This window comes from Dasypus novemcinctus, chromosome 28 (genome assembly GCF_030445035.2).
Source record: "Dasypus novemcinctus isolate mDasNov1 chromosome 28, mDasNov1.1.hap2, whole genome shotgun sequence".
NCBI lineage: Eukaryota > Metazoa > Chordata > Mammalia > Cingulata > Dasypodidae > Dasypus > Dasypus novemcinctus.
This window is the reverse complement of record NC_080700.1, coordinates 16,576,893-16,721,071: the sequence shown is the minus strand read 5'-3', so window position 1 is coordinate 16,721,071 and position 144,179 is coordinate 16,576,893. Positions and strand designations below refer to the sequence as shown.

Below are 144,179 nucleotides of genomic sequence, written 5' to 3'. Positions count from 1 at the left end.
GTGGTGTAGTCACATGATGGAATATATGCAATTTAAGAATAAATGAAGTCATAAAGCATATGACAACATGGATGAACCTGGAGGACATTAGGTTGAGTAAAGCAAGTCAGACACTAAAGGAAAAATACTGTATGTTTGCATCACTATGAACAAAATATGAGCACAATATATTGTATAACTTATTGTATGATTCAAAAACATAAAATTTATATGTATCAGTACATTTAATTAAGAAATATATGTTTTTATTCAAATATATGTTCTTTTACTTTTTAAATTATTGTTTATATTTTCAATTAAATGTACAAAATAAAGTTTAAAAAACCTTTAAAAAGTAGGCAAAGAGATTGAGTAGATATTTGTCCAAAGAAGAAATACAAATAGTGAAAAAACACGTGAAAAAATGTTCAATGTTACTAGTGATTAGGGAAATGCAAATCAAAACTACAATGAGGGGGAGTGGATGTGGCTCAAGCATCTTACTGTGATGAAAGGCAAAACATCAAAAAAATTTTTTTAATATTTTTTCATTATTTTCAACTATATCAAAATTTTATTGCAAAAAAAGTAAAAATTTTACATTAAAATTTTTGAATATTTTACTTCTTATTTTTAAAATAATCACTATTATTTTTTCTTATTAATTGTGTTTGGCTTTTTTATTGGGTTCATTTTTTAAGAAGTTTTGGATCACTGAAGGGTTCCAACTGTGGCAGGGGAGGATCACTGGTGGGTGTCAGTGATGGGAACACATGGGAGAAACTCACCTGGGCATATATATAAGGCATATAAATGTGCTCAAATACTCCTGGGACATCACCATGGAGGGTGGAGAGTCACAAGATAACTGAAGGAATATCAAATTCCCTCCCTGAGGAGCTCTATTTCATTCTTTAATGGCTCAGCAAGAATCCTCCCAAGTATAGGGGCAATAACTGGTGAAGGAGAAAGGTCCATTGATGGACTCTTGATATTGGTGAATGTGTATATGAAACTTTCTTCTTGAAATTGAAATTTAGCCTAGCATTATAGGGGGCCTAGGAGTTGGCTCCTGGTAGCCTTCTTGCTACTCAAATATTGCCTCCTCTGAGCCAAATACAGCATATAAATACATTACCTTACCCCAGTGTGGGACATGACTCCCAGGGATAAGCCTTCCTGGCACCAGGGGATAACTACCAAGTACCAACTAACAATGCAACTGGAAAAAGACCTTGACCAAAAGGTAGAAAATAGAAAGACAAATGAATTTATATAGCTAAGAGACTTAAGGTGAGTTAGGAGGTCATTCCAGAGGTTATGCTTATGTATGTCTCAGCAAGATCTTATTGATTGCCAAAGTAGATACTGCCCCAAAAAGTGGGGCTCCTGAGAGCTCTGAAGACATCCAGACACTATAGTCAGAGCAGATAGCTCAGGAGTTTGGTGCCTTGCCAGCGGGCCCAACTTTGGAATGCTCCCCAGCATGACAGAGTTGGACCCAGTTGTGGTTTCCCTACACATAGCTCTTCTGTCCTTCTATTTGAACCTATAATTAGTATTAGAGTTGGTAAGCATACATCCGAGAGACTTAAATCTTTGGGCTGTCCATGTGCCAACTGATCTATGAATCTCCCAGGACAACTATCAAGGAGGTGATGATGGGCAGCTACCATACCAAGGAACTGAGGGATTCTACAACCGCAAGCAAGAGAGTCCCATCCATTGGCTCCATTGTATTGCAGCTCCCTCTCAATTAGAGGTGGAGTGGACATCACCATCCCAGAATCTGGAGAATTGGGGAATGAATTGTGTACTAAAGTAGATTTACTAGTATTATACTATAGACTTATTGTGATTTTTGCAATGGAAGAAATTATATCATTGATATGGAGGTAGTGTCCAATGGAAGTTCTGAGGGATGGAAGAGGGAGAAATAGTTGGATATGGTGGCATTTTTAGGACTTTGGAATTGTCCTGAATAACATTGCAATGACAGATGCTGGCCCTTATATATCTTGCCATAACTTACAGAATTTTGTGGGAGAGAATGTAAACTACAATGTAAACTTTAATCCTCATTTAGTGGCAGTCCTCCAAAATGTGTTCATCAATTGCAATGAATGTACCTCATTAATGAAGGATATTTTTATCATGGGAAAATGGGGGCGGGTAAGGGGAGCAGGGCATATGGGAGTCCCCTACCATTTTTATGTAACGTTTGTGTAATTAGTGTCTTTAAAAACATAAAATAAAAATTTTTAAAAATAGCTAAACAAATGGAAAGTCTAACTCATTTGGGCTGATGAAGCTCAGGGGTTGAGGACCAGCTTCCCACATGTAAGGTCCCATGCTCAATCCCTAGTACCTCAAAAAAATCTACAATGAGATATTATTTCACACCTATTAGACTGGCCACTATTTAAAAAGACAAAAATTACAAGTGCTGGAGAAGATGTGGTGATTTAGGGAAACATTCACTGTGGTGGGAATATAGAATGGAACATCCACTGTGGATGGCTCTTTGGTAGTTCCTAAGGAAGTTGAATGTAAACTTGCCATGTGAACGGGTAATAGCTCTACTAGGTATATATCCAGAACTGAGATAAGTGACATGAGCAGACATCTGCACACCAATGTTCATAGCAGCATTATTCATGATTGCCAGAAGATGGAAACAACCCAGGTGTCCATCAATCAATGAATGGATAAACAAATTGTGGTGTATACACAGGATGAAATATTATGAAACTGTAGGAAGAAATGAAGTCATAAAGCATATGACAACGTGCATGTACCTAGAGGACATTATGTTGAGTGAAATAAGCCAGACACAAAGAACAAACAATGTATGATTGCACTGCTATGAACTAAATATGTTACATAATCCCACGGGGTTAATAAATTGAATATGGTTCACTAGAAAATAGAATGAGGTTAGAGAATGAAAAGCTAAAAAATTATTTTGGTTTGTTTGTGCAGAATTGGTAAAAAGGATGTTTGTTCATATTTGGAAATAAATAGAAACATTGAAAGCTGAACATAATATCGGAAACTAGCAGTACTGTTATGTGGTTATGAAAGGGGTTTAAAGTGAAAGTCTAAGGTTGTGTATATTTCTAAAAAGAAATATAAAAAAATGTAACATGGAAGTGTATAGCATAGTAAAACCACATGTGAACTATGAATATCGGTAAAATTGCATATATGATGGTTTTTCTTTGAAATTGAACAAGTATATTAACAGTATAAAATTTTAATATCACTCTAAAAGTTTTTATACTAATTGAAAGAAGCCAGACAGAAAGGACTACATATTGTATAATTCCATTTATATAAAATGCAAATATAAATCAATTTATAAAACTGAAGTTTGATTAGTGGTTATGTAGGACTGGGAAAGGAATCCTAAGGGCTGTAGAATTTTTCTTTTTGAAGTGGTAAAGTTGTTATAAATTCTTTTGTGGTGATACACAACACAACATTGTTATTATACTAAAAGTCATTTATTATACACTTTGGATAGATCATATGGTATATGAATATATCTCAATAAAACTGCTTATTAAGTAAATAATTGTGGAAAAAGCAGAAATAGCTATGTACAGCAAGGGAAGCATAGAGCGATTGAAAGGTGATGAATTTTCATGTTTGTTTTTTGTTTATTATTATTATAAATGAAAATGCTCTAATGATTGAGGTGGTGAATACACAACTATGTAATTATACCAAATAAGATTGTACAATTTAGATGAATTGTATGTTTTATTAATATGTATCAATAAAACTGATTTGTTAGAGAAAAGAGCCACTGAAGGAGTATCTACAATTGCAACCCAAACTGTTCCATCCATCTGCCCTATGGGATCTAAGCCTCCTCTTAATCAGAAGCAGAGTGGGCATCACCACCCCAAAATCCTCAAGACTGAGGAACGAACAAACATAAGAGGGGAAGGCAACTATGGATGAAAGTAGACATTATTACCCAGGTAGTGGAAGAAATTGTAATATTGGTATAAAGACCTTGGTCACCAGAGGTTCTGATGGAAGGGAGAGGAAAGAATAGATGTAACATGAAGACATTGGAATTGATCTCCATATTGAAATGACAGATACAGGCCATTACAAATTTCGTCAAAGCTTATAAAATTGTGTGGTGCAAAGTGCCAACCATAATATAAACTGTAGACCATGGTTAGTAGCAACGCTTCAGTGTTCATCAATTATAACAATTGTACCACACTAAAATAAATGTTATTAATAAGGGGAAATGTGAGAGGGGGAGGGGATGGGGTATGTGGGAATCCACTTTATTTTCTTTGTAACTTTTATGTAATTTAAAACTTCTTTAAAAATAAAGTAAAAATCACTGAAAAAATTCTGAATTTGATAAAAGTGAATTAACTCGTGTAATATAAGTTTTCATTCAAATGCCAAATGAATAATAAAAGTGAACTTAGAAGCATCACTTACTTCATACTAGGCCTATTCAAAGGGTTTTGTAAACATGTAAGTCTTCTCAACAGCTCAATCAGGTAGGTACCATCTTTTTTTAGATGAAGAATCTAAGACAGAGGTAAAAGGCAGAGCTGGAATTAAAACTCATCCTTTCTGACATCAGAATCCATGAATCTAATCACTACATTCTACATTTTCTTTGAGACAAAAATTAGCCATAAATTGGACTCTTGAGAAATAACACAAATAACAATTTGACCTGTTATCTGGATCCAGCAGATTTAAAGGTTCTGGTAGGTAACTCTGTATAGAATTAGGCAGAATTCATCCTGAAACAACCCCTAGAACATCTAACATAGAGACTACCTGACAAAAGGAGCAAGGCTCTGCAGCAAGCAACAAAAAAAACCTTAGGAGGTTATTTCTGAGCCCTGGAAACATAAGAGAACTGTAGCTGGGATCATCTCTACCTCAAAAAGTGAGCACCAAGGGCAGAGAATATTGAAGACATTGATGCATAAACTCCTAATAGGATCCATTAACATTCGTAGGAGGTCAGCTAAACATCCTTCAAAAGTGATGAAAAATGCTTAGGCTGGGGGCTGCCTACTTCCATACACCCAGTGTTATCACTCCTGGCCTTTTTAACTAAAGAGGAGAAGGGCAAGTGTCGAGTGAAAATACCATGGGTAGTAGCCAAGATAAGAAATCAAGACCCTTATCACCATCTGGTAGTGTTGGGCCCTTGGAAATGTCATTGAAATGTGAGTGCAAGTGACAAAGTGATTCCTATTTGAGATTAGTCTCGAACAAAGACTGTAAATGTAGTGATCATGTCTTCTGTTTTGTGCCTGTTGCTCAGGCATCCTGACATCACACTCTTTCAGGCTCAAAAGTGACATAGCTTGGGAAACAGCTGTGGCTCAATCAGAAGAGCTCCCATCTACCATATGGGAGGCCCTGGGTTCACATCCTGGAGCATCCTTGTGAGGGCAGGCTTGCCCACACACTGCGGAGTGCCGCCTGGCCTGCAGATTCTGTGGAGTGCCACCCAGCCCACAGATGCCATGGAGTGATGACTCAGCAAGGAGACACAACAAAAAAAGAAGGGAGACAAGCAAGAACACAGAAGAGCCCGCAGGGAATAGACAGAGAGCAGGCAGCAAGCAAGCCACAAGGGGGGAGGGGAAATAAAATAAATAAATACAGACACAGAAGAGCATAGAGCAAATGGGCACAGAGCAGACAGCATTCAAAAAGCTGCAAGGGGGGGAGATAAAAAAAAAAGTGACACAATTTGTCTGATAAATCCAACTATCAGACTTCTGGCACAGTCAAGATGGAGAAGCCACATTCCTTGCTAGTTCTCCATCTTACAACAAAAAGAGTGAACTTAATACAGCAAACAGGAAGACTCTGAAGGGTGGAAAGAAAAAAGTGAGTTGGCTAAGGACCTCAGGACCTGAAAAATGTGGTGGTGAGTTCCTTGTAGCTCCCATATATTCCAAACCCACAAACAACCGCTACAGGAAAAGAGTCTTCCCCACTAGCCAAAGGACTGGAAGAGGTACACACAATAGAACTGTTTTTATAATATCCACCCACAAAAGCTTCAAAGAAAAATCTGCCCAGGTATTAGTGGGGCTGAACAGGCAGCTGAATGTCTATTTCAGTTGCAGGAAAAGCCAGAGTGAGGTGGTGAAAATTGGTGCTTTGCTTTTGTAGGATGGTGTCAGCAGGATGCATCAGGAATTGAAACTCACTGCTCACCCAGCAACAGTGAGGTGGAATGACTCAGTAAGGTGCTGCTCCTCCCCATCTCACCTCAGTCTCACCTGCCCCCAAACCTTATCACAATCTCATCACTGACTCATCACCCTATTGCTCTCCCCACTTATCCCCTGGCTATTCCTTGAATATCTCAGGAACACACTCCAACATCAAAGTTTATGATGGGATGCTCTTGCCCAGATATCTACATGCCTCACTTTTTCTTCCATCTAATATTGCTTAAAAGATCCCTCTTGGTCCTCCATGACATTCTTTAAAATATCTACTCTCCTCTAAAAAAGAGTCTGGAGGCTGTCAGAAGGATTGCCCTTATGCACAACTGAGCAGAGTCAGAGAGACAGATAAAGCAGATACAACCCCCAGATATCGGTTCCTTCGAGGGCTAAAGAGACCCATGGGAGTTATGGTCATGGCCGATGGGGTTAACTACCAGGTCAGATGGCCCCTCTTTGGAACTGGTGTTTATGTGTGACGAATCTGGACTCAGATGGGATCTCTCTTCATAAGACTTTCATGCTAATGTGCTGGAGGTGCAGTTAGTGTCGGGGTTTAAGATATATTTAGGGGATTTGAATCTCTGGACTGACAATGTGATAGCCAGGTCCTGAGCCTCAACAGACTCCAGCACCTACAATCTGACTTATTGGGCTCACCACACTCAGCTAAGATGGAGTTGAAGAAGGACAACCACCACACCATGGAGCCTAGAGTGATTACAACTGAAAGTGGGAGGATTGTATCCAGCATCCAGGTGGAATCTGAGCCTCCTCTTGACATAGAGGTGCAATGGACACAACCAATCCAATGTCCACATAGAAAAGGTGGCATTGGATTGAGAGAAGTGGACATGATGGCTGATGGGTATGGGGAAAGGCAGGAAGAGATGAGAGGTGGAGGCGTCTTTGGGACATGGAGCTGCCCTGGATGGTGCTTCAGGGGCAATCACCGGACATTGTAAATCCTCACAGGGCCCACTGGATGGAATGGGGGAGAGTGTGGGCCATGGTGTGAACCGTTGACCATGGGGTGCGGGGGTGCCCAGAGATATACTTGCCAAATGCAATGGCTGTGTCATGATGATGGGAGGGAGTGTTGCTGAGGGGGGGGAGAGGTGGGGTGGGGGAGGTAGGGTTCAATGGGACCTCATATATATATATTTTTAATGTAATATTATTACAAAGTAAATAAAATTAAATTAAATTAAAAAAAAATATCTACTCTCTTCCTCCAACTCTCACCACACCCATTATCTTACTCTCACTTAATTTCCAGAGCATTTACCTTCTCATGTATTAAATTATATGTATATTTTATGTATATCCCACCCCCACCTAGATGTAAACTCCTTCAGACTGAGGTTATTTCCAGTTTTTTTCATTGCTCTTTTGCCAGCAAGAGGAATTATGCCTGGCCCAGATAGGCCATCCACAGATACTTGTTGAATAAATGAATGAATATTCTTAGCAACATCCCTGCCATGACTAGGAGAGCTCTGACATATAGTGTTAACCCAAGCAGATCAATGATAATATAACAAGGTGCTCTTAATTATTAATATATACTAAGTACTTACTAGGTCAGGAGCTGTGCTAACTGCTGTACATGAATTTTTCCTTTAATGGTCTCTATAACCCTGTCAGAGTGATCTTACCCTATTTTACAGATGGGAGCAAAAGCTGACCTTTATAGCTTTCAGGAGAAGTGCTAGTTGTCAGACAAAGGGCAAGAGAAAGAGTCCAGACAAGGGTGGCATTAAAATCAGAAATTTCTGTCTCCAAACCCCAAGCTCTCAATCTCCAATTATACTGCTTATCCATCCCATAAAGTCAGGAAAGATCACAATCATATGGTCCATGTGGGCATCAATACGATGACCTGCTAGAGAACAAATGGACTACTACACATTTATCATAATATATAAAAAAATTAACAATAAGTAGGAAGAAGCAGAAGATGATGGTGAAAAGAAAATTCTATTATTTATTGAAGAAATAACATGAGTGTGCAAAGCTGCCTTACTTCAGACCAACTTCTATACATATCATTTCTTGATTTTGGTTAAGTATTGGTCAGAAGAGCATTTGGGGTTTTGCTTTGAAAACAATGCCAAGTGCGAATATTATGTTGCAATATATGGGCAGTTCACACCCCTTTGTCAAGTATGGTTTATAAGATGAAGTACAATATGCATGGACAGAAGTTCATTGCCTCCATGTGGAGATGGTCAGGAAAGCAGCTAGAGGCAGTGCCTTAAATTCTCCAGGGGGTAATTCTAGGTCCATTTCAATAAAAGGCAAAATGAACACCTAGAGTCCAGGTATAGGCCATTGAGGATAAAAACCCCAATGCTAATCCTCACTAGGCAGATTCTTTACATGTATTTCAACAAATTCTATGTGTGTCATTAAAGTAAAATAATAATGATGATGATACTTTTTAAAAACTTTGGTAAAGAGTCAGAACTGTCTTTAAACCTTTTAACTCCTAAGCAATTTAAATTAATTGAACTGACTATGCAGAGTAGTTTGCAAGATAATCTTATGTTATCCTCTCTGATGACAACTATTCATTCACACAATTCCCAGTTATTGGTAATAAAATCATATCATAACTATACGGGATCATGCTTTCCTTTTCATTTTCTTTCCATTTCATTTCCAATTGCTAAATATATATGCCACCTCAACTGAGAAAAATTCTAAGACTAAACTGTGAGAAGAAAATGTCCAAAGAATCAAGAGCTTTTAATTGTTCCCTTTTTAAGTTGAGCTTGTGCATGACACTCTGATAAGCATCAGGGACACAGAAAGGAAAAAGTCCCTATTCTTGCCCGGGGTAAATTTAAAATCCTCATGGAGAAAACAGACTTAGAAATCCATTATTACATTATAAACCAGTAAGTTCCACACAGAGAGTGGAGCACAGAAGAACACAGATGGAGACACCAATTCTTCCAGGACAGTCAGGAAGAGGTGCCATTTCATCTGATGTAATACAATTTACAAAAATGATGGGGGTGGGGGGTGGGGAGTGGGTTATATGGGAACCTCTTATGTTTTCACATATAAGTTCTTTGTGATATATTAACTTTAATTTTAAAAAGTATTTTAAAAAACCAACAACAGTATGAGGGCTTTCTCAGGATGAGAAAGAGGTGAGAGGAACAACTGAAATAATTATGAAGCAGGAATTGAGAACCATAACCTGCACAAATCTGATTACCTTCCTGTGGAAAGAAACTCCTTGTAAGGAAGTGGAAGAATTAAAATAAATATGCAACATCATCACTGATATCCACACACAGTGTTTCTCAATACCCACTGCAGTCCTCATTAAAATGACATGATGGTAACCTAAAGAGGTCAGAGGAAAGGATTTGGAAATAGAACATGAAACATAAGCTCTTGTCTAAGAAAGAGGAGAACGGTTCATTTAGAATTAAAATTGGCTTGACTCAGACAAATTTAAAAGCTTCCTCCATGGAGCATTTCTCCCAAGTTTTTCACATTTACAAACAAATAGTATGTTTTTTTTCCCATTCATCACTACTTACACATCAATGATATCATGGTTTTCTTACCATATCCATGGCATCTTTGGTGGCAGCTTTTAATTAAATTTTATTTGAGTTTTCAGGGGTAAGAGCCAATGGGTCCATGACATGAGCAGATGCACAGGGACCCATGCTCAGAAGGGCTCTGTGTTTTGTTTAAAGCTCTGCTTTCATGATCCTGAAATTCTCAACTGTGTTATCTTTGAACTTGCGTTCTGTAAATTAACTCAAACAGGGCAGTGAAGCTGAGTAGGCATACACAATATGCTTATCTAACATTCTTTGCCACCCCATTAGCATGTAGCACCATAACTTCCCATCAGCACAAAATTACAATGAATCTATGATGGGTGGGAGTTCAGAAAGTCTCAATGTGATTACAAAGTTAAGTTTGTTAACTCTATGAGTAAAGGGGATGCTAACAGCTCCAAGAGACCACACTTTCAAACTAAAGCTTACTTCCAAGGTAGAAGAGAATCACCTTCTAAAAACACAAAACAACCAAGAACACCTATCATATCCTTTCTTACTCATGTTGCCCTCTATTAGTCAACAAACAGTGAAAATGATGACAGAAGGAAAGGGAAAAAGAGGGCAACTAATAGTTCATTTCCTTCAATCTTTCCTTATCCATCCCTAAGCAAAAGATAGATTGTGTTGGTCAAATGTGCATGTATCAAAAAGCAAAATAAAAACAACTACATTAACTTTTTGCAGGGTTTCAATCATTCTATTAATTGCAAAATATACATGTGCAATGAAATAAGAGCCATGAAACAAGAATTGTGTCATTTATTGATCCCACATACAAGTTAAATGTTTTTATACATTTAAAAGTGACACTGCACAATGTAATGAACAGTAAAATTCGTGCAAATAATTTACTTAAAATCGTATTAAGTAGGAAGCAAAAAATACAATGAAAAGTAGAAATATTGTGGTAGAAAGGAAAAAGCTGCATGTTTTAGTATAATTAATGATACATTTTTTCCTGATTTTAAAACAGGGGTCCAACTTTTCATTTTGCACTGGGTCCTGTAAATTATAGCTGGCCTTGGGTAATTTTATATATATATAGAGAGAGAGAGAGAGAGAAATAAATATAGACATAATTTTCTTTGTACATACTTATATATGTATATATAGATAGATACAGAGTCAAAATATTCATATATTGCCTAACTCTGTCCACTGAGAACTGTAACCAGTGACAATTCAAAGCTATGAGCTCTGTAGCACCAAGATCTTGGTTTCTTTTATTTTCTTTTTCTTTAATGTTTTGCTTTTTATTTTTTAATTTTTATAATAATAAATTTTGTTTTTTAGAGAAGTTTTCAATTACATCAAAGTTACATCAAAAGTTTAGTTCCAGCGGCGGACTTGGCCCAGTGGTTAAGGCGCCCATCCACCACATGGGAGGTCCGTGGTTCAAACCCCCGGACCTTCTTGACCCGTGTGGAGCTAGCTCATGCACAGTGCTGATGCACGCAAGGAGTGCCCTGCTATGCCGGGGTGTCCCCCGCATAGGGGAGCCCCATGCACAAGGAGTGCGCCCTGTAAGGAGAGCTGCCCAGCGGGAAAGAAAGTGCAGCCTGCCCAGGAATGGCGCCGTAAACCCGGAGAGCTGAAACAAGATGACACAACAAAAAGAAACACAGATTCCCGTGCCGCTGACAACAACAGAAGCGGACAAAGAAGATGCAGCAAATAGACACAGAGAACAGACAATCGGGGGGGGGGGGGGGGGGGAGGAGAGGTGGGCAGAAGGGAAAATAAATAAATAAATCTTAAAAAAAAAATTTAGTTCCATCCATCTTCCCTGTGGGATCTAAGGTCCCCTTAATCAGAAACAGAGTGGGCATCACCATTCCAAAATCATCAAGATTGAGGACTGAACAAACAGGGGTAATGCAAATATGGACTAAAGTAGAATTATTCTTATTCTAACAATAGAAGAACTTACAACATTGATATAAAGCAGTGGCCACCAGAGGTTCTGAAGGGAGGGATATTAAAGAAAAGGTGTAACATGGGGAATTTTGGGGACATTGGAATTGTTCTGCGTGACATTGCAATGACAGATAAAGACCATGAGGCATTTTGTCAAAACCTGTAAAATTGTGCAGGGCAAAGTGTAAACTATAATATAAACTAGAGACCATGGTTAGTAGCAATGCTTCACTATGTGTTCATCAATTGTAACAAACATACCACACTAATGAAAGATGTTGTTACTGGGAAAAGTGCAGGAGAGGGAGAGTGTGGGGTATGTGGGAATCCCTCTATATTTTCAATATAATATTTATGTAATCTAAAGCATCTTTCAAAATAAAATAAAATAAAAGAGTATGGGGGATTTCCATGTAACTCCCAAACCCACTTACACAATTTCCCCTATTATTGACCATCTTACATTATGGTTTATACTTTGAGCTATATAGTTGTACAGTTTTTCAGAGCATTTTTTTGGGCACTGGAATTGTTTGTTCTGTATCATACTTCAAGGACAGATACATGACATTATGCATAGGTCAGAGCTTATGAAATGAGTCTTTTGAAGGTTAAATTGGCTCCTACCACCATGCTATGCTGCAACCACTCCCCAGGACAAGTTTGCCTTGCTCTCTTACTTTCCACCTCTCCATCTATCTTTCCTCCTTCTGCCTGCTTAAATACTCTCTGCTCATGAATCCAATCTCATCTCCTCTCTCCTTTCATTTTACTCCACTTGCACACTCAGCCTGGGCCCAGGGAATGAAATGATCTTGTTTACCTTGAGTTCAACTCTTTAGGGACTTATAACTGTAACTTTTTACCCCAAAGAAGTATGCTTTATAAAAGGCAACAGAGTTCTGGTGCTTTGCATCAGCACTACTTCGGTTGACTAATACAGACACATGCCACCATTGTGGCATATGTCTCATATGCTACAAGGTGATATTGATATTAACTGGTCTGGATCTTTCTCATCAATACAGAAACATGCCCAAATAAAATGCATCTTAAAAATAAGAAATGTCCTCACTTAACTGTTTGTTCCTCCAATGCTTTTAACCAAAATTTCCCCTCTTCCTCTTAATGGTAAATGTCCTGGGGCAAATGTGTTTCTTTCCTGGACCTACTTTATCCCTCCCATTCCTTCTTTAAATTGGGTTTCCAATCTCATCACTAATTGTCAACAATAGGGAAGTGGATGTGGCTCAATTGATAGAGCATTTGTTTACCATAGAGAAAGTCCAGGGTCTGGTATCCAGGGTCTCCTGACCCATGTGGTGAGTTGGCCCATGTGCAGTGCTACCATGTGCAAGGAGTGCTGTGCCACACAGGAATGTCCCCCACATAGGTGAACCCCATGCACAAGGAGTGCACCCTGCATGGAGAGCCATCCTGCATGATATAAATGCAGCCCACCCAGGAGTAGTGCTGCACACATGGAGAGCTGACACAGCAAGATGACTCAACAAAAAGAGACACAGATTCCCGGTACCACAGACAAGAATGCAAGTGGATGCAGAAGAACACACAGTGAATGGACACAGAGAGCAGACAACGGGGATGGGGAAGGGGAGATAAATATTTTAAAAATTGTTAACAATAACCTCTGCCTTGTTTAATCGAATCAACAATTATTTTACCACAATAAATAAATACAATAGTTAGAGAAGCAAGAAAGCACTATGATATCTCAACTCTGGGAAAAGTTGGAATAGCTCTAGGATGACCTCACATTAAGTTCTAGGCTTCAATTTTCTCTAAGCCAGGAGTTCTTAAATTTTTTGCTCCATGGACCCCTTTGCTGGTCAGATGAACACCATGGACCCCTTATTATGTCCACACTATGCTGTGTATATTTAATAAACATGTTACAACCATGCCGGTATGTCCCCACAAGAATATTGTTTTTAATTTAAATTCAAGCTCATGGAGCACTTGTTAAGAACCCCTGCTTTAAGCCTTTCATGCACTAACTATAAGGCTTTCTTAATATTTATTGAGCATCCTTTTCCTCTTCCCTCATCTCACTGAATTAATTTAGGAATTAGTTTGGACCCATTTGATTAGTTGTTCCACATTCTTCATCTCCTCCTGCTTTTCATTTGTTCATTTGAATAAGTAATGTCTGTTTCTTAGTATGGCTTGTAATCTTTTGCTGAAATTGAGGCATCTGTTTATCTTGGGTTTATTCTGTTGGAGAGTTTCTCTCTCTTGCCTGGAGTTTTATTTTTGCTTGGATTTGTGTTTTTTCTTTTTTTTCTCAATACAGAAATGGTTTTATTCATTTTTAACTAGTGTATGCTGTCAGTAAAACACTATTATTTTTTAAAATTTTTATTTAATTGCATTTTTTAAAAGATACATAGATCACAAAAAATGTTACATTAAAAAACATGAGGTTCCCATATACTCCACATCCCACCTTACCCCATTCCTCCCACATCAACAACCTCTATCATTATTGTGGCACATTCATTGCATTTGGTGAATACATTTTGGTGCACTGCTGCACCACATAGATTATAGTTTACATTGTAGTTTACACTCTCTCCCAGTACATTCAGTGGGTTATGGCAGAATATATAATGTCCAGCATCTGTCCCTGCAATATCATTTAGGAAAACTCCATTTCCCAAAAATACTCCCATATCACATCACTTCTTCCCTCTCCCTGCCCTCAGCAAATACTGTGGCCACTTTCTCCACATCAATGTTTCAATTTCTTCCATTGCTAGTCAAAATAGTTCTATAGTAGAACACCACTAAGTCCACTCTAATACACACTTTATTCCTCCATTCTGTGGACCCTGGGATGGTGATGTCCACTCCACCTCTAGATCAAGAGGGTGCTTAGATTCCACATGGATGATGAATGCAATTCTCCTTGCAGTTGTAGGCACTGTTGGTTCCCTGGTGTGGTGTTTGACCATCTTCACCTCGCTGTTAGCTGACCTGTGTAAGTCCAATGAACCAGAGAATAGGAGTTGCAACTCTGCTGAGGCTCAGGGCTCAGCTGGCACATGGACAGTCCAGAGATTTGAGTCTCCTGAGTATACACCAACCCTAGCACCAACCAAAGGTTCAGTAAAAGTGACAGAAGAGGCATGTGTAGAAAGGTCACATCTGAGTCCAACTCCATCACACTCAGGGACACAAATTCCAAAGTAGGGCCCATTGACAAGGCACTGAACTTCAGAGCCATCTGCCATGACCATAGAACCTGTTTGTCTCCATAGCCCTCAGGAGCACCCTTACCTGGGTTTATATCTACTTTGACTGTCTCTTGGATCCTCCTGAGATGTGCATAAGCATGACCCCTCTGATAATATCCTGACTTTTTTGGAAACTCTTAGCCATATAAACTCATTTGTCTTTACCATTTCCCCCTTTTATTCAACATCTTTTTCTAGTTGCATCACCAGATACTGATTGGTAGTAAACCCTCAGCACCAGGGCAGTTTAACCCGGGGAGTCATGTCCCATGCTAAGGGGAAGGTAATATATTTACATACTGAGTTTGGCTTAGAGAGTGGTCACATTTGAGCAACATGGAGGCTCTCAGGAAGTAACTCTTAGGTATCTTGCACCTCTAGGCCTAGTTGAAATTTCAGGCACACAGGTACAGAAGCATACTCATCAGTATCAAGGATGCATTATTGGACCATCATTTTTCTCTGTCCTTTAATCTTGCTTTTGGGGATTGTTACTGTTCCATTGGAGAATGTGAGAGAGCTCCCCTGGCTAGGAACTCAGCCCTCCCTCAGTTGTCATTTGTAACTGTACCAACTATGAAAATACCCAATGAATACCTGAACATTTTTATAAACCCTATACACCTGCCCTGCAGAACTCACTCCCAACCATGTGTTCCCCATCAATAACACCCCACCAGTGTTTCACCGCTGCCATAGTTGAACCCCTCTGAGGTCCGAAGCTTCTTCAAAAATGAAGCCTAATATATTGCCAAATTCAATTAGTAGGAAAATGAAATAAAAATAATAGGTTTAAAGATTAGAAATTGAATACATACTAATTCAAAAAAACTAAAATAAAGTAAAAAATAAATTTGGATATTAAAAAAACAAAAAATATCATAAAACTTTGTTTTGACATCTTGCCTTTCATCACTGTAATAGGTATTATCCTGTATGTACAGTGGCAAGGCAATTTCTTTCATTTCTTCCTCAGTGTCTACATCCTTTTTTTAAAAAAAAATGTAATTGTGTCTTCAAAATTTTTAGGTCACAGTAAAGTCAAATATACAATATATGGGACTCCCATATATCCAACATCAAACCCTTTCGCCCTTCTGCACCAATGATCTTTTCACACCTTCATGTTATATTTGCTGCAGCTGATGTACAGATACTGAAACATAGCTACCAAACGTGGTTCCCTTTTCATTTACATTATGGTCTATATTTTCAACTGTACATTTTTCTAAATTTTTAGTTACATTATGGTCTACATTTTAGACTATATGCTTTCATAAATTTTTGGTAAAATTTAACATATTCTCTATCCTTCATGGCACAATTTTGTGAAATACTTCCATTGCCCCCCAGTTACCCTGCTTCCATCTATGCTATTCCTCTCTCCCTCTCCCCTCAGGGCCCACAGTGACAACCAAGCTTCATTGCTTGAAGGACCAGATTCACAGATACTCGCAACAATGCTGAGGGCTTGATACATTAGACTGTCCTCTCCCATTGGGAGCCACCAATTCTCTTGAGAGACACAATTCCCTATGTTTGAGAACATCAGACCTCCCCAAGATGGGTACACCTTTCCACTCATTGTATGGGTCTCCTCCATATGACATAAGACACGGTTACAAGGTGAGCAATCACACACTCCCCAGAAGCCTGCTCCTGTGCCAGATGCCCCCCATTAAGCACCTTAAACAGGTAACCCTTTATTATTATATTTTAAAGCATTTTCTAAACATTATAGTTTCAAACATATACCCAACAATCTCCCATGTTCATCTGTTCCCCCAACCGTCCCTCCAATTCCTTGTACCATCTGACCCATCCTCCCCACACTAGCCAACCACAAGCCTGCATAGCCCCACCCAATACTGTCCCTATGCTCCCATGTTATCCCTTCTCTGTACAACTACTTATCTCTACTTTATCATAGATTTCACCCATGTAGGCATCAGCTCACAACTTTCTTTCCCTTCCCCAATTTCCTGTAAGCCTATGATCCAGTCTCTAACTCTCTAAGACAGCTTGGTTTGCTTATTTTATATCAGAAAGGTCATGTAGTATTTCTCCATCAATGCCTGGCTTGCTCCATTCAACATAAGGTCCTCAAGATTCATCCATGCTATCACATGTGTTTGTAGTGTATTCCTTCTTATAGCTGAGTAGTTTTCCATTTTATGTATGCATATTACATTTTGTTTATCCATTCATCTGTTGATGGGCACTTGGGTTGATTCCAACTTTTGGCAATAGTGAATAATGCTGCTATGAACATTGGTGTGCATATATCGATTTGTGTCCTTGTTTTCAGTTTTTCTAGGTATATACCCAGCAGTGGAATTGCTGGGTCATATAGCAAATCTATAGCTAGTTTTTTGAGAAACTGCCAAACTGTCCTCCAGAATGGCTGGATCCTTCTGCATTCCCACCAGCAGTGGATGAGAGTTCCATTCCTCCACATCCTCTCCAACACTTGTAGTCTTCTGTTTTTTTAATAGCCACCAATCTAATGGGAGTAAGATGGTATCTCATTGTAGTTTTGATTTGCATTTCCCTTAAGCTAGTGATTTTGAGCATATTTTCATGTACTTTTTAGCCATTTGTATTTCTTCTTTGGAGAAGTATCTGTTCAAATCTCTTGCCCATTTTAAAAATAGGCTGTTTGTCTTTTTATTTTTGAGATATAGGATTTCTTTATATATACAGGATATTAGTCTCCTATCAGAAATATGATTACCAAATATTTTCTCCCATTGAGTAGTCTGTCTTTTCACTTTCTTGACAAACTCCTTTCAGGTGCAAAAGGCTTTAATTTTGAATAGGTCCCATTGATCTATTCTTCTGTTCATTTGCTGCTCATGCTTTGGGTGTGAAGTTCATGAAGTCATTTCCTATTACAAGGTCCTGTAGATGCTTCCCTACATTGTTTTCCAAGGTCTTTATGCTCTTGGTTCTTATATTTAGGTCTTTGATCCATCTTCAATGCATTTTTGTATAAGTTGTGAGACGGTAATCCTCGTTCATTCTTTTGTATACAGATAACCAGTTCTTCAGTTACCACTTGTTGAAGAGGCCATTCTCTCCCAGTTGAGGGAGCTTGGTGGCCTTGTTGAATATCAGATGACTATATATGTGAAGCTCTATATCAGAACTCTCAGTTCAGTTCCATTTGTCAGTATGCCAATCCTTGTGCCAATACCATGTCATTTTCACCACTGTAGCTTTGTAATATGTTTTGAAGTAAAGTAGTGTAATTCCTTCAATTTCATTTTTCTTTTTCAATATGTCTTTGGCTATTCAGGGCCTATTTCCTTTCCAAATAAATCTTGTAGTTAGTTTTTCTAGTTCATTAAAAAATGATGTGTTGATTTTTATTGGGATTTCATTGAATCTGTAGATCAGTTTGGGTAAGATAGACATCTTAATGATATTCAATCTTCCTATCCATGAACAGGGAATATTCTTCCATTTATTTAAGTGTTCTTTGATTTCCTTGAACAGTGTTGTATAGTTTTCTGTGAATAAGTCTGTTATATCTTTAGTTAAATATATTCCTAGGTATTTGATTTTTTAATTTACTATTGTAAATGATATTCGTTTCTTGATTTCTCCTCAGATTGCTCATTATTGGAGTACAGAAATGCTGCTGATTTTTGCACATTAATCTTATGACCTGTGACTTTACTGAACTTTTCCATAAGTTCTAGATGCTTCAGTGTAGTTTCTCAGGGCTTTCTATGTATAGGATCATGTAGTCTGCAAATAGTGAAATTTTGACTTCTTCCTTTCCAATTTGGATGGCTTTTTATATCTGGTTCTTGCCTCAGTGCTCGAGCAATACTTCTAAAACAATGTTAAATAGGAGGATATCCCATTTAGATACCCTTTCTCTGGCCTGATTGCCCCATATCCTGCTGTTCTCTCAGTTCTTGCCTGGGGACCACTACGCTGGCCTGATTGCAGCATAGCCTACCAATTGCCCTGTGTCCATCTGGACATCCCATAACTGGCCAAATTGCCCCATGGTCTGCCACTCCCTGGGTGCCCAGGTGGGCACCCATTCACTGGATTGATCACCCAGCTCCCCTCCACTCTCCTGATACTCAGCTGAGACACCACTCTCCAGCTGCCCTCTCTGATCATTACTATGATCCCACAGTTTCCCCTAGGCCCAGCAAGACTAACTGTCTTCCAGGAGCTTCTGGAGGAGGAATGCAACCTGTCATTCTCTATTGTGCAATGTTGGATGTCTACTTCAGGTATTTTGAAGCTCAGGTGTTAGGTAGGCATATAATTACAAGTGTTGTATTTTCCTAATGTATTGATCTTTTAAAATTATTAAAAGTCTCTCTTTCTCTGTAGTAATATTTCTTTAACTTTCTCTATAGTAATATTTTATAATTATTAAAAGTCTCTCTTTCTCTGTAGTAATATTTCTTTAATTTTCAGTTCACCTGTGTGCATGTACTCAGCCTCATGTTAAGCTAGGTGCTTGTGGATGACTGGGGAAACTATGGGTTTCATAAAGAAGGAAATTGAGATTCTTTGTTCTGCCAATTAGGGGGAAATAATTTTTGTTTGGTCATAGTCATCCATTCCTTATTCCACATTCATGTGCTGAGCAGCCATGCTGAGCCTCCACACAATGTTCAATGCATGTGTCATTGCTCCTGCTCACCATTGCTGCATCATCCTTCACAACTCCCCTACTCACATTCTCCTGTGCATACACAATGAGCGTCACTCTTTCCCTAAGGATTATATTCTTATTCTTGCCTCTGGGCCTTTTCACTTGCTGTTCCCACATCCCACAAGCATCTGGTGGACAACTTCTTGACCTCAAGATCTCAATTTAGTGTTCTCTTTCACATGGAATCTCCCTGGCCTCAGGAGAATTTCCCTCCTCTGGACCTGCCCTATCATGGCACACCTCCATGAATGGTATTTGCTTTTTTAATTGTCTGCTTCCTTCATTAAAGTGGGAAAATATTACAGCAGAAGATGGATGTGTTTTAAATGCAGTTTTGCTCTCAGAAAGTAGTCCAGAGCTGGATACGGAGGAAAATTGCATTAAATGTTAAAAGACTAAATTAACAATTTATTGTAAGTAAATGAACACATAACATCTGGGCTCTGAAAACCTGGAGGTTAATTAGAGATCTGCAATCTGGCATATAGTAGATCACAGTCTTTTATGACTAGGCCATGATGCTTCCCCTCTCTGAGTTAACATTGTCCAGTCACAATGGTATGCTCAACATGATAAAAGAAATATATGAAAAGCCCACAAAGCTAACATTCTACTTAATGGTGAAAGACTGATTGCTTTCCCTCTAAGATCAGGAACAAAACAAAGATGTCCACTGTCACCACTCTTGTTCAACTGTACTGGAATTTCTGCCAGAGTTATTAGGCAAGAAAAGGAAATAAATAGCATTCATTTGGAATAGAAGTCAAACTTTCCCTATTTTCAGATGTTGTGATCCAGGTACAAAATCAATATCCATAAATTAGTAGTATTTCTGAAAAGCTAAAATAATTGAATAAATAGGAATAGACTTAACCATGGTTTAAAGAATATGTACACAGGAAACTACAAAACGATGCTAAAAGAAATCAAAGAAGACCTAAGTAAATGGAAGGACATTCTGTGTTCATGCACTAGAAGACTAAATATTGTAAAGATGTCACTCCTACCCAAAGCAATCTATAGATTCAACACAATACCAATCACAACAAACACCCTTCTTTACAGAAAAGGAGAAGCGAATTATCAAATTTATATGAAAGACTAAGGAATCCAAATAACCAAAGCTATATTAAAATAGAATGAAGTTGCAAGACTCATATTTCCCAGTCATAAAACTTATTATAAAGCCTCAGTATTCAAAATAGCATGGTACTCCCATAAGAATAAACATATAGACCAATGAAATAGAATTGAGAACTCAGAAATCAACCATCACATTTATGGCCAACTGATTTTTGGCAAGGGGGCAAAGACCACTCGATTGGGAAAGAAGAGTATCTCTAACAAATGGTGCTGGGAAACTGAATCTCTATTTGCAAAAAAAAAAAAATGTACCTCACACTTTATGCACATATCAACTCAAAATGGATAAAAACCTAAATATAAGAGCCAGAACTATCAAACTCATAGAAGAAAATATAGAGAAGCAGACCTTGTGTTTAGCAGTGCTTTCTCCCCAAGCTGCAGCTTTGGGTGATAGGCACATGGCAGGATTGGTTCTTCTCTGCCTTCTCCTCCGGGCCACATTCTTTCAGCTTCTAGCTAAAGTGGCTTCCTCTCATATCTGGGTTCTGTCTATTTCAGCTTCTCACCCTGGGGCCTTCTCTCTCAGCATATGGGCATTTCTTACTGAGCTTCTGTGAGTCTCTACATATTTCTCACATTCATAGAGTTCACCAGTAAGAAGATTAAGACCCATCCTGGGTTGGTGCTTCAGGGGCAATCACCGGACATTGTAAACCCTCCCAGGGCCCACTGGATGGTACGTGGGAGAGTATGGGCTATGATGTGGACCATTGACCATGAGGTGCAGAGATGCCCAGAGATGTACTTACCAAATGCAATGGATGTGTCATGATGAAGGGAGTGAGGGTTGCTGGGAGGGGGGGGGGGGGGAGTGGAGGGGTGGTGGTGGTGGGGTTGAATGGGACCTCATATTTTTTGAATGTAATATTTTTACAAAATGAATAAAATAACTAAATAAATAAATAATAATTTAAAAAAGACCCATCCTGGGTCACACAAAATAATCATAGGCCCTTAAGTGAAGAAATTTAATTAAAAGAACCCATTTACAATAGATTCAACACAATCACAATCAAAATTTAAAAACCAACAACCTTCTTTGCACATAAAGAAATGGATTAGTTCTAACAACATAATTTTTTGGTATCCACAAAAGCTTCAAGCTGTCATAAATGCAATTAAAATTGGAAATTTACACATTTTAGAGAAGATGCAGAGAAAAAAGAACACTCATTCATTGCTGATGGTAATGTAAAATGGTGCAGCCACTGTAGGAAACAGTTTGACAGTCTCTCAAATAGTTGAGTCTAGAACTGTCACACGACCCTGCTATTCCTCTACTAAGTATATATCCCAAAAATTTGAAATCAGGGACTCAAAAAGATATTTTCACAATGATATTATTGGCAGCATCACTCACAATTGCCAAAGGTTGGAAGCAACATAAGTGTCCATCAACTGACGAATGGATAAACAAAATATGGTATATACATACAATGGAATATTATTCCATTTTAAAATGAAGGAAGTTCTAATAGAGGAAACAGCATGATGAACATTGAAGACACCATGTTAAATGAAATATGCTGAACACAAAAGGACAAATATTGTATGATCTCACTGATATGACATAATTAAAAGCAATCTTATAGATTCAGAATCTAGAATAGTTACCAGAGTTTGGGGCAGGGATACGGAATGAGAAGTTCATCCTTAAATGTAGATGTTTCCTATTCAGAGTGATGGAAATGTTCTGATAATAGATGGTGGTATTGTGAACATAATTAACAGCACTGAAATATATATCTGAATGTGGCTAAAAGGGCAATTGTTATGTTGTATGTGTGGTAACAAAATGAAAAAAAATGGTTTTATAAATCCATGGAAGAGCACTACATAGAGAGTAAAACTTAGCTTAAATCATGGACTTAGGTAATGGTATAAATTTAAAATGTGCTTTCCTAAATTGTAACAAATACTATATTCCATTTCAATGCAAGCTGTTATCTGTATGGTGATATATGGGAATTCTGTAACTTCAAGCATGATTGTTCTGGAAACACATACCTTCTCTGATAAAGAAAAATGGTATTGACATTTAATAAAAGAAAAACTTTTCATGCAAAAAATCAATTTAAGCAATTTAAGATATTTTAAAATAGTCACAATAAAATGGTCATGCCTTAAACCATTAACTATATGTGCAATTAGAGCTGTGCATGAATAACACAATCTGCCTCAGAAAGAGGCCAAAGTCTCATTCTTTGACCAGTGTTTACTAAGACATTATGATGTTCTAGACACAGGTATTGTTAAGCCCCAGACAAAGATGTCTGCATTGCTGAGGAGCAGGTCCATCTTAAAGCTTCTGAATTCTTATTTTAGTGACATTTTTGCCTCTTTATGAACCAATTATGTATTTATGAATAGTGTTTTCTTCCAATTTCATTTGCAGGATAAGTACTGTGCAATTGTGAATTTAGAAACAGTTGATTCACCTTAAAACCTTTTTAAAATTTTATTGAACAAGGCAAGGTGTGCACAAATAAGTAAGCAAGTAAATTGTGGTCAATTGCATTATTGTTCCTGATTCCTTACACTGTTATATATTTGTCCTTTGCCATGTGAGACTGTGCAGTTCCTCTCATTAGAGGCAAAGTACATGTTTTTCACCTGATTGGTGTTGGACTTGGCCAGTGGCATGTGGGAAGAAGTAAAGGGTATCAGTTTGAACCTAAGCCTTAAGAGGTGTTATAAGTTGCCACTAATTTCTCTTATATATTTTTATCCAGCATGGAAAATACTTCTCCTGAGAAGCCCATTGACTGGGGAACAATAAACATTTATTGCAGAACTGAACTGAGCCTGTAGCTTGAAACCAAGCCTATGTGAAATCAGCAAAGCAGTTCCACCTGACCTGAAATATGTGTAAATAAATGGCCACTGAGGTTTAAAAAAAAGAAATATTGACATCAAACTTCCCAAATCTGATGAAATGTATTAATATACAAATCAAAGAAACAGAACAAACCAAAGTAGGTTAAAAATAAAGGCCCACTCCTAGGTAAATGTATTAATTAGCCAAAGGGGTGCTGATGCAAAGTACCAGAAATCTGTTGGCTTTTATAAAGGTATTTATTTGGAGTAAAAGCTTACAGTTACAAGGCCCTAAAGAGTCCAACACCAAAGTCTGTTGCCATGTGTTGAAGCAAGATGGTTGGTAATGTCTGCAAGGGTTCAGTTTTCATCTCTATCTTAAGGCTCCATGGGCACAACTTCTTAGAATCTCAACTGTAGGCTGGAGGCATCATTTCTTTCTGGGCCTTCTTAGCTGCTCAGGGCTCTGATCTCATTAGCAGCAAACTATCAGGCAAATGGCTCATTTATCTTCAGGGTCCTAGAATCAAGTTCCCTCCTCTGTCATGTCTATGGTGTTCTTTCTATTCTCATATATCTTCTCCTGTCTTTTTTTTTTAAAGATTTATTTATTTATTTATTTCTCTCCCCTCCCCCCCCACCCCGATTGTCTGTTCTCTGTGTCCATTTGCTGCATCTTCTTTGTTCGCTTCTGTTGTTGTCAGTGGCACGGGAATCTGTGTTTCTTTTGGTTGCGTCATCTTGTGTCAGCTCTTTGTGTGTGTGGCACCATTCCTGGGCAAGCTGCACTTTCTTTCATGCTGGGTGGCTCTCCTTACGGGGCGCACTCCTTGCGTGTGGGGCTCCCCTACCTGGGGGACACCCCTGTGTGGCACGGCACTCCTTGTGCACATCAGCACTGCGCATGGGCCAGCTCCACATGGGTCAAGGAGGCCCGGGGTTTGAACCATGGGTCTCCCATGTAGTAGACGGACAACCTAACCACTGGGTCAAGTCCTCAGCCTTCTCCTGTCTTCTTGATTGTCTATTTATATAGCCCACCAAGGGGATGAGAACTCAACCTTGCATGTCCTAATGACATGGTTAGATCTAAACTCTAATCTTGATTTAATGAAGTAAACATAAAACCTTTGAACTTAAATCAAAGAGTTTCATGTCCAATGGAAGAGACAAGTTTACAAACATAACCTATATCTCATTTTTAAAAATTCATAAGTAATATCAAACTGCCACAATAAATCATAACCAAATTATTGAAAGCCAAGAAAATAAGAAAGTCTTGAAAGCAGAAAGGGAAAAACAACTAACCAAGATTCAGAGGAGCATCAAGATGATTAATGGCTGACATGATCAACAATAGAGGCCAGAAGAGAGAAGGCTGACATGTTCGAAGAGTGATTTTGTATACAGCATAAGTATTTTACAGAAATGAAGGCAAAATTAATATATGCAAATGTTACTTCTTTCAAAAATTGAAACTTAATACCCTTACCCCCTCTTTCCAGTGTGTCTGGATTTAGTCACTCATGTTGTGGTAAAGAGAGCATACAAAGAAAACATTGTATTATCAGAGTGCAGAAATCTGGTTGACACCGCCTTAGCCAAGCAAACAAGATAACATCACCAGTGACAAATCATACTGATGGTAGGTACCACATGATATGATGAGAATGGCACATCACTTCTGTTGTACTCTTCTTCAAAATCCATAAAATCAGGCTAATAATGAGAAACAATCAGACAAATGCAACTGAGGAAAAAATTAATGATCAAATTTAGTATTCTTCAATACCCTCCAGGACATGAAAGACAAAGAAAGGCTGAGAAACTGTCACAGAGTGATAACTAAAGAGACATGAATAAATGCAACATCACCTCCCCAATCATTCTGAAATCAATTAGCCATAAAAACTCATTTGTATTTAATACTTCCCCCTTTAGCTCAAGTTATTTTTCCAAATGCATTGCTAATTGACACTTGGTAATAATCTCTTGGTGCCAGGGATGCTTATTCCTGGAAGTCATGTCCCATGCTGGGGAAAAACAGTGCATTTAACATGCTAATTTTGGCTTAGAGAGAGACTTTATCTGAGCAACAAGGAGGCTTTCAGGAGGCAATTCTAAGGCAATATGTAAAACTAGGCCATTTCAATTTCACAAGAAAAGTTTCATAAGTACAACCATCAATATCAGGAACCTGATGTAATGGTCTGTCCTCCTTTGTTAGGCACTGCCCCATGTACTTGTGGGATTCTTACCACTCTATTACAGAAGATAGCTGGAGTTTTCAGGATGGGAATTAAATATTCTTTCAGTTATTGTGTGAGTCTCCACTCACTAAGACAATGCCCCATGACCAATTGAACATATTCACATGCCATAGAGGCATGCTCCAGGTGGACCCTTCCCTGCACATCTAAATCACTGATACACTGAACCAGTGATCCACCCCTGCCACAGTTGTGATGCTACTGCAATTCAAAACTGTCTCCAAAACAAAGACAAAAATATACAAATAAAATAATAAAAAAATTAATGTTTAAAAATAAACAAAATACAAAAATAAAAAATATTTTCATTGTATTTTCCATTACTGTAAGATCAATTATCTTTTATATAAGTGAAAATTTCTTCCATATATTCCCACTGTCTTTTTTTTTCCACTTTATTTTCAAAGAAGCCTGAGATTACAGAAAAGTCATGTAGGAAATATAGGAGATTCCCACATACCCAACACTCTCCTCCTCTCTCACTCTATTAATAATAACATTTGTACATGTGTATTGTACATTTGTTTCAGTTGGTACATAAATATTGAAGTATTGCTACTAACCATGGTCAATAGTTTACATTTTGCACCATTCACTTTTGTATGTTTTCACAAAATTTAAAATGGCTTGTCAATTTCAAGATCATGCAGAACAATTCCAATGTTCTAAAATTGCCCTATGTTCCTTGTATCCTATTCTATTCTATTCTATTCTAGTCTAGTCTAGTCCAGTCCAGTCTAGTCTATTTTAGTCTATTCATCCTTCCCCCTCAACTCAGAAGTTTTGGTAACCACTAAGTTTCAATTTTCAAAGAATAAGGTTCTTTCCAGAGGTTACACTTAGGTATATCTCAGAAGATCTCATTATTGCCAAAGTAAACAGTGCCTCAAAGAGTGGGGCTTCTAAGGGCTTTAGAAATATCTAGACACTATAGGCAAGTAGACAATCTCAGGAATTCAGCACCCTGTCAGTGGGCCTAAATTTGGAATAAGTGCCCCTCAGTGTCACAGAGTTTGACTCATTTATAAATTCTCTACACATGGCTCTTCTGCCATTTTTTTTGCCCATGTAATTATATGCTCCAGAGACTTAAGTGTGTTCATATGCTGGTTCATCCCTGAATCACAGCAAAGTTGCAACAACTACTCTCCAGTTGACAAATAACAAAATGATGATGATGGATAATGCCCATCCCCCAAAACAGTGTATCTACAATGGAAAGCAAGACAGTTCCATCTATCTGCCCCATGGGATTTCAGGCCCTCTCATTCAGAAACAGAGTGAGCATCACCATCCTAATATCCTCAAAGATGAGGAATGAGCAAACATAAGGGGAAACAATTATGGACTATAGTAGACTTATTATTCTAGCAATCAAAGAACTTGTATTATTGATATGAAGGCAGTGACCACCAGAGTTCCTGAGTGGAGCAAGGAGGAAGAATAGGAGTAACATGGGGCATTTTTGGGACATTGGAATTGTCCTGCATGATATTGCAATGATAGATACAGGCCATTAAATATTATGTCAAAACCTATAAAATTGTGCAGGGCAAAGTGTAAAGTATAATGCAAGCTATAGTCCACAGACAGTAACACTGTTTCAATATGTGTTCATTAATTGCAACAAATATACCAGACTAATGGAAAATGTTACTAATGTGTAAATATGTGGGAGGGGGAAGAGGTAGAGTATATGGGAATCATTTCTATTTTTGATGAAACATTTGTGTAACATAAGTCTTCTTTAAAATAAATAAATAAATGCAACATCACATTCTCAACTGGATTCTCAAACCACCACAAAAAGGGCATTATTGGAAAGTATTGGTGAAAACTGAATAATTCTGTAGTTTATTACAGAGTATTGTAATGATGTAACAATGCTGATTACTAATTTTTGAGAAATATACCATGGTTATATGAGATGACAATATTAGAGGATGTTGGTTGATGGAAACATGGGACTGCTGTATGATCTTTGCAATGTGTACTATTTCTTCTGTAATCTATTAGTGTTTCAAAATAGAAAGTTTTTCTTTAAAAAATGTGACAAACACATTCCAAGATTTTAAATATCACAGAGAGCTTTTTAGCACAAGACTTCTCCTGCAAGAAATACTAAAGAAACTCCTACAGGTGAAAAGAAATGGCACCAAATAGTAACAAGAGCACTGGACAGGGTTAATAAGTGGGTAACTATAAAAGGTTGTTGTATGCATTCCCTTTACTTTTCCTAATTTTTAAAAATGCAGAAGATACCACTATTCACAATAGAGTAATAATGGACTTGAATTTTGTATAAGAATAAGGTCAATGTAAATTATTTCTCTTATAATTTTATGAATTTGCAATTTGCCACCACAGCAAATAGAGAAGGATGTGTGTTCATCTAATCTTAAATGTTAGTACATTTATTGGAACTGTTCTATTGATATGGAAAATAGCTCTATTCTCTTCTTAACTCAAATAACTTAATAAAATAATTCATCTATGATTTGATATTTAAAAATAATGTCATGCTATAAATAAATAGAAAATAAAATTGCTTCTCTTGGTATGAACATTTTTTCACTTATGTTAAAAAATTGACAAATCTCTTTCTTCTTCACACTGACCTGTGAACTAGTGCTCAAAAATTAGATGATACTCATGCCATCTTTTCTTTGAACATCTCTAATATGTGTGCAGTTGTGAATTGGAAATTCCTTGTAAGTACCCCTAATGGTAATTGCTATAGATCCTAAAATCCTGGCAGCTAGGACTTTTTTAGCATCATTCCTGATTCAAGTGAGTGCAAAGTAAACATATTCCTTCATGACAGCTGTGGCTGGGAATGTTTTAGGCACAAAAGTTTTAGTTTTCTCTCAAAATTGAGTTTTACCTATTCAATATTACCGCTAGAGCTAGCAGATTGTGTTAGAGAATGTATTGAAACGTTTTCACTCTCTGTTAGTACAAATTAATATTCTTTCCTTTAAAAAATGTTAGACATTTCTGGTTTTAAATTTGATTTTAATCAGAGGGGGGCGGGGGCGGTGGGGTTGAATGGGACCTCATATATTTTTTTTAATGTAATTAAAAAAATAATAATAAATAAATATTTTTTAAAAAACAGTAAAATGTGGAACAAAACCTGAACGAATACAGAAAGTGCAGAAGGTCTGTGAAAAAGGAATTTTTTATGGTTAAGATTAAGTAAGATTTGATGGGTCTATTTATAAAATTTTTAAAGTTTTAGTATCAAATAGTATACTGATGCAAAATTGAAATTTTGTTCTTTCTCTGTTAGTGTGACAAAGTTTAAGTCATCAGTCTGTTTTAGAAAAAGTTTATAAAAGTTTTTCTCCTGAATAATCAGTATACAAAGAAAGTCTGTTTTATCAAAATAGCTTCCTGTTCTTTAACCTTATCATTTATTTGGATTTCTAAAAAAAACAAACAAGTCTTATCTCTTTTTAAGGAACATAATGTTCAAACCTGCTTTCTCAATATCAGATCCTGAAAAATATCTTATTTCAAACTATTGCAAAAGATTTCTTTTACCTTGAAAAATTAATGTAATAAAATAGTTACGTTCCTTTAATATGTTATAAGTTGAATGGAAAGTGGTTAAAAGTGTTACAAAATTAAAAGGATTATTTAACCCTCAAAAAAAAAAATCAGAGAATAACAGTAAGACATTGTGCATATTTAAGTTCAAACTACAAAGTCCAAATTTGTCACATATCTGGTGGTATTCCACTGTCACAGGCTTCACTTGCAGGCCATGGGACATGCAGTGCTGAGTTCACTTTGGCACAGTGTACATAGTCACTCATGATTTCTTTGCCACAATGCCCTTTATGCTAGCAGAGGTGCCAAGCAGCTTTACAATGGACAGAACTTAAGAATGCTCTAGTGGTTTTTCATATTATGCATAAGCATAATATTACCACTGACCAGCAAAAATAAAACTAACAAAGGTATTTTACATCATTTGATTACAACACAAAAATAGGCACAACTATTTTTTTGGTACAGAATTTTTTAAAATTTATTTTTTATTTCTTTCTTTCCCCTTCCCCCCCCCCCCCGCCATTGTCTGCTCTCTGTGTCCATTCGCTGTGTGTTCTTCTGTGACCACCTCTATCCTTATCAGTGGCACCGGGAATCTGTGTTTCTTTTTGTTGTGGCATCTTGTTGTTTCAGCTCTCCGTGTGTGTGGCGCCATTCTTGGGCAGGCTGTACTTTCTTTCGTGCTGGGTGACTCTCCTTATGGGGCACACTCCTTGCACATGGGTCTCCCCTACATGGGGGGATATCTCTGCGTGGCACGGCACTCCTTGAGCGCATCAGCACTACATGTGGGCCAGCTCCACATGGGTCAAGGAGGCCCGGGGTTTGAACCCCAGACCTCCCATGTGGTAGACGGATGCCCTATCCACTGGGCCAAGTCCACTTCCCCACAACTATTTTTAACACAGGATCAATAGTACCTAATTTTTTAAAAATGTAAATTAATGGAATGATTACTGATGAAGTTGAAATGAATTTGTGAGAGAAGAAAAGTATAAACAAATGTTCAAGCCAAAAAACAGTAATGACTTTAAAACAATTTGTAATAAAATAGCAGCTTAATGAAAAGGGGAGAAACATACTTTCAGTGGCAGGATAAGCTGTTTTACTTTAAGGGGTTTGGGGCTACTTTACAGTCAAGGACTATAAAATGTTTAGTGACAATAATGCTATTTTCATTAATTGAAAATGGTGCTTAATTTCTAAGCAACAAATTGTAGAAACATTGGTTTTATCAAGAAGATGAATTTCCTGAGACATTTTTATAAAAACTCCTGTGTCTTTTAATGCAGAGACATTATCATATAATTTTTAAAAGGCAAATAATTGAAATAGTAATGTCTCCTCTTTATATATTGAGGTAAAGCAGGGCATTTTGGAAAAAAACAGTTTTAGGAAATGAAAAAGCTAACTGAAAACTTCACTATAAAAGTGTTTAAAATCTTAATAAATCTCATTGGCTATGATATTGCCACTGTGCAAAGCTAAACATAGTAATGAAAGAAATCATAGATTGATGTGGAGAAACTGGCCATGGCAGCTGCTGATAGTAGAGAGAGGGAAGAAGAGATAGGATGTAGGGGCATTTTCAGGATTTGGAGTTGTACTGCATGGTGCTGCAGGGACAGATGCTGGACATTGCCATAGCCCACTGGGTGGACTGGGGGAGAGTGTAGACTCCAATGTAGACCACTGTCCATGTGGTGCAGCAGTGCTCCAAAATGTATTCACCAGGTGCAGTGAATGTGCCACGATGATGGAAGAGGTTGTTGATGTGGTAGGAATGGGGTGATGGGGTGGGAGGTATATGGGGACCTAATATTTTTTTAATGTAACATTTAAAAAAAAATAAAGAAGAAAAAAATGAAAAAAACTTAATAAAGATGGCAACTTCAGAAACTCTAAATAATAAAGCCAAAAATGAAAACATCGATCCTTTTAGAAATGAGTGGTGGGAAGTGGACTTGGCCCAGTGGTAGGGTGTCCATCTACCACATGGGAGGTCTACAATTCAAACCCCAGGCCTCCTTGACCCATGTGGAGCTGGTCCATGTGCAGTGCTGATGCATGCAAGGAGTGCTCTGCCACAGAGGGGTGTCCCCCGCATAGGGGAGCCCCACATGCAAGGAGAGCGCCCCTTAAGGAGAGTCGCCCAGCGCAAAAGAAAGTGTAGCCTGACCAAGAATGGCACCACACACACGGAGAGCTGACACACCAAGATGAAGAAACACAGATTCCCGTGCTGCTGACAACAGAAGCAGACAAAAAGAAGAACACGCAGCAAATGGACACAGAGAACAGACAACTGGGGCAGGCAGGGGGGAAAGGGGAGAGAAATAAATAAAAATAAATCTTAAAAAAAAAGTGAGTGGTGTGGGGAAAGAATGGAGCTAAAAGTCATTGCTGCAATAAGCTTAGGCTTTGCCCCTCCCAGTTCTGGCTAGAATCCCAGCACACTTTGAAAACAAGGGTGCTTCAGACTAAGATGACACTTCATCTGCTTCTCAGTCTCCTCTTAATATTGCTGCAAAAGTCAGGAACAGGGTGGGGGGAGATTCTCTCATTTTTTTTAATTAAAATATGGCAGTATTCTGAGTGCATTTTTATTTCTCCTGTCCTCTAATCTGATTCCTTAGTGTTAATAATCTTGTCTGAGAGAAAAGGGAATTATATGCAGATGATCTGTCTTGTGGCATCCATTATTTCCTAGGAAATGTGCCAAAGGTAGTTTAACAAAGTGTAAATACTGATGTAATTTCAGGCCAGCCCAAATGCCTTCAAGAAAATCCTGTATGTACTGTATGTGGTCCCAGAACAGCCAGCACTCTCAGCTAGGGGGGAAACTCCAAGGAGTCTCTATGAACCACAACCATAGGCCCTTTGTGTCTTTGGTGACTTTCAGAAGAAGAGAAAAATGGATTTGTGGATCCCCAGCTATTGGTGTGAAGCCTCTTGTGCAAAGTCTGATTCCAATATGCAGTGGGGTTTTAACATCCTATTTTTGAAAACTGAAATGTTACTCATTCTCACCATAATATCAACATCAAAAGCACTTCTAAGTTTAATTATATTATCTAGAGCAAATGCTTTAAAGGTAACAGTCCATATCATTTTAAAATTAGTCTTATGAAGTAAAAGCAAACTCATGATTTTAATAGTGATCTAAAGTCCCAAACAAGGTGATCTTAAATAATGAAGTACAAACTTAGAACACTGAACCTGCATCAGTTGAATCCCATTAGAGAGAACAGAAAGTAACTAGAAAAAACAAGAAAATCTACTACCCTTTGGATGGTGTATTAGCTAAAGGAGTGCTGATGCAAATACCAGAAATTGGTTGGTTTTTATAAAGGGTATTTATTTGGGGTAGGAGCTTACAGTAACCAGGCCTTAAAGCATAAGTTACTTCCCTCACCAAATTTATTTTCATGTGTTGGAACAAGATGGCTGCTGACATCTGTGAGGGTTCAGGCTTCCTGGGTTCCTTCCTTCCAGGGTCTTGCTTCTCTCTGGGTTCAGGGTTCCCTCTTCCCAGGGCTTGCTTCTTCCTGGGCTCATGGTTCCTCTCTTCCTGGGGCTTGCTTCTCTTTCCTCTGTGAGTTTACTTCCTGGGGCTCCAGCTTAAGGCTTCAGCATCAATCTCCAACATCAAAAACTGACATTAAGAACCCTCACCTCTGTTCTTTGCTATGTCTTTTATCTGTGAGTCCCCACCCCTTGGTCCTAATGATGTGGCCCAATCAAAGCTGTAATCATAATTTAATCATGCCCAGGTTCAGACCAGATTACAAACATAATCCAATATCTATTTTTGGAATTCATTACCATATCAAACTGCTACAGGTGGGTTAGCAGTTATTTCTGGAAAAATACTAAAAAACTAACTTGAAATCAAAGAAGACTTAAATAAATGAAAGAATATTCTCTGTACATGAATATGAAGACTAAATATTATCAAGGTATCTATCCTACACAAACTATCTACAGACTTAATGCAATCCCAATAAAAATCAACCAAGCATTTTTCATGAGTGGTAAAAACTAACTATGAAATTTATTTGGAAGGGAAAGTGGCCCTTAATAGGCAAAGACATATTGAAGAAAAGTGAAATCAGAGGAATCACACTCCTGATTTTAAAGCATACTACAAAGCAATAGTGGTCAAACAGCCTGGTATTGGCACAAGGATAGACATACAGACCAATGGAACCAAATTGAGAGTTCTGATATAGATCCCCATATGTACACTCATCTGATATTTGTCAAGACCACCGAGCCCACTCAACTGGGAGAGAATAGCCTCTTCAACAAATGATGTTTGGAGAATGGATATTCTTTTCCACCTGGAAAAGAATGAGAGAGGATTAGCATCTCAAACCTTATACAAAAATCAACTCAAGATTGAACGGAGATCTAAATATAAGAGCCAAGACCATAAAGACCTTGGAAGACAATGTAGGGAAACATCTATAGGAACTTGTAATAGATAATGGCTTCATGAATTTCACATCCAAAGCATGAGCAGTGAAAGAAAAATAGATAAATGGGATCTCCTCATAATAAAACCTTTTTGCATCTCGAAGGAGTTTATCAAGAAAATGAAAAACAGCCTACCCAAATGGAGAAAATATTTGGTAAACATATATGTGATAGGGGCTTATATCCAACATATATAAAGAAATCCTATATCTCAGGGGAAACAAAACAAAACAAAACAAAGCAGAAAAACAACAACTCATTGAAAACATGGGCAAGAGACCTGAAAAGACACTTCTCCAGAGAGGAAATACAAATGGGTAAAAAACACATGAAGAGAGGTTCAACATCACTACCTATTAGAGAAATGCTAATCAAACCTATAGTGAGATACCACTTACACCCATTACCTTGGTCCTATTAAAAATCAGAGGACTATGAGTGTTGGAGAGAACGTGGAGGAATGGGAACCCTCATCCGCTGCTGGTGGGAATGTAAAAGGATCCAGCCATTGTGGAGGACAGTTTGGCAGTTCCTGATGTTCTCAAACAAAAGGAATTGTGTCTCATGAGAGAAGCGATGGCTCCCAATGGGGGAGGACAGTCTAGTATGTCAAGCCCAAAGCATTGTTGCAAGTATCTGTGAATCTGGTCCTTCAAGCAGTGAAGATTGGTTGTAACTGTGGACCCTGAGGGGAGGGGGAAAGAGGACTAGAATAGATGGAAGCAGGGTAACTGGGAGCAATGGAAGTGTTCCACAAGATCATGCAATGATGGATATAGGACATGTTAAATTTCACCAAAAATGTATAAAAGTCTATAGGCTAAAATGTAAACCATAATGGAAAACATAAGGTAACCAAAAATTTAGAAAATTGTACAGTCTAAAATATAAACCATATTGTAAACCAAAAGGAACCATATTTCATACCTTTGTTTCAGTATCTGTACATCAGCTGCAGCAAAAACAACATGAACATATAAAAAGATCATTGCTGGGGAAAGAGGAAAAGAGTTTGAAGTTGGATATATGAGAGTCCCCTATATTGTACATATGAATTACTGTGATATAAACTTTTTTGAAGACAAAATTATAAATTAGGAAAAAAAAGAAAGGATTAGAAACTGGGGAAGAAATGAAAGAAATTGCCTTGCCTCTGTGCAAACAGGGCAACACCTATTACAGTGATGAAAGGCAAAACATCAAAAACAAAGCTTTATAATATTTTTCATTTTTTAATACCCAAATTTATTTTTATTTTTAGTTTTTCTAAATTAGTATGTGTTCTATTTCTAATCTTTAAACCCATCACTATATTTCATTTTCTTCTTAATTGGATTTGATAACACATTAGGCTTCATTTTTGAAGAAGTTTTGGACCACAGAGAGGTTCAACTATGGCAGGGGAGGAAAACAGGTGGGGTATTATTGATCAGCAACACATGATTGGGAGTGAGGTCTCCAGGGCAGGTTTATAGGGTATATAAAAATGTTCAGTTATTCATTGGATATTTTCATAGTAGTTTTAGTTACAAATGACAACAAAGGGAGGGCTGAGTTCCTAGCCAGGGGAGCCCTACCACATTCCCCAATGGAATCCCCCAATCCCCCAAGTGCAATGGCAAAGACCAATGAAGAAGGATTGTCCAATTATGAGCCCTTGATACTGATGACTATGCTTATGAGGCAGAGTTCCTGAAATATGAACTAGGCCTAGAGCTGCAGGGTGCCTAAGAGTTACTTTCTAAGAGCCTCCATGTTGCTCAAATGTGGGCACTCTCTAAGGCAAACTCGGCATGTAAATGCATTACCTTCTCCCCAGGGGCATGACTCCTGGGGATGACCCTCCCTGGCACCAAGGGATTACTGCCAATCACTAACTGGTGATGCAACTAGAAAGAGACCTTGAATGAAAGGGTCAACTCAGACTATCAGACTATCTCAGCCTACATGTAGGATCATGTGTTTAAAACTGCCTTTTGACCTTGAATGAAAGGAGGAAATGGCAAAGACAAATGGGTTTATATGGCTAAGAATCTTTAAAAAAGAATCAGGAAGTCATCAGAGGGGTCACACTTATGCACACCTCAGCAGGAACCCAGAGACAGTCAAAGTAGATTCAACTCCAGGTAATGGTTCTCCTGCGGGCTACAGAAACCCACAGGTTCTACAGTCATGGCAGATGGCTCTGCAGTTCAGTACCATGTCAGTGGGTCCTACTTTGGAATTTGTGTTCCTGAGTGTGATGGAGTTGGGCTCAGATGTAACCTTTCTACACATGCCTCTTCTGTCACTTTTATTGAACCTGTGGTTGGTGCTCGGGTTGGTGTATACTCAGGAGACTTGAATCTCTGGACTGTCCATGTGGCAGCTGCGTCCTGAGTCTCAGCAGAGTTTGCATCTCCTAGTCTCTGGTTCATTGGACTTACCCAGGTCAGCTAGCAGGGAGGTGAAAATGGTCAACCACCACACCAGGGAACCAAGAGTGACTACAACTGCAAGCAGGGGAATTGCATCCATCATCTATGTGGAATCTAAGCCCCCTCTTGATTTAGAGGTGGAGTGGACATTAATATTCAAGGGTCCACAGGATGGAGGAATAAAATATGGATTAGAGTGGACTTACTGATACTCTACTATGGAACTATTGTGACTAGTAATGGAAGAAATTGTAGCATTGATGTGGAGAAAGTGGCCACGGTAGTTGCTGAGGGCATGGAGAGGGAAGAAGAGACAATTTAGAGTTGTTCTAAGTGATATTGCAGGGACAGATGCTAGACATTATATATCCTGCCATAACCCACTGAATGTACTGGGGGAGAGTGTGAAATACAGGGTAAACTATTATCTGTGTAGTGCAGCAGTGCCCCAAAATGTGTTCACTGAGTGTGATGAGTGTGCCACAATGATGAGGGATATCATTGGGGTGGGAGGAGTGGGGTGGGTGGTATGCAGGAACCTCATATTTTTTAGTGTAACATTTTTTTGTGATGTATATATCTTCAAAAAATACAATTTACAAAAATGATATGGTGGGGTGGGGAGTGTGTTATATGGGAACTCTTATGTTTTCTTGTTTTTTAATGTTTTTTTTAATGTAACATTCCTTATGATCTATTAACTTTAATTTTTAAAAATTTTTTAAATGTATTCACCAAATGCAATGAATGTGCCACAATGATGAAAGAGGTTGTTGATGTGGGAGGAGTGGGGAGGATGGGGGGAGCTGGGCATATGGGAACTTCCTATATTTTTCATGTAAATATTTTCTGTGATATATGCATCTTTTAAAAAAAGACAATAAAAATTCATTTTCAAAAAGACTAAACTAACTTGTTCATTTTTCTGCTGTCTGCTTCTCTGGGTTGCTGATCTGAACAAGGATTAGGTAACTGTTAGTAGGTGGGATGAAAAATGGATGCAGATAAAATAAATTCAGCAATAATATCTTATTATCCCCACTACAGCTATCATAAGAGAAAACTGCTTGTAAATCACCTAAAAATCGAACCTCTATAATGACAGATATACACAAAAATGAAGCCAACAAAATAATCAAATAAAGTAGTAAGAAAATTAAATAATAATTTTTAAAATGACAAAAGTAGGAAAGTTAAAAAGAATTTTAAACAATAAATATAATTTAAAATAAACTTAAAAATTAATTTTGTATGTCCTTCATCACTGTAAGATATTGTCTTGTATATACAGTGACATTTTCTTCTGTTTATTCCCCCAATGTCTTACTTTTTGCATTTTGTCTTCCAGTAACCCTTCCCTGCCATAATTGAAAACAAAACAACAAAAAACATTCTCAACATTGTAGTCTCTACCACAAACCTGAAAATCTCCAGAATTCATCTACTCCCTCCCCTGACCCTCCCCTCAGTTCCATGGACAGTGCAACCACCCCCCCCCAACCCTTTCCAAATACCAGCACTGCCCAAACTGATAGCTTCACTGCGCCACTGTTGTGGCACATCCATTGCACAACTACACCCTTCCACCTTATCATAGATTTTGCCCATATGGCATTGGCTCACAACCCTCTACTCTCTTTCTGCCTCCTGTAAACTTATCTTCCAGACTCTACCTCTGTGAGTCTTCTCAATTTGCTTTATTCATATCAGTGAGGTCATGTAATATTTGTCCTTCGGTGCCTGGCTTGCCTCACTCAAATAAGGTATTCAAGGTTTATCCATGTTATCCCATGTTTTAATATTGCATTCCTTCTTATAGCTGTGTAATATTCCATTTTATGTATACACTAGAGTTTGCTCATCCTTTCATCAGCCAATGGACATTATAGTTGTTTTCAACTTTTGGCAGTAGTGAATAATGCCACTATGAACATTGGTGTGCATATATCTGTTCACGTCCCTGCTTTTAATTCTTCTGGCTATATATCTGGTGGTGGGATTGCTAGGTCATATGGCAGTTCTATAGTTAGCTTTCTGAGGAACCACCAGAATGTCCTCCACAATGGTTGCACCATTCTGCATTCCTACCAACAGTGAATAAGCATTCTCATTCCTCTACATCCTCTCCAACACTTTGTAGTCCTCTATTTTATTAAATAAATACCAGTCTAATGGGTGTAAGACGAAATCTCATTGATTTATATTTCCTTCATAGTTAGTGATGTTGAGCATCTTTTCAGGTGCTTTTTCACCATTTGTATTTCTTTTTTGGATAAGTGTCTATTCAGATCACTTGCCCATCTTTTAAATGGCTGTCTTTTTATTTTTGAGATGCAGATTTTCTTTATATATGCTGGATATTAGGCCCCTATCAGATATATGATTACCAAATTTTTTCTCTGATTAAATAGGCTGCCTTTTTCACATGCTCTTTTTCACAACCTCTTTCATCATCATGGGACATTCATTGCATTCAGTGAATACATTTTGGAGCACTGCTGCACCACATGGATAATAGTTTACATTGTAATTAGTTTTAATGTCAGGTAGTATGTTTCCTCTGATTTTATTTTTCTTTTCAATATGTCTTTGGCTATTCAGGGCTCTTTGCCATTCCAAATAAATTTCAGAGTAAGCTTTTCCAATTAGGTAAAAAATGTTGTAGTAATTTTTAATGGGATTACACTCAAAATGTAAATCATTTTGAGCAGGGTACACTTCTTAATGGTGTTTATTACTCCTATCCATGAACAGGGAATATTCTGCCATTTATTTAGGTCTTCTTTGATTTCCTTTAACAGTGTTGAGTAGTTTTCTGCATACAAATCATTTATATCCTGAATTTATTCCTCAGTATTTGATTATTTTAGTTGTTTTAGTTGCTACTGAAAATGGGAATTTTTAATTGCCTTCTCAGATTGCTCATGACTGGTGTAAAGAAATGCAACTGATTTTTGCACATTGATCTTATAACCTCTCACTTTACTAAACTCATTTATAAGCCCTTGAAGCTTTGTTGTAGTTTCTCAGACATTTCAAGGTATACAGTCATGTCACCTGCAAATAATGAAATGTTTACTTCTTCCTTTCCAATTTGGATCCTTTTTATGTCTTTTTCTTACCTAACTGCTCAAGCAAGTACATCTATCACAATTTCAAATCAGGTCAGTGACAGTTGGCATCCTTGTCTTGTTCAAGATCTTAAAGGGAATGTTTTTATGGTTTCACCATTAATATGTTGTTAGTTGTGTGTTTTTCATAAATATCATTTATCATGTTGAGGAAGTTTGCTTCTATTCCTATCTTTTGATGTGCTTTTAATAAGTAAAGAGGCTGTATTTGTCAAATGCTTTTTCTGCATCTAAAGGGATAAATGTGATTTGTTTCTTTCAAACTGTTTATGTGGTGTATTATTTTTATTGGTTTTCTTTTTTACCTTCTTTTTTATTAAATTGTCTTTTTTTAAAGATATACAGACCACAAAAAATGTTACATTAAAAAATATAGACTTTTGACAGCCAGCAAGATGGCAGCAGAGTAAGGAGCTCCTAGAGTCAGCTACTGCTACAGGGCAGATAGTAAACACCCAGAGCTATCTGGAGCTATCTGAAACACCTGTTTAGGGGTTCCTAGAGGCCACAAGAGCATCCTGCAACATACTTGAAGCAATGGAAGGAGGAGACTGCCCATCTCAGAGAAGACTCAAAAGTAGAGTGCTCCACACCACAAAGGTCAGTGCCTATCCTCCACTGGAGGCACAAGGTGCCTCGGGAACTGTTCTTCAGCTGGACTTGGAAGCTCCACATCCCAAAAATGGGAGAGGAAGAGATGGTTGGGCACCAACTTCATCTACTGAGGAGTAAATTCAGTGGGCTAAAGCATAATTCTGAGAACAGCTAAAGTTTGAACCTGTTGAAGTCAGAAAGAGGCCAGGAGCTGTCATATTAACTCTGTGCCTGGCACAAGGGGAAGCAGGGCAGACTGAAAATCATAGTGCTGATGGGGACCAGCTTCTTTCCATCCAGATCAGATTGCAGCTCTAGCCTAGGCCCCAGCCCCACCTCTAGCAGGGAGGAAGCTGCAGGGACCTGCACCAGCCTCTCCAGGAAATTACCAGCCAAGCTGTGGAGATCAGTTATTGTCTTTCTCTGGTGGAACAAGCCACCTCAGGAGCTACTCTGTGGCTGGAATTGAAGGTCAATTTCCCAAAAACAGGGGAAGAGGAGATGTTTGGCTGCAATTTTGGCTACTGATTGGTAGACTTGACTGGCTAAGATATAACCCTGGGAACAGCTGGGGTATGAATCTGTCCAAGTCAGAAAGAGGCTGGTGGCCACAATTTTGACTCTGCCCCTCCAACTGGAGGGGAAGCCTGGCTGACTGAAAAACACAGTAGGAACCAGCTTCTTTCACCCAGATAGGCCTTTAGCCCTAGTCTAGGCTTCAGCCCTGCCTTGGCAGGGAGAAGGCCTGTGGGTCCCACACTTGACTATCCAGGTAATGGCAGGTACCTTTGGCTGGCACTGACTGAAAATCGGAAGTCTACCAGGGCAAATGTGGTCATCTTGGGATTACAGGGCATAGACAGCTGTCCACACCTGCAGCTCTATCCCTGCCCCAGGCAGGGAAGAAAGGGGCATGAAGCTTCCTCATTCTCTCTGGGCAACTACAGTCTAGGCCTGCATGACTTGGATTATCCCACACTGCTGTGACTCTGGCAAAGGAGAAAGTTGGGAGAAGTTTCATTGGTCCCTGGTGGAATGAGGGCAGCTTGAGCCTCCATAGCTACAGCACTAATTATAACCTTGGCACCCAGAAGTTAGGGCAGGGAGTCTTAAACTGAAGAGAAAAACTGAACCCAGAATAAATACTTTAGTAAGCCAGATGCCAAGACACCAACAAAGATTACAATCCACACCAAGAAACAGGAAGATATGGCCCAGTTGAAGGAAAAAGATAAGCCTCCAGATGACATAAAGGAGTTGAGACAACTAATCATAGATGTTCAAACAAATATCTTTAATAAATTCAATGAGATGGCTAAATAAATTAAGGATATTAAGATGACATTGGATGAGCACAAAGAAGAATTTGAAAGAAAAATAGCAGATCTTATGGACAGGAAAGGTGAAATAAATGAAAATTTTAAAACACTGGAATCATATAATAGCAGATTTGAGGAGGCAGGAGAAAGGATCTGTGAGCTTGAAGAAATGGCCTCTGAAAGTGAACATACAAAAAAGCAGATGAAGAAAAGAATGGAAAAAATTGAACAAGGTCTCAGGGAACTAAATGATAGCAAAAGACATGCAAATAGTCATGTCATGGGTATACCAGAAGGAGAAGAGAAGAGGAAAAGGGCAGAAGGAATATTTGAAGAAATAATGATAGAAAATTTCCCAACCCTATTGAAGGACATAGATATCCATGTCCAAAAAGAACAATGCACTCCCATCCAAAAAAATATGAATAGACCAACTCTGAGACACATACTCTTCAGAATGTCAAATGCCAAAGAAAAAGAGGGAATTCTGAGAAGAGCAAGAGAAAAGAAATGCAGAACATATAAAGGATACCCAATAAGATTAAGTGCTGAATTCTCACCAGAAACCATTGAAACAAGAGGACGGCAGTCTGATATATTTAAGAAAATACAAGAGAATAACTCCCAGCCAAGAATCTTACATCCAGCAAGATTGTCTAGCAAAAATGATAGTGAGATTAGAATATTCACAAATAAACAGAAACTGAGAGAATTTCTAAGCAAGAGGGGAGATTTTCAGGAAATATTAAAGGGTGTGCTAGAGCCTGAAATGAAAAGACAAGAGAGAGAGGCCTGGACGAGAGTCTAGAAATGAAGATTATATCAATAAAAGTAACTAAATGTGTCAAAATTGTGGTGAAAATAAAATATGACAGATAAAATTTAAACAGGAATAAACTTAACAAATGATGTAAAGCACTTCTATTCAGAAAACTGCAACTCAATGTTAAAAGAAATTTAAAAAGCCCTATATAACTGGAAGAGCATTCCATGCTCACAGATGGAAAGACTAAATATCATTAAGATGTCAGTTTTACTCAAATCAATATACAGATTCAATGCAATCCTGATAAAAAATTCCACCAGCATTTTAAAAAAATTGAAAACACTATCATTAAACTTATTTGGAAGGGTAAGGGATCCTGAATTGCCAGAAATATCTTAAAAAGGAAAAGTGAACCCTCATCTTCAGACTTTAAATCACATTACCTAGCTATAGTGGTAAAAACAATATGGTACTGGCCTAAAGACAGACACATAGAACAAGGGAACCAAACTGATGGTTCAGAAACAGACCTTCACATGTATGGTCAAGTAATTTTTGACTAGCTTGTCAAGCCTACACAGCTCAGACAGAACAGTGCATCCAACAAATGGTGATGAAAGAATTGGGTATCTATAGCCAGAAGAAGGAAAGAGGGCCTGTATCTCACACCTTATCCAAAAAATAACTCAAAATTGATAAAAAACCTAAAAATAAAAGCAAGAACCATAAAACTTTAGAAGAAATTGCAGGAAAATATCTTCAAGACGTTGTGGTAGATGGTGGATTCTTAAAGGAGATAAGAGGAGGACTGAGATGAACTACTGATGTTTAATATATGTAAACTTTTAACTATCTTTACTGTAAAAGTATGGAAATGTATAGAGTGGATGGTAACACATGGTGAGTAACAGCTAGTTTATAAATGGGGATGTGACTGAAAATGGTGGTTTAGGTATGTAAATGCCAATTGGCAGAATGCTAGAGAATAATCTAGGAACTTAATAGCACAGTAAACCAAGAGGTAGATGAGAATTGTGGTTGATGGAGCAGATGCATGATTGTCCTTTGTGAGCTAGAGCAAATGTACATCACTACTGGAGGGTGTTGGGAATGTGGAGAAGCATGGGAAAAATACAGCTGGAGTGACGTTTGGACTGTGATTAACAGTAATAATATTTTTGCATTTATGCAAAAGGTATACTGTGTTGATAATGAGGCAGTATGGAAAATGTGAGTCAAATGTACACTGTGGACATGGTAAATATCAGATGATATTATCTTATGTGTAACAAATGTTCCACCACAATATGGTGTGTGGATGGAAGGGTGTTGTTTGGGAATTTTGCAAATGTGCATGATTGTTTTATAAATTTACAGCTTCTGTCATAAGAAAAATATTTAAAAAATAGTAGTAGGGTGGGTTTGGGGAAAAACACATCAAAAATAAGATAAGGACTATAATTAGTAATAAGATTTTGACAATATTCTTTCAAAATTTGTGACAAATATCTCACAACAAAGAAAGGTGTCAGTAGAGGATTAATGTATGGGACACCTGTATGATGTTACGCGTGTTTGCTTTGTATGTCACAACTTTTACTATACATTTATTGTTTATGTATGTTCATATATAAATGTTATAAAGATAATAGGGGGTTGGAGAAAAATACTTTGTTTAGTAGTAATATTTTGACACTGTCTTTAATTATTAAAAAGGTTTAACCAATGCAAGGTATTTGTGGTAGGGTGAGGTGTGAGAGTCCTGTATGATGTTATATATGCTTGTTTTGCAAGTTCACAACTATTACTCTTCACTTATTGTTTATGTATGTTTATGTGTGAGTGATATACTTCTGTTGTAGGAGTCAAGAGAGGTTAAATTATTTGTGTATAGAAAGACCAGGACTCAGGAATAACTTTTGGGAAGGAAAAATGATTTATTTTTAACTGGCCAGGCTCAGACCTTCTCATTCCAAAATCTAAGCACTGAACAAGAATTCTGAATTCCTTTTATATAGAGAGGAAGGGCCAAATGGTTCTTTTGTTAGTGCTCAAATAGGCTTGAATTAGCATATATCTTCCACATCCTAGGTAAGCTTTTAGCATGGACTTTATATATTCTAGATAAGCTTTTAGCACATTTGGTTTGCATTTTCCCTGAATATTTAAAGTTTATAGAGTTTACATTGATAAACTGTCTCCTGGGACTGGAGTCATGGCCATGGTCACCAAGGGCAGAACTGCAGCCTCTTATTGTCCCACACCCACAAGTCAGGACACAGACAGCTTAGGTTATCTATGAAGAGATGAACAGCCTCCCATCCATAACCCACATCACTTCAATAAATTTTAAAAACTGAGTTGAACTAAAAAAAAAATCTTGTGGCTGTAACTCTGTTGTTGATTTTTTTAAAAAAAGTAACCCTTTTTTTGTCAGAATTAAAAGACACATCAGAGACAATGGTATCTTATCTTAACAGACTGAAATAAGCAAACAACTAGAACAAGCTACAAAGTCCTGGCTGTCTAGCAAATTCTTAAAAGGTTTTTAGTTGAATAAAACAAAAACTGTACCCTGTGCTATAATTGGTAAAGTATAATACTTTCTCATATGAATAGAGTTTATAATATTGTTGGGATATTGAAAACCCTTCATCCCTCATTTAGCTCAGATATTAAAACCATTATATGTGTTAAGTAGAAAAGGTTATGCATGGAAATGGGAACTCCCCCAGCAGACTGCTTTTAAAACAAAAACAAAGGCTCAAGCAGTAAGGGGGATGGATCTTAATTTAGCTGTGAATTGGATGTAGTGAGTACCGCCATTAGCTTTGGGTGGGGCTTGTGGCAGAGGCTACTTTCTAAACAAATACCCCTTAAGTTTTAGTCACAATTGTGAAAAGAAGCCAAAGTGCAAGAGAGAAACAATGAATTGCTGTGGGCTGCCCTCTGTAGGGAAGAAAAGTCTGTGGAAGAACATCTGGGACACCTGCCAGCAGTGAGAGGTAATAGTCTATCATGTCCTTGTTCCCTCCTCTAACATCTCTCTTGGGACTGTTGAGGCAGACGTCCTCACAAAGATCTATAGCCATACCACTGAGACCCCAAGCAGCAGAATGGCTCCACTGAAAAGGCAAATATTGTGGATACCAGACCTTGTGATGCTTAATCTAGCAGTTCCAACTGCCTGTCACTCAACAGCAGCTCTTCAACATCACCCATGAGCATCCACTGTGCTCACTCCAATGACTGCAACAATTACCTCACTGGATGAAACATACTGGCTGAGCACAGACTCCAGTAGCATTATGGCAAGTGGATTACATCAGTCCCCTCCCACTTTCAGAAGGGGCAAGGTATGCTTTCAGTGCTGCAGACACTGCAATGGAACTCTTGTAACTGGATCCTTATAACAATGGACTAAGTATAAATTCATTGCTGTGGGCTGTGGCCTCAGCTCCAGTTGAAATACTAAAACAGCAGGTTATGAGTTAAAGTGCCAGCCACCACACAAACCAAAAGGCGAAGTTGTTGTTGCCTATGCTTCAAACTATGCAAACTGGGAAAAGAGGTCATTTTGATCACTGTACTGGTATATGCAGCTCTGCTGGTTGAGAATCTTAAATCCATGAAAAATGAAAAAATCTCTCAAAAACACTGTTATGAAACTTGAGTCAATAATCTAATCTCTCCTATTCCTGCTAAAACTCTATGTATGTAAACCCAATAAACCATGTAATTTCACTGTCAACCGTTAATGTTCAATGTTGAATGTATAATCTTATTATACCTTCTCCTCAGACTTCTGGAAATGATAACCTCATAGCCCACCCTAAATTTCATGGTTAATTCCTATCCTTACCATAATTATAACACTCATTCTCCTCATATCAGCAGGTCCATAGACCTTCCATGCAATAACTCAGTTTATCCAGACAGCCATCCAAGATATCACCCATGAACATGTACATGATCTTCTCATGCTGCAAAAATACAGTGCTTGTTACCAAGCCAGAAGCCAAAATATCTCAATGCTGAAAGAGGAACAATAACTAAATCCCGCAACACCTTCCTGCTCTCCCTCTCCACACAACCATATCAAAAAGAGTTGAGAATGTTAGCCCCATTTAGCAGTATCTACCTCCATGACCCCATCAGTGCCAGCAGGTCTCTCCTGCCCTAATAACAGATGACCCCAAACCCCCACCCCTGTCCCTAATCCAACAGGATATACTAAGCAGTATGCAATCAAAACTGGGCAGGTAGAAAAAAAACTCAAAACTTTAAAGGAAAATATAGAAAGCATCCAGAGGGCCCAAGACAACAGCTAAGGAAATCAATTGCGGTTATCCTCATTTCTCTTTCTTCTCTTCACCCCTAAAATCAATCCTTTTATCCATTTTAGCACCATTATTGGTAGTTTTGCTTCTTATTCTTTTTGTTCCTTGTCTCTTATACTTTCTCATCCAATTCATAGGCTGAATGATACAATTAACAACTCAGGAATATGTGAAGAGAATCTTTTTGCTATATGAATGTCAATATCAACCTCTTCAGGAACAGAAATCAGAACCCACTGGACAGAACAGAAGGGAGCCATTCACCACCCCATGACAGCATGAAGTAGCCAGACTGAGTCAATGTCCCAAATCCCCTCACTCTTCTGTTCTGCCCAGGATTCCCATTACTTAGGTCCTTCATCATATATATATATATAATCAAAGAGTTAGGAATGTTAGAGTTTCTCCCTTACAAGATTTGCAATGATTAACAAATCATAAGGCTGTGACTCCATTCCCATCAATTGAGCAAGATGCCTACATGTGGAGGACAGAGTATTAACCCCAAGAATGAGCCATAGCACAGTAGGAATGGGGCAGATAAGGACCCTCATCCCTTCCAGACCACCAAACCCCTGCATTCCAAGAATACCCCACCTCCTAGCCCACTATCCCCAAGCCATGCATGAGCAGAATTCACTTTTACAGCCCCTTATTGACTACAGGTTATACTTGGACTCTAACCTCCCCATGCACTAATATTTCCCTGCCTATGATGTACTAGGTAAAGTCATATCCACAACCTTCCATGAGCAGCCTGAAGTCTATTCTTCAGACCCCCTCCATTGGGAGAGCTTCTCAATAAGCTTCCTGCATGCATCATATAAGTCTCCATGTCCCAGTGAGCACCATTTTTCTCTAACAAACATCTTTCATTAGTGTGGTACGTTTGTTACATTGATGAACACATATTGAATCATTGCTACTAAGATGACCAATAGTTTACATTATAGTTTACACTTTGCACCACACTTTTTTATAGATTTTGACAAAATGTATAATGGCCTGTATCCATCATTGCATTGTCATTCAGAACAAATTGAACATCCCCAAAATGCCCCATGTTATACCCATTCTTCCCTTTCTCTCTCCCTTCAGAAACTCTAATGACCACTGCCTTTATATCCTTGGTACAAACTATGATAGAATGGCAAGAATCCCTAGAGTACATATATATATTTTTAGAGAGGCATCGGAACAAAACCATGTAACTGATAAGGAAAGTTGGTTGTTTTTATGACATATCCTTAAAATACTTAAAACCATGACTAATAATGTTATATTAATGTCTAATATGCAGAAAACATTTTCAAATTTTTAGGAATTTTATACAGTCTTTAAATAAGATACTTATATGAACATTTTACAAATTTAATTAACATAATTTTAGAAAATCCCTTTTTAATTTTAACAATTCTTCAAACATTTTCTAAGCAACATATCAAATGAACTTTATTTTTAGCACTTCACTTTTTATAAGGTGAAAGAACAAATCTTTTGCAATCATTTGAAATAAAAACTTATTTTTAATGCAGGATGACCAAATACCTGAAAATAACTTGTTTCCCTGTTGCTAGGATAAAAAGGAATTAATTATATGTAAATTAGAAGGTAGAGATGAAACCCTTTCTTGGTGTCAAATTTCACTTTTGGTGATCAAGAATATCCTATTAAAGCAATGATGTATGAAAACCAGTTTCAACTGGTTGCATGGACCTGCACAGAAGAAGCCTCTTGCTGTCCTCACTTCAACTTAATTAACATAGTGAAATTCCCACCCTGGGGTGGAGTTATCCATGCCTCTTTTGATCATGCAATGTATGTGTGAGTGATTTCCTGAACATACTAATCATACAATTATATAACTAGTTATGTATGTTCATCCATATGCATAAAAACTAATGCATAATCAAAGCAAATGTTAAGTAGTAACTTAGGTATTTAAGCAAGAGTAAAACCACAGCACAGGGAGTTGGGTCTGAGTTACTTCATTTTTTTTAAAGATTTATTTTTTACTTATTTCTCTCCCCTTTCCCCCCACACAGTTGTCTGCTCTCTGCGTCCATTTGCCGTGTGTTCTTCTGTGACCGCTTCTATACTTATCGTGGCACCAGGAATTTGTGTTTATTTCTGTTACATCATCTTGCTGTGTCAGGACTCCATGTGTGTGGCACCATTCTTGAGCAGGCTTCACTTTCTTTCGCGATGGGCAGCTCTCCTTGAGGGGTGCACTCCTTGCATGTGGGGCTCACCCTATGCAGGGGGCACCGCTGTGTGGCACAGCACTCCTTGCATGCATCAGCACTGTGCATGGGCCTGCTCCACATGAGTCAAGGAGTCCCAGGGTTTGAACCACGGACCTCCCACATGGTAGGCAAAGGCCCTATCCATTGGGCCAAGTCTACTTCCCCCTGAGTTACTTTAAATGTATCTTGCCACCTGTCTGCAGGCATAATAAATGTAAGTTCTGCCTAACTTTCTTGTTAAAGTTTTTTTCCTCTGGTTATCCCTAAAAGCCCAGCTTCGGGACATAACAACAATCTTTATGGTTTGACTTTGAGGAAGGAAATGTTAACATTGTTAGGTTTGAATATTATGTTCTTTTAAAAGTGACACAACTTGTTTTTCTTAATAAAGTTAACATAAAGTACAAGAAGTTGTTTTGATGAAACACAGACTTTTTAATTTTTTTACAGACTATTCTGGAGAAAAATACTTTATAACATTTTACTTAAAACAGACTAATTATTTAAGAAATGTTGGCACTCAAAAGAGAGAGAACCAAATTTTAATTTTGTTCTTTATTTTTAAATAAGTTTTAGATTACAGAAAATTTACATTACATTGAAAATATTGGGGATTCCCACATACCACATACCCTCCCTCTCTCACATTTTCCCTATTTATAACATCTTTAATTAGTGTGGTATATTTGTTACAGTTGGTGAACAAATACTTAAGCATTGCTACTAAACATGGCTCATAGTGTACATTGTGGTTTACACTTTGTACTGTACAATTTTACAGGTTTTGACAAAATGTATAATGGCCTGAATCCATCATTGCAATATCATGCAAAACAATTTCAGGGTCCCAAAAATGACCCATATTACACTTATTCTTCCCTCTCTTATCCCTCAAAATCTATGGTAGCCACTAATTTTATATCAATATTGTAAGTTCTTCCATTACTAGAATAATAAGTGTAATTTGGTCCATAGTTGCATTCCCCCCTTATGTTTGTTCATTCCTCAATATTGAGGATTTGGGGATGGTGATGCCCATTTTGCTTCAGATTGAGAGGGAACTTACATCCCATAGGCAGATGGATGGAATTGTCTTGATTGCAGTGTTAGCTACTCTGTGTTTTTGGGATAGGCATTAACCATCATCATCATTTTGTTTATTGTCTTGGATGAGTCTGATGAACTGATGAGTAGGTGTTGGCTGCAACTCTGCTCAACCGGCATATGAACGGCCAGAAAATGTAAGTTTCTGGGACATATATTTAATGAATATAGTGCTAATTATAGGTTCAAATTATAAATGAGTCATATTCTATTATATTGGGGAGACAGATTAATTCTAAGTTAAGGTCCACCAATGGGGTTTTGATTTTCTAGGTTGTCTGCCCTGCTATAGTGTCCAGATGTCTCTAGAGCGCCCTTGAGGCATCATTTACTGTGGTAGTCAGTGAGAATCTGCTGAGTCATGCATAAGTGCAACTCTGGAATGACTTCCTGACTCACTTTGAAATCTATTAGCCATAAAAATGTATTTGTATTTAATATTTCCCCCTTTTGGTCAAGGTCTTTTTCCAAATCCATGACTAGTTGGTACTTGTTAATAATTCCTTGGTGCCAGGAGGCCCATACTTAGGTGTCATGTCCTACACCATGGGGAAGGCAGTAAGTTTATATGTTGAGTTTGGCTTAGATAGAGGCCATAGTTGAGTAACAAATTGGTTTTCAGGCGGGAACTCTTAGGCAATATATATTACTAGGGGTATTAGTCTGCCAAAGCAGTGCTGATGAAAAGTAACAGAAATCTGTTGGCGTTTATAAAGGGTACTTATTTGGGGTAAAAGCTTACAGTTACAAGACCATAAAAAGTCCAACTCAAGGTTGATTTCTCACCAGTCAGGTGCCATGTGTTGAAGCAGATGGTTGCTGATCTCTGACTGGTTCCTCCTTCCATCTTCTCTCTTCTGGCATAGGGTTCATTTCTTTCCAGGCCTTCTATATCAGTCTGAGCTGTTCTGTTCCCAAGGTCAGCTGCAAACCATCAGGTGGATGGCTCATCTTTTCCCAGCATCCCAAGATCAAAAATGACAGAGCTCTCTCTCTTCCCATGTGTTTCCTTGAGTGTTTGTTTATATCACACCCAGCAGGGGAGTGGGGACTCAACCTGATTCATACCTTACTGATGTAGTCAAATAAAAAGTCCTCAAAGCAATCTTAACAGGTAAGCTAACCAAAGGACTGTCAACTGAATTTAATATAATAAAAGGGAATCACCACAACTGCAAGTAGGAGAATTGTATCCATCATCCATGTGGAATCTCAGCCCTCTCTTGATATAGAGGTGGAGTGGACATTACCATCCCAGAGTCCACAGGATGGAGAAATAAAATATGGATTAAAATGGACTTACTGATATTCTACTATGGAACTATTGTGACTAGTAATGGAAGAAATTGTAGCATTAATGTGGAAAAAGTGGCCATGGTAGTTGCTAAGGGCAGGGAGATGGAAGAAGAGATGTGAGGTGGGGGCATTTTCAGGACTTGGAGTTGTCCTAAATGATATTGCAGGGACAGATGCTGGGCATTATATATCCTGCCATAACCCACTGAATGGACTGGGGGACTGTAAACTACAATGTAAACTCTTATCCATGTGGTGCAACAGTGCTCCAAAATGTATTCTCCAAATGCAATAATGTGCCACAATGATGAAAGAAGTTGTTGATGTGGGAGGAATGAGGTGGGGGGTGGTGTGAGGAGGGTATATGGCAACCTCTTATATTTTTTGAATGTAACATTTAAAAAAAATAAAGAGATCATAGGGGAAAAAAAGGGGGGGGGGTAGGGAATCACATCCAGAGGAATAGATTAGTTTACAAACATGATCTTTCTCTTTTGGGGATTTATAATTAATCTCAAACTGCCACATGAGGCTAAGATTCAATTTTACAAGTATAAGGTTATTAGTACAAGCATTAATATCAAGGGCCTTGTGTATTGGTCTGTCTTCTTTCACTGGGCACTACCTATGTATTCTAGAGATTCTTGCTAATCTATTAGAGAATGTAGCAGTACTCTTCTAAGTGGGAACTTAATATTTTGTTGATTATTGTGTGGGTCTCCACCGACTGACATAACACCCCCTGACCACATGAACACATTCATATTCCATAGAGGCATGCCCAACATGCATCCTTCCCCAAACATTCCCCACCACTGATAACCTCCACCAGTGATCCTCCCCTTCCATAGTTGTAACTTTTCTGTAATTCAAAACCTCCTGATAAGTGAAGCTAAAAATATTTCTTGCATGTGCCTTTCATCACCATAAGATCTGTTATTTTTTATGTATGTTTACAATTACTTCTGTAGGTTCCCTTAGTTTTTTCTTACATTTTTTCATTTTATTTTCAAAGAAGCTTTAGGTTATACAGAAAAGTCACATTGAAAATATAGGGGATTCCAATACACTCCCTCCCCCTTACATTTTCCCCTATAAATAACATCTTGCATGCATATGTACATTTGTTAAAATTGATGAACAAATATTGAAGCATTTTACTAACATGGTCAGTAGCTTATGTTATGGCTTACAATTTGCACTGTACAATTCTATAGGCTTTGACAAAAGGTATAATTGTCTGTTGCCATCATTGCAAAATCATGCAGAACAATTTGAATGCCCCAAAAATGTTCTATATTCCACCTATTTTTCTCTCTCCCTACCCTTAGAACATATGGTAACCACTAAGTTTCTTGTTTTGAAGAATAACATCCATAATTACATGCATTAATATTGAGGGATAGGCATACTGGTTTGCTTTCTTCTATTAGGCATTACCTATGTACTCAAGAGATTCTTGCCCCTCTATTTGAGAATGTAGCAGGACTCTCCAGAATGGTAGTTTAATATTTTGTTGTTTATTGTGTGGGTCTATACCCACTGAGATAACACCCTATGACCACATGAGCACAGTCATCTTCCATTGAATCATGCCCCAGGTGTACCCTTTCCCCCCTATGCTCCAATCACTGACACCCTGCATCAGAGAACCTCTTCCACCATATTTGCCAAAAGAACATTCCCACACTTGTAGTTTCAGCCACAGACCTACAAATCCCCAGAGCTCACCTGTACACTTCTCCAGCTCCCCACCACCCCTCAGGTTCATGGATAGTCCAGCCCAACCCTCCAAAACTGCTAACCCTCACATTTCAACACTATCAACCCCACTCACATCCCTGCACCACCATCACCCCATCCACTGTCAAAGCCCCTTCCCCTTTATCATAGGTTCTGCCTAGATTGAGCATAGGCTCATCACATACTATTCTCTTTCTGACTCCTGATAACCTATCTTCAAGATTCTATCTCTGTGAGTCTGCTCGGTTAGGCCATATCAGCGAGGTCATGCAATATTGTCCTTTAGTGACTGGCTTACTTCATTCATCATAAGGTCTACAAAATTCATCCATGTTATCACATGTGTCAATACATCATTCTTTCTTACAACTGAGGAATATTCCATATGTATATACCACATTTTGCTTATCTATTTATCTGTTGATGGACACTTAGGTTGCTTCCTTCTTTTGGCAATAATGTATAATGCCACCATGAATGGTGTTCATATATCTATTCATGTTCCTGCTTTCAATTCTTCTGAGTATATTTCTAGTAGTGGGAATGCTAGATCATATGGAAATTCTACAGTTAGCTTCTTGAGGAGCTGCCAGACATCTTTCACAATGGCTGCACCATTCTACATTCCCACCAGCAGTGGATGAGGGTTCCCTTTTCTCCACATCCTTGTAGTTTTGTTTTTTTTCAATAGCCACCAGTCTAATGGGTATAAGATGAAATCTCATTTTAGTTTTGATTTGCATTTCTTTAATAGCTAATGATGTTGAACATCTTTTCATGTGCTTTTTAGCCATTTGTATTTCCTCTTTATTTCCTCTTTGAAAGTGTCTATTCAACTCTCTTGCCCATTTTTAAATTGATTTTTTATTTTTGAGACGTAAGTTTTCTTTATATATGCTGGATATAACACCTTTATCATATAAGTGATTCTCATTTACTTTCTACCATTGAGTAAGTTGCCTTTCCAATGTCTTTACAATCTCTGTTGAAGTACAAGTGTTTCTAATTTTGAGGAGGTCACACTTACCTACATTTTCTTTCATTGCTCATGCTCTGTGTATAAAGTTTATGAAACCATAACTACAAGATCTCATAGATGCTTCCCTACATTATCTTCTAGGAGCTCTGTGGTCTTGGCTCTTATATTTAGGTCTTTGATGCATCTTGCGTTAATTTTTGTATAGGGTGTGAGATGATCATTTTTCATTCTTTTGGATGTAGTTATCCAGTTCTCCCAGCACATTTGTTGAAGATGCTATTCTTTTCCAGTTGAGTGGGCTTGGTTGCCTTGTTGAATATCAGTTGATGGTGTATGCACAGATCTATATCAGAACTCTGTTTGGGTGCTTGGTCAGTATGTCTATTTTTGTGCCAATACCATGCACTTGGATGACTGTAGCTTTGTTGCATGCTTTAAAGTCAGCTACCATGATTCCCCAATTTTATTTTCTTTTTAAGATGTGTGCAGCTATAGGGGATCCCTTGCCCTTCCAAATAAATTTTATAATTGGCTTTTCCAGTTCAGTAAAATATGCTGTTGTAATTTTTATTGGAATGACATTAAATTTGTAAATCAATTTGAATAGGAGAGACATCTTAATGATGTTTACTCTTTTAATTCATAAACATGGGATATTTTCCCATTTATTTAGGTCTTCTTTGATTTCCTTTAGCAATGTTGTGTAGTCTTCTGTGTACCAGTCCTTCACATCTTAAGTTTATTCCTAGGTATTTGATTCCTTTATTGTTATTGAAAATGGAATTTAAAAAACTTCCTCTTCCTCTACTGATTTTTGCATGTTGATCTTATATTTTGCCACTTCACTGAATTGAACTGATTTGTGAGTTCTAAAATTTTGTGGTAGATCTTTTTTTACTTTCTATATATAGGATCATATCATCTGCAAATAGTGAAAGTTTTACTTCTTCTTTACAGTTATTCTCTCCTTTGAAGTGTTTTTAGCAAGAAAGGATGCTGTATTTTGTCAAATACTTTCTCTGCATCAATAGAGAGGACCATGCATTTTTTTGTCAGTCTATTAATATGGTGTATTACATTGATGGATTTTCTTATATTGAATCATCCTTGCACACCAGGGATACAACTCCCTTGATCATGGTGTATAATTCATTTGTTGTGTTGTTGAGTTACAATCAGCAAGCATTTCGTTGAGTATTTTAGCATCTAAATTCATTAGTGAGATGGGTGTGTAGTTTTCTTGTCGTGTATTTACATGGCTTTGGTAGTAGGGTGATATCAGCATCATAAAATGAGTTAGGTAATGTTCCCTCTACCTGTATTTTTTTTTTTAAGAGTTTAAGCAGGATTGGTTTTAGTTCTTTCTGGAATGATTGCTAAAATTCACCCATGAAATCAACTTGTCCTGGGCATTTCTTGGTTGGGAGGTTTTTGATGGCTAATTCAATCTAGCTACTTCAAGTTCCTCCAGGTGAGCATTTTTTAATATAAACATTTATGGCTCTATCTTTCCCTCTCAGCACTGCTTTAGTTGGATCCCCTAGGTTTTGATATTTTGTATTCTCATTTTCATTTGTCTCCTTTGGCATCTTTCCTTTTCTTGGAACATGCTGAGATCTGGTCTGCCTATCCTATTCTCCCCTCCTCCCATACTACTCTCTCCCTCTGAGTTGGGTGGGTGTCACTCCCACACCTGTTTTCCACATAGTTCCCTCACCTCAAGGGCCTGCTGGGCACAGGTATGCACCCCTAGTCACTAGGGGGCTTTTCTTACTCTTGGAGCTGGCTGAACGCTGGTCTTCCAGCCAAACCACTTCTATGGATTCCCTCTCCCTTTGAGCTGTCTGTGTGCTGGCCTGTGGGCCCTATCTCCCAAGGCTTCCGTTTTCCCCAGCCAACTGGGTGCCCTCCTCTAGTTGCCCTTTCCAAGTGCCCCTAGTCCCTACAGCTTCCTTTCTGCCACGTAAACCTGCCTATCTTCTTGCAATTTCTTGAGGAACAGTGCAGCCTCCTATTTCCTACTCTGCATCTTCAATGCCAAAATTTTAGTTTTGCATTGTTATAATTTTTGATACTAAGGCTTTAAAATTTTAGAGATAGACCTATTAAATCTTATCCAACGTTGACCAAAAAATATTCCTTTTCTGCAATCCTTCTGTACTCCATATTTGTTGAGGTTTTGTTCCACATTTTCCTCATTATAATAGGTAGTAATTTTATTTTAGGACAAATTATTTTTCTTTAATAAAAAATAATTCTATATATCTTACATGCTTAAGTTACCAAAATGATTTTGGAAATTAACTCTAAACATTTTACTACATATAACTGCCATTAAAAAGCCATGTCAAAACAATGAGAATTTAGCTAAACGTGAATGAATGTAATTGTCCTTTTTTCATTTTAAATACTTGGTAGATGCAACATTAGCATATTTGATCAGTAAATCCCTCTAAATTTAGGGCGAACATAATTACATAAAACAAAATTGTCAGAAATATTGCTTTTTTCAGTTTACTATGTTATCAGTGTTTCATTACCTACACCATGGCTCACTGCCCCGAGCTCAGAGGGAAGGTCGTCAAGGGTTCTCTCCGCTCCCACACACAATGAGCACCTGGCAGGAATTCCTTGGTGGCAGGTTCCAAAAGGGCATCAGGTGGAGGAGGGGCCTTAACACGCCACCTCCCCTTCTTACGCAGTCCCCTTTGGGCTTCTGCCACCCCTGTAGCTCTCTGAGCCCGGGACTGGAAACTGACTTGGGTCGGTTTCACGTCCAGCAGGTAGCGTGATTCTGGACAGGTCACTCCATCCGAGCCCCAATTAATTCAGAAACACACTGTGGCCATCTACTGGCTGCGCTGCGTGGGGCAGGAATGAGTGGGATGGAGGAGGGGAGGACTCAGGCAGGCGGGACCCCTTGGGGGGGGATCACTTTGGACCACAGAGAAACCCATTGTGACGCATCCTGAGCTTTACCCAGGGATTGACAGAAGGTTGGGGGTGGGGATAGGAGCCAGAGGCGTCAGAGGTTGGATGTGGGCAGAGGAGGCCGTCAGGAGCAGAGCCTCCGCCGCCCCTGCTCCTTCTGCGGGTCCTTCCTTCCCCAGGCTTTCCCTGTTTATAGTGCAGCGGGATCCACTTCACCCAGCCGGGTCACTGCGTTGAGGAATCTGAGCGAGAGGGCGGAAAGGGAGCACATTTATCCCCAAACCGAGAGCCTGGAGCTTTCTGCTCAGCACCGCGCCCGGCGGGCCTGAAGATGGCGCCCGACCGCCGTTTGCGGCCCACCGAGGACTCGGTCCGCCCCGGAAACGTTTAGGGTTCGCTTCCGGGGACGCTGGCGCTGCCCTCACAATGAGGGCGCAGCTTCATCCCGCCGAGATACGCGGTGGAGATACCGCGGCTTTGGATCCTCTCGGGCCGCGTCCACGGTTAGTCAAAAGCTTTCTCTTCACGTCCGCTGTGGAGGAGCAACCTTTGTCCTGGCTCCTCCGAAAAGTTTTTTTCTTAAATAGCGAGCACTGAGCCTCTTCCTCAGCCCTTTCCCACGTGGCTTATTCTTTGTCGTGCAATATTGTAGCAAAACTTATTTTACCAGAGTTTACGTTCATTTAGGGGTTGGCCTTCTTGAAATCCTGGCTTCTGTAGGATTTTTTATGGATTCAGGGTTGTTCCTGTAGAGAATTCTGATAGCGCTTCAGAGAAAAGGGATAAGAAAGGGCACTACTGAAATGAATGCTTAAAATATAGGAATCTTCCAGTCGGATAAGCTGCGGACAGGCCGGACCTGGCGGACATATGGGAGCCGAGGGTAGAGGGCAAGTGGCGTCCCTAAATATACACTTTTATTAACTTGTAAATGGTTCGTTTTACTCATAACGCTAACATAGTTGAAAAAGTGTTGAAAATTTTATTAGTACAGATATTACAGCTCCGAAATTGTTTTAATTTCCACTACGTTATTTACTCACAAAACCACAATTTATTATGCTTTTTACTTCCCTGGCTTTAATGGAGGCAAGCTTGTAAGCAAAATTTTTGAAATGTACTTCCTAATTTCTCTTGTTTTTCATTGACAGAATTGCCACGTTAGACAATTTCTCATGACCCAGTGATGACTTAGGTTATTTTAAATTAATTTCAGTTTACTGAAATTTCTTTGTTTCACTGTGATTGACATGTTTATAAAATATAGAACATTATTTAGAGGTGATAACTGCTCAGTATGAAAATGCAATAAATAAATTGTTGGTGTATTTAAGAGTCAAGTAATTGGCTGATTTTTGTAAAGCACATTTATCCATTAAAATTAAATTTCTCTTGTTAAAAGTTCAAAATATGAAAACACTTATTTTTTAAAGATTTATTTATTTATTACTCCCCCGTCCCCCCATTTGCACTGGCTGTGTGCTGTGTCATTAGGAAGCGCGGGGGAACTAAACCTGGGACCTCTGATATGGGTGGGAGGCACCTGATCACTTGAGCCACCTCTGTTCCCTGCCCTGTTGTGTCTCTCATATTTTTACTTCTTGTGTTATCTTGTTGCATCAACTCACAGGTGCCTGCGGTTGTGTCAGCTCACTGTCTTGCTCATTTTCTTCAGGAGGCACTGGGAACCTCTGCTCCCTGCTTTGTTGTGTCTCTCATCCTTTTGTATCAGCTTGCCATGCCTGCACATCACATCAGCTCTCTGTCTTCTTTAGGAGGCACCAGGAACTGAACCACAGACCTCCCACGTGGTAGGTAGAAGCTCAGATACCTGAGCCACATCTGCTTCCCTAATCTTAATTTTTATATGCCTCTTTCCCATAATAAGCTTATCTTTTTCTGGTGAAGAATCCTTCTCAAATTCTTTTCTTTTTTCTGTACTTTCAAATTTTAAAGTATATTCATGTGTATTGTTTAATTTTACATTAATCAAATATACTTTCAAAGTTACTTTCTCTCACTTGTGGTAAGCAAAGCAATAGGTCTTCTAATAACCATCCACCTTGAAATATTGTTAGGATTGTTTCTTAGGCTTTACTACTTTCTCTTGGTTCAATATAGCATGCCACACTGACAAGATGCATAGATATTTGTAAATATTTGCATCAAAGAACTTTTATTTCAAATTGGTATATTTCTTTATATACATCAGATACATCTGATAGTATGTATGCATTTGGTGAATATTAATTTGTATGCAAAATACTCTGATTAAGTTTGCTCTCATCCTGGATAGGCACATAAAAGTAAATTCCAGCACCCTAAAATCCTCAACATTTCTTCACTTGTAACTTCCTGTCATTATCAAGTTCTTACCACATATTCCCATGGGCACTAAAATATCCAGATCAACTTCTGGAAGGGAAAAGAGATAGAGGGAAAATCCCCATACTCTGGCCAAGCTTCTCTATTCCTGACACCTGAAACACCCATGTGCAAACTGACAAGACTGCCAAGTACAGAAAATCTAAACTGAGGCCTGAGCCCCTCCTGAGGCCATAGCGAGTGAACTCAAGCAAAATTCTTGAGTAGCATGCCTCTGGCCTGGAGGAAGGAGTTATATTAATAAATATGATTCTCCATGGCTTTCAGCCTGGGCCAAAGGGATGTCACTCTTCAGAACATACAGCAGAGGAAGGGGTTTCTATGGAAAACTAGAATATGAATATTCTGCTGTTCATATATACACCATAAAAGCACCCAGAACACCAATGGGCTAGTGCTATTTATGTAATATTCACACTTAATAACATCCAGACTCTTACAAGGGCAATTACTTTCATGAATTTGAACTGCATTTGGGTAGATTTGGCCTCTGGATGCTTTAATGATAAGGTATGGTATAGGCATTTTAAAAAAACTTTATTGAAGTATACCACTCAGATATAAAAATCCATAATAAGTATATAGTTAGAGTTGTGAACTTACAAAACAACCATAAATAACTTCATACAGGAGTCCCCTACATCACCCTACCACCAATACCTTGCATTGTTGTGAAACATTTGTTACAAATTATGAAATAATATGTCAAAATATTACTATAATATCTTACATTTGGTACACTTTTCCCCCAACTCATTATTATTGTTTAATATATTTTTATTACAGAAATTGTGAAATTACAAAACAGTCATGCAGGTATGTAGAATTCCCATACAGCACCCTTTTACCAATACACCACACCCTGGTGGAACATTAATTAGAAATTATGAGATAGTATCATATCATCAGACTATTACCACAAACCATTGTCCATAGTGTCCATTTGGCATACCTTTTTCCGTAGGCCCCCATTATCAACAGTACATTTTTGCCATTGATGCAAGAATATTACAGTATTGCTGTTAACCACAGCCCATAGGTCATACCAATTATATTTTCCCATGCTTCTCCACATTCCCACCACCCTGCAATAGTGACATACATCTGCTCTAGCTCACAAAATGACACTCATGCATCTGTACCATCAACCACAGTTCTCATCCATGTCTGGGTGCACTGTGTTATTCAGTCCTTAGATTATTCTCTAGTTTTCTTTTAATTTATATTTATATCCCTAGACTACCCTTTTCAGCCACATTCCCATTTATGAACTAGCTCACTCTGTGTTACCATCAACTCTATCCATTTCTATACTTGTACAGCAAGTTAAGTAAAACGTCCACTTGTTCTTTCCAAGTGGTTTTTTCCATCTCCACAAATGAGGTCTCTCAGTATTATGTACACAAGTTTACCTTGTAGCCTTACTTTAAATTATTTCTTCCAAACTAAACTTAAACTCCTTTGGGCAAGTAACTGACTATTTGCCACTATAATCCCACTCACTGGCACAGGTCCGGCTCAAAATGATCATCACTACCCTGAAGAATGTTATAGAATACCCAGAATAGAAAGACAAAGGATAACACAATATGAATTATAGAAGAGTAAGAAAAATATAACACATGATAACTTAAAAGACCTACTATTTATAAGGTATATACTACAACTTTTTTTTTCAGAGCAATGAACTTTTAACAGTAAGTAAAATAAGGCAAGATGTTTATATGCATTTTTCGACATCTGTATTGCCTAATTTGTTGACAAGTTTTGAAATATTCTCTTTTAGTCTTTTTTATTTCTGGAAGGTTGCTGGTAAGTTTACCACTTTCATTACTGATTTTAATAAAGTGAGTTTTTATTCCTTTAGTCTTCATCTAGCTGTAGGTTTTTCAATTTTGTTATCTTTTCAAATAACCAATTTATAATTTTGTTGATTCTATTGTTTTTCTATTCCCTATTTCATTCTTCTCCAATATAATGATTTCCTTTGTTCTGGTAGGTTTGGGTTTCGTTTGCTTTTTTTTTGTAGTTCTATAAGTAAAAAATTAAGTTTATAAAATAAAGTATGGATTTCTTTATAATATAGGTGTTCATGGCTATAAATTTCACTATAGGCAATATTTCTTTGTATTCTATAAATTTCTTTTACTACTTTATATTTTTTCATGCACAATATAGTTAAATATATTTGCTGATAATATCTTTTGTTTATAATGACTGCTGGCTGTTTTTAATTTTATATCTGTGTACCAGAATATTTAACTGTGTTTTTTATTGTTTTGTTTTTAGATCCTTCACAGATCTTTGACATTATAAATAATGGTGTGGTAAACATTCTTGTTCATACTTTTAATTATTCTGTTAATACAGGTTGAATATAATTACTTAAAGTGATTCACTCCTGCCTTTCTTACTTTTAGTTCCTCGTTTAGTTTAGATCCAGATAATTTTTTTTTGTGTGTAACAACTTTTAATTTTGAAATACTTTAAAACTTATGGGACAGTTAAAAAAACAATACAATTATATATACTGTTATAAGCATCTTACATTACTGTGGTACATTTGTTACAATTGATGAACCAATATGGAAGCACTGCTACTAACAAAAGTCTGTAGTTTATATTATCGTTTACATTTTGAACTAAACAGTTTTACAGGCTTTGACAAACAGAATGTCATGTATCTATCATTGCAGTGTCATTCAGAACAATTCCAATGCCCTAAAAATGCCAGTGTACCACCTGGTCATCCCTCCCCCTCTCATCTGACCCCCTGGTAACCATTGTCTTTAATCACTGTTACAAATTTTTCTGTATTACCACATGATAATAACTACAATAACAATAAATCTTCTTTGATCCCTAGTTACACCTCCCCCTTATGTTTGTTTATCCCTCAATTATGAGGAACTTGGGATGGTTTCTGCTCTGCTTCAGACTGAGAGGGTCATTAGATCCTATGGAGTTAATGGGACTGTTTTGCTTGCAGTTGTAGAACTCCTTGTTTTTGGGATGGGGTTGTCCATCATCATCATTTTGTTAGTTGTCTTATGGAAGCCCAAATAACTGGAAGGTAGGAGTTGGCCACAACTCTGCTGGGATTCAGGCCTTAAGTGACATATGAAAAATCTGGAGATTTAGGTCTCTGAGACATATATTTAGTGGGTGTAGTGATAACTACAGATTCAAATAAAAGCAGTAGAAAAACCATGAGCAAGGAAATTATAAATGAGTCTAACTATGTTCTTTTGGGGAACTAGATTATCATATATTCCCAAATAGTGCCCACTGAAGGGGTGCCTTTTATGAGGCTTTCAGCCTTGCCTATAGTGTCTGGACATCCCTAGAGCCCTTGGGAACATGTTTGTTTGAGGTTTTATTTACTGTGGCAGTTACTAAAATCTGCCTGAGACTTGTATAAGTGTAACCTCTGGAATGACCTCCCAGTTCACTTTGAAATCTCTTAGCCATAAAAACTTTTGCATTTAATGTTTCCACCTTTTGGTCAAGGTCTTTTTCCAAATACATCACTGGCTGGTACTTGGTAATAGTTTGTTGATTTGATACCAGGGAGGCTTTTCCCTGGGATTTGTGTCCCATGTTGTGTGTTTGGGGAAAGAGTGTGTTTATTTGCTGAGTTTGGCTTAGAGAGAGGCCACACTTGGTAACAAGGAGGTTTTCAGGAGGTTACCTCTTGGGCAACAATTACAGGATTAACGTTCATAAGCACAAGCATTAAGATTGAAAGGGTAGCATATTGACCTATTTTCCTTTGTTGGGCACTGCTTATATATTCCAGAGATTTTTGCCATTTTATTTGAGAAAGTAGCAGGACTCCCTGGGATGGTGGTTTAATATTTTGTTGGCTACTATATGGGTCTCTTGAGAAAACATACCTATGACAACACAAATACATTCATATCCTGTAGAAGTATGCTTTAGGTGCATTTCCCCCATATATCACCCCACTCTTGGCACCTTGTACTAGTGATCTTGTTTTAGATCCTGAAGGAACATTCTTGTAATTGTATTTTTAACCACAATCCACAACCATACCAGAGTTCACTGAGTTGTACAGTCACCTTTTTAAATGCTTGCTTTCATTCTAACATTATGGATGGCCCAAATTTTCCTCTTTCAACCATGATCACACTCACAGTTCAGCAATGTTAATTACAGTCATATCTCTGCATCACCATCACCTTAATCCATGACCAAACTGTTACAGTCAGCCAAATTATACATTCTGCCCAGATTAAGCATCACCCCACCAATATCTACTCCCCTTCTATCTCCTGGTTACGTATTTTCCAGACTGTAGCTCCATGGGTTTCTCAATATCTTTAATTCCTATCAATACAATCATACAACTTTTGTCCTTTAGTGACTGGCTTATTACACTCAACGTAAATCCTTGAGCTTCATATATGTTGCCGCATCGCATGTGTCAGTAATTCATTCCATCTTTTAGCTGAGTAGTAGTCCATCAAATATATATACCACATTTTATTTATCCATTCATCTGTTGATGGACACTTGAGTAGCAGCAGCCAAACTGTCCTCCACAGTGTCTGCAGCATTCTACATTCCCACAAACAATGAATAAGTATTCCTATCTCCACACATCTTCTCCAACACTTAATAGTTTTCTGTTTTTTTAAAATGTATGTGTGAAATGATATCTCATTGTAGTTTTGATTTGCATTTCCCTAATACCTAGTGATGTTGAGCATCTTTTCATATGCTTTTTAGTCATTTGTAGTTTCTCTTTGGAAAAGTGTCTATTAAGTCTTTTGCCCATTTTTTAAATGGGTTGCTTTCTGTTATTGAGTTGTAGGATTTCTTTATATGTGCTGAATATTATACCCTTATTTGTTTTCCAAATATTTTTTCCCATTCAGTAGGCTGCCTTTTCACTTTCTTGACAAACTCCTTTGAAGCACAAGTTTTTAATTTTGAGGAGATCCAATTCATCTATTTTTTGTTTTGTTGCTCATGCTTTGGTTGTAAAGTTTATGAAACCATTTCTAACCACAAGATCTTGTATATGCTTCCCTATATTATCTTCTAGGAGCATTATGTTTCTGGCTCTTATATTTAGTTCTTTGATCCATCCTGAGTTAATTTTTTTATAGGGTGTCAATAAGGGATCCTCTTTGATTCTTTTGCATGTGGGTATCTAGCTCTCCCAGCACCATTAGTTGAAGAGATTATTCTATCCCATTTGAATGTACTTGGCAACCTTGTCAGATATCAGTTGGCTATATCAATCTCTGAAATCTTAATTCAGTTCCGTTGGTCAGTACGTCAGTAAGTCTTCCCTTGTGCTAGTACCATGCGGTTTTAACCACTGTATGGTTAAAGATAGGTAGTGTGATTACTCCAAGATTCTTTTTCAAGATGTTTTTGGCTATTGGGACCCCCTCCCCTTCCAAATGAATTTTCTTTTGAGGTACGAAGGCCTGGATTTGAACCTGGGCTCTCACATGAGGGAAGTTAGTGCTCATCCACTGAGCCACTTTGTTTTTTCATTTGTTTGCTTGTTTGTGTGTGTGTTTAAGGGGCATTGGGAACCAAACCTGGGACCTCCAGTGTGGGGAACTAAACCTGGGACTTTCTTTGTGGGAAGCAGGTGCTCAACTGCTTGAGCCACATCTGCTCCCTGAATTTGATAATTGGCTTTTCCATTCCTGTAAAAATGCTGGAGAGCCAAGAGTGCCTACAACTGAAAGCAGAAGAATTGCATCCGTGTGAAATCTAAGCCCCCTCTTGATATAGATGTGGAGTGGACACAACCATTCCAGGGTCCACAGGATGGAGGAATAAGAGTACGGATTAGAGTGGACTTACTGATATTCTATTCATGAACTATTGTGATTAGTAATCAAAGAAAATGTAGCATTGATTTGGAGAAAGTGGCCATGGTAGCTGCTGAGGGTAGGGAGTGGGAAGAAGAGATGTGATGTGGGGGCATTTTCAGGACTTGGAGAGGTCCTGGGTGGTACTGCAGAGACCGTTACTGGACATTATATGTCCTCCTGTGGCTCACTGGGTGGACTGGGGGAGAGCATAAACTATAATGTGGACCAGTGACCATGTGATGTAGCAGTGCTCAGAGATGTATTCCCCAAGCACAATGAATGTCCCATGATGATGGAGGAGGTTGTTGTTATGGGAAGAGTGGGGTGAGGGGATGGGGGGTATATGGGGACCTCATTTTTTTTAATATAACATTAAAAAAATAAAGAAAAAATAAATTTAAAAAATGCTGGTGGAATTTTTAGTGGAATTGTTTTGAATTTGTAAATCAATTCTGAAAGAATTGACAGAAATATGTTTTGTGTTTGTTTATCCCAAAGTTTTCTAATTTCCCTTATGATTTCTTCTGTGACTCATTAAGAGTTTTGTTTAATTTCCACATATTTGTGGATTTTCAAGTTTCTTGTCTGTTACTGATTTCTAGTTTCTTTGGTCAAAGTACATTCTTATGATTTCATTATTTTTAGAAATGTGGGGTTACATATGGTTTAACCTAGGGAAAGTAACATGTATGATTGAGAAGAATGCATATTTTGCTGTGTCTAGTTGGGCTGTAATTTTTATCAGCCCTCCATTTCCATATTGATCTTCCATGTAGTTTTTGCTATCCCTTTATGAACATTGTAATTGATGCCTTCAAGTTGTTATTGTGGAACTATTTCTCCCTTCAATAGATTTATATATTTTGATGTTCTGTGTATATATGTTTATAATTACAATATCTTCTTGCAACTTTGACCCTTTTATAGATATATAATTCTTTGTCTCTTAAAAAATATCTAATTTAATTTCATCCGATAGTGCTATAGCCAACCCACCTCTCTTTTGGGTCACTGTTTGCATGCAGTATTGCTAATTGTTTCCTGTTCTTTCACTTTTAACCTTGTACTTTTGTATCTAAAGTGGGTCCCTTACTGACAATATTGTGTTATCTTTTACCCACTATGCCATATTTAGAGTTTAATCCTTCATTTTAGGTAATTACTTTTAAGGAAGGGCCTACATTGTTCATTTTGCTAGTTGTTTTCTAAATGTATTTTTGGTTACTTAATTCCTTCATTACTGCCTTCATTTGTTCTTAATTTAGTTTTTGTGGTATACCATTTTCATTTTCTTCTTTATATATATATATTTTTTTCTTTCAACTTTTTTTTTTATTTTGAAATAATTTCAAACTTCCAGAGCATTACAAAAATAATATAAAATTCATACGGAGAACTCCAATACATACCCCTCCCCTGATAACCTATTCATACCAATTTTAACATTTCCCACATTTGCCCTTTCATTATATCTGTCATTTTATCTATGTATCATTTTCTAAACATTTGAGAGTAGGTTATATTCAGCATGGTCCTTAATCACAGTATTTCCATGTACATTTCCTAAAAACACGCTATTTACTTATGTAATCATCTTAAGTACTGTGAAGAAGTTCAAGAAATTGATATAAATCATATAGTCTAAATTCCAGTTTCTCCATTTGTCTCACAAATGTCCTTTTTTTGCTTTTTCCCTTCCATTGTTATATCCCTTCAAGGATCATATATTACAGTCGTCATTTACTCTAGATGTTTTTCATTTTCAAATTGTGGAAATACATATAAAATATAAGCTTTCCCATCTCTATTGTTCCCAATCATACATTTCATTGGGAATAATCATATTCACAATTTGTGCTGCCCTCACCACCATCCGTTACCAGAATTTTCCCATCATCCCAAATAGAAAACAAACTCATTATGTATTATTCCCACATTCTCCTTCTAACCCCACCCCTGGTACCCTGTACTCTACATTCTGACCTTATAGGTTTGCGTATTATCACTATTTTATATAAGTGGAATCATATCTCACTTATTTCTTCATGTCTGACATCTCAGTCAAAAAGACGTCTTAAAGGTTTATCAATATAGTGACATAGAATTTCATTTCTTTTTTAAGGCTGAGTAATACATGTGTGTATATATATATCACATTTTATTTATTCGTTCACCTACTGATGGATATTTAGCGTGCTTACATCTTTTGGTTATTGTCTTCAAAATGCTATTGTGAACACTGGTGTACAAAATCTGAGTCCCTGTTTTTACCCACTTGGGATACATACCTAGAAGTGGGATTGCCAGGTCGTATAATGCTTCTATGTTTAACTTTTTGAGGAACTGTTAAACTTTTTTTCCGTAGCAGCTAATGCCATTTTACATTCACACCAACAATGTGTGAGGGAGGGCTCCTATTTCTCATACATTATCTGTATGAGAAACTAATTTTGTTTTTTTTTTTCAGTAATAGCCATGCTTCTTCTTGTGAAGTTGTATCTCTTTGTTGTTCTGATTTCATTTCCTTAATGATTTGATGATTGGCTTTTCTATTGCTACAAAGAAGTCTCTTGGAATTTTTATTTAGATAGTACTGAGTCTGTAAATTGCTTTGGATAGAATTGATAATTCAGCAATATTTGTCTTCCAATCTATGAATAGAGATGTACTAGTTTAAGTCTTATTTAATTTCTTTCAGCAGTGCTTTTCAGTGTGTTGTGAAAAAGTCCTTTATACCGTTGGTTAAATTTATTTATAGATAGTTGGTTCTTTTTGTTGATGTAGTAAATGGAATATTTTCTTGCTTCTCTGAATTGTTCTTTACTGGTGCTTATAACCACACCTGATGTTTGAGAGTTGAATTTTTTTTCTTAAAAAATTTATTTTTAGAGAAGTTTTAGGTTTACAGAAAAATTACACCAAAGTATAGGGATTCCCATATAATCCCCAGTGGCAGTTTGAGATAATTTTATGAATACCAAAAAGAGAAAGATGTTTGTAAACTATTCCTCTGGGTGTGAAACCCTTTGATTGCATTAAATTCAGCTGAGGTGTCTTTGATTATATTACCTGATAGGATTAGGGCTTTTGATTTGACTCACTCAGGGCAAATAACAAAGAGATGATGATGATGGACAATACCCATCCCAAGAAACAGCATCTGCAATTGCCAGCAAGACAGTTCCATCCATCTGCTCCATGGGATCTAAGTTCCCTCTCAATTAAAAACAGACTGGGCATCACCATCCCCAAATCCTCAAAGATCGGGGAATAAACAATGGACTAAAGTAGACTTACGATTATTCTATTATACACTTATTATTATTCTAGCAGTGGAAGAACTTGTATCATTGATATAAAGGCAGTGTCCACCAGAGGTTCTGAGGGGAGGGAGAGGGAAGAATAGGTGTAATATGGGGGGCATTTTTTTTTGTCAACATCTATAAAATCATGCAGGGTAGAGTGTAAACTATAAACTATATTCCAGGATTAGTAGCAATGCTTCAATATGTGTTCATCAATTGTAACAAATGTACCACACTAATGAAAGGCATTGCTAAAGTAGGAAAGTGTGGGAGGAGGAGACATATGGGACATATGGGAATCCCTTATATTTTTGATGTAACATTTATGTAATCTAAAGCTTCTTTAAAAATAAAGAAAATATTTTTTAAAGTTTAGGGCTTTTGATTTGACTGCATCACTGTGTGTGACTCAGATTGAGTCCCTGCCTGCTTGCTTTATCTGGTAATCCAGACATGGACAGACATACACAGGAGAGAGAGTTCTCTCATTTTTGATCTGGCAATGTGACAGAAAGAGGAAGGGTCAAACAGCTGAAGCCCTAGAAAAGAGGAACCATTTTCCCTCATGACTTACAGCTGAACTTATAGCTGATAGAGGAAGCCTGAGAGACAAGCCCTATGCCTGCCTGCAGCTGAAATCAGGAAGAAGTGGAGCAGTTGAGCCTGAGAGAGGGTGCCCAGAGGGGAAGGCTGAAATCTCAGAGATCACCTGTCATCTTGTTTCCACATGTGGTAGCTGGCTTTAGTGAGAAAGTGAAATGGACTTTCTATGGCCTTGTAAAGGTAAGCTTTTAGCCCAACTAAATACCCTTCATAAAAGCCAGCAGATTTCTGGTATTTCACATTGGCAGCCCTTTGACTGACTAATGGATCACCCACCTACTCCCACATCTACATACATAGTTTCTTTATTAACATCTTAAGTTAGTGTGGAACATTTGTTACCATTTATGAGCCAATATTGAAGTGTTGCTATTAACTGAAATCTGTAGTTTACATAATGGTTTACACTTAGTGATGTACAATTTTATAGACTTTTGACAAATGTATAATGTCACGTGTCCATCATTGAAGGTATTTTACTAATAATTCCACTGCTCTAAAAATGCCCTATGTTCTAACTATTCATCTTCCCCCTTCATCCTGAAACTCTGGCAACCACTATATTTATATCACTGTTATAGGTTCTGTTAACAGAAGGTAATAACCACAGTATCAATAAATCTACTTTGGTCTGTGGTTACATGTGTTGAAGATTTTTACATTTATATCCATAAAGGATATTGGCCTTTAATTTTACTTTCCTGTGGTATATTTATATGACTTTGATATTAGGGTGTTGTGACGCTCTGAATAAGTTAGGAAATGTTCCTGCTTTAATTTTTTGTGGGTGGTTTTAATGGATCCCAGAGGTTTTTTTAAAAAACTTTATATTTAGAGAAGATTTAAATAACAGAAAAGTTCCATAAAAAATACAGGGGAATCCCATATACCCCAATCCCTATCCCTCTCACATACTTCCCTATTGATAGTATCTTACATTAGTGTGATACATTTATTACAATTGACAAATATTAAACCATTGCTACTAACTATGGCCTATAATTTATATTATGATTTATATTTTGCACTGTACAATTTTATAGGTTTTGACAAAATGTATAGTTGCCTGTATCCATCATTTCAATATCATGCAGAATATTCTAATGCCCTAAAAATGCCCTATGTTCCACATATTCTTCTCACCCCTTCTCCCCCCTTAGAACCTCTGGTAACCACTATCTTCATATCAGGGTTACAAGTTCTTCCTACAAAGTAGTAGGTCTGCTTTGGTCCATGGTTGCATTCCCACCTTATGTGTTTTCATTCCTCCATCTTGAGGATTTCGGGATGGTGATGCCCACTCTACTTCAGATTGAAAGGGAGCTTAAATATTATGGGTTCAGATGGAAAGAACTGTTTTGTTTGGAGTGGTGTATACTCTTGGCTTTATGGGATGGAGGTTGTCCATAATTATCATTATGTTAGTTGTCCTTGATGAATCCAATGAGAGTAGGTGTTGAATACAATTCTACTGAGATTTAGGCTCAATCAGCATATGAACAGACTGATTAAGTCTCTGGGACACATATTTAATGGACTTAGTGCTAATAAGAGGCTCAAATAAAAGAGGTAGAAGAATCGTGTAGGGAAATTATGAATGAATCTAACTCTGTTACACTAGAGAAATAGGTTCCCATATATTCCAAGAGAAGGACCATTAGCAGGGTACTGATTTCATGGGGTTGTGTGCTTTTCCTATAGTGTCCAGATGTCTCTAGAGCCCTTAGGAACCCCCCTGTTTGAGGCTTTTTTCCTGTGGCAGTTTGTGAGGTCTGCCTGAGACTTGAATAAGTGGAACTTCTGGAACAATCTCCCAACTCACTTTGAAATCTCTCAGCTGTAAAAACTTTTATATTTAATTTTTCCCCTCTTTGGTCAAGGTCTTTTTCAAAAGGCATCTCTGGTTGGTGCTTGGTAATAATGCCTTGGTAACAGGAAGGCTTATGTCTGGGCGTCATGTTCCATGCTGGGGAGAAGGTAGTGAGTTTATTTGCTGAGTTAGGCCACATTTGGTAACAAATTGGTAACAAAATTCAGGAGGTAACTCTTAGGCAATAGATATTATTAGGCTAAGTTTTAATTTTACAAGAATAAGGTTCATAAGTATTAATTTTGTGGGCCTAGTCTATTGGTCTGGTTTCTTTTATTAGGCAATGCCTATATACTCTAGATATTCTTGCCACTCTATTAGACAGTGTAGCAGGACTCCCCAGAATGGGTATTGAATATTTTGTGCTGATTAGTGTGGGTATCCTCCCACTGAGATAACACCCTATGACCACATGAACGCATTCACATTCATAGACGCATGCTCCATGTGCACCCTTCCCCACCCAATCCCCCACCCACAACATTCTGCACCAGTGACCCTCCTTTGTCATAGTAATGAAAGAACACTTCCGTAATTGTGTTCTCAACCACAGTCCTCTACCTGCCTAGAGTTCATCTGTTCCTTCCTCCAGCTCTGTGCCCAGGAATATGGATAACCAACCCCACTAACACTCACACTCCAGTATCATTGACCCCATTTACATGGCTGCACCACCACCACCCTGTTCACTGCCAAACCTTCCCCATCTACCTTTTCATAGATTCTGCCCAGATTGAGCATTGGCTCACCATTCTACCCTTTTCAGTCTCCTGGTAACCTAATTACATTAGTCAGCTAGAGGGGTGCTGATGTAAAATACGAGAAATCAATTGGTTTTCATAAAGGGTATTTATTTGGAGTAGAAACTTAGAGTCAAGGCCATAAAGAGTATATTACTTCCCTCACCGAAGTCTATTGCCATGTATTGGAGCAAGATGGCTGCTGCTCCATGGACCCAGCTTTTTTGGTCTCAGCTGGAGGCTGGTATAAAGCTTGTCTCTCTCCCTGGGGCTTGTTTCTTCCAGGTAAAGCTTTAATCATAATTTAATCAAGTAAAAGTGAAACCTCTGAATTTAATATAATCTAATATTCCCAGAGGAATAGATCATTTTACAAACATAATCCAATATCTATTTTTGGAATTAATACACAATATTAAACACACACTGATGTCCAGACTCTTATCTCTGAGCCTGCTCAATATCATATCCATATCAGTGCATTCATGCAATATTTGTCCTTTAGTGCTGAATTATGTCACTCAACATAAGATCTTCAAGAGTCCATCATTTTTTCAGATGTGTCAATACTTCATTCCTTCTTACAGCTGAGTAATATTCCATCATATGTATATACTACATTATGTTTATCTTTCATCCATTGATGAACACTTGGTTTGCTTCCAACTTCTGACAAATGTAAATAATCCCATGATGAATATTGGTGTGCACCTATCTATTGGCATCACAGTTTTCAGTTATTCAGGGCATATTTCTAGCAATGGGATTGCGGGATCCTATAGCAGTTCTATTCCTAGCTTTCTACAGAACTGCCAAACTGTCTTTCACAGTGACTACACCATTCATTCCCATGAGCATAGGAAGAGTGTTCTTACTCCTCCACATCTGTTCCAACACTTGTAGTTTACTGTTAGTATAAGATGATATCTCATTGTAGTTTTTTTTTAAAGATTTGTTTCCTCCCTTTTTGTCTACTCTCTGTGTCCATATGCTGTGTATTCTTCTGTATTTGCTTGTTTTCTCTTTTTTTTAATTTGTAAATTTTTATTTTTCTTCTTTTTAAAGATACATAGACCACACAAAATGTTACATTAAAAGTATAAGAGGTTCCCATATACCCCACACTCCTCCACATCAACAACCTCATTCATCATTGTGGCACATTCATTGCATTTGGTGAATACATTTTGGAGTACTACTGCACTGCATGGATTATAGTTTACATTGTAGTTTACACTCTCCCCCAGTTCATTCAGTGGGTTATGTCAGGATATGTAATGTCCAGCATCTGTCCCTGCACTATCATTCAGGACAACTCCAAGTCCTGAAAATGCCCCCACATCTCATCTCTTCTTCCCTCTCCCTGCCCTCAGAAACTACCATGGCTACTTTCTCCATAATCAATGCTAAAGTTTCTTCCAATGATAGTCACAATAGTTCTGTTGTTGAATACCAGTAAGTTCACGCTAATCCATATTTTCTTCATCCTGTGGACCATGGGGTGATGATGTTCACTCCATCTCTATAACAAGAGGGGGCTTAGATCCCACATGGTTGATGGATGTGATTCTCCTGCTTGGAGTTGTAGGTACTCTCATTTCCTTGGTGTAGTGGTTGATCACCTTCACCTGTTAGCTGACCTGTGTAAGTCCCACAAACCAGAGAGTAGGAGTTGCAACTCTGCTGAGGCTCAGAGCCCCGCTGGCACATGGCCAGTCCAGAGATTGAAGTCTCCTGGGTATACACTAACCCCAGCGCCAACCACAGGTTCAGTAAAAGTGACAGAAGAGGAATGTGTAGAAAGGTCACATCTGAGTCCAATTCGATCAATCAGAAATACAAATTATTACAAAGTAGGACCCAGTGACTAGGCACTGACCTCCAGAACCAACTGCCATGATTCTAGAACCTTGTGTGTCTCAAATAGCCATCAGGAGCACCAGTAACAGGAGTTGTATCTACTTTGGCTATCTCTGGGATCCTGCTGAGGTGTGTGTAAGCGCGACCCCTCTGATGACCTCCTGACTCTTTTTAAGACTCTTAGCCATATAAACTCATTTGTCATTACCATTTCCTGCTTTTCTTCAAGGTGTTTTTCTAGTTGCATCACCAGTTAGTGATAGGTAGTAATCCTTCAGTGCAAGGGAGGCTTATCCCCAGGAGTCATGTCCTACAGAGGGGGGAAGGTAATGCATTTACATGCTGAGTTTGCTTAGAGAGTGGACACATTTGAGCAACATGGAGGCTCTCGGGAGGTAACTCCTAGGCACCCTGCAGCTCTTGGCCTAGTTCAGATTTCAGGCACACAGGCTCATAAGCACAGTCATCAGTATCAAGGGCTCATTATTGGGTCATCCTTCTTCACTAGTCTTTGCTCTTGCACTTGGGGGATTGTTGCTGTCCCATTGGGGAATGTGACAGAGCTCCCTTGACTAGAAGCTCAGCACTCCCTCAGTTGTCATTTGTAACTGTAACTACTATGAAAATATCCAGCATGTATCTGAACATTTTTTTGTACCCTATATACATGCCCTGGAGAACTCCCTGCCAGCCATGTACCCCCATCAATAACACCCGACACCAGCATTCCTCCCCTGCCATAGTTGAACCCCTCTGTGGTCCAAAACTTCTTCAAAAATGAAGCCTAATATATTGCCGAATTCAATTAATATGAAAATGAAATAGTAGTGGTAGGTTTAAAGATTAGAAATAGAATACATACTAATTTAGAAAAACTAAAAGTAAAAATAAAGTTGGGTATTAAAAATGAAAAATATCATTAAACTTTGTTTTTGACGTTTTGCCTTTCACCACTGTAGTTTGTGTTGCCCTGTATGTATAGTGGCAAGACAATTTCTTTCATTTCTTCCTCAGTGTCTACATCCTTTATTTTTTTTTCTAATTTTTAATTTTCTCTTCAAAAAAGTTTTAGATCATAGTAAAGTCACATGTACAATATAGGGGACTTCCATATATCCAACTACAAATCCTTTTTCTCCTTCCCCAGTAATGATCTTTTTATGTGTTCATGTTACATTTACTGCAGCTGATGTACAGATATTGAAACATAGCTATCAAACATGGCTTCGTTTTGGTTTACATTATGGTTTATATTTTAGACTGTAAAATTTTCTAAATTTTTAGTTACATTATGGTTTACATTTTAGCCTATAGAGTTTTATACATTTTTGGTGTAATTTAACTTGTCTAATACCCATCATTGCATGATCTTGTGGAACACTTCCATTTCCCCCAGTTATCCAACTTCTATCTATTCTGTTCCTCTCTTCCCCTCCCCTCAGTGCCCAGAGTGACAAATCAGTCATCACTGCCTGAAGGACCAGATTCACAGGTATTTGCAACAATACTGAGGACTTGATATACCAGGCTGTCCTCCTACATTTGGAGCCACCAATTCTCTCGAGAGACACAATTCCCTCTATTTCAGAACATCAGGCCTCCTAGGATATGGGTACACCTTCTCACTCATTGTATGGGTCTCCACTAAATGATATAACACACTATGACAGGCTGAGTACTCACTCCCTGGAAGCCTGCCCCTGTGCCAGATGCCCCCCCCCCCAAGCACCTTAAACAGGTAGTCCTTCCTCATAATAATTTCTGAAGAGTTTTTTCAACGTTATGATTTCAGCCACATACCTAACAATCTCCCATGTTCAACAGTTCCCCCCAGCCCTCCCCCCAATTCCTTGGGCCATCTGACCCATCCCCCTAACCCTAGCCCCCCTCAAACCTGCAAATCCCACCCAGTGGTATCCCTATGCCCCCATCTTATCCCTTCCCTGCACAAATACTTATTTCCACTTTCAATTTTCTCATGTTGAACCATCCTTGCATACCAGGGATGAAACTCCCTGGGCGTGGTGTTTAATTTGTTTGATGTGTGTTGAATACAATTTGTTGAGGATCTTAGCATCTAGGTTCATTAGAGAGATTTGTCTAAAGTTTTCCTTTCTCTTATCTTTGTTTGGCTTTAGTATTAGGGTAATGTTGGCATCACAGAATAAGTTATGCAATGTTCCCTTCACTTCTACATTTTGGAAGTGTTTTTGCAGGATTGGTGTTAGTTCTTTCTGGAATATTACCTAGAATTCACCTGTGAACTCCTCTGGTCCCGGGCTTTTCTTATTTGGGAGGTTTTTGGTGATTAAATCTATCTTATTACTTGTGCTTGGTCTGTTTAGTTCATAAATTTCTTCTTTCACCGATGAAAGCTGCTTTTGTGTTTCTAGGAATTTGTCTATTTCCTCTAAATTTTTTATCTTGTTGGCATACAATTTTATAAAATATCCTCTTGTACTCTATTTCTGTGGGCTCAGTGGGTGATAACCCCTTCCTCTTTTATTATTTTAGGTATTTGAATCTTCTCTTTTTTTCTTTGTTAGTCTAGCTAAGGGTTTGACGTTTTTATTAATCTCAAAGAACCAGCTTTTGGTTTTGTTAATTTTTTCTAATGCTTTCTTTTATTTATTTATTTATTTGTATCTTTTTGAAGATACAGAGATCACAAAGTCTGTTACATTAAAAAATATAATAAGAGGTTCCCATATACCCCACCCCCCAAGCCCCCCACTCCTCCCACATCAGCAATTTCTTTCATCATGGTGGCACATTCACTGCATTTGGTGAATACATTTTGGAGCACTGCTGCACTGCATGAATAATAGTTTACATTGTAGTTTACACTTTCCCCAAGTACATTCAGTGCATTATGGCAGGATATATAATGTCCAGCATCTGTCCCTGCAGTATCATTCAGGACAATTCCCTATCCCGAAAATGCCCCCACATCACATCTCTTCTTCCCTCTCCCTGCCCTCAGCAACTACTGTGGCAACTGTCTCTACATCAATGCTACAGTTTCTTCCCTTAGTAGTTCACAGTAGTTCCATAGTAGAATACTGGTAAGTTCACACTAATCCATATTTTATTCTTCCATCCTGTGAATCCTGGGGTGGTAATGTCCACTCCACCTCTATTTCGAGAGGAAGCATAGATCCAAGCATGGATGTGATTCTCCTGCTTGGAGTTGTAGGCACTCTCAGTTCCCTGGTGTGGTGGTTGACCATCTTCACCTCCATGTTAGCTAACCTGGGTAAATCCAGTAAACTGGAAAATAGGAGGTGCAACTCTGCTGAGGCTCAGGGCCTAGCTGGCACATGGCCAGACCAGAGATTCAAGTCTCCTGATTATACACCAACCCCAACTCCAACAACTAGTTCAGTAAAAATGACAGAAGAGGCATGTGTAGAAAGGTCACATCTGAGTCCAACTCCATCACACTCAGGAACACAAATTCCAAAGTAGGGCCCACTGACAAGGCACTGAACCCAAGAGGCATCTATAATGACCGTAGAACCTGAGTGTCTCCTTAGCCTTCAGGAGCGCTAGTTCCTGAGCTGTACCTACTTTGGCTGTCTCTGGGATCCTGCTGAGGTGTGCCTAAGTGCAACTCCTCTGATGGCCTCCTAACTATATTTGAAGACTCTTAGCCATGTAAACTCATTTGTCTTTACCATTTCCCCCTTTTCTAAAAGGTCTCCTTCTAGTTGCATCACCAGTTAGTGATTGGTAGTAATCCCTGGGTGCCAGGGAGGCTCATCCCAGAATTCATATCCCACGCAGGGTGGCAGGTAATGAATTTGCATTCTGAGTTTGGCTTAGAGAAAGGCCACATTTGAGCAACATGGAGGCTCTCAGGAGGTAATCCTAGGCACCCTGCAGTTATAGGCCTAGTTGAAATTTCAGGCAGAGAGGCTCATAAGTACAGTCATCCACACCAAGGGCTCATCATTGGAGCATCCTTCTTCACTGGTCTTGACCTTTGCACTTGGAGGATTGTTGCTATTCCATTGGGGAATGTGATAGAGCTCCCCAGCTAGGAACTCAGCACTTGCTCAGTTGTCATATAACTCTACCTACTATGACAATACCTGACGAATATCCAAACATTTTTATTTACCCTATATACATGCCCTGGAGAACTCCCTCCCAACCATGTGTCCCCCATCAATAACACGCCACATCTGTTTTCCTCCCCTGCCATATTTGAACCCCTCTGTGGTCCAAAACTTCTTCAAAAATGAAGCGTAATATATTACCAAATTCAATTAGTTGGAAAATGAAATAGTAATGATAGATTTAAAGACTTGAAATAGAATACATACCTATTTAGAAAAACTAAAGTAAAAAATAAATTGGGGTGTTAAATACTGAAAAATATCATTAAACATTGTTTTTGACGTTTTCCCTTTCATCACTGTAATAGGTATTGCCTTGTATGTACAGTGGCAAGGCATTTTCTTTCATTTCTTCCTCATGTCTACATAGTTTTTCTTTGTTTTTTGTTTTAATTTTGTCTTTACAGAAGTTTTAGATCGCAGCACAGTCACATATGCAATATATGGGACTCCCATATATCCAACATCAAGCCCTTTTTCTCCTTCCCCAGCAATGATCTTTTTACATGTTCATGTTATATTTGTTTTGCTGCAGCTGATGTACAGATATTGTAACATAGCTACAAAACATGGTTCCATTTCAGTTTACATTATGGTTTATATTTTAGCCTATAGCTTTTTATACATTTTTGGTGAAATTTAAAATGTCCTGTATCCATCATTGCATGATCTTGTGGAACACTTCCATTTGCCCCCCAGTTATCCTGCTTCCATATATTCAATTCTTCTCTTCCACTCCACACAGGGCCCACATTTTTTTTTTTTAAGATTTATTTTTATTTATTACTTTCCCATTCCTCCACCCCTGCCCGCCTGCCCCAGTTGTCTGTTCTCTGTGTCTATTTGCTGCGTGCTCTTCTTTGTCCGCTTCTGTTGTTGTAAGCAGCATGGGAAGCTGTGGTTTTTTTTGTTACATCATCTTGTTGTGTCAGCTCTCCGTATGTGCGGCGCCATTCCTGGGCAGGCTGAACTTTCTTTCACGCTGGGCGGCTCTCCTTAGGCGTGGGGGCTCCCCTACACGGGGACACCCCTGCATGGCAGGACACTCCTTGTGCGCATCAGCACTGCGGGTGGGCCAGCTCCATGCAGGTCAAGGAGGCCCGGGGTTTGAACCACAGACCTCCCATGTGGTAGATGGACGCCCTAACCACTGGGCCAAGTCCGCTTCCCAACACAGGGCGCACATGGACAACCAGGCTTCACTGCTTGAAGGACCACATTCACAGATATTTGCAACAACGCTGAGGGCTTGACACACCAGAGTGTCCTAACCCATTGGGAGCTACCAAGTCTCTCGAGAGACACAATTCCCTACATTTGAGACCATCAGGCCTCCCCAGGATGGGGGTACACCTTCCCACACATTGTATGGGACTCCACCCAAAAATGTAACACACTATGACAAGATGAGCACTCACACACTCCCTAGAAACCTGCCCCTGTGCCAGATGCCCCCCATTAAGTACCTTAAACAAGTAACCCTTCATTATTATATTTTCTAAAGAGTTTCCTTAACATTATAGTTTCAACCACATACCCAACAATCTCCCATATTCATCTGCTTCTACAAACCCTTCTTATTTTCAATTTCATTTAGCTCTGTTCTGACCTTTGTTATTTCCTTCTTTTTACTTCTGTCTGGGTTAGTTTTTTGCTCTTTTTCTAATTCTTCCAGGTGTGCAGTTAGGTCTTTAATTTTAACTCTTTCTTCTTTGTAATATAGACATTTATGGCTCTGAATTTCCTTCTAGGACAGCTTTTGCTGCATCCCATAAGTTTTGGTATGTTTTGTTATTTTCCTTCATTTCAAGTAGTTACTGATTTCTTTCACAATTTCCTCCTTGACCCAGTGATTGTCTTAGAGTGTGTTGTTTAACTTTCATATCTTTGTGCCTAATCTGCTTATCTGCTGTTTATTGATTTCCAACTTAATTCCATTGTGGTAAGAGATATTGTTTTATATAATTTCAGTTATTCTGAAGTCATTGAAATTTATTCTGTGTTCTATCATGTGGTCTATCCTGGAGAATGATCCATGTGCACTTGAGAAGAATGTATATCCTGCTTATTTGTGTGTGATGTTTGTGTCTGTTAGGTCCAGATCCTCTAATGTGTTATTCAACATCTGTTTATTAATTTTCTGTCTTAAGTGTTCTATCTAATTATTATAATTGTGCATTAAAGATCATTGTAGGAACATCTATTTCTCCACTTAGTTTTTCCAGTGGTTGCCTCATGTATTTTGAGGTGCCATGTTTAGGTGCTTAAATGTTTATGATTATTCTTTCTTCTTAATAGATTACCCCTTTTATTAATATATAGTGGTCTTTTTTGTTTCTAACTGTAGTTTTACATTTAAAGTCTATTTTAGACAAAATATCTAATCCCACCCTTTTGTTTAAATATAAAATTGTTTTTACAACCGTTCACTTTCAGCCTCCTTTTTTCCTTGGGTCTAATGTGAGTTTCCTGCAGATAGCATATAGATGGGTCATATTTCCATATCCATTCTGCCAATCTCTGTTTCTTTATTGGAGAGTTTAATTCATTAACACTCAAAGTTATTACTTTCAAGGATTCCATTAGCCATATTTTCTTTAGGTTTATGTATGCCAGATGTTGTTTTTATTTCTCCTTTTATATTTTAGTTATTCTTACACTCTCTCCTATGTTTTTCTTTCAGCCTGTAGACCTTCCTTTAATATTTCTTGAGGGTAGGTTTCTTTTTGACAAACCCTCTTAATTTCTCCTTTTCTGTGAATATTTTGAAGTATTCCTCATTTTTGAATGCCAGCTTTCCTGGATGGAGAATTCTTGGCTGGAAGTTTTTTTCTTTTAGCACCTTAACTATGCCATGCTACTACCTTCTTGTCTCCATGGTTTCATATGAGAAGTCAGCACTTAATCTTACCAAGCGTCCCTTGTATATGATGGACATCTTTTCTCTAGCTGCTTTCAGTATTCTCTTTGTCTTGAGCATTGGACAATTTGACAAGTATATATTGAGGTCAGGCCTTAATTCAATAAGATTGAATTCCTTATAAACAAAAATGGAAATTAGAAGAGAAGCCAGAGAAAGGAGAGAGAGATTTCCGTGTGATGAATGCAAAGATGTATCTACAAGTTAAAGAACTCCAAGATTACTGGTCAGCTAGCACTAGAACTCTACAGATTCTGGTAGGAAGCATGGCATATGGATATTCTGATGTTGGGACTCTAGTCTTCAAAGCTGTAAGACAATAAATTCCTGTTGTTTAAACCCACCACTGTGTGTTATTTGTCATAGAAGCCTTGGTACACTAAGACAATCAGTGAGTGACAAAAAAAACTAATTTTGGAAGTATGTCTTTACAGTTCTGTTGCAGTATAAAATCAAAAGTTCAGTGTTACTGGGCTTGTTAGGTTTATAAGGAGATTATCTAAGGAGGGAGTATGGGAAGCATACCCCTTTTCTGTTTGTTAAGTAAAGAAAATTTCATCCTTTTACCTTTAACACAACAGAGAAAAGCAATTTGAATGATATTTGTTAATTTGAGTACACAAGAGAGCTGTGTATGTGTTTATATGTATTTCCTTTTTTTAACAAATCAAATTCATAATTATTAGTAAAGTATAAATCCACAGTGTACAATCATGGTATTTGATATAATCACACAGTTGTGCATTTATCAATTCAGTTTTAGAGCATTTTCATTATTCCAGTAATAATAGCAAGACTAAAATACTCAATGAAATAAACAAAACTCATCACTTCTTAATCTCTCTATGCTTCCCCTTTTGTACCTAACTGCTATTCTGTTTCCATCTGTCTAATTTATTTGTATTTATATTTTGTGAAAACAGTCATATATGCGATGTTACATTTTTTATGTTTCCTTCTAATAATATAAACATCCTTAGGATTTCCCTTTAAACCATTGTCAAACCCATACAATAGCTCTGCTACTCATGAACACCATGATGTGCTCTCACAATTTCCATTAATTTTCAAAGCTTTACAATCAACGTTTTTACCAATTCTGCACAGATTAGCTCTCAGCTTTTCATTCTCTACCATCGTTCTATTTTCTGGTGACTATATTCTAATTATGAATTCCTTGAGTTTTCATAATATAATTTAGTTCATAATAGCACAGTCATACAGCATTTGTCATTTTTGTGTATGGCTTGCTTCACGCAACATAATATCCTCAGGGTCATCCTTGTTGTCATATGCTTTATGATTTCATTCCTTCTTACCACAGCATAATAGTCCATCATATATATACACCACAATTTATCCATTCATCAGAGTATGGACACCTGTGTTGTTTTCATCCTTTGACTATTTGTGAATAAGGCAGTGTGCAGATGTCTGTTCATGCCACTGTTCTCAGTTCTTCTGGCTGTATACCTAGCTAATGGTCACAAGAAAAGTCAATATTTAAGTTCCTTAGGAGCTTCCAAACCATCCTCCACAGGATGTAGAATTGCTATGCAATTCTACATTCCCACCAAAGTGAATAAGCATTCCTATCTCTCCACATTCTCTCCAACATTTACAGTTTTCTGACTTTTTTAATAGTGGCCAATCTAATAGATGTGAAATGATTTGAATTTTGATTTGAATTCCCTGATTGCTAGTGATATTGAACTTTTTTCTTGTGTTTCTTTACTATTTATATTTTTTCTTTGAACGATTGCATTTTCAAGTCCTTGCCCACTTAACAACTGGGTAGTTTGTCTTTTTATTCTTGAATTGTATGATCTCTTTATATAACACAGGTATTAAACCCTTATCAGATATGTGATTGCCAAATATTTTCTCCCATTTCTCCCAGCTGCCTTTTCACCCATTTGACAAAGATCTTTGAGGTGCAAAAGTATTTAATTTTGAGGCTATCCCACTTACCTATTTTTCCTCTTGTTGCTGATGCTTTGGGAGTAGCTTTAAGAAACTACCATCTACTACAATATCATGATGATGTTTTTCTACAGTTTCATCCAGGAGTTTTAAGGTTGTCACCTTTTATATTTAGGTCCTTGATCCATTTTCAGCTAATTTTTGTCTAATTTGTGAGATCAGGATAGACTTTCTTTGGGATATGGATATCCCATTCTGCCAGGACCATTTGTTGAATACACTGCTCTGGCCAGCTGGGTGGGCTTAACAACCCTGTCAAAAATCACTTGACTACAGATATGAGGGTCTATTTCTGAGTTCTTGATTGAGTTCTGTTAGTCAATAGGTCTGCTTTATGCCAGTACTATGCTGTTTTTGCCACTAGAGGTAAGTAACATGCTTTTACTTCAGGAAGTGAGTCTTCCAATGTCATGTTTCCTTCTTTAAGATATTATTGGCAATTTTGGCCTTCAGAATAATTTGCAAATTGACTTTTCAACTTCTTCATAAAGGCTGCTGGGTGTTTTATAGGGATTGCATTGAATCAGTTTGGGTAGTATTAACATCTTAATGATATTTAGTCTTTCAATACATGAACACAGAATGTTTTTTCCATTTATGTAAGTCTTCTTGATTTTCTATTAGTGTTCTGTAGTTTTCTGAATACTAGTCCTTTCTGAATACTGGTTATGTTTATTCTTAAATACTTATTGTTTTATTTGCTATTATAAATGGATTTTCCCCTAATTTCCCCCTCAGATTGCACACCAGTAGTGTATAGAAAAACTATTGATTTTTGCATACTAATCTTGCATCCTGACACTTTGCTAAACTTGTATATTATTTTAGTAACTTTGTTGTGAATGTTTCAGGATTTTCTAGATGTAAGATCATAGCATCAGGACATTGTGAAATTTCCCTTTTTCCTTTCCTATTTGGGTGCCTCTTATTTCTTTATCTAGCCTAATTGCTCTAGGTAGTAATTCTAGCACAATATTGAATAATAATTATGACAGTGGATATCCTTGTCTTGTTCCTCATCTCAGCAGAAATGATTTCAGTCTTTCACCGTTGAGTACAATGGTACCTGTAGGTTTTTCATATATGCACTTTACCATAGAGAGAAAGCTTCCTTCTATTCCAATCTCTTGGATTGTTTTTATCAAGAAAGGGTAGTGTATTTTGTCATATACCTTTTCTGCATCAATTGAGAGGATCATGTGATATTTCTTCTGCAATTTTTCAGTTTGTTGTATTACACTAATTATTTTTTTGTGTGTTGAACTACCCTTGCATACCTGAGTTAAACCCACTTGATATTGACATATAATTCTTTTGATGTGCTTTTGGATTTAGTTTGCAAGTATTTGTTGAGGATTTTTGTATCTACATTCTTGATTGCAATTTTCTTTTTTCATAGTATCTTTTAAAAATTTTTTGTCTTCTTTTTAAAGGTACATAGATTACAAAGAAATGTTACATTAAAAAATATAAGAGATTCCCATATACCCCACACCACCCCACTCCTCTCCTTCCATATCAACAACTTTTTTCATCATTGTGACATATTCACTGCTTTTGGTGAATCCATTTTGGAGCACTGCTGCACTGCAAGGTATATTGCAGGGACAGATGCTGGACATTTTTTCATATTATCTTTATTGGGCTTTGGTATTAGGGTGATATTGGCTTCATATACTGAGTTTGGTAGTATTCTCTCCTGTTCAATATTTTGGAAGAGTTTGAGCAAGATTGGTATAAGATTATCATTGAGTAACTGGTAGAATTCACTATGAAGCCATCTGGACCCTGGCATTTCATTTTTGAGAGGTTTTTGATGATTGTTTCTGTCTCTTCCACTGTGATTGGTTTGTTGACGTCTTCTAACTCTTCTAGGGTCAGTGTAGGTGGGTCCTGTGTTTCTAGCAATTTGTCCATCTTGTCTACATTATCTAGTTTTTTGCATAGAATTGCTAATACAGTCCTCTTATAATCATACTTATTTTTGTGGGCTCAGTAGTAATATCCTCCCTCTCATTTGTTTATCTATTTGTGTCTTCTGTCTTTTTCTTTGTCATTATAGCCAAGGATTTGTCAAGTTTGTTGATCTTCTCAAAGATCCATCTTTGGTTTTGTTGATTCTGTTTTTGTCTCAATTTTATTTATTTTTGCTTTGAACTTTATATTTCTTTTCTTCAACTGGTTTTGGGATTGGTTGTTCTTTTTCTGGGGTTTTCAGGTAACAGTAAGCTCTTCAATTTTAGTTCTTTTTTACTGTAAGCATTGATGGCTATACATTTCTTTTTCAGCACTACCTTTACAATGTCCCATAGGTTTTGATAAGTTTTGTTCTCATTTTCATTCATCTGAAGACATTTGTTGAGTTCTCCTGTAATTTCTGCTTTGACCCACTGATTATTTAAAAGTGTGCTGTTAAATCTCATATATTTATTAATTTCCCTTTTTCCATCATTATCAATTTCCATCTTCTGTTATGATCAGAGAAAGGGTTTTGTTTAACTTCAATCTTTTAAATTTATTGAGGCTTGTCTTGTGACCCAACATATGGTCTACTTTGGAAAAGGATACATGAGTGATTGTAAAGAAAGTATATGTTACTGTTTGGGGGTGCAGTGCTCTATAGATATCTGTTAGGACTAGATAATTTATCATATTATTCAAGTTCTCTGTTTCTTTATCCTCTGTCCAGATGTTCTTTCTAATACTGAGAGTTGTGTATTGAAGTCTCTAACTCTTATTGTAAAGACATGTATTTCTCCCTTCAGCTTTGCCAGTGTGTGCCTCATGTATCTTGGAGCACTTGAGTTAGATATTTCTTCTTGGTGAACTGACCCTTTTATTAAGATATAATGACCTTCTTCACCCCTTAAAACAGTTTTGCATTTATAATCTTTTTTGTCCAATATTACTATCACTACTACAGATTTTCTTGGTTATTTGCATGAAATAACATTTCACTTTTTATCAGGATTTGTTCTTTTGTCTCAGGTGAGTCTATTGTAGACAACATATATCTGTTCTATATTTTTTATCCATGCTATCAGTCTGTGTCTTTGACTTGAGGTGTTCAGGGCCTTAACATTCAAAGTTTTTAGTTTAAAGGCATTGTTAATTTATACATTTTGTTCTTTGACTTTGTGTTGTCATATCATACTATTATCTGTCTATTTACACTTCAACTACCCTTTCTAATCTTCATTTCTATATTCTTCAAATCTCTTGTCTTTGTTTTTTTCCTTTCATGATGCAGCACTCCCTTTGGTAGCTCTTGAAATTCTGATAATTCGGTAAAATATTCTATCAGTTTTTGTCTGTGTAGAATTTGAAATTACCCTTATTTTTTAAGGATAATTTTCCTGGATACAGAATTCTTGGCTGACAGTTTTTCTCTTTCAGTACCTTGGAAACATCATACCATTTTGTTCCCTTCTCCATGGTTTCTGAAGAGAAGTTAGCACTTAATATTATTGATGATACCTTGTAAGTGATGTTTTGCTTTTCTCTTGCTGCTTTCAGAAGACTCTGTTTCTCTCTGATATTTGTTTTCTGAATGGTAGCTATCTTGAGGTAAATCTATTTAGATTTATTCTGTGTGGAGTATGTTGTCCTTCTTGGCTATTGATATTTATGTCTTTCATAAGGGATGGGAAGCTTTTGGTCATTAGTTTCTTAAATATTCTTTCTGTGACTTTTCCATTCTCTTCTCCTTTTTGGAAATCAATAATGTGAATATTTGTGTCTCTAACATTGTCATTCAGTTCCCTAAGACCCTGTTCCTTTTTTTCCATTCTCTTCTCTTTCTGTTTTTCTGTCTTTTCCAGTTCAGATGTTCTATCTTTGAAATCACTAATTCTGTCTTTGAGCAATTCAAATCTGCTCTTATGTATCTCTATAATATTTTTAATCTCATCCATCATGACTTTCATTTCCACAAGTCCTGTTACTTTTATTTGCAGTCTTTCACATGGTTCTTTATGCTCACCCAGAGTATTCTTAATAAGTTTTATCCCTTTAGTCATACTTTTCTTTCAATTCTTTGATTGACCTAGGAGATTTGTGTGATTATCATGTCTTGTCTTAAATCCTGTATCTTTCTGGATATTTGGTTTGTTCATTTGCCTGCGCCATCTCTTCCTGTTTCCTGATATGGCCTGTCATTTTTTGCTGATGTCTAGCCATCTGAATATGTTGGTGAATTTATTCTGATGGTCAGTTTCTCTCTTTAGCCTATTGTTTCTTTTTTCACATATCTTCTTTGTTATTTGGTTCAGCTAATTCTATGTTTTTAAAAGTGCCCAGCTTAAGTTATCAAAATTGAGTCAGGGGTTCATTAATGGTGTACAGATTTTCTCATAGGAGTTAGGGTACAGAGTTTTTTCCATGCAATTTTTCCATGCAATTTCCATACATGCCTGTAGGTGGCACTTGCCAGTGCACCTTTCCACAGCAGTGTTTATTTCAAAATCCATATTCCTGTGTTTTGGTCTGTCCAAAGCTGAGATTGAAACTAGTCTCTTCTGACTGAATTCAATCAAGAAAGTTCCCCCAATCCCTTTTCTTTTCTGTGTAACATCTTACAGGAAGAATTATGTTCCCCTGTTAGCTGCAGTAAGTTAGGGGTTTTACTGCAGTTTCATATCTTGGTGTTGGGGAATGGAGTTCTTCCAGGATGTCACAAGGGTTTGGCAACTTATGTTAGTTGTTTTAAGTTCATCTTTCTGTCCCTTACTCTCCTAGGAATTATGAAGCACTGTCCTGTTTTGCAGGCCCCTTGGACAGCTTTTGGCTCTTTCTTCATTGTATTTTGTGAAAAAGTTGAGTGCTCCCTGCCTCATATGGTGCCATCTTCCCATACTTCTGGTTTCATTTGTAATATTAGGGAGTTTATCCTTTGATGGAAGTAATTGGTCACTGATGAGTCCACTCTTGAAGGAAGACAGCAGTCCTATTATTGTGAAGCTGTAGCTTTTCTTTGTCCATTTTAAAGATTTCATAGAGCAATTCTTTATATAAGGCATGCTCTTCCCAATGTATAAGGCATTTACAGAAAATGGTATGATATTTTGCTGTAAACTGAAAAGACCAATCCCAAACCAATATGAATTTTAAGCTGTTTTCATCACCCAATTGATTAATTTCATTTACAGCAAATTCTGTGTTTTGCTTCACCCACTGATGAGGACAGTTGAATAGCAACATGCCTAATAGTGATATGTAGATACTGTCATACAGGACCACTAAGGAAATTTCAGAGAACTTGAACATGGCTGGATATTGTTCTAACAATTGCCATGTAGCATCCACAAATAGCAAAGATAAAGGAAATTCTTTTTATCATCTCTTTAAATGGCTGCATCTCTCCAGGAACTGATAGCCAGCCATGATACACTCCTTCTGTATCAGACACTGAAATACAAAAGTTGTCCTAATATAGGAATCCAACATCACTTAAATAAGAGAAAATAGGAGGTAACTCAAATCTACTATTGCTCCTGTTGTAGGATTACAGAGGTATGTTTGCTTTCCAGCATATACATAAGTTCTCCTGAATGTTTAAAGAATGTGTTTACATATTATAACTACCTAGTACATTAAAATGAAGATAGACATTCTGTTGTTTCTTCAAATTTACATTAACACATAGTTGCTTCAGTTTTACAAATACCTTTTGTGTTTCTTGGATATTAAACAAGGTCCTATTCAAATCCAGTTTGTAAACATCACTTCTCCAAAGGTGATTTCCAGTTATTCCATTACAGATACTTTGATCAATTTTTTCTGCTGCAGCACATCTTTTGTGAGGGCCAGTCTCACCAAGAACTGCCATTAAGGCGGCTGCAGGCCAGGAGCGGTACCCTTTTCCAACAAATAATGGGAAAACTACTTTAGGTCTTGATCTGCTAAAGAACTTGGCTGTACAAAGTATTCTGGAAGGAAAGTGGTTATCATGTAACCCTTGTTCATGGAACAAACTCTTCACACAGAAACACCCATCTTATTAATTTCTCTTGTCACATTCTGAGTAACTTTCAAACCACCAGCTCTTAACACTTCCTTAACAACCTCCTGAGAATAGTCCATTTATTTTGTTGACTGAATTGTGTTGTTTTTCCCAGCACATTCAAATATAAAAATGAGCTACAGGCCTGTTGGCTGGGAATAGTGAGATATTGCAAGGTATACCTTTCTGGCACTTTTGGGACATGATTTATCAAAGCAAAATCTGACATTCTGGAATCTTTACAAAAAAATAACTCTGTTGGATTAAATTTCAGTTTTTGGTTGGAGGCTAGGACTTTCTGCTTCTTTTTGTGGACATTTACTGTGCCATTTTGCTCAATACATTTCAAAGAACATCATGTTACCAAGAATAAGGTTTTGTAATGGGATTTCTGTAATGGCATTAGATTATCTAGAATAAAGGAAATTTTAAGAACTTTAAAAATTGAAGTTTATCATTCATAAATGAACATCCATAAACAATAAGTGTACGGTAAAAGTTGTGAACTTACAAAACAAACATGGATATCATCATTCAGGACTCCCATATATTACCCCACCACCAACACCTTGCATTGTTGTGAAACAGTTGTTATAAACTATGAAAGAGCATCATTAAAACATTACTACTACCTATAGCCAGTATCTTACCTTAAGTATATTTTTCCCACGACCCACTTGGTTACAAACCTCTTGTATTAGTATTATAAACTTGTTATAGTTAGTAGGAGAATGTTCTCATGTTTGTTCCGTTAACCACAACCAGGCTACCACCAAAGGATTCATTGTGTTACACAGTCCCATGATTTGTAAAAGCCATTCAAAATTTAAGATAAGTGACTCTCATATTCATCACAGAGTTGTACTGTAATCACCTCAATTTTCAATCAGTTTCATTACTCCAAGAAAAATCTCATAACCCCTTCTACCCCCCAGGAAATAGAATGTGTGTTGAGAATGGGAGCTGATGCTTAATATATGTAGAATTTTCAATAATGTTTACTGTAAATGTTTGTAAATTAATAGATTTGATGGTAATACAGTAGAGTGAGTATAACTAACACTGTTGATTTATAAATGTGATTGAGACTGAAAGGGGTTGTCTGTGGATGTAATATTTTAATTGAAAGGAAGGTAGATAATAATGAGGGACTGTATTACAGTGATTTTGGTAATATATGAAGATTGTGGTTAATAGTATAAGAATATTCTTTTATGAAGTATTAATAAAGGAAACTTTAAAATTACTGGATATCTGCTTTCCCCACATATATTGATTTGTGTCTGTTGCAATGCATTTTTGTACAAAATTAACTTCATTTATGTCAATTCTCCTGGCAAAAGGACTAGCTTCAGTTTTTAATATTTGGTTCCAAATTAAATCTGTCATCAGTCCAGGTCAGCAGCAGGACATAGGATCTGAATGTAGGGTCTGGACATCTTGAAGGAGAACATGTTGCCTCCATCTCTTCTCCCATCATCTGCCACTACCAGTGGCAGCACTGAGGCCTCCCAACACCACCAGACACCTCTGAGGATAGAGCTCAAGGTGCTGAGTCCTTGGCCTGTCTGACAGGCCAGGACATGAAGGAGCAACTGCCCAAGTGGAGCAAGGGACAGGAGAAGGCCTATGCTGGTGCAGGGACCCATCACCAGAAGGGGTCCATCACCGCATCATGGGAGACTATACACACAGGACTTGCGACCTGCATCTCAGGACCTCTAACTGCTTGTATTTGAAGACAACACTGGGCAAAGTTTTTGACTTGCAAATACCTCTTTACATCAAGGGGCTTTATAAGTGCAGAGCTTAGCAAAGTTGATGTTGCTGTAATTGCCCAAAGAGCCAGAACCCAATTAGTAGAATTAAAGCCCAATTAATGGCAGCAGAATATAAAAGCTCCCAGCAGTCCAAGGTTTTGCTCACATAGGTGATAAGAAGTACTCTGTTGCAAAAAGGTTTTAAATCATATGGCTATATTTGGGAGCATGTAGCTAATATGTCAGTTTGGTAATTAAAATATTTGTGACTGATATTACAACTCCAGCATTAGCCTGTAGTCAGCTCCTCCAGTTTATCCAATTCCTATCAGTCATTTGCTTCAATTGTTTGTTCAACTGGAGATAGTCAAGTCAGCAAGATATTTGTACAGCAGGACTTGTATTAGCCCAATTTGATGGCATATGACTCTCAGCATTTGACATTATTGTTTGTGAGAATGGCTTATTGGGAGGATTTGAGCCTCTGGGTTACAAATCAATGAAAGCACCCAAAATAACAAAAAAAAAAACCCAACAGAATGGTGTAGGTCTGCATTCAGTAGGCTTTTTCTTAGTTTATCCTGCTTCCCTTCCTGGCATGAATTATTACCAATAATAACATTACAATTAAAAATATTGCTAACATTGTCTGGTTTCATCATGTTGGGAGAGGATTTTTGCTCCACATTATTTTCTAATTGTGATTATCACTACCAAATGGAGTTGCTAATCTCCCTTCTTGGTGGCACATACCTTTATGTAAATAATCCTGGAGAACTCATTTAAATTTACTGAAGGATATTCATAGGGAAAGTAATCATCCATCTCATATAGCCTGAAAAATGTGGAACATTCCTGGGTGGTGCGAATTTAGGCTTAAACATGTCCTCTAACAAATAGTCCCATTATAGATCCTGGGACTGTATTAATGGGCCAGGACAGTATCTGTCTCAATGTGTCCTCCAGTCCTGATGAGTTGGAGGCAAAACAGAAAATGCATATTCATGAGGAAAGATATGGATTGGTCTCATGTATACAAAATCCTTATAAACATGAAGATGAGACATGCCCCTTTTAAATATAAAAATGAGCAGTGGAAATGTTTGCAAAAACTAGTAAGTGATGTAAGTCTTCCAAAAGCTCTAAATTTAAGAGAAATTAAATTTTGTGCAAAAGTGAAACCCAGGCAAGAAGAATCAGTGGTGAGAGTTCTGGGAAGATGGTACCAGAGTAGCTCAGACAGGATGTAGCTCTCATAAAAAAAAACAAAAAACAAAAAAAAAACATAGATGTCATCCAAGGGAGCTAGTTTGAGGACCTGCAGGAAAGAAGAAGAGTGCAGCATTCATCATTAAAGAGAACTGTGGATGGAGAGGCTATGGGTCCAAAATGAAAACTTTTGAGTTGCTGATCCCATACCTGTGAAAGGTACCCATCCCCCACCCTCAAGGAGAACAAGCTCCATAAAATCTGCAGCTCAGCAGCCAACAGAGGGGAAAAGGACATATTCTTCCCAGGAAAAAGAGAGGGTGTGGCAGAGGCCTGACTGGTTTCTGTTTAAGGGTTTGGTTTTGAGCCTATGGCTCAGAAGTCAATGAAAATTGAAGGATTCATCACAGTGGAAAGATTTGACACCACCTGATGGCCTGCCAGTAAAATGATGAAAGATAGGCTTTTTTTGCCCCTGATTTTTTCCCAGTCACCTTAGGTATATTCTGTGCTCCATTAGTGCGTCCCTGACCCTGTTTTGATAATTTAAACAGGGAAAACTTAAAAGTTTTAGAAAAAGTTGAACCAGAAATCAAAGAAGAGCTGTGAAAAAAAAAAAATCACTAGGCAAGAGAAACAAATTGATGAACAGAGCAAGATCACCAACATGACCAGATTACTAGATATCAAACAAAAAATAAGAAAACATACTAAGAAATAGGAATATATGCTAAGCAAGGAAATAAACCAAGAATCCAGATGAGACACAGGAGTAAAGATAACTAATCAGAGATGTTCACACACATCTCCTTAATTCAAGAAATTGAAGGAAGATATGACAATTGAGGTGAAGATGTTAAGATGACATTATGTAAGCATAAAGAACAATTTGAAAGCCTAAAAAGTATTATAGAAATGAAAGACAATAGAATAGATTAAAAATATATTAAAGGTATATAATAGATATGATTTGATTGAGGACAGAATTAGTGGATTAGATGACAGAGCATCTTAACTTGAAAAGATAGATGAACAGAAAGAAAAAATAATGGAAAAAACTGAATAGGTTCCAGGATTTGTATGATAGCATGAAACACACAAACAAATGCATTTTAGGATTCCAAGAAGTAGAAGAGAATGGAAAAGGGGCGGAAAGAATTTTTAAGAAAATAATGACTGAAAAATTTCCAAACCTTATGAAAATCATGAATATCAATATTCCAGAATTACAACTCCCCTAAGCAGAATAAATTTGAATATATTTTCTGAGACACATTGAATTCAGAATTTCTAGTGCAAGAAAGAGGTATCTTAGAGCAGCAAGAGAAAAGCAATTTATCACTTACATGGGAACCTCAATAAGTCTAAGTGCTGATGTCTCATCAGAAACAATGGAGGTAAGGAAACAGTGGCACAATATATTTAAGGTAATGAGAAAAAAAAAACACTTCAGCCAAGAATTCTGTCTCCAAAAAAACTATCCTTTTAAATATTTGAAGTCTGCACAAAGGAAAACTAAGAATATTTGCCAAGAGACTGTTTCTGCAAAGGCTTCTGTATAGTATGTCACAACCTGAAAGGAAACAAGGGTGAAAGGCTTGGAGAAGAGGTTAGTAATGAAGATAATAAATAAGAGTTATTGAAAGAATTAAAAGACAGAAAATAGTAAGATATGACAATAGAGAGACAAGGGATAAAATGGACAAGTCATGCCTTTACAGTAATAACATTGAGTGTTAATATATTGCACTCCTCAATCAAGACATAGAATGACAGAATGGTTTAAAAAATATATATGAGCCATCTGTTTGTTGACTATAAGAGATTCGCTTCTTTTTTTTTTTTTTTTTTTTTTTTTTAGTTTTTTTAAGGAGGTACTGGGGATTGAACCCAGAATCTCATACATGGGAAGCAGGCACTCAGTGACTCAGGTAAACCCAGTCCCCTAAAGACTCACTTTAGATGCCAGGACACAATCAGACTGAAAATGAAAGGTTGGAAATAGCTATTGCATGAAAATAGTAATCAAAAAATATCTGCATTGAGCCTGGAACCTCGTACATGGGAAACAGGCACTCAACCATTTGCGCTACATCTGCCCAAAATCTATTCATCAAGTGCAATGAATGTGCCACACTAATGAAAGGTTGTTTTGGGGGATGAGTGGGGGGTGGGGATTGAGGGTATACGGGAACCTTTTATATTTTTTATGTAACATTTTGTGTGGTCTATCTATCTTTAAGAAAAGATTTAAAAATCTGGAGTAGTGATACTAATATCAGACAAGTAGATTCTAAATGCAAAACATATAATGGATGAAGAAGTTAACTATATTAATAGGAAAAGTAATCAAGAATAAAGAACAATAATATTTATGTACCCAACTTAATGCCCCAAAATATATGAGACAAACACTGGCAAAACTGTAAGGAGAAATTGGTCTACCTTGAGAATTGAATAGCGTACCTGGACAGAGGATAAATAAGGAAAAAGAGAGCTTGAATAATAGGATAAATGAAATAGATCTACATTTAAAGAACATTATACCCCAAAACAACATGCTATACATTCTTCTCAGGTTCTCACTAAAGTTTCTTCAGGATAGACTTTTTGTTGGGACATGAGTCAGATCTCAATAAATTTAAGAAGATTGATTTTAAAGGAAGGACTGTCTCTGATCACAATGGAATTGAGTTGGAAATTATTAACAAGTTGAAAAAGGAAAATTCACAAAGATATTTAGATTAAACAATACACTTCTTAAATAATCATTGATCCAAAGAAGAAATTACAAGCAAAAGTCAGTAAATATCTCAGTATGAGTGAAACAAAGATATAACATATAAAAACATGACCAGGAAGCAGATGTGGGCTCTTGCCTACCACATGATAGGTCACTGTTTCAGATCCCCATACCTCCTAAAGAAGACAGTGCCCTGGCACAGTGGGGGGGGGGGGGGGGGGACGGGACATGGCAAGCTGACACAATGAGAGACACAAGAAGAACAAGTGTGGTGAGGGACACAAAAAAGCAATGAGCAGAGGTTCCTGGTGCCTCCTAAAGAAGGGAGCTGATGTGATGGGCAGTCATGGTGAGCTGATACAACAAGAGATGTGGGGAGAAAATTAAGAATAAAAGACACAAAAATGGAAGCAGAGGTGGCTCCAGCAATTAAATGCCTCTCTCCCATGTCAGAGGTCCCAATTTTGGCTCCCATTGCCTCCTAAAGAATCAAGGATGATGAATAGGTACAGCAAGTGAAAAACAACAGGGAGTTGGGGAGAAATCTTTTAAAAAACGCTTAAAACAGGAGCAAATGTAGACCTAAGTGTTTAAGCATCTGCTTCCCATGTATGAGGCCCTGGGTTCAATCCCCTATACCCCCTAAAAAAATTATGGCAGTGCTCAGAATGGAATTTATAGCCTTCAATGCTTTCTTTAAAAAATAAGAAAGAACTAAAATTAAAGTTATAATTGCACATCTGGAAGAACTAGAAATATAGCTGCAAACCAACACAAAAGCAAGCAGAAGAACAGAAACAGAGATCAGGGCAGGAATAAATAAAATGGCTAATAAGAATAGACAAAAGAGAAAATCAATAGAACTGAAAGATGGTTCTTGGAGAAGATTTTAAAAATATAAAAATCCTTAGCTAGTTTAAACAAAGGAAATAGAAGATGCAAATAAAATCAGAAATGAGATGGGGGACATTAATACTGAGTGAGAGGAATTTTAAGATATCAAAAGAGGGTAATATTAACTGTATGCCAACAAACTTGACAATATTCATGAAAGGGATGAATTCCTAGAAATCCATAAACAACCTTCACTGGCCCTAGAAGAAACCAAAGACCTCAGCAAGCCAATCACAAGTAAAAAAAAAAAAAGTAACAGTCATCAGAAACCTCCCCAAAATGAAAGGCCCAACGCCAGGTGCCCTAGAGGTTTCATAGTGAATTCTACCAGTTATTCAGAGATGACCTAAAATTGATCTTTCTCAACCTCTTCCAAAATTTGAGCAGGATGGAACACTACCAAACTGTCTCTGAAACCATCACCTTAACACTAAAGCCAAATAGAAATATTATGAAAAAAGTATTTTACACAGATATCTCTAATGAATATAGATGCAGAAATCTTCAACAAAATTACTTCCTAGCCAAATTAAAAAGCACATTAAAATTATACATCATGATCATATGGGGTTTTTTTTAGGTAATATTGCCAGGGATTGAATATAGGACCTTGTATGTGGGAAGCCAGGACTTAACCACTGAATCATATTGGCTCTCCTAATCTCCTAAGTTCGTTTTATTTTACTTGTTTGTTTTTGTTTTTAGGAGGCACTGGGAACTGAACATGTGGGAAGCAGGCGCTCAACCATTTGACCAACATCCACTCCCTGATCATATGGGTTTTAGAATAGGTATGCAATGATGGTTAACCTAAGAAAATCAGTGTCATATACCACAATAATAAATTGAGAATACACTTGATTATCTCAATTGATCTAGAAAAGACTGCACAAAATACAACATGACTTCTTGATAAAAACTCCTGAAACATAGCAATAAAAGAAATCTTTCTCAATAGGATAAAAGGCATATGTGAAAAACCTAAGACTAACATGGTAGTGAATGGTGAAAGATCATTTTTCCCAATGAGATTGGGAAAAAACAAGGATGTTCACTATTTCTGCTGTTATTCAGTATTGTGCTAGGTGTTCTACTTAGAGCAATTATGCAAGTAAAATATATAAAAGGTACCCAAATAAGGAAGAAAGAAATTAAAAATTCACTATTTCCTGATAATATGATCCTATCTTAGAATATCCTGAAAAATCCACAACCAAATTACTAGAACTAATAGACATTGTCAGCAAAGTGAGAGAGAAAAAAGATTAATATGTAACAAGTCAATACAGTTTCTGTACACTATTAAAGAGCAAACTGAGGAGGGAGGTAGGGAAAAAAATCCATTTACAAGATTGACTGAAAGAATCAAACTTTTAAAAATAACCAATGAAGGACATAATGGGCCTGTATTCAAGGAACTACAAAACATTTTTAAAAGAAACAAAGGAAGAGTTCAATGAATATAAGAACATTCAAGTTCATGTGTTGAAATACTCAATATCATTAAGATATCAATTTTACCCAAAGAAAACAATAGATTTAATGCAATGCCGATACAAATTCAAACAGCCTTTTTTTTTTTTTTTTGTAAAATTGGAAAAACCAATTATTAAGTTTATCTGGAAGGACATGGACCCCTGAATACCCAAAACTATCTTAAACTAGAAGAATGAAGTTGAACTCTCACTTCTCAACTCTAAAGCATATTATTTGATAAAAAACAAAATAAAACCAGGATGTACTGATATAAAGATAGATTGATAGGATCAAATCAATAGTTCCAAAATAGATCCTCATAACTATGGTCAAGTGATTCTTGACAAGGCTGTGAAACAAACACAGCTGAATCAGAATAGCGTATTCAACAAATGGTGCTGTGAAAACTGGATATACATATCTGAAAGAAAGAAAAGTTTCCCTATATCGCTTCTTATACAAAAATGAAATCAAGATAGGTTAACCTAAATGTAAAAATTAGAACCATAAAACTCCTATAAAAAAATGTAGGGAAACAACTTAGATCTTGTGGTAAGTTGTGGTTTCTTGGTCCTTACACCCAAAGCACAAGCAATGAATGAAAAAAAAATAGATGAAAAGCACTTAAGATTTCCTCAAACATTTTTTGTGTTTGAAACAAGTTTTTAAAAGGGTGAAAAGCCATCATATTTAATGGGAAAACAACCAACAAAGGTTTTATTTCCATGTTTTATAAAGAGATCATATAACTCAGTGACAAAAAGACAATCTAATTTAAAAATGGGCAAAAGAATTGAATACACATAATTCCATGGAACAAATAGAAATGGCCAAAATAGCACATGAAAAGATGCTCAGCATCACTAGCTATTGGGGAAATGATCAAAACTACAATGTAATAATGTTTCATGCCATACGGAATGGCAATTATTTTTTAAAAAACGGAAACTATGGTTAAGAGAATGTGGAAAAATATGAACACTCTTTCAATGTTGGTGTGAATAAGAATGGTGTTGCCTCTGTGTAGGGTGATTTGGTTGTCCCTCAGGAAGCTGAATATAGAACTGCTGTATGATCCAGGAATCCTACTACTAGGAATATTTGCAGAAGGACTGAAAGAAAGGATGCTAATAGATATTTGCATCTCTATGTTCATAGTGGCATTACTCACAACTGCTAAAAGATGGAAGCAACTTAAATGCCCATCAAACAATGAATGGATAAATTTAAATATGGTATAAACTTACAAGAAAATACTATTCACGTGTAAGAAGAAATTAAATGAGGATGCATGTGACAAAGATTAACATTCAGGATACTATGTTGAGTGAAATAAGACAAAAAAAAATGTGAAGCAGGCTAGTAAGAAAGGGAATCAATAGGTGGATCTAGAACCTGGCAACAAGTCCGCGTGGACATCAATAACCCTGAGATGGCTGCTGGAAGATCCTCCCCAAGATTGTGCCACTCAGAGGACTTACTCTGGAAGTTGGGAGAAGCCCCAGATATTCCCCAAGGACCTTATATTGGGCCCTGCTGGGAGGTTGATGGGAGATATAAAGAATCAAAATGGTAAACAGCTGGAACTTCTCCCCTGTCATTAGCAAAGGGGTGGGATAACAATTCAAAAATGCAGGCATGAGGCCTAACATCTCTCTCTCACCTCTAGACCCCAATGCTGGCTGCCTTCCCTGCTTGGATCACTACACAAGTAAGCCTGGGGGGGGGGGGGGGGGGGGGAAACGGACTTTGGCCCAGTGGTTAGGGCGTCCGTCTACCATATGGGAGGTCCGCGGTTCAAACCCCGGGCCTCCTTGACCCGTGTGGAGCTGGCCCATGCGCAGTGCTGATGCGCGCAAGGAGTGCCCTGCCACGCAAGGGTGTCCCCCGCGTGGGGGAGCCCCACGCGCAAAGGAGTGCGCTCGTGAGGAAAGCCGCCCAGCGTGAAAAGAAAGAGCAGCCTGCCCAGGAATGGTGCCGCCCACACTTCCCGTGCCGCTGATGACAACAGAGGCGGACAAAGAAACAAGACGAAGCAAATAGACACCAAGAACAGACAACCAGGGGGGGGGGGGGAGTTAAATAAATAAATAAATCTTTAAAAAAAAAAAAAGTAAGCCTGGGGATTTATAATTTATAATGGAAAATTGTAGTCTCTAAATTAATCCACTTTATCACTTTTCAACCCCTTCCTCTGTACCTGGGACCCCTGGTCTGTTTTCTCCCATTTCTCATCCCTCCCTGCCTGAATAAATTACTGGCCTAACTCACCCAATGTGCCTTTTTTTTTTTTTTTTAAGATTTATTATTTATTTATTTATCCCCCCCCCCCCCAGTTGTCTGCTCTCCGTGTCCATTTGCTATGTGTTGTTCTTTGTCCACTTGTAATCTTGTAATTGGCACCAAGAATCTGTGTCTCTTTTTGTTGCTTCAGCTCTCTGTGCATGTGACGCCACTCCTGGGCTGGCTGCACTTTTTTTGTGCTGGGCAGCTCTCCGTACAGGGCGCACTCTTTGGGTGTGGGGCTCCCCTGTGCGAGGGACACCCCTGCATAGAACAGCACTCCTTGCACGCATTAGCACTGTGCATGGGCCAGCTCATCATACAGGTCAGGAGGCCCTGGGTTTGAACCCTGGACCTCCAATGTGGTAGGCAGACACTCTAATCCGTTGAGCCAAATCTGCTTCCCCCAATATGTTCTTGAAATTCATTTCTGCAGCATAGTCAAGAACCTACTCAAAATCCAGTAACATATTTGCTGAGCTAGCCAAGAGTTTATTGGTGAGTGAAACTATGGCCTACAGCTTGTTTAATGCCTTCCCTTTTCCTCCATTCTAAACGGGCTCACCTATGAGCCCCCACAGGAGGTAATCCCAGAAGGGAAGGGGCCAGGACATGGGAATTCTCTGTGTCCATATCATGTGCCCGGGCTTGTGAAACCTGCCCCCAGTCAGGGTAGCTGAGTGGTAAGGCACAGGGTCAAATCAAGGCCTTGCCAAGACAGAGGTTCCCCAGCAGAGTGCTGGGCCCTATAAAGCTTTTTCAAATCCTTTAACAGACAGGGTCTTTGCCCTTGGGCCTGCCTGCCACTGCCTTCTCCAGACCTCTGCCCTCAAAGGCAGCATGGCAGTGGCAGAAAGCCCTGGGGGCTTGCCCCTCTCAGTGGGTCCACACCTTTGCAGGACCTCCAGGCATGCAGAGCCAAAATGGATACCATGGGAGCTCCCTTCCCCAGGGGTGTCACAGGCTAGGATACCTTTGCATAATTAGCCTTTCCCCATGTTCTACCTTCCTTCTTCTTGCTGCTGAATTTCTCTTTACAGGTTTGTGTTAGAGTGGTAGGAAATGGTAGGAAACTGTGAACCTGGGAAAATACCTTTCCTAGCAAGGAAGCTATTGCCTCAGGACCCCAAAGCCTGTTAGCTACAGCCATTGATCATTAATTAATGGCCTTTTGATGACTGGTTTAACTGGGAAACTATTAGACAGTAAAGTCATAGAACTAGAACTGTGCCTAAGACTTCTGGAAGGATGAGAGGAAGAAGCTTTCTGCTCCTTCTCTGAGGAAGGTGCAGTATTCAGTTTGGAGGCCATCTGATCTGTTTGATCTGTCATCCAAGTCCAGCCAGCCCTGGAAATGCCCAGTGGCAGGGTCTCGGATTCCTGGGGTGGCGGGAACCAGAGAAGTAACCGAATGTCCCCAAGGACTTTTTGAAGGCTTGGGTGCTTTTTTTTTTTTTTAAGATTTATTTATTTATTTATTTCTCTCCCCTCCCCCCCACCCCAGTTGTCTGTTCTCTGTGTCTATTTGCTGCATCTTCTTTGTCCGCTTCTGTTGTTGTCAGCGGCACGGGAATTTGTGTTTCTTTTTGTTGCATCCTCTTGTGTCAGCTCTCCTAGTGTGCAACACCATTCCTGGGCAGGCTGCACTTTCTTTCGCACTGGGTGGCTCTCCTTATGGGGTGCACCCCTTGCACGTGGGGCTCCCCTATGCGGGGACCCCTGTGTGGCAGGCCACTCTTGCATGCATCAGCACTGCACGTGGGTCAGCTCCACACAGGTCAAGGAGACCTGGGGTTTGAACCGCGAACCTCCCATATGGTAGACGGATGCCCTAACCACTGGGCCAAGTCTGCCACCGGCTTGGGTGTTTTTGATTCACAGAGCAGCCAAATGTTTCCTGAGACTTGTGAACTGGTTGGGTTACAGTGCAGTCAGTATTGAACACTGGAATATAGGGGTGCCAGGAATCAGAGCAGTAAACACTGAATGGCCCCCATTCCTTGGGCCCATCCATTCAGAGAGCAGCCAAATGTCCCCTGAGGGACATCTCAGGCACTTTGATTTGGGGCCTCTGCTCAGTCTCCCACCAATTTGACCTGGGTGCATTGATCTGATACTTGGAATTAGATATCCCCAACACCTAGGTAACCCACCAGGATGCTTTTGGGGCAGGCTGGCTCTGAAAATTAAAATTCTCAGGATGCTAGGACAGTGCTTCAGCTCCAAATTCAGTGGAGCAGTGATTTTTAGTCAGATTAGGACTCTGAATGCCAGAATGGTTGACTAAAAGGTGATTTTTCATTCTTAGAATAGGTACAGCCTCTCATAACTGGCAGACTCCCCAGAGGAGTCTCTTCTAAGGAAATTCTGCCTACTGCTGCTCCACATGGTCACAGAGTAGCCAAGAACAGCCTGCATATAACAACTTGAATTCCAATTAAACCAGTGTAAGAAAAGAGGACGGATAGACCCTGAGACTCAGAAACCTCAGGTTGTGTTTCTTTAAAGAAATAAAGAAATATACCTCAAACTTTTCGGTTTAAATTCAGTTGTGCTTATAAAATGTATGAATAGAGATCAAGATCTAGACAGTTATTAAACCTCTCAGAAAATAAGAAACCTCATGTGCCATCAGTTAAGTTCAGAGAATTCCTAGAAATGCTAAAGGTATAAAATTCTTCTGTTTTAATCTGTATTAAACTTTGTGTTCAACTGTGAAATCTGCACTTAACTTTGTCAGTTTGCTTGTTGCCTAGGAAATCAGATTTCGGGTTCACCTGTTACAAATTGGATAATGGTGAAAAGTAACCTAAAAATAAGTCTTTAAATGTCAGTACTGTCTTGCTATTGGATTTAATGCATAAATCAGAAGTGAAATTAATTCAGCTGCTAAGAAGGCAGAGAAACTTCACCAAGTTACTACAAATAAAGTTCTTGTGACTTAGTTAATAAAGGTACCCAGTTAACCTTAAAGTAGAACTTCCTAGAAACTGTAATTAAACGTTAAGATCATTTAAAGATGCCTTTATATAATGAAACACAAAGATAACACATTGTAATTGGGTAGATTTAGCTTAAACATACTATTGTAAGTGTAAATTCTAAACTGACCTTACCTTTGTTTATGGTCACTTAAAGCCTAGCCTCACCCCTTGCCTTCACTTATGGTTATTTCATACCACCTGCCCCCATGGCTCAGGGGAAAGCAAACTTGAGACATCACTGTCTCCAGTCCTACTGGTATTAGTGACCCTTTCTCTCATGGCTCCTAGTGTGGACTAAGTTGCTGCCTGGTGGAATTCTTGCCCCTCAGGGTTGAACGTTCACTCTTCCAGTCCAGCGACTGCTATCTCTGAGGACTGGGAAATGAACGAGGCCTCCTGCCTTGACTGTCAGAGTTCCTAAAAGTGGCAATTCCTGAGAGAAACCAGTTTCCCTGAGGCTTCGATAGCCTCAGTGAATATACATAGAAATAGTCTTGCTCATGCAAGGTCTGCTAAAGTTAAAGTAAAAAATATAGTTCTAAAGCAAAGGAAAATTGTATTAAAGAATTAGGGATGGGAAGCGGACTTGGCCCAGTGGATAGGGTGTTTGCCTACCACATGGGAGGTCTGCGGCTCAAATCCTGGGCCTCTTTGACCCATGTGGAGCTAGCCCACGTGCAGTGCTGATGTGCGCAAGGAGTTCCCTGCCATGCTGGGGTGTCCCCCACGTAGGGGAGCCCCATGCACAAGGAGTGCACCCCGTAAGGAGAGCTACCCAGCACGAAAGAAAGTGCAGCCTGCCCAAAAATGGTGCCACACACACGGAGAGCTGACACAACAAGATGATGCAACAAAAACACAGATTCCCAGTGCTGCTGATAAGGATAGAAGTGGTCACGGAAGAACATGCAGCAAATGGACACAGAGAGTAGACACCCGGGGGAGGGGGGGGTGTGGAAAGGGAGAGAAATAAATAAAAAAAGAATTAGGGACATTTGGGTTATAAGCCAATAATTAAGGAGCAAAATTGTACAAAACAGCATGGTCACTGTAAATTAAAAGTCTTCAAAGAAGTCTTTTAAATGTTATCTTATAGTTAAACTTATTTTGTTAGAGAATTAAAATTATAACATCGAGTCCTGTGTTTCTGCGTCAAACTATTCATGTCCACCTGTTTACTCAGAGACAAATAGTTTAATTTCATATGTCAGGATGATATCATGAAATTAACAAAAATTCTAAGTTCATATCCAATGAAATTAAGTTAAAGAAGTGTAGATCTGCCCTTTTTAAAATGCATACAGTAAATTCCATTGATTGCTAATTGTAATCTTAGGTAAATTAACCCGTCTATGTGGTTGTGGTTAATTATGAAGAGTTTACAAAAGCATCTTCTAAACTGAACCATTTAAATGCCTAGTTCTAAGAAGCCATTATTAATTAGAAACCTAAATTGATATTAGTGCAAACAGTAACTTCATATCTGTGAAACCTTTCTAGAAGTCACCTCAATGTGCATATTCAAGTGGTGTTAATGAAAAGTTTCCTTGATTCCATTGGGAATCTTTAGTTCTCATTTTAAAAATGGAAAAAGTAGTTTTTCCTCTAGTGCTAAAGTAAAATACTTGTATAATTAATTTCTTCTGTTAAAAATAAAAGTGAAAAGCAAAATACTAAAAAGTTCATTTGATATGTTACACACTGCATTGGAAGTGTTGAACAGGTGTATAAGCAATAAGAGACAGACTTCAGCATTGTTAGACTCCCTTGTGCATTCAGACCAGGCCTTCAGTACACTGCAGGTTGCCTTTCCATTTGAGTTATTGGCTAGGTTGGTCACTGACCCCTAAAACAATAAAGGTATCTACTACATCTCTGGTGCTCCTGAAGTCAATGGAGACTATGTTGCAGTTTCAAACCCCTGCAGTAGCCAACAATGCCTTGATATAATCAAATGTGCAGTGGATATTGCCTCCAAACTGGCACTGTAGCATAGTGTCAGAGGATGCTATGCACCAGACCGGTAGAATAGTGGAACCTACCTTCCTAGCTTCTCTAGGGTCAATGGTGTTTCAGCTTGCTGGCTATGTGAAGGACATACCATGTGGAGCAATGATCACCAGCGAAATGTGAGTAGAACTTAAACACAGTTGGCATTATGGTCTCCTCCCATGGAGAGATAACATATAAGGTATTACAAACCTGTAACTTGAATCTATTCATTGGAGCTCAAAGAGAAACTTTTGCATTGAGTAGTACATTAATTAGTATTAAGTACTGTAGTCAAGTCCTATTCTAGATATATACCTGATGATTATGATGATATCTTTTCTATTCTAGTTCATATGCACAGGGACATTGAACATGTTAAAAGTCCTGGTAAACTTTATTTTCTAAGTAGTTAATGAACATGTCTATAGGATAAAGGAATGGCCACCTTGCTTCAGAGTAGTGGGGGCAACAGCCCTTTTAATCTAAGAAGTCACCAAATTAACTTGAGCCAAATCTCTCACATTCTTCACCCCACACTAGGTGAAGGATGTGCTTGAGGCGAGGGGTCTCCAGTGGCTTACAGGTAGCCAGTTAATTAAATACCAGGCTCAATTAAGAGAGATCCCTGAGGTACAGATAAGGGAGTGTCAGACAACACAGACCCCCTACTACTGGTAGAGGGCCCAAAGTCAAATCCTGAGGGACCCCTTCTCCACTCCTGTCTTGAGACTCTTAACCAAAACTACTCAAGCAGGCCAGATTTAGAAGATGAACCTCTTGTGAACCCAAACATTGAATGGTTCACCGATGGAAGCAGTTTTATTAAGGAAAAAATTAAAGGGGCAGGCTATGCAGTGGTTTCTTAGTTTGAAACAATAGAGGCCAAAGCTCTTCCCCCTGGAACTTCAGCCCAGAAGGCAGAGCTGATTGCCCTTATCTGAAGTTTAAAGCTAGCAGCTGGGAAATGGGATAATATTTACATAAGTATGCTTTCCTTGTTCTTCACACTCTGCTGTATAGCAGGAATGAAGCTTGCTTACTAACAGTGGGTAACCTATTAAGCACAGGCAAGAAATCCTAGACTTACTAGAAGCTGTTACCTCAAGAAGTAGCAGTTATACATTGTCCAGAGCATCAAAAGACAGATACTCCTATAGCAAAGGGAAGTGCTCAAGCTGATGGAGCTGCTAAAGCAGCAGCACAAACCTAGGTCTCCCTCCCAGCTGTTATTCCAGAACCTGTCCCGATCATACCCTGGAGAGTACTGGGAGATCCACATGCCATCCTACCAGGGCTAAGCATTTTCCCACCAGAAGGGAAGTGGTAAATGAGGTGGCTAAGACTTACTTCAGCTCAGCCCTTTTGAGATGGTTTATGGGCAACATTTCCTTGCCCACTATCTGGAAACCAGGTTCAGACCAAAGTTGGCAAGATCATGAGACTCATTCTCAATTAAAGCCAAAATGTAAAGAACTTTATTCTGTAGTTCTGTTCATTTCCACAGCTATTAAAGTTAAAGGGATTTCCAACTTGGTGCATTAATCCTGAGCGAAGTCTGCCAAAGAAAGTGCCAGGTCACCAGAAGGACCTGATGGGACACATGAGTGTCAGCCATTAGATGGCTTGAAATCCCTCTTCAAGATAAAAAACTAAGTGTCTAAGTCAAAGTCAACTGTTCCCTCTAACTCTAGCCCAAATGCCTATTGCTAGGGGGAGGGCAAAGAAGACATCCCTTTAAAGATCCTTGTTTTCATCTCCTTTAATTTCATCTCCTAAAAAGGGCAATGCCTCTTCCCATTCTACTGAAGGAGGAATACTCTTCCCTACCAATTTCAGGAAAATGCAGCCTTTGCAGGCACCTGACCTTTTCTATTTCTGTGGTCCAATGTCCTCTTAGTGGGACTATATATTCTCAAAATTCTAATTAAGTTCATCCAGAATCAACATCTTATTAGCCTTATGGGGACTTCATCCAAATTCACTTAATATGCCAGATCTGTCTTCCTCCAACTGAGATAGGAGAGTTTTACACCTTCGCAGATAGGGCCTACTGCTCCTAACCAGCATGAAATAGCTACAGAAGAAAGATCTCCCTTCAGCACCCCTTTAAGAATAAAAGTAAACTCCCCGAGATGGGAATGAAGCAGGATAGTAATACAGGGGATCAATAGATGGATCTGGAACCTGACAAGAATTCCACATGGACATCAATAACCCCAAGATGGCTCCTAGAAGACCTTCCCCAAGATTCTGCCACTCCGAGGAAGAGTTCCTCCAGAAGCCAGGTGAAGCCCCAGATATTCCCCAAGCACTGTATCATTGGGCCCTCCTGGGAGATTGATGGGAGAAATAAGCGATCAAAATAGTAAACATCTTCCCTGCCATTAGCAAAGGGGTGGGATAATCAATAGTTCAAAATGGTAGGCACGTGACCTAAGCGTGCTCATTCTTTCTCACCTTGGAACCCTGACACCGTCTCCCCCCCCCCCCCGCCCACTTTGATCACTATGCAAGCAAACCTAGAGATTTGTAATCTATAATGGGAAATTGTAGTCTGTAAATCAACCCACTTTATCACTTTTCAACCCCTTCCTCGGTGTTTGGGACCCCTGATCTGTTTTCTCCCATTTCTTATCCCTCCCTGTCTAAATAAATTACTGCTCTAACTCAACGGTTGTGCTCTTAAAATTCATTTGTGCAGCATAGTTAAGAACCTCGACAAAATCCGGTAGCAAAAGGAGAAATATTGTATGTCCTCACTGATATATACTGAATACTATTAGTAAGCTTATGGAATTATGCTATAGAGTACAGGTTAGTAGTAGATAGAAAGCTGGCTAAGAAGGGGGAGATGATGTGGAATGTATGTAAAATGTTTAGTAAGGTCAATTGTAAATATGTTGTAATGGATAAATTGAAAGCACAGTATAATGACATTGCTTATTTATAACTTGGGATTGTAGTTGAAAGATGTAGTCTAGGGAGCTTACTGTTTATTGAAAGAGCTATAGGATAGTCTATGGGCTGTATAACTGCTTTTGGTGGTCGATGAGAATTGTGTTTAATATAAATACAAGAATGTTCTTCAACTACAAGATGTTAAGAATTAGGTGATAAATAAGAAAAATACAACTAATTTAGATTATAAAATTACCAATAATGTAATATTTTTGGAAGAAAGGGAAAGAAGGTATATCAATGCTAAATTTTAAAAAAAATAGTTTAAAAGATATGAATATGATTAAACATTTTTTCTTCATTTTCTTCATTATGAAGGAATTGTAGGTCATATCATTTAACCAATCTCTGCTCATTTATGTACCTTTCTATACAATGGAGAGATAACTTTGTTTTTAGGATAAATGTAACTGGATAGAAATTTTTAGATGAATTCTTTCATAATTTGTTAAGCTGCCTTTTGTATATTATTTTTTGAAGTTAAAGTTAGAAAAAATCAGTGAGGGGGTGGATGTAGTTCAGGTAGTTGATTTCTTGCTTCCCATGTATGAGGTCCTGGTTTCAATCGCTGGTACCTTCTAAAAACAAAACAAAATGAAACAAACCAATTGTCATTGGAGAGTGGATCTCAGTAGTTGAATGCCTACTTCCCATGTAAGAGGTCCTGAACTGTATCTCTGGTACCTCTTGAAAAAAAATCAGTAGTGGAAGGGTGACATCAACCCAGCAAAGGAAGCCATACCCTGAAAAAACTTCCACAGATACTCTGGAGGATAGTAGAGACTGGAGAAGGGCTACACAAATGCTAAATTGCAGAATGAAATATCAGGTAGGAAACTTCCATCCAGGAGATATTGGTCCTCTGCTTCCCTCTCCGTGGATCCTGTGCAAAACTTCTGGGTTCTCCAGAGACAGTAAGCAGCCTGGATCTCTCTCACCAGGGAAACAGGTTTTAGAGGAACTAACAGAAGTGATTTGGAATCCCATGCGTCTCCAGGTACAGAGACCCAATGCTGAAAACAAGCTGCTGAGGAGCGCTGGACACAAAAGGGCCCCCATTTGGGGGGTTGGAGTGTAAAATTACAGCAGATTGGCTGTGGCAGAGTGGTGTACTCACACAACACCCAATTTTTGTTGGTTGAATTCCCTAAGTGCAGAATGGACTTTTCTGGGGGTCCCACCTTTATGCAATGACCTTTTCTGACTCTCCAAGGCAGGATAACCTAGCAGGGAAGAGTCTTTAGGCAGAAAAGCCTCACAGAGAAAAATGGAGAGGGAGGATTAAACTGAACTGCTGAACTGGAGTGTTCTAGAAATGAAAAGAGTAAGGAAAATGGGGCACTGGGTGAGGAAGAGACTTCAAACAAATCTTAGACTCTGGGGACAAAATTCTACACAAAAGCAGAACAGATCAAAATTCCTGGAGAAGGAAGAGAGAAAAGAAACTGGCAAGTTATGGCAGATTATATTTCAGGTTCTGGGGAAGGGAAAAGAGATGGGAACTAAGTTAAGCTTCAGTTTGCTGATATAGGGCTTAGCATAAAGGTCTCCATCAAGGGTCTGTTTAATTTATTTAACAATTTACCCCAGCTTGATCTGGCTCTCAGCCATTGAGAGTTGTGATAAAAATTTAAGGTGTTGAACACATTTTCATTTACTGCCTAAAGTCTTGGGGAGTATTTGCTGATTGTTTTCATGTTGTGCTCATAAATGGTCATGATGTCAGTTTTTCCATGATCATAATTTTTAGGTCATTCCAGACATAAATCATTTGCTGGGTCACAAGTGGTTTGGGACACACATTAAAAACTCTTGGGAAAAAAAACAAACAAACAATCCACAATGGAGGTTATAATGAGTACTATGAATGATAAAAGGCCCAAATGCCCACCTTATAGTATATGCCTAAGCCCAGTTTGCATGATTTGAACCAAATGAAATCAAAGTGATCAAATGAGAGTCTTGAAAGCCTTAGCTGATTTAAATCATTGTAGTGCATTTAATTATTTCATGCAATTGTGCCGTAAGTTCCACAGAAGTGTGTACTGAAATATAACAGGTGATGTTAGCAATGACAAAAATGCCTCCTTGTTCACCTAATAAGTAACAAGTTTAGCTAATAAATTTAATGACTTGCTGTGCAACTGTAGCTCTAGCAGGAGATTCAATGATTTCTCCTTTGAGATTGATAGATATCTAATTGTTTTCATTTGTGCTAACCCCAAGCTAAGGTAGCAATCTTCCCAAAGAACCAAGCCCAGACTCATTAACTCCCTGGGTAAATCCTCTTTCCCCTGAGACTGTTGATTGAGGGGAGTAATCCAGTGAGAAGTTTCAGATTTATTGTAAATTCCTAAGGGACTCTGATGTGACCAAATGCACCTTGCCCAGACATTTTATCAACTATTACAGTAATTTACAACCCAGTCAAATATCTGCTAACATTTCCAAAATATATTGCCTGGGGAAATGGATGTGACTCAAGTGATTGGGCTCCCATCTACCATATAGGAGGTCCAGGGTTTGATTCCCAGGCCTGCCTGTTGAAAGATAAGCTGGCCATCATGGTGAGGTGGCCTGAGTGGAGTGCTGGTCCATGAAGAGTGCTGATCTATGCAGGAGAGCTGTCTCATGCTAGAAAGCTGACAAAACAAGATGATGCAACAGAAAGAGATACAGAGGAGAAGACAATAAGAGATGCAGCAGACCAGGGAGCTGAGGTTGCACAAGAGATTGACCACGCCTTTCCCACTCTGGAAGGTCCCAGAATCCGCCAGGTGCTACATAAAGAGAAAACAAGCAAAGAAGAACACACAGCAGACAGCAAGTGCAAAACAATAGTGAGGGATAGAGAAATAAAATCTTAGAAAAATGTTACATTAAAAAATAAGAGAATCCCAAACCCCATTCCCCAACATACCCACTCCTTCCCCATCAACGACGTCTTTCATCAGTGTGGCACGTTCATTGCATTTGATGAATAAATTGTAGAGCACTGCTACAATGCATGGATTATAGTTTACACTGTAAGATATACTCACCCCCAGTCCATTCAGTGGGTTATGGCAGTATATATAATGTCTTGCATCTGACCCTACAATATCATTTAGGACAACTCCAAGTCCCAAAAATGCCCCCATACCACACCTCTTCTCCTTTCCCTCAGCAATTACCATGGCCAGTGACTCAACATCAATGGTACAGTCTCTTCCATTGCTAGAGTCACAATAATTCTATAATAGAATACCAGTAAATCCACTCTAATCTATATTTTATTCCTCCATTTTGAGGACCCTGGGTTGGCAATGTCCACTCCACCTCTAAATCAAGAGAGGGCTTAGATCCCACAAGGCTGATGAATGTGATTTTCCAGCTTGCAGTTGTAGACTCTCAATTCTCTTGTGTGGTGGTTGACCATTCTCACCTCCCTGTTAGCTGACCTGGGTAAATCCAATGAACCAGAGAGTAGGTGTTGCAACTGCTGAGGCCCAGGGCCCAGATGGCACATGTAAACACCAGAGATTCATGTCTCCTGGGCATACACCAACCCCAGTGCTAAACAGGTTCAGTAAAAGTGACAGAAGATGCTGGTGTAGAGAGGTCACATCTGAGTCCAACGCTATCACACTCAGGAGCACAATTTCCAAAGCAGAGCCCACTGGTAAAGGATTGGACTCCTAAGCCATTTGCCATGACCATAGGACCTGGGTGTCTCTGTAGCCCTCAGGAATTCCACTACATGGGGTTATATCTACTTTGGCTGTCTCTGGGATCCTGCTGAAATGTGGGTAAGTGTGACCCCTTTGATGACCTCCCAACTATTTTGAAGTCTCTTAACCATAAAAATTCATTTGTCTGCTATTTCCTCCTTTTATTCAAGGTCTTTTTCTAGTTGCATCACTGCTGGTGGTTGGTGGTAATCCCTTAGGGACAGGGAAGCTCATCCCTGGGTGTCATGTCTCAAGCTGGAGGAAGATAATGCATTCACATGCTGAGTTTGGTTTAGAGAGTGGCCACATTTGAACAGCATGGAGGCTCTCAGAAGGTAAATCTTAGGCACCCTGCAACTTTAGCCCTAGTTGAAATTTCAAGCACACAGGTTCCTAAGCATTGTCATCAGTATCAAGGGCCCATCATTAGACCATCCTTCACTCGTCTTTGTCCTTGCACTTTGGGAATTGTTGCTATTCCATTGGGGAATGTGACAGAGCACAACAGCATGGGAAATCACTCTCTAGTTGTAGTCTGTAATTCTGCCCACTATATCAATACCCAATGAGCATATGAACATATCTATATACCCTATATGCATGCTCTGGAGAGCTCTCTCCCACCCATACATCCCCCATCAATGACACCCTTCACCAGTGCTCCTCCCCTGCCATAGTCGAACCCCTCTGTGATCCAAAACTTCTTCAAATATGAAGCCAAATAGAGTGCTAAATGCAATTAGGAAAATAAAACAGTAATGATAGGTTTAAAGAGTAGAAATAGAATACATAATTTAGAAAAATATAAGTCAGGGTATTAAAAATGCAAAATATAAAACTTTTTTTTATGTTTTGCCTTTCATCACTGTAATACATGTGCCCTCTGTACAGTGGCAAGGAAATCTCTTCCATTTCTTCTGTATCTACTTCCTTTTCTTAATTTTTTTTAAAATTATGTCTTCTAAAAAGTTTTAGGTCACAGTAAAGTCACATATAGAATATTGGGGTCTCCCATATATACATCAAACCATTTTCCCCCATCCCTAGCAATGATCTTTTTACATGTGGATGTTGCACTTGCTATAACTGATGTACAGATACTGAAACATAGCTACTAACCATGGTTCAATTATGGTTTACATTTTAGACTATACCCTTTTATAAATTTTTGGTGAAATTTAACATGGCTTGTATCATTGCACAATTTTTTTAAAAAGATTTATTTATTTTATTTTTCTCCCTTCCCTCCCCCCCCCCCAAGTTGGCTGTTCTCTGTGTCTGTTTGCTGCATGTTCTTCTTTGTCCCCTTCTGTTGTTGTCAATGGCATGGGAATCTGTTTCTTTTAGTTGCGTCATCTTGTGTCAGCTCCCCGTGTGTGTGGCGCCATTCCTGGGCAGGCTGCACTTTCTTTCATGCTGGGGAGCTCTCCTTATGGGGTGCACGCCTTGTGCATGGGGCTCCCCTACGCGGGGGACACCCCTGTGTGGCACGGCACTCCTTGTGCACATCAGCGCTGCGCATGGGCCAGCTCCACACAGATCAAGGAGGCCCGGGGTTTGAACCACAGACCTCCCATGTGGTAGACGGATGCCCTAACCACTGGGCCAAGTCCACTTCCCTCATTGCACAATCTCGTGAAACACTTCCATTGGTCCAAGTTAACCTCTTCCATCTATTCTATTCATCTCTCCTCCTCCCTAAGGGCCCACAGTGACATCAAAACTTGAAGGACAAGATTCATAGATACTTACAAAAATGCTGAGGTCTTGACACACTAGTCCTCCCCCATTGGGAGCCACCCTTGCTCTCAAGAGACATAGTCCCCTCTGAGAACATCAGGCCTCACCAGGATGTTGTACCCCTTCACTGTAAGGGTCTCCACCCACTATTATAACACACTGTGACAATATGAACACTCATACTCCATAGAAGCCTGCCCCAAGTGCACCCTGTGCCAGATACCTCCCATTAAACAACTTAAACCAGTTATCCTCCCTTATTATATTTTCTAAATAGTATTCTCAACATTACAGGTTCAACCACATACCTGACAATCTCCCGTGTTCACCTGCTCCTGCTAACACTCCCCGCAATTCCATAGACCATCTGATCCATCCTCCCAACCCCATCCAATATTATCCCTATGCCCCAGTCTTATCTTTTCACTACATAACTGCTTATCTCTACTTTATAATAGATTTTGTCCATGTGGACATTGGCTCACAACCTTCCTTTACCCCCTCTTTCCTGTAAGCCTATCTTCCAGTCTCTAGCTCTCTGAGACAGCTTGATTTACTTAATTCATACCAGAGAGGTCTTGTAGTATTTGTCCTTCAATGCCTAACTTGCTTCACTCAACACGCGGTTCTCAAGATTCATCCATCTTATCCATGTGTTAGTACTGTATTCCTTCTTCTACCTGAGTAGTATTTCATCGTATGTATATATTACATTTTGTTTATCCGTTATCTGTTGATGGGCATTTGGGTTGATTCCAACTTTTGGCAATAGTGAGTAATGCTGCTATGATGATTGGTGTGCATATATCATTTCATGTCCTTGTTTTCAGTCCATTCCCAGCAGTGGAATTGCTGGATCATATGGCAAACCTATAACTAGATATTGAGGAACCACCAAACTGTCCTCCAGAATGGCTGGATCCTTCTACATTTCCACTAGCAGTGGATGTGGGTTTCCATTCCTCCACATCTTCTCCAACACTTGTAGTCCTCTTTTTTTAAATAGTGGCCAGTCTAATGGGTGTAAGATGGTATCTTGTAGTTTTGATTTGAATTTCGCTAATAGCTGGTGATGGTAAGCATCTCTTCATGTGCTTTTTAGCCATTTGTACTTCTTTGGAGAAGCATCTGTTAAATCTCTCGCGTATTTTTAAAATGATTTGTTTGTCTTTTTATTTTTAAAATGTAGGATTTCTTTATATATGCTGGATAGTAGGCTCTTATCAAATATATGATTACAAAATATTTTCTCCCATTGTGGAGGCTGTCTTTTCATTTTCTTGATAAACTCCTTTGGGGTGAAAAAGGCTGTAATTTTGAGGAAGTCCCATTTATCTATTTTTGCTTTCATAGCCTATTTTTTGGGTGTGAAGTTCATGAAGCCATTTCCTATTACAAGGTCCTGTAGATGCTTCCCTATATTTTCTTCCAACATCTTTATGGTCTTCACTCTTATATTTAGGTCTTTAATCCATCTAGAGTTGAATTTTGTTTAAGGTGTGAGATGTTCCTCTCTCATTCTTTTGCGTATGGATATCCTTTTCTCCAAGCACCATTTGTTGAAAAGGCCATTCTCTCCCAATGCAGTGGGCTTGGTGGCCTTGTCAAATATCAAATGAATATATACACAGGATCTATATCAGAACTCAAAATTTAGTTCCATTGGTCAATGCATCTGTCCTTGTGCCAATACCATGCCATTTTGACCACCATAACTTTGTTGTATGTTTTAAAGTTAGGTAGTGTGATTTCTCCAATTTCATTTTTCTTTTTAATATGTCTTTGAATATTTGGGGCCTCTTGCCCTTCCAAATAAGTTTCATAGTTAGTTTTTCCAGTTCATTAATAAATGTGTTGATTTTTATTGGGATTCCATTAAATCTGAAGATAGTTTGGGTAGGATAGACATCTTAATGATATTTAGTCTTCCTATCCATGAACAGGGTATATTCTTCCATTTATTTAAGTCTTCTTTGATTTCCTTTGCAATGTTGTATGCCTTTTACATTTTTAGTTAAGCTTATTCCTAGGTATTTGATTTTTTTTTTTTTTACTGTTGTAAATGGTATTTTTTTCTTGATTTCCTCCTAAGATTGCTCATTATTTGTGTACAGAAATGCTCCTGATGTTTGCCCATTGACTTATAACCTATGACTTTACTGAACTCATTTATAAGTTCTAAAAGATTTGTTGTAGATTTCTCAGAGCTTTCTATAGGGAAGAACATATCTGCGAATAGTGAAATTTTGACTTCTTCCTTTCCGATTTTATGCCTTTTATATCTGTTTCTTGCCTCAGTGCTTGAGCAAGTACTTCTAACACAGTGTTAAATAGGGGTGATAGTGGGTATCTTTGCTTTTTCCTGATCTTACAAGGAAAGATTTTAGTAGTTTATCATTGTAAATGGTGTTAGCTGTGGCTTTTTCATATACATCCTTTATCATGTACAGAAGGTTTCCTTCTATTCCTATCTTTTGCAGTGCATATTTTATCAGGAAGGGGTGCTGTATTTTGTCAAGTGTTTTTTCAGCATCAATAGATATGATCATATGATATTTTTTCTTTTGATCTGTTTGTGTGGTTTATTGAATTGATTGATTTCCTTATGTTGAACTATCCTTCCATACCAGGGATGAAACCCACTTGGTCATGGTATATAATTCATTTGTTGTGTTGTTGAATATGATTAGCAAGTATTTTGTTAAAGATTTCAGCATCTAGGTTCATTAATCTATAATTTTCCTTTCTTCTTGTGTCTTTGGCTTTGGTATTAGCATACTTTTGACATCATAGAATGAGTTACCCAATGTTGCTTCTGTTTTGATTTTTCAGAAGCGTTTAAGCAAGATTGATGTTAGTTATTTCTGAAAAGTTTGGTAGAATTCACCTGTGAAGCTGTTTGTCTGAAGGCTCCTCTTAGTTGGAAGGTTTTTATCGACTGATTCTATCTCTTTACTTGTGATTGGTTTGTTGAGATCATCAATCTTTTCTTTCATCAATGTAGGCTGCTATGTTTCTAGTAATTTGTCCATTTCCTCTAAATGTCTTTCTTATTGGCATATAGTTTTTTCTTCTTTATTTTCTTCTAAATGTTACATTCAAAAAATGGGAGGTCTCCATATACCCCCCTACCCCACCCACCCCGCCCACATCAACAGCCTCTTCCATCAAGCGGCACATCCACTGTACCTGGCAAATACATTCTGGAGCACCACTGCTTCACATGGACACTGGTCAACATTGTAGTCCACACTCTCCCCCAGTCCACCCAGTGGGTCATGGCAAAAACATACAACATCCAGCATCCATCCCTGCAGCACCTCCCAGGACAACTCCAAATCCTGAAAGTGCCCCCACACCATATCTCATCTTCAGTCTCCCTATCATCAGCAGCCACCATGGCCACCCTCTCCACAATACTACAATTTCTTCCCTTACAAATCACAATAGTTCCCCAGCAGAACACCAGTGAGTCCACTCTAATCCATACTCTATTCCTCCATTCTGTGGTCCCTGGGATTGTTATGTCCAGTCCCTCTCTACATCAAGAGGGGGCTTAGATTCCACATGGATGATGGGTGCAATACTCCTGCTGGCAGCTGTATGCACTCTTGGCTCCCGGTGTGGTGGTTGACCCTCTTCACCTCCCTGTCATCTGGCCAGGGTAAGTCCAAGAAACTAGAGGGTAGGAGCTGCAAGTCTGCTGAGGCCCAAGGCCTGGCCATCACATAGACAGTTCAGAGATTCAGGTCTCCTGAGTATACAGCAACCCAAACACCAATCACAGGTCTGGTAAAAGTAACAGAAGAGGCATGTGTAGAAAGGTCATATCTGAGTCTAACTCCATCACACTCAGGAACACAAACTCCAAAGTAGGGCCAACTGACATGGCCCTGAACTCCAGAGCCATTTGCCATGACCATAGAACCTGTGGGTCTCTGCAGCCCTCAGGAGAACCAGCACCTGGGTTTCCATCTACCTTGGCTGTCTCTGGTACCCTGTGGAGGTGTGCATAAGCATCACCCCTCTACTGACCTCCCGACTCTTTTTTGGAGACTCATAGCCATATAAACTCACTTGTGCTTTCCATTTCCCCCTTTTATCCAAAATCATAAAGCAGTTTTTAACACCTGATATTACATGTAGGCTGAGATATTCTGCCGGTCTGAGTTGACTACTTTATTCAAGGTCTTTTTCTAGTTCATCATCAGCTGGTGCTTGGTAGTAATCCCTTGGCATCAGGGAGGCTTATCCCCAGGAGTCATGTCCCATGCTGGGGGGAAGGCAATGCATCTACATGCTGAATTTGGCTTAGAGAGTGGCCACATTTGAGCAACATGTAGGCTCTCAGGAGGTAACTCTTAGGCATCCTGCAGCTCTAGGCCTAGTTCATATTTCAGGCACTCAGGCTCATAATCAGAGCTATCAGTATCAAGGACTCATTGTTGGACCATCCATCTTCGTTGGTTTTTGCTGTTGCACTTGGGGGATTGTTGCTGTTCCATTGGGAAATGTGTTAGACCTCCCCTGGCCAGGAACTCAGGACTCTCTCAGCTGTCATTTCCAACTGAAACCACTATGAAAATATCCAAACCTTTCTATGTATTCTCTATACATGCCCTGGAGAACTCCCTCCGAACCATGTGCCACCCACCAATAACACCGCACATGAGTGCTCCTACCCCACCGTAGTTGAACCTCTCTGTAATCCAAAACTTCTTCAAAAAGGAATCTCAGTATATTGCCAGATTCCATTAGTAGTAAAATGGAATATAGTTATGGGTTTAAAGGTTAGATATAGAATACATAATTTAGAAAAATTAAATAAAGGAAAAGTAAACTGGGGTATCAAAAAATGAAAAAAAGGTTTGTTTTTGACATTTTGCCTTTTATCACTGCTATAGGTGTTGCCCTGTATGTGGTTGAAATTATAATGTAGAGAAAACTCTTTAGAAAATATAATATGGAAGGTTACCGGTTTAAGATGCATAAGGGGGGCATCTGACACAGGGCAAGCTTCTAGGAAGTGTGTGAGTGCTCATTTTGTCCTAGTGGGTTATATCATTGGGTGGAGACCCATACAATGAGAGTGAAGATATACCCACATCCTGGGGAGGACTGATGTTCTCAAACAGAGGGAATTGTATCTCTTGAGAGAATTGGTGCCTCCCAATGGGTTAGGGCAGTCAAGTATGTCAAGCTCTTAACATTGTTGCAAGTATCTCTGAATACGGTCCTTCAAAGTAATGAAGATTGATTGTCATGGTTGGCCCTGGGGTGGGGGCAGGGGGAGAGGTGTTGAATACATGGCATCAGTGTAACTATGGGGCAATGGAAGCGTTCCACAAGATAATGCAATGATGGATATGGGTCATGTTAAATTATACCAAAAATGTATATAAGTCTATAGGCTAAAATGTAAACCATAATGTAAAACATAAGATAACTAAAACTTTAGAAAATTGCATAGTTTAAAATATAAACCATAATGTAAACCCCAATGGAACCATGTTTAAAAGCTATTGTTTCAATATCTATACATCAGCTGCAGCAAATATAATATGAACATGTAAAAAGATCATTGCTGGGGAAGGGACAACGGGTCTGATGTTGGATATGTGCGAGTACCGTATATTGTATATATGAATTACTGTGATCTAAAATTTATGTGAAGACAAAATAATTAAAGAAAGGATGTAGACACTGAGGAGGAAATGGAAGAAATTGCATTGGCATATGTTTTTTGAAAGTATCCTCTTATGATTCTATTTCTGTGGGTTCACTGGTGATATCCCTTTTTGCCTTTTTTTATTTTGTTTATTTGCATCTTTTCTCTTTTTCCTTTGTTAGTCTAGCTAAGGGTTTGCCCATTTTATTGATCTTCTGAAAGATCCAGCTCTTTGTTTTATTTTTTTCTAGTGCTTTCTTATTTTCTATTTCATTTAGTTCTGCTCTGGTCTTAGTTCTTTCTTTCTTTCTTCTTCCTTTGGGCTTAGTGTGTTGTTTTTTTACTAGACATTAGTAAAAATTCCTTGTACTTCCTACAAGTGTGCAGTTATATCAATTTTAGCTTTTTTTTTTTGATAAATGAATTTATGGCTATTATTTTCTCTCTCAGTTCAGCTTTTGCTGCATCCCATAAGTGTTTATGTTTTGTTGTCATTTTCTTTGGTTTCAGGGTACTTACTGATTTCTCTTGAGATTTCCTCCTTGGCTCACTGTTTGTCTAAGAGTGTGTTGTTTAACTTCCATATCTTTGTGACTTATCTGGTTCTGTGGCCCTTCCACATTTCCAGCTTTTTTCCATGGTGGTCAGAGAAATTATTTTGTCTCATTCACATCTTTCTGAATTCATTGGGACTTTCTCTGTGACCTAACTTGTGGTCTATCTTAGAGAATGATCCATGTGCACTTGTGAAGAGTGTATATCCTGCTGTATTTGAGTGTGGTGTACTGTATATGTCTATTTGGCCCAGACCCTCTAATATATTATTCAAAGTCTTTGTTTCTTTATTCTCTGTTGAGGTATTCTCTCTAATGGTGATAACGGTGTGTTTAATTCTCCCACTGTAATCGTAGAGGCATCTATTCCTCCAGTTTATTTTCCCAGTGTTTGCCTCTTGTATTTTGAGGTGCCCCAGTAAGATGCATAAATGTTTATGATTGTTCTTTCTTCTTGAAAGATTATCCCTTTCACTAATATGTAGTGTCCATTTTTGTCTTTCTCACTATAGTTTTTCATTTAAAGTCTTTTTTTCCAATATTAGTATAGCTACTCCTGCCCTTTTCGGTTATCATTTGCTTGTAGGATTGTTTTCCAGCATTTCACATTCAACCTCCCTGAATCCTTGGGTCTAATGTGGGTTTCTTGTAGGCAGCATATAGATGGGTCATATTTCCTTTTCCATTCTGCCAATCTGCGTCTCTTGTCTAGTGAGTTTGATCCATTACTACTCAGTGTTATTACTCTAAAGGAATTACTTAGAGTAAACATATTTTCTTTGGATTTGTTTATGTCATATATTGTTTTTATTTCACTTTTTGTCTTTACACTCTCCTCCAACCTTGTCCTATTTTTTCTTTCAACCTGCAGAACTCTCTTTAGTACTTCTTTAAGGGCAGAGTTCTTGTTGGCATTCTCTCTTACTTTCTGTTTATCTGTGAATATTTGAATTCTCCATTATTTTTGAATGTCAGCTTCACTGGGTAGACTATTCTTGCCTGGAAATTTTTTTTCTTTTAGTACCTTGACTATGTCATATCACCACCTTCTTGTTTCCATGGTTTCAGATGAGAAATCAGCACATAATCTTAATGAGCTTCCCTTGTATGTGATGGTTCTCTTTTCTCTTGCTGCCTTCATTATTTTCTCTTTGTCTTGAGCATTGAAAAATTTGACAAGTATATGGTTTGGAATAGGCCTAATGGGATTTATACTGTTTCCAGTGTGCTGTACTTCCAGGACTTGTACATCCATCTCCCTCAATAGGTTTGGGAAGTTTTCAGCCATTGTTTCCTCCAACACCCCTTCTGTCACCTTTCCTTTCTCTTCTTCTTCTGGGATGCCTATAATGCATAAGTTTGTGCATTTTGAATTGTCATTCAGATCCCGAGTCTCTGCTGGATCAATCAATTCTACTGTCTGTTTGATTTCAGATGTACTGTCTTCCACATCACTAATTCTCTCTTCTGCATGTTCAAATCTGCTGTTATTTGCTGAGAGTGTATTTTTGATTCTTGGATTTTGCCATCCATCTCGATCATATCCATTATCTTTTTGTGTATGTTTACAATTCCTTCAGTATGCTTAGCAAGTGTTTACTTAATACCCTTAATATTTTCCTTCACTTCATTAATTTGCCAGTGTGTTTGCTTAGAGAGCTTTGGTTAGTTGTTTGATGCTGTGCTCACCTTCCTGGTTTTTAGTTTGTTCATTGGTCTGGGCCATGTCTTACTGATTACTGTTATGGTTTGTAATTTTTTGTTGCTATCTGGTCATCATTTTATCTTGATGGATTTGTACATTTGATTATCTTCTCCATCTAGTCTCATGTTTTATTTAGGTGCTGTTTGTGTGTGTGTGTTGTTTTCTCTTTGACACTTCATTCTTGTTCTATTTCCTTATTGTCTAAATTCCCTTGATGGAAAAAGATTAGTGCCATGGAAAGCAAAAGAGGTAAGAAAAAAAAGTATAATAGTAGTACTGATAATAAATGTTAGCAGATGAGCTGTGTAAGACGTAGGAGAATGAATATTAAGCTCAAGTAGCAGTGTAGAATTATAGGAATAGAAAAGTGGAGTACTTACAGTGAAATGGGAAATTTAATATGGAGTAGAATATAGTATGAATTAAAAGGCCAGTGTAATGAGGAGAGAGGGAAAGAGAAAAGAAGGGACAATAATTGAAAGAGTTAATAAAAGAAAACAGAAGTGTTAGAAAGAATAAAAACAGAAAAACTGGGGGCTAAAAAAGATTTGGAATGTAAGAGAAACTACTGAATTTGGACGATAACTGTAGAAACAAGAGATAGTGTTGGTAGCAAAAATCAGCACACACAGAAAAGAGGAATTACACAGCAAATGGGAAACAAGCCAGTAGCACCTAATTAAAAAGGGGGTGAGATAAAGAGGAAAGAAAGATAAGAAAACAAAAACAGACAAACCCACAGTGAGTCAAGCAGACATTAAGAAATACCAGACTTCCTTCTTAAGCAGCTGTGGAGCTTTTCCAGATGCTGGTGTTTATCAGTTACCCTGTAGCTTTCTTGTTGCAGATTATAAAGTGGGTTTTAGTAAACTAGGTTAAATTATGTAACAAAATTAACACTTTTTTTAGGAAAAATAAGAGACCCAAGGGAATAATAAAAGGATAATGTCTATGTTTTCCCCATCCTAAAGTATCAGCTAGATGTTTAATACCTCTGTGGTTCACTACTCTCAGAGAAGCTGGGAATTGAACCAGATGTCTTCCACATTCAAGGATGAAACTCCTTCCCTGGCTAAACTTTCTTTCTGGGTTAATTTGCTCTTCAGAAAGAGTCCCTTTCCCTGAGGCAGGATTGATTCTTTGCAAAAGGATAAACTGCTAATTTGGAATCTATTCCCCCCCCTCCCCCCCCACCCCACTTTAACTGCTTTCTCTCCCAGGGTACTGGAAGCAATAACCTGTGTGAGTTCCCTTTTGAAATTCAAATGCGACCCTGGTGAGTTAATTCACCACAGAAAATAATGACTCTCAGTTTCTTTCAAAGAGAGTGTTCACACCTTGTTGGGAATCCTAAATATGCTTTTCGAAGCTGATTAAGCACTTTCTACTGTTACCTTCCCTTAGATGAGTTGCACAGTACTAGTTAAGTGCCTGACTCCCCCTTCTCCCAGACCAATTTTCCCTATCTCAGGGAGGTTAGGTAAATCAGATTGCCTCAGCAGATTCACCTCCTCCCCTTCCTGGCTTCTTCTCAAGCCAGATTGTATGCTCCTCAAGGCTTAAAAAAGGGGGTCCAGACAATTAAACACACACTCATGGTACCCTTCTCCACCCTTCACGAGAACCCTCCCATTCTCCAAGTTTGTCTCCTCTGGCTGTGTGACCAGCAAGGTTCAGGGAATGCCATGACTTCATGACCTAAGAGAGGGGCTTAGCCATCCCACAATCCCAGCCTCAAGTGCCAGAACCTCATGGTTTTAACTGGAGCAATCACTCTTTTTGTCAATCTTTCTCCAGATCAAGTCCTGAATCTTCCCATATGTGGTTCCCAAAACAGCTCCCTCAGGCAGGATTTTGTCCCCACTCAGCTGTTTTTTCATTGGAGAGATGTGGGTGCACTTTCTCTAACACCATTTTCCCCTATTTCCCCAATATACTTTAAAGTCCAATTTCTGAGACTTTGGGTTTCAAGTGAGAAAGTTTATTTGCTTGGCAAGCCCAAAAATCTGCCTCCTTGATTTTGAGGAGTTTAGAATTTTTTTCAATCCGGAGGGTGGAGTGATTACAATCACAATAGTAAATATTCACATGCCATTTTCAAATAACCATAACAAATGTAAGATTAGTCTAGAATAAATGCCACAATAGTAAGTAAACACAAGGATAAGCCTAGTTCTGAAATAACCATAAACAAAGGTAAGGTCAGACTGGAATAACAATCACAATGGTATATATACACAAGGGTGTGCCTCCTTTCAAATAACCATAAAGAAGGATGAGGTTGACCTAGCCAGTTTCAGTAATTTCGGTATTAGCTTTGAGATATTATATAGTGAAAAAATTAAGGGAAAAAAATCATCTGTATAACGTTTCAATAATTATAAAGTTTTGCTAATTCTTAATTCTTGGTTACAAGGTTACAGGTCCAAGAAAGCTTAAAGCAGAGTAAACAAGATCTTGGTTCTTGTATTCATATTTGATATGAAATAAATGATACAGTTTGATCTGAAGACACTGAAGCATTTGGGATAAAAAAGAAATTAGTTATGGGTAGAATTTTGTGGTCCCCTGCAATGTGCATATATCAGGGTGAATGGTGACAATTCAAACCGTCTATCAGTTTACATTCCTTTGGAAAGTCCTTGGAGAAACAGACAATTGATGTGGGTTATGTGTGGGAGGTTCTTTGTTTCTTCAGAGATAACCTAAGCTGTCTGACTTGTGGGTGTGAGATGGTAAGAGGCTGCAGTCCTGCCCTTGGTGACCATGGCAACAGACTCCAGTCCCAGGAAACAGTTTAACAATGCAAGGTCTATAAACTTTAAGTATTCAGGGGAAATGCAAACAAAATATGCTAAAAGCTTATCTAGAATGTATGAAGTCCATGCTAAAAGCTTACCTGAGATGTGGAAGATATATATGCTAATTCAAGCCTATTGAGAACTGAAACAAAGGGACCATTTAACCTTTCCTCTCTGTATAAAAGAAACTTGAAAGTCTTGTTCTGGGGCTCAGAATTGAAACAGAGTCCGGCCCGCCATCAATAAACCATTTTTCCTTCTCAAAATCATTCCTGAGTCCTGGCCTCTCTATACGCAAATAAATAATTGAACCTCTCTCAAATTCTACAACACAATGACATTGTCTTTCTAGGCCAGTGCAAGAGCAAAGCATAAGGAAATAAAGGTTTTATGCATTATGAGGATTAGTAAGGTAGAGTCTATGTGAGGACTAGTTTATGTTAGGATTTGATCTGTCACCTTGGGAATAAGTCATCTACATTGTGACATTGCCTGTTTCCCTTCCTGGCTACTTGGATTTTTAAGTCTCCATAATTAGTCAAGGAGTCATGAAATCTTTTTTAGTTGAGTAATGTGGCCCCATGGCTCAACACCCTGTAATTAATTTGCATTATCAGAAATTAGGGATAACTGGCAGGGTTCTTTTTAATGAGGATCTAGGGCTATACTGTCTGTGTCATTTCCAGTAAACCCATTACCCTGGTGTCAGATTATGATTAATGGAGTCTCTGTCATGTTTGACAGGAGAAGTGTCCTTTACTTTTTGAAGATAATGTTTGGCATAGTGCGTTAAGGATTTGCAAATTGGGTCATGTAATGGAGTGACAATGTTCTCAATTTATTACCAGAGATAGGTCTGCCAAGAAAAATTTCACTTGGGGAAATTTGAATTTCCTCAAATAAATGCTATGCATAAAGAGAGTGCCAAAAGTAAAATTTTGTGCCTGGAAAGGCTAGGTTCTTCAGTTAATTTAGATAGTATTCATTTAAATTTATAATTATACCTGTTTTACTAGTGGCTGTTTTTGCATTAAAGTATGCAAGTGCATTTTAAATATATTCAGGCTCAGTCCATTTTGTGTAAGCCTTTATCTTAATGATAGCAACAGTATATAGGAGTGAAATGGCAGGAAGGAGATATTTTACTTGTCCACAATTTTCAATTGGCATACCAGAAGAAGTGAGGAACCCACTTTGCTTCCAGAGCATGCTGAAGTCACTATAGATCAGGGGTTCTAAACCAGGAGTCTGTGTCTATTTCAGGGGAAAAATTTCAGGGGGTCAGTGAGCTTGAATTGAAAATTTTTATTTAATTTAAAGACATGCTGTTGTTGAGTGTCATATAACTATCTGCTGCTACATTCTGAGTAGGATCCATGGTGTTCACCTGATTGGAAAAGGGATCCTTAGAACAAAAATTGTTAAGAACCTGTTATAACTGTAAACAGAATTTCCTTTTGATAGAAAGCAGGGTTGGGTTAAGGGTACAGAGTTCATCTGTTTTGGTGGAAGAAAATCGTGGATGGCTACCTTTTTCAATCAGTATGTTGCTGACAGTAAAGTATATGCATTCTAGAACAATGAAAAATTTCCTTGATTTTTCAGCACAAATATTTATACTTATTTAGTCACATGTGTGACAGAAACTAGTAGATTTCCATTTCTCTTGCATATACAGATTAGTAAGAATCTTTTTGCTATAGGTGCTTTAGAGTACTTGCTCAGGACAACCAAAATCCATAAAAGTGTAACATATCTTTGAAAAAGCAGGAAGGTTGGTTTTGAGAGTTCTAGAAGGAAATGAATGACACAAGGTGTGACTTGAGTAGATTCATCTTCACTAACATCTGTGTTGGTCAAGATGTGTATTTTGAATGATAGGACTGATGAAGTTATAACTACATTCAAAGAGAGTTTGCCCTTGAAACGGTGGTTTTTCTAGAAAGAAGCTCTGAACCACACTAGTTATGAAAGTCGCCTGACTGAGACTTGTATTCCTTGCATTCTCAGTCCATTGGATTCTCATGAATAAGGAAGAAAATTTTAATCACATGAGAGTCCTCATTTATTTTGTATATGATTTACTTTTTAATTAGCATGTGTTATTTTTGACAGAAGGCATTTGGATCAAGGCCATCTGAGACCGGTTAACTTATTGTGGATATACAATGTTTCTGCATTTATAATTGTTTATACATTATATTATATAAATACATTATATAAAGGGAAACTCATTTAATATATTACGACTCAAGGAATGGTTTTATGCAATTAGACTGTGATGAAAATATGAACAAATAATTATGCAATGAAAAATTACATGAGTGACCTGAAGGAATAGTAGAATTTTAATATAGGCTATAGGAAGGGCGAAGTATACTTTTGGTTGACATTTACTGAAGATTCTCCTTTTGTTAAAGTGACATATCTTGATTATATTCATCATGATTGACATCTAGGTTAATCAGAGAGCTCTAGAAAAAGAGAATTTTTAGTTCTCTGGGCTCATGGTGGTGGTAATGTCTTGAGTTATATTGGATTTTTTGCTTTACGTTTGAAAACAGATGCACACTCTCATTTTTGAGCCAACAATGGTGTAAAATGAAGCAGTTACATAGATGTGTGATTGTCATGATAGTGTAGAAAAGTGGGAAAGAAGGCTGCAATTCAGCCTTGAGATGTTCTAATAATACTGTTTGAGTTCTGCCATGAAGAACACAAGAAGAGGGAATACACTCAGGAGATTGAGATGTCAGAGAAGTCTACAAAAATGAAAGTTCCCAAAAAATCCAATTCTTTACTTCCAAGTTATAGACTGAAGCACACACTCTGGATTTATTCATGGGGAGCTTATTGGAGATGGTAGCATGATTTCCTTAAGAGGAAACCTGTCATGTTACTAACTCATCATTTAAGGTTGTGTGAGTAAAGGGTAAAAGTGCTCATGTAGACGGATTGTGCAGGAGCGAAAAGGAGATCAGGCACAAGAGATGAAATAGTCACAGAGGGCATTTGGGTTCATAAAAGAAGAGAATAAGGTTAAATGTTGAAGTAATTGTGATAAGAGAGAGCAGTTGCTGGTAGTGATTTCAAAAAGAAACAAGAAAGCCAGGAATTAAGTTGGAGATCATTCAACCTAATCAGGGTACAAGACCCTTCAATGAGAGAGGAGTAACTAATGGGTATAAATGCAGGAATATCTGTAGACATTGTGGTTCTAAATTGAGGTGATTTTTTAAAATTACATGATTCACCTGGTTATTACAATGTTAATCTCATCTGGTAAAAGAAATGTGAAATGTGAGAGCATGTGGTATTCAAACCATGGGACTTGAAGTGATTATGGAAGATGGAAGAATGACTCAATTATCAAGATATAGTCTTTTTCCCAGATGTATTTGAAAACACTGGAAGTTGTGATTCTGTATTCAGTCATAAAACAAGAGCTTATAAATGTGCTGTGTGACATGTAGTAACAAACATGACACAAAATTAGAGCCACCTATATGCACAGATATGGAAAATAGTAAGGTATCTATTGACATATAGGTTAAATACAGAGACATCAGAAATGTTCTTGGAAAAAGACCTTGATGAAAAGGGAAAAAAGGTAAATACAAATGAGTTTATATGGCCAAGAGGTTTCCAAGTGAGTCAGGAAGTCATTCAAGAGATTATGATTATGCACATCTCATCAGGATCTCAATGACTGCCAAAGTGGATACTATTCCTGTTGTAGAATTCTGATAGAGGTTCGATTATTTGCATATAGAGAGGCCAGGACTCAGGAATGATTTTGAGAAGGAAAAATGGTTTATTGACATCCAGAGGGACTCTGGAGCTTCCTGTTAACAAACCCGAGCCCTGAGTTTCTTTTATACAGAGAGGAAAGGTTAAATGGTCCTTTTGTTTCAGTTCTCAATAGGCTTGAATTAGCATATATATCTTCCACATCTTAGGTAAGCTTTTAGCGTGGACTTCAGGCATTCTAGATAAGCTTTTAGGGTATTTGGTTTGCATTTCCCCTGAATACTTTAAGTTTATAGACCTTGCATTGTTAAACTGTTTGCTGGAACTGGAGTCCTTGCTATGGTCACGAAGGGCAGGACTGCAGCCTCTTACGTCTCACACCCACAAGTCACAGACAGTTTAGGTTATCTCTGAACAGATAAAGAGCCTCCCACCCAGATCCCACATCATTCCAAATAGCAGGGCTCCTGAGATCTCTGGAGATATCCAGACAGTATTGTTTGGTCAGATAGCTCAGGAGTTTGGTGTCTTGCCAGTGTGCTCTACTTTGGAATTTATGCTCCCCAGGGTGATACAGTTAGATTAAGTTGTGGCTTCCCTACACATGGCTTTTCTGTCCTTCTATTTGAACTGATAATTAGTATTAGAGTTGGTAGGTGTACATCCAAGAGACTTAAATCTTTGGGCTGTCCATGTTCCAGCTGGGTGCTGAATATCAATGGAGTTGCAACACTTACTAAACAGTTCATTGACCACACCCAGGACAACTAACAAGGATGTGAGAATGGACAATTTCCATATCAAGGAATTGAGAAAATGTATAACTGCAAGTGAGAGAGTTCCATACATTAGCCCTAATGGATCACAGCCTCCTCTTAATCAGAAGTGGAATGGATATCACCATCCCAGAATCATCAGGATTGGGGAATGAGCTATGGACTGTAGTAGATTTACTGGTGTTCTACTATAGACTTACTGTGATTCTAGCAATGGAAGAAATTTTATCATTGCTGTAAAGGCAGTGTCCACTGGAGGTTCTAAGGGGTGGGTGAGGGAAAGACAGGCATTTTTGGGACATTGGAATTGTCCTGAATGACACTGCAATGACAGATACAAGCCATTATATATCTTGCCAAAACCTACAGAATTGTGTGGGAGAGAGTATAAATAAACTACAATGTAAACTTTAATCCAAGCTTATTGGCAAAGCTCCAAAATATGTTCAATTGCAACTAATGTACCACACTAGTGAAGGATGTTGTTAATGTGGGAAAATGTGGGAGGCGTGGGATGTGGGGCATATGGGAATCTCCTACATTTTTATGTAACATTTATATAATCTAAGTACCTATTCAAAAATGAAAATTAAATAAAATTTTAAAAAGAAATGTTCTCATGAAGCATATGCTGAAATACGCATGCTTGCTTGGAATATGTCTGGCAGGAAATATTATATGAGGTGGAAGGTAAGGTTTGGAAATAGGTTTGAAGCAGGCTAGTTAGGGAATCAATAGATCTGGAACCTGGCTAAAAAACCACCAGCATTAAACATGTAGATATTGGTACCTCCAAGATGGCTGCTGGAAAAACTTGTAAAAATCCCATTCAGAATGAGATTTTCTCTGGAAGCCAAAAGCCCTGGATATCCCTCATGGGCCTTATCATTGATCCCTCCTGGGTGGGGTAATCAATCAAAACAGCAAACAGATGGGACTTCTTCCCTGTCATTAGCAAAGGGGTGCAATAATCAATGGTTCAAAAAGCAAGTACAAAGGCCAAACTCACCCTCTTGCCTTCTGCCCCCTGTTCTGGCCTTCTACCCCCTGTTTTGGCCTTTTTCATCCCTCACCTGGATTAATACACAAGTAAACCTGTGAATTTATAATCTATAATGGGGAATTATAGTCTGTCAATCAACCCTCTTTATCACTCTTCAGCTCTTTCCTCGTTACTTGGGCCCCATAATTTGTTATTTTCTCCCATTTCTCTTCTCACCATTCTTTAATAAGTTACTGGCCTAACTAACTCAGCTTGCTCTTGAAATTCATTGCTTGTAGCTTAGCCAAGAACATAGAGAAAATCTGGCAACAAGTTCAATGCAAAGATGTCTTGAACAGGTTTGCTGTTCATGGTTGTAAGTGTAACACATTATGAAGAAGTTTTGACAACAGGGTAAGGATCTGAATATTGAAATGAGAGGTGGCATTCCGTGTAATACCTCGGTGTGGTATGTAGCCCTTAAGATATTTGAAATTGGAATACAGGGAAAAAAAATTCAAACTCTTGCTGTGTCCTTCAGTGGCCATAATATTATTTGTCATTTTACTTCAACTCCCTGAACCTCAATTTAGGACATTTGTTAACTGACTTACTTAACCTTTATCAGTTGGGTTACTGAGAAGACTGAATTTTTAAAAATATATAATTCTCTAAACATGTTGAGTACAATCATTTTCTTCCTGTGTTTGAGGTACAAATGGCCATGTTAATCTTGGGTCAGATCAAACTCATAATAACATGTATTCTTTTTTTCTCTTTTATTTTAATAATGTATATTCCTAAGTTTCTTAGTTGATTTCCAAATATATTTGGGTGGGTTGTAAAACTCATGTGGAGTGTTGCTGCATTATACATATGGAAGAATAAAGATGTTTTAGGACAAATGTGTCCAGAGGTCAGATTCATGGTAGAGCAGGAAGGGAGTGAAAATCCAGAAATCAGAAATGCATGTGAGAGAATGAATGCTATTGCAGAACCAGCAATAATTAAAACTGAGGTATTCTGTGCTTCCTTTTGTAGTGAGGACCCAATTCCAGATGTGATTTTGGGATCAGCAATGAATTAAAGTCTGAACATCATGGACTAATTAATACAATTAATGGATTTTCATGTTCTTATCTGTAATATGAAGATAATCATATCTTTATTAGCCAGAGAAGAAAAGACCTCCAACATCTTGACCCTGGGAAAGGAGAATCCTCTCATTTCTCTTGAGCATAACTCATGTTCCTTTTCTTGTTTGGGCAGAGAATACTCCTAGGTGAAAAGTTTGGCATTCATGATGGGGGTGGGGGCTGAAAATTGTGGTCAAGACTTGAATCATAAGACTTCTTTCTCCATTCTCAGCTTTGCTCTCCTGCTTGTCTGGTTGTGAGTGAAAATCCAGAGGAAGATAGATGCCAGCTAAGGTATTGACAATGCAATCACATGTGAGTAGGTAATTCTTCAACTGAAATTACACCTCTGTTGTCAGCAGATGGGAAGATTTCTCCTATTGGTGTGAATATTTCACGTGTAATTAGGAATTATTCAAGGATCTTAGCTTAAGTTTATATAGGACTCTTTAATGATTATGATAAGTTAGGTCCTGATCAATGAGTAATCTTCCAAGGTAATTGCAAGAGTTGGTTAAAGCTACCATAAAGGCTATGTATTCTCTGAGAAGATGAGAAGTTTTCTTTTCTCACCCATCCCATGGCCTCCTTAGATAAATAATGAATTCATGGATCATGTTAGTGCCTGAAATTGGCCTGTGCATATGATGAATAGTGGTGACAGAGATGAGTAAGAAGAGATGTTTATAGTCAGAAGGGAGGCTGAGTCTTCAGCTGTGCATTCAGTCAATCCAACATTACAGATACTGGGGTGTAGGGTGTAGGTATATTTGTCAGAAGCACATGAGAAGTTTTGTAAATTAAAGGAAATGAGGAATAATATATATATTTCCCCCACTTTTAATTTTCTTAAAGTTTTGATAGAATGTATTTGTACATTTTGAAATACTTTTCTGAAAGATTTAAAAAATGTATTTATTAACTCCCCATCATTATTTGCACTCACTTTGTGCTCTCTGTGTCTTTTCATTGTGTGCTCATCTTCTATTTAAGTGGAACCAGGAACTGAACCCAGGACCTCCCATATGGGAGGGAGGCACCAAATGGCTTGATCCACCTCCTCTCCTTTTTGTCTCTCATTGTTTCTTCTTTGTGTCTCTTCATTGCATCATCTTGTTGCATCAGCTTGCCATGCCAGGCCATTGCATCATTGTCTCTTCATTGCATCATCCTGTTGTGTCAGCTCACTATGCCAGCCCATCATTACAGCTTGCTGTCTTGCTCATCTTCTTTAGGGGGGCACCAGGAAGCAAACCCAGGACCTCCCATGTTGTAGGCAGGAACTCAGCTACTTGAACCATATACACTTCCCTTGAAATAATTTTTTAAAACTACAATTTCCTTTACCATTCTTGTTCAGATTTCAAACTTCAATTTTCTAAATCACATTTTTCAAATTTTATAAATGGATGTCACATATAGAAATTATTTTTTTCCTTCATTGTGGCTGTGGTTTCAGAAGCTATATAATAGTTGGAATAAAATTTATGTCTCTGTGAGAATTTTTGAAGATTTGTAGAGGCCAGAAGCAATGAACAGGATTCTTTTAATCTTTCACTGACAGATGAAATGAAGATAAAAGTGAGAGAAAGAAAACTGGTCTTTGTACACCCCAGGAAAAGTTGAGATTAGGAGATCTCCTACCATAGGAATGGTCAGTCTAAGGCCATGTATCAGTACAACTGTCTCAGGAGTCCCTGGCTTGTGACCCTGAATCATCTGTATTTATGCATTTCAATGAATTCCTGAGTATTGTAGCACTGAGGAAAGCACAACTTACTGATTTGAAACTTATTCAGTTTTGAAGAATTCTGGATATTTCTTCAAAATTCCCTGCCATTTTAATGAATAATAGACATTTGAATTGATTTTAGATAGAAAGCAACTCACACTTTAACTGGCATTTGTCAAAATGCATAACATATTCTTAAACGATTTTATTTTTAAAATTTTCATTAGCTTTTTTTGAAGATACATAGATCACACAAATTGTTATATTAAAAAATGCAAGGTTCCCATATACCACACTCCCTAATGACCCATTCCTCCAAAACTGACAAATTCTTTTTTACCATGGCAAATTCATTGCATTTGATGAGTACATTTTGGAGCATTGCTACATAGCATGGATTATAGTTTATGTTGTAGTTTACACTCAGAGAAACATTTTGCCTTTCATCGCTGTAATAGGTGTTGCCCTGTATGTACAATGGCAAGGTCATTTCTTCCATTCTTTCCTTAGTGTCTACGTTTTTTTTTTTAATGTATCTTCAAAAATGTTTTAGGTCACAGTAAAGTCACATATAGAATATAGGGAACACCCATATACCCAACATGAAACCCTTTTCCCCCTTCCCAATGATGATCATTTTACATGTGGATGTTACGTTTCCTACAACTGATGTACAGATATTGAAACATAGCTACTAACCATAGTTCCATTATGGTTTACATTTTAGACTGAACATTTTTATAAATTTTTGGTTACATTATGGTTTACATTTTAGACTATACAGCTTTATAAATTGTTGGTGATATTTAACATGTCCTGTATCCATCATTACAGGATAATACAGAACACTTCCATTGTCCCCCAGTTTCCCCCTCTTCCAACTATTCTATTCCTCTTTCCCCTCTCCTCAGGGTCCACAGTGACAACCAAACTTCACTGCTTGAAGGACAAGATTCATAGATACTTGCAACAATGCTGAGGGCTTGACACACTAGTCTGTCCTCCCCTGGGCGCAACCCATGCTCTTGAGAGACATCCTCCTCTCTGTTGGAGAATATCAGGCCTCCCCGTGATGGGAGCGAAATACCTTCCCACTCATTGTATGGGCTCCACCCACTGATATAACACTATGACATTATGAACACTCACACCCTCCCTAAAATCCTGCCCCAGGTGCACCCTGTGCCAAATGCCCCCCAGAAAACACTTTAAACAAGTTACCCTTCCTTGTTATAGTTTCTAAAGAGTCTTCTTAACATTATAGTAGAACAAAGAAGGGTTTGGCTCAGTGGAGGAGTTTCAGCCTTGAATGTGCAAGGTCTCTGGTTCAGTTCCCAACTCTTAGAGTAGTGACCCACTGAGATATTAAACATCTGGCTGATACTTTGAGACAGGGAAAACATAGACATTATTCTTCTATTAGCCTCCCTTTGGTCTCTTATTTTCAAAAAAAAAAAAGATTACTTTTGTTGCAAAATTTAGCATAGTTTTCTCACTAAAACCCATTTTCAAGGTCTGCAGCAAGAAAGCTGCAGGGTGATTGGTGAACACCAACAGCCTGACAAGCTCCACAGGGGTGTGGGAGGGAAGTCTTTTTCTTCTTAATGTTTGGTTGACTCCTCGCTTGAAGCCTTGTCTGATTTTTTTTGTTTGTTTTCTTCTCTTTCCTTCCTCTTTATCCCCCCACATTTTGTTATCTTTTTTTTTTTTTTCCAGTTAGGTGCTGCTGGCTTGTTTCTTCTTTGTAGTGCCTCCTCATGCTCAATTTACTCTTCTCTGTGTGTACTGATTTTAACGACCAATGCTTTCTCTTTTCCTTCCTACATCTTTCTATCTTCCACCTTCTGTTGCTGCTCTTACACTCCATCTCTCTTGGTTTAGACACCAGTTTTTTTCTGGCTTTTTATTTCTAACACTTCTTTTCTGTTTTCTATCTTTTATTAACTTACTATTATTGTCCTTTCTTTTCTCTTTCCCTCTCTCCTGATCATGCTGGCCTTTCAATTCATATTCTATTCTTCTCCATATTCAGTTTCCCTTTTCATTATGGGTTCTCCCCTTTTTTTTTCCTATACCTCTACACTGCTAACATGAGTTTAATATTCATTCTCCTAGGTCTTATATGGTTCTGCTAACATTTAGTATCATTAGCACTATTATACTTTTTCTTTTCTTACCTCTTTTGCTTTCACTGGCTCTAATCTTTTTCCTTCAAGGGAACTTAGACAACAACAAGAAAATAGAATAAGAAGAACAAAGTGTCATACTCTTAACATACACACAAAAACAGTAGCTAAATAAAACCTGAGGCTAGACAGAGAAGTTAATCAACTGAACAATCCCATCAAGATAAAATGATGGCAAGAGAGCAACAAAAAATTGTAATCCATACCAATAATTGGGAAGACATGGCCCAATCCAGTGAACAAACTAAAAACTGGGTAGAGGAGCAGAACATTGAACAACTAATCAAAGCTCTCCAAACAGATATCATGGACCAACTTAAGTGAAGGAAGAGATTAAGGATATTAAGAAAACACTTGGAGGAAACGGACTTTGGCCCAGTGGTTAGGGCGTCTGTCTACCATATGGGAGGTCCGCGGTTCAAACCCCGGGCCTCCTCAACCCGTGTGGAGCTGGCCATGCACAGTGCTGATGCGCGCAAGGAGTGCCGTGCATGCAAGGGTGTCCCCCGCGTGGGGGAGCCCCCACGCGCAAGGAGTGCGCCCGTGAGGAAAGCCGCCCAGCGTGAAAAGAAAAGTGCAGCCTGCTCAAGAATGGCGCCGCCCACACTTCCTGTGCTGCTGACGACAACAGAAGTGGACAAAGAAACAAAAGCAGACAAAGAAACAAGACGCAACAAATAGACACCAAGAACAGACAACCAGGGGAGGGGGGGAAATTAAATAAATAAATAAATCTTTAAAAAAAAAGAAAAAAGAAAACACTTGGAGAGCATACTGAAGAAATTATAAACATATGCAAAAAGATAATTGATATGATGGTGATGAATGGCAAATTCAAAGAAATAAAAAATACACTCCCAGCAAATAACAGCGGATTTGAACAGGCAGAAGAAAGAATTATTGATGTGGAAGACAGTAATCTGAAATCAAACAGATAGTAGAATTGATAGATAAAAAGAAAGAGAAAATCCAGCAGGTACTTAGGGTTTTGAATCACAATGGAAAATGCACAAACATATGCATTATTGGTATACTACAGGGAGAAGGGAAAGGAAAGGAGAAAGACTCAGTGCTGGAGGAAATAATGGCTGAAAACTTCTAAAACCTGTTTAAGAATGTACATGCCCAGGAAGTGCAACTCATCCCAAACAATATAAATTCCAACAGGCCTACCCCAATTCATATACTTGTCAAATTATCCAGTGCTCAAGAAAAAGAGAAAATACTGAAGGCAGCAAGAGAAAAGAGAACCATCACATACAGGGGAAGCTCAAGAAGATAAAGTGCTGATTTCTCATCTGAAACCATGGAGGCAAGAATGCAGTGGTATGACATAGTCAAGGTAGTAAAAGAGAAATTCCAACCAAGAATGCTCTATCCAGGAAAGCTGGCATTCAAAAATGATGGAGAGTTCAAAATATTCAGAGATAAACAGAATTTAAGAGAGTATGCCAATAAAAACCTGCCCTTCAAGAAGTACTAAAGGGAGTACTGCAGGAGGAAAGAACAAAATAGGAGAGACAGTGTTGGAGGAGAGTGTAAGAACAACTAAAAAGACAAAAAATAAACTAAAAAAACACATATGACATACAGAAATCCAAAGAAAATATGGCTACTGTGAGTAATTCCTTGAGAGTAACAACAATGAATGTCAATGGATTAAACTCACCTATCAAAAGACAGAGATTGGAAGAATGGATAAAGAAATATGACCCATCTAAATGCTGTCTACAAGAAACCCACCTTAGACCCAGGGATTCAAGGAAGTTAAACATGAACAGCTGGAAAACAATTTTACACACAAACAGTAAACAAAAACGGGCAGGAGTAGCTATACTAATATCAGACAAAATAGACTTTAAATGCAAAATTATTGTGAGAGACAAAAATGGACACTACATATTAAACTCGGCAATCTTCCCAAGAAGAAAGAACAATCATAAATATGCACCTAACCAGGGCACCTCAAAATACATGAGGAAAACACTGGATAAAGTCAGTGGAAAAATAGATGCCTGTACAATTATAATGGGGAACATTAATGCACCATTATCACAATTACACAGAACATCTAAACATAGAATCAATAAAGAAACAAAGGCTTTGAATAATAGAAGATCTGTACCTAATAGACATATATAGAACAATACACCCAAATAGAGCAGGATATACATTCTTCTCAAGTGTATATGGATCATTCTCCAAAATAGACCAAATACTAGGCCACAGAGAAAGTCTCAGTGAATTCAGAAAGATTGAAATAATACGAAATAATTTCTCTGACCACAGTGGAATGAAGGTGGAAATCTGCAAAGGCCAAATGATTTTATAAATTGGGAAGTGAGCTCTTCTATATAGGGGAGTAATCTAACCATACTCGTTTTTTAAAATGATATATAGAATGAATATTGCTTGCCTTATAATTATAAAGTCTGTACTAACTGTACAACTTAAAATTGTTGAGCAAGATTGATTTAATTATGAATCCTCAAATGAAAGCTTTATAATCAGCAGCAAGAAGGCATAATTACAAGTTTATTTGTATATTTCCAGGTGTATATCACACCCTATGTCATGTGATTTTCTTTTACAGTGTGTTCAGAGTGTGTATGTGTCTGCATCTGACCGGCAGATGGCACTTCAGCATTGATAATGATACTGGAACCACATATACCTTTTAAGTTTTATATACACGTTTTCTGCCTCTTTAGTACTGTTATTTTGTACATCCCACTCAAGACATTGGTAAGGATAACCCTCTGTGAACCAACATTTCTGTGATATTTTAGGAGTTAGTGACCTTCAAGGATGTGATTGTAGACTTCACCCAGGAAGAGTGGGACCTGCTAGACACATCCCAGAGAAAGCTGTTCAGAGAAGTGATGCTGGAGAATATTAATAACCTGGTCTCAGTAGGTAAGACTCTCAAAATTTATCTATGTCTGTATCTTTTTTTTCTCATCTGTCTAATCTACCTATATACTTATCATAAATAATCTTCCATTTTTAATTCAGATACCCACATAAGCTTCTCTGAATTTTATCATCTTCCTCTTACCTTATATTTTTATATTTTATAATTTTAATTCATTTATATTGTGCTAAAAAATCCCCAAATGAATTTGTTTCCTCATTTTTTATTTACATCTAGTTCACTCAAATGGAATTAATCTTCCTGACCACAATTTAATGTGTTTCTTGAATCTCAATTTCCAACACTCAGGGCTGTGTAGAAATAAGTATTCTCTTCCAAGGGCTATGCTGAGGCTTCACAACACAGTAGTAAGAATATTGCATATATCCTTTTCCATATAAAATTGAGATCATTCTGTGGAATTTATGTTAATTGGATTATTTTTTTACATAATTTTCAGTCACTTTGGAAACAGATTTCTTACCATTTAGAATAGAGACAGTTATGCAGTCTCTCTTTTTACAGTGCATGGGTAAAAACGGCCAGTGGTCCTCACTGAAATGGACAAAAAGTGAAGAGTTACAGTTTCTGTTGAAATATTGTCAATATCTAAGTTCAAATTATTATTGCATTGCTGACCTTCAATGCTTATCTTATTCTTTGATAAATTGTGATGTACATCATGAACATGCCCTGTTACTATCAGAACTCAAAACCCAGGTAACTTTTTTTTCGTAGAAACAGGATATCAAGTCTGCAAAAGAGATGGGCTTTCCCAGTTGGAATGGGAAGAAGTGTGGAGAGAAGGAATAGGTTTTCCTCAATACCAGAATTCAGGTGAGCTCTAAAGACCTGTGCATTAGAAGATGGGTCTCATGATACAGTATGTGCTTGAACATTTTAACTTCAGGATTCCTTGAGTGATGATTTCTGCAGTGTTTCTGAGTTATGATTTCTAAAAATGTACCTGAGGATATTGGGGAAATTTTAGAAATGTGTTTGTTCCATATATGTCTCAAGCTTTATTGACTGTCGTTGGCATCAGGAAAGGAATATTCATTTTTTTATTGCAATTAAACCTTCATATAATCTTTGCTTTGGTCCTATTCTTGGAAAAATTTTCCCTCTTTTATTTTTTACCTCCCTGACATCCCAAATTTTTTCTTATATTCCATGCCTCAAAATAATTTCTAAGTGTAATGTTCTACAATTTTCTTACTTATGAATACTTATCCCTAAAGTATTCATTACTTTGATATTCTTTCCTAGCTCATTGTGAATGTGGGAAGCATACTGAAAGGGAAACTTGGAACTTTCTAAACTTTTCTTCCCCTAATACTTTAATAACAGTTTATTCTGCTTTTTTTTCCAGTTACTACAGGGAGGAAATGCGCCTTTAAAACATGCAAAATGATAGAAATGATATTTAATCAACCTACCTGTAGGACGGACACTTCTAAAATCATGTCATTGGTAAGCTCAATTTTGTGAAAACTAGTATTCGAAATAGATACCTAGGGATAGAATAAATTAGGAATTCAGTAAAATCAAGAATTTGTAATTAATGTTTGGATTAAGTGCTAATCCAGCAAAAATCTATGATAGTTGGATTTTTAGGTAAAAATTAACTTAAACACAAACTCTAACCTGAGGTCATATAAAACACAAATTGTACAAAAAGGTTTCATGAATGTAAAATCTTTGAAACATCATGAAGCTCAAAATTGATCAGATGCCTATGCAATTTGATTGTTATAATAGAGAAAATCTGTGTGTATAGAGTAGAATAATTTTTATATGAAACTAACATGGCAAATAATTTAATTGGAGACTACCACTAGTGGATTAGTCTAAGTTTCATATGTAAGAAATGAAGGAATTAATGTAAATGGACAAAAGTTTTATAGTCTTTCATCTAATTCCCCACAGCACAGATCTCACATCCAAAAGAATTCCTTTAAGTGTAATTCTTTGCAAGAAGATTCTTCTCACAAATCTACAGTGAGCCAATATGCATTGATTCACATAACAAAGAAATCCTATTTCAGGAAACCACCTGCAACAGTCCTCAGTGACTATTCATATTTTAAAGAACATGAGCATCTTCACCATACAAGTAAATCATATGAACACTACCAAAGTGTTAAAAATTATATCCAATCCTCTGAACTCAGACAAGACAATATAACCCCCATTGGAGAGAAAACCCATGAGTGCCATCTATGTGGGAAAGCCCACACTACATTCCCTTCTCTTAAAAAACATGAGAGATGTCACACTGGGGAAAAACTGCAAGAATGCCATTTGTGTGGGAAAGCATTTATTCAGTTATTTTCCCTAAAACAACATGAAAGAACTCACAATAGAGAGAAACCCCATGAATGTCATCTATGCAAGAAAGCTTTCAGTCGACATTCTCATCTTCAACAACATGAGAGAACTCACACTGGAGAGAAATGCCATGAATGCCATCTCTGTGGGAAAGCCTTCACTAGATTCTCTTCCCTTAAACATCATGAGAGGTGTCACACTGGAGAAAAACCACATGAATGTCATCTGTGTGGGAAAGCCTTTAGTCATTATACTTCCCTTAAATATCATGAGAGAACTCACACTGGAGAAAAGCCACATGAATGTCATCTGTGTGGGAGAGCCTTCAGTCATTATACTTCCCTTAAATATCATGAGAGAACTCACACTGGGGAGAAACCCCATGAATGTCATTTATGTGGGAAAGCTTTCAGTCAACGTTATAGTCTTCAAAAACATGAGAAAACTCACACTGGAGAGAAACACCATGTATGTCATCTTTGTGGGAAAGCCTTCAGCCAATATGCTCATCTTCAACATCATGTGAGAACTCACACTGGAGAGAAACCCCATCAGTGCCATCTCTGTGGGAAAGCCTTCACTACATTCTCTTCCCTTAAACGACATGAGATGTGTCACACTGGAGAAAAACCACATGAATGTCATCTGTGTGGGAAAGCCTTCACTACATTCTCTTCCCTTAAACATCATGAGAGATGTCACACTGGAGAAAAGCCACATGAATGTCATCTGTGTGGGAGAGCCTTCAGTCATTATACTTCTCTTAAATATCATGAGAGAACCCACACTGGGGAGAAACCCCATGAATGTCATTTATGTGGGAAAGCTTTCAGTCAACGTTACAGTCTTCAAAAACATGAGAAAACTCACACTGGGGAGAAACACCATGTATGTCATCTTTGTGGGAAAGCCTTCAGTCAATATGCTCATCTTCAACATCATGTGAGAACTCACACTGGAGAGAAACCCCATCAGTGCCATCTCTGTGGGAAAGCCTTCACTACATTCTCTTCCCTTAAGCGACATGAGAGGTGTCACACTGGAGAAAAACCACATGAATGCCATCTCTGTGGGAAAGCCTTCACTACATCCTCTTACCTTAAACAACATGAGAGATGTCACACAGGAGAGAAACCCCATGAATGTTGTCTATGTGGGAAAACTTTCACTTTTATTTCTACCCTCAGGAAACATGAGAGAATTCATGCTGGACAGAAACCATAATATATATATGGGAAAATGTTAATTTTTCTAGTCTTAGACAATAGGAGATTACTCAAACTGGAGAGAATCCCTGTGAATGTCAAAATTTGAAAAAGTCATGAGTCAATATTCCTACTTTAAATGTAAAATCTAAAAGTACACTAGTTTTGGATATGAAAGAGACCAGCCACAGATTTAACCTTTAAACATAACAAAGAACTCACATTATGAATAAACACTGTTTTTAATCTATTCAGTAGTTCCTGTTGTCATCCATACTACTTCAGAAAATCTAGTAACTTTCATACTGGTGAGAATCCATATACATGCCATTTAAGTAGCAAAGCCCTCAGAAGATAGATGATATACTATGTGAGAGAATACATAATATAAATATAATGGAATTGAAGAGGTCTCATCTACCACTCTAGCTAATAAGCTTACCAGAGAAATCACATGTGAGGAATTCTACACCTGTACTCAATGTGGGATTGCCTTAATTCCTAATTTATCCCCTAAAGTAATTGAGTGAACTCTACAGTAGTGAAACAGTAGCTATGTAATCACTGTGCACTATCATTCAGTCAAAGCTAAGTCTTAGAGTGCTAAAGGAAACTCAGTTTAAGAATAACCACAAAACATTAAATAAAAGCGAAAAGTCTATTTTAGGAGGATTAAATCCCTTGAGGGATTTTCCAGGAAATTAATGTTGGAGAATGCAGTCAAATGAAAAATCATGGGAAATCATTTATTCAGAGAGTGGGGAGGATGTGTGCATCAGTAATTGTGTTACTCTGAGGGATATTGTTTGAGGGGCTTGGGGAAATGATTGGGTATCTGATGGCTTATTTTATGAATATCAACTGTGGAAATGTTATAAGTTTGGGGATAGAAGAATGTGAAGTCTGTGATTTTGAAGTCTTGCTCACATAAACAAATATATTTCTCTAGTTGTCTTTTCTGGGTTAGTGATTAAATACCTGAATGGGAAAAGCACAATTTGTCTCTTTCTTCTTAATCTTAGAGGAAACAATACTTCAACTCAGTGACTAGAATCTTTTATCAGTGGGAATGAGAATCATGCACACAGTCATTCTCTGTACCAGGCAGTGGTCCAGATCATTCCCACTGCCCATTGCTAATTTCTATGTAGGAAGTATCCAGGCAAAATGCACTGCAATAATCACCTTGTTAATAATAAATTACCTGATAGAATCCAAAACCTTCAGTGCCCATAGGCAATGTAATTATGATGGTCAATATTTCAAAATCCTGTCCTTGACATTAATTCTTAAAATATTAAGATTCAGAGTGTGTAAATATGGAAACCTTAATTTCAGTTTTTTAGAACAAATCCATTTTATTGATACATATTAGTGGAGCATACAATCTAAAGTGTACAGTCAATGGTATTTGGCATAACCAAGTAATTGTGTATTCATCAATTCAGTCATTATTAGAGCATTTTCATTATTTCATTAACAATAAAAAAAGACAAAAAATTGAAATTTGTCACCTATCTCTCTCTGCTTCCCCTGCTGTATATAGCTGCTCTTTCTGGGTATTCTTGCATATTTGTTTATTTTAAAGCTATTTTATTGAGACATATTTACATACCATACAATCTATCCTAAGTTTATAATCAATGGGTTTTAGTATAATCACAATGTTGTGCCTTCATCAAAAAATTTTAGAAAAATTCTTTACTCAAAAAAGAAAAACTCCACACCCCTTAACAGTTACCTCACAATGCCTCTGTCCTTCCACAGCCCTACATAATTACTAATCTAACTTCATTTTTATAAATAGTTTTATATTTATGTATTAAATAATTGGAATCATACAATTTTGAGTTTATTTTTGTATATGGTGTGAAATAAAGGTTTATCTAGTTTTTTACTCATGGTGGTCCACTTTTTCCAGCACCATTTGTTGAAGAGGCAATTCTTTCCAGATTGAGGAGTTCTTTTCCTCTTTGCCAATAATTGGTTGGCCAGAAATGTGAGGGTTGAATTCTGAGATCTCGAGTTTATCTCATTGGTCAATATATATGTCACTGTGACATTACCATGGTCTTTTGCTTACCGTGCCTCTGTTAAAACTTTTAAGATTGGAAAATATGAGGCCTTCAACTTTAGTCTCTTAAGATGGCTTTAGCTACTCAGGGCCCATTATCCATCCTCATAAATTTTATGATTTTCTTTTCCATTTCTAAAATGAAACTTGTTTGAATTTTAACTGGGAATGTTTTGAATCTACAAATTGTCTTGGGTAGTATTGACATCAGGTTGATAGCCAATCCATAAACATGGAATAGCCTTCCATTTATTTAGATCTTTTAAAATTTACTTTAGCAATATTTTATTATATTTTGTTTAGAATTCCTTTATATACTTGGTTTTTATTATTCTTTTGTATCTGATTTTTTAATCTGTTACTTTGAATGGATTTTTTTTCTTCCAATTGTTCATTGTATATAGAAACACTACTGATTTTTTGGCTATTGATCTACCCTGACATTCTGCTGAATTCATTTATTATTTCTAGGAATTTTGTTGTAGATTTTTCAGGGTTATCTGTATATAAGATGATATCAAATGCAAATAGGAAATATGTTACTTTTTCTTTTCAATTTGGATGCCTTTATTTCTTTTTCTTGCCTAATTGCTCTGGCAAAACTTTAGTGCAGTGTTGAACAACAGTGGATAAAGTGCTCATCCTTGTCTTCTTCCTGATCTTAGATGGAAGGTATTCCGTTTTTCCCCATTAAGTAAGATACTAGCTGTTTTTCATATATGCTCTTTTCATGTGAAGGAAGTTTCCTTCTACTCCTAGTGTTCTGTGTGTTTTTATATACAAAGGGTGCTGTATTTTTCCAAATGAGATGATCATGTGGGTATTTTCTTTCATTCTGTTAGTGTGGTAGATAACATTAATTGAGTTTCTCATGTTGAACCAAATTTGCTTATCAGGAATGATTACCATTTCATCTCCATTATGCATAATTTTTAAAATATGATGTTGGACTCAGTTTGCTGGTATTTTACTGGGAATTTTTACTTCTAAGTTAATGAGATTTTTTTCTGTGGTTTTTCTTTCTTGTGTTATTTTTATCTGCATTAACTATGAAGGGAATGCTGGCCTCATAGAATGAGTTAGGTAATTTTCCCTCCTCGTTTTTTGGGAAGAGTTTTAGCAGAATTAAAGTTGTCTTCTTTAAATGTTAAAGTTTTCCTGTGAACCCATGTGGTCCTGAACTATTCTTTTTTGGGGGCATTTTGATTATGGATACAATCTCTTTGTCATTGATTTGTTAGATCTTCTATTCCTTCTTCAGACAAGGTAGGTAGTTTATGTTTCTAAGAATTTGTCTTTTTCATCTATATTATATATTTTGTCTTACATCTTATGACAGTTTGAAGTTCCTTTATGCACCCCAAAAAGTAAAAGATTAAGTTTGTGAACTATTCCCTTCCCGTGAGTGTTAAGCCCTTGTGGTTGGGGTACATCAGTGAAATGTGACACAGTTTGGAATTCTGTCCTCAGTCTGGGCCTTATGTAAATGATAGAGTAAAAGGAAGCTGTCATTTTTGTTCCTGTCATGTGAGAGACAGCTTAAGGATCACTAGCATTCAAAATTTAAGTGCAATACTCCCAGGAAAATAGACCCACAGAACAGTTCATGGCTGAAGAAATGAGACATATGCATTATAACCCACAGATGAACTTTGGAAGAGAGCAAAGCAGCCAAGACTGGATAGGACATAAAAGAGAATTCCTGTGACTGCTTGTCCACAAATGATGGTAGGTTCTGTAAGGGGATGCAGGGAGCTGGATAGAGAATGATGACCACCTTGCTTTGCTATGTAGGAAAACCCAAATGTCAGCAGTAGTTAACATCGGTGAAAAATGCATCTCTGTTGATAACTCGGACATTTCATAGCCTCAAAACTAAATTTTTGCCTTCAGTAAAATTCTCATTATAAAACCCAACCATTTGTGATATTTTACATCAGCATCCTGTGGCAAACTAAGACACATTTGTCCATAGAAGCCACTTATGGCCTTTTATATTTCACTAAGGATGGTAGTAATGTATCCCTTTTCATTTCTGATTTTCTTTATTTGTATCCGTTCTCTTTTTTGTCAATTTAACTAAATGTTTGTGGTTTTTATTGATTGCAAAGAATGAAATTATGGTTTTTTAATGCTCTGTTTTTTTCTTATTTTCT

The 144,179-nt window shown here is 37.9% G+C and overlaps 1 protein-coding gene across 24 annotated transcripts; it reads left to right on the top strand.

Moving 5' to 3' along the window:
- The first annotated feature begins 56,850 nt into the window (after nucleotides 1-56,850).
- LOC101417674 (zinc finger protein 596-like) lies at nucleotides 56,851-140,943 on the top strand. Of its 24 annotated transcripts, XM_071212480.1 has the most exons (10): nucleotides 56,920-57,314; nucleotides 58,442-58,622; nucleotides 59,983-60,012; nucleotides 61,486-61,518; nucleotides 129,487-129,727; nucleotides 129,814-129,896; nucleotides 136,289-136,415; nucleotides 137,152-137,250; nucleotides 137,786-137,886; nucleotides 138,343-140,943. In XM_071212480.1, the coding sequence occupies exons 6-10, from the start codon at nucleotides 129,864-129,866 to the stop codon at nucleotides 139,966-139,968; spliced, it is 1,986 nt and encodes a 661-aa protein (XP_071068581.1). In that variant the 5' UTR covers nucleotides 56,920-57,314; nucleotides 58,442-58,622; nucleotides 59,983-60,012; nucleotides 61,486-61,518; nucleotides 129,487-129,727; nucleotides 129,814-129,863; the 3' UTR covers nucleotides 139,969-140,943. The 24 variants fall into 24 exon arrangements, with proteins under 24 accessions (XP_071068580.1, XP_071068589.1, XP_071068587.1 ...); XM_071212485.1 differs by lacking the exons at nucleotides 59,983-60,012; nucleotides 61,486-61,518 and adding an exon at nucleotides 68,939-69,145 and having other exon boundaries at nucleotides 57,202-57,314; nucleotides 58,487-58,622; XM_071212484.1 differs by having other exon boundaries at nucleotides 57,202-57,314; nucleotides 58,487-58,622; nucleotides 59,983-61,518.
- Nucleotides 140,944-144,179: the final 3,236 nt, after the last annotated feature.

Excerpts from the sequence above, each read along its gene's own strand:
- LOC101417674 (XM_071212479.1), top strand. The coding sequence starts at position 129,864 with ATGCCAGCTAAGGTATTGACAATGCAATCACAT. Across the intron at positions 129,897-136,288 it reads TATTGACAATGCAATCACAT|GAGTTAGTGACCTTCAAGGA; the intron begins GTGAGTAGGTAA and ends GTGATATTTTAG. Across the intron at positions 136,416-137,151 it reads TAATAACCTGGTCTCAGTAG|AAACAGGATATCAAGTCTGC; the intron begins GTAAGACTCTCA and ends TTTTTTTCGTAG.